Source organism: Haliotis rubra, unplaced genomic scaffold (assembly GCF_003918875.1).
Source record: "Haliotis rubra isolate DU_JTF1 unplaced genomic scaffold, ASM391887v1 Scf252, whole genome shotgun sequence".
Taxonomy (NCBI): Eukaryota; Metazoa; Mollusca; class Gastropoda; order Lepetellida; family Haliotidae; genus Haliotis; species Haliotis rubra.
Window position 1 is genome coordinate 301,371 of NW_025766581.1, and position 130,513 is coordinate 431,883.

General features: G+C 40.7%; 7 protein-coding genes and 2 long non-coding RNA genes across 9 annotated transcripts; all 9 read left to right on the forward strand.

Moving 5' to 3' along the window:
• The first annotated feature begins 4,641 nt into the window (after positions 1 to 4,641).
• On the forward strand, positions 4,642 to 8,527 carry LOC124279585 (protein lin-41-like). The gene is made up of 4 exons (XM_046715427.1): positions 4,642 to 4,728; positions 5,827 to 6,133; positions 6,297 to 6,538; positions 7,124 to 8,527. The coding sequence occupies exons 1-4, from the start codon at positions 4,642 to 4,644 to the stop codon at positions 8,525 to 8,527; spliced, it is 2,040 nt and encodes a 679-aa protein (XP_046571383.1).
• A 10,777-nt stretch (positions 8,528 to 19,304) lies between these two features.
• Positions 19,305 to 83,959, forward strand: LOC124279586 (E3 ubiquitin-protein ligase TRIM36-like). The gene is made up of 4 exons (XM_046715428.1): positions 19,305 to 19,447; positions 24,000 to 24,306; positions 24,483 to 26,485; positions 82,626 to 83,959. Exons 1-3 carry the CDS (start codon positions 19,403 to 19,405, stop codon positions 26,117 to 26,119), a joined length of 1,989 nt encoding a protein of 662 aa, XP_046571384.1. The 5' UTR covers positions 19,305 to 19,402; the 3' UTR covers positions 26,120 to 26,485; positions 82,626 to 83,959.
• LOC124279587 (E3 ubiquitin-protein ligase TRIM33-like) lies at positions 31,737 to 33,243 on the forward strand. The gene is made up of 3 exons (XM_046715429.1): positions 31,737 to 31,749; positions 32,229 to 32,426; positions 32,603 to 33,243. The coding sequence occupies exons 1-3, from the start codon at positions 31,737 to 31,739 to the stop codon at positions 33,241 to 33,243; spliced, it is 852 nt and encodes a 283-aa protein (XP_046571385.1).
• Positions 39,062 to 69,331, forward strand: LOC124279548 (protein wech-like). The gene is made up of 3 exons (XM_046715377.1): positions 39,062 to 39,090; positions 40,856 to 41,162; positions 67,470 to 69,331. Exons 2-3 carry the CDS (start codon positions 40,856 to 40,858, stop codon positions 69,098 to 69,100), a joined length of 1,938 nt encoding a protein of 645 aa, XP_046571333.1. The 5' UTR covers positions 39,062 to 39,090; the 3' UTR covers positions 69,101 to 69,331.
• Positions 57,387 to 60,283, forward strand: LOC124279554 (tripartite motif-containing protein 2-like). Its single transcript, XM_046715384.1, has 3 exons — positions 57,387 to 57,411; positions 58,681 to 58,987; positions 59,127 to 60,283. Exons 2-3 carry the CDS (start codon positions 58,681 to 58,683, stop codon positions 59,198 to 59,200), a joined length of 381 nt encoding a protein of 126 aa, XP_046571340.1. The 5' UTR covers positions 57,387 to 57,411; the 3' UTR covers positions 59,201 to 60,283.
• LOC124279588 (tripartite motif-containing protein 54-like) lies at positions 73,434 to 81,957 on the forward strand. The gene is made up of 6 exons (XM_046715430.1): positions 73,434 to 73,446; positions 74,494 to 74,800; positions 74,952 to 75,015; positions 80,366 to 80,969; positions 81,071 to 81,187; positions 81,352 to 81,957. Exons 2-6 carry the CDS (start codon positions 74,494 to 74,496, stop codon positions 81,955 to 81,957), a joined length of 1,698 nt encoding a protein of 565 aa, XP_046571386.1. The 5' UTR covers positions 73,434 to 73,446.
• Positions 83,960 to 86,244: 2,285 nt separating the features above from the next.
• Positions 86,245 to 91,737, forward strand: LOC124279555. Its single transcript, XR_006899410.1, has 2 exons — positions 86,245 to 86,308; positions 91,102 to 91,737. It is a non-coding gene; the product is annotated as an uncharacterized LOC124279555 (long non-coding RNA).
• An 8,453-nt stretch (positions 91,738 to 100,190) lies between these two features.
• Positions 100,191 to 119,250, forward strand: LOC124279589 (lysosomal alpha-glucosidase-like). Its single transcript, XM_046715431.1, has 6 exons — positions 100,191 to 100,209; positions 101,516 to 101,684; positions 101,992 to 102,088; positions 109,890 to 110,137; positions 112,111 to 112,242; positions 119,200 to 119,250. Exons 2-6 carry the CDS (start codon positions 101,652 to 101,654, stop codon positions 119,248 to 119,250), a joined length of 561 nt encoding a protein of 186 aa, XP_046571387.1. The 5' UTR covers positions 100,191 to 100,209; positions 101,516 to 101,651.
• Positions 119,251 to 120,350: 1,100 nt separating this feature from the next.
• On the forward strand, positions 120,351 to 125,267 carry LOC124279557. The gene is made up of 4 exons (XR_006899412.1): positions 120,351 to 120,383; positions 121,010 to 121,097; positions 121,801 to 121,920; positions 125,243 to 125,267. It is a non-coding gene; the product is annotated as an uncharacterized LOC124279557 (long non-coding RNA).
• Positions 125,268 to 130,513: the final 5,246 nt, after the last annotated feature.

Consider the following 130,513-nt stretch of genomic DNA (forward strand, 5'->3'; position numbering starts at 1 on the left):
AAGCCAGATCTTCACAAGTTGTAATTACCAGTCAGAGGACGTCCGGTACTATAGCTACCTGGCAACCGGAGCGGTGGGGTGGCCTAGTGGTTAAAGCGTTCGCTCCTCACGCCAGTGACTCGGATTATGGGTAACGTTAAAGGAAATATGCATGCATTCAACTCTTTTCCTCAATTGTTTGTGACACTTCAGTTTTGGTGTGTGTGTTTTGTTCAATTGGATGCCCTAAATTCATTTTCAGTGTTGGAAACTGTTTTGCATGAATGAAAGGGAGACAACACTACCGAGATCATTCCGAGGTCCCAGCGGTGTTAATGTACTCCAGAGAGGAAGTAAGCACATAAAAGAGGCTAAACAACAGTCAATCATATACCTGTGGAACAAGTGAACCGAGAGTGCAAGAGACAACATCGTGTTCGGAGGGAGCGTTGCTCCGCTCTAGAATACTTTGGTGAGCACTAAGCATCAAGTGCTTTATATTTTTTTCTGTATGGGTATTTCCAATGACCTCAGTTTGTAATTCAATAGACTTAGTGTAATGCTGCTTTGAATAGTTGTACCGTAGTAATTCAGTTAGATGAGCATGAAGACGAGGGACACACAAAATACTGTGAGTAGACCATAGCTATACAAGAGCGGACAAGGGGATTTGGTGTCATTTGGTAAGGTGGGGTAAAATTGGGTTTTACGTCCTGCTTGAGAATATTTCGCTCATATGACGACGTGCATGCGTGTGTATGTGTATGTGCGGCTGCTTGTACTAGCCCAGATGTAAGCTGGTTTTATAGTGCTAGCTCACTGAGATACCAGGCCGCAGTGAAGCATGGATACCCCACTCAGACACATTATACTGACTCCGAGCCGACCAGTCCTTGTTGTACCCATTAATGCCGAGCGCCAGGCAGGGACCAACAAGTACCATATTTTAACGTCTTTTGGTATGACGCGGTCGGGTATCAAAGTCAAAGATGTTTATTGTACAAAAGGCATCCGGTCCATATACATTGGAGTTATACATATACATTATACATATGGTGCAATAAGTAGTAATTGGTGATCCAAACAGCAAATCATGATACAGGCAGTAAATTATGCACAAGTAGTGAAATACGATGGACATACAACACTTTTTATCAGATTGTTACGCTTAATAAGAGCATAAGTGATATAGTACGACAGCTTTATTATTACATGCTGGTCAGTTGATGAAAGAAGTAGTTTAAATGCTAATGTAGGTAGCTTACGTAGATAATATTCAGCTATATATTTCGTACGCAAATCTTTATACAAAGGACATACAAGCAAAAAATGGATTTCATTTTCCACATCTATATTACACAATGGGCACATTCTCTTGCATCGTTCAATATAGAAACGTCTTCCTTCGTTTACCATTATGTTGATCAAACCTAACCTCAAACGTATAAATGGATATCTTAATTTCTTCGATGTTAAAAACGACAGATATTTCACCCGCGACCTTCCGCTCTCCGGGCGGACGCTCTAACCACTACACCACGGAGGCGGTCGTGTCATTTGGTCCTATCTGATACAGATGTATGTATATTCCAGATGTTATTGCTGAGACTAGATCACAAATCTAGGATATCAGTCTGAGATGCTGTCAGTCCACATTAGAAGTATGTTTCAACTAGCGAAAATTATTCTTTGACGGGGATACTTTTGGAAAATAAGAGTTTAATTAAATTTGAAACACATATAGTGTCACTTTGTTCAAAGTATTTTTCTTTTGGTGTTTGTGAAATGGAACATACTCTGTTTATGAAAAACGTCAAGTATATTTTAAGGATGAATGGAATTCCAAAGATACATGATTACAATAATAGGAAAGATACAGTTTCCCTAACAACCATATGCATGAACATTCCCGAAACTTTTAAACATACGCTTAATGTACTTTTCTGGTAAACCTTCCGAATGAACAGCTGCTTCTAGTAATATACTACCTGTTGACTTCTTTATGTCCAAACTTTGCCCTCACAGAATAAAAAAGTTGTATATCCATAAAATTATCATCATTCTTGATCACCTCAACTTCTAAAATGTCCATCAAAGTAATGTCAAGTATTAATTTTGAAATTGAGCCAAAAACAAACAAAAAAACCACACACATGAAAGAGATCCATGATAGCCTAATTTGGCTTTGTTATTTGTTGGTATTTGTGCGTTTTGTGTAACGGCACCCAGAGCAATATTCCAGCTGACAATCCAAACTGAGTGCAGGTAGTAATAATTATTCCTTTTCATTGATAATTGTTTTATAAAGTTTGATTGGATTTGATTTGATTAATCAGCCTGATTAGCAATGTGGTCCTTGATGTCGAGCCAGACGAGACAAAACTGTTACATTCATGATCCAAATAGGGCGAGGGGGCTGCTTGAATTTTAATTGTTGCACGTGCAATATAACTTTAACTGTGTAAAAGGTATGTTTATATGGAAAAGGTATTACTATATGCTGATTTCTGTGAAAAAAAGCAAGAGTTTCAGATTCATCGTGCATGTTGCATTTCAACTTTATCCTTGACATTGTGTAGGAACATAACAGTTGCAAACAGGAAGCTGCAACATTTAGTTTAGATTGCACACCTCGGGAGGTGATATAATGAACTCAACTTCTATTTGAAGTATCAAATCATTTGCTAGCATCATCAAAAACTGTTCACTAAAGTTGGGGAATATTTCATCACCTTTTCCAAAAACAAATGCAAAGCAGTATAACTAAAACATACTGGAGAATTTACAAACGTAATGTTTGACACAGAATATGCTCATCGTAGACTGATTTATATTGGACACATCACATATTATCAACATGAAACATCGGGTAAGAGTAAGTGAGTCAGTGAGTTGGGTTTTACGCCGCTTTTAGCATTATTCCAGCAACATCAAGGCGGGGGACACCAGAAATGGGCTTCACACATTGTGTCCATGTGAGGATTCGAACCCGGGTCTTCGGCGTGACGAGCCAACGCGTTAACCACTAGGCTAAACCACTGCCCCGCTATGAAAAGAAATCATCCCCATTCTGTACATAAAAATTATTGCACTTTTTGCATGAATCTTGGAATGGCAGAGAAAACCATTCATCTATTCACGGGGATGTAATTATTTCTGTTCTGTTTGTTTATTTCTTGTTTAACGCTCAACTCAGCGATATTTTAACTATATGGCGGTATATTGTAAGTAATCGAGTCTGGACCGGTTAGTCCAGTGATCAACATCATGAACCGAGAGAGCGAGAGACATTGATACATCGTGTATGTGCCGAATGCTGCTCCGCCTGCACCTCGCCAGCAACAGCTGACCTCGGCCTGATAAGCACATGCTTCTCAATGTGTCTGTGTCAATATAACATTCTGAATAACTTTTTTTCTCACTGTAATTTTAAAAATTAGAATTTGAATAAACAAGGTATTTTTCTCTTCTATTAGTGTTCAGAGAGGTCAATGTTGGCTGATTATGGCTTGTTGTTTAACGCCGCACTGAGCAATGTTCCAGCTATATGGCGGCTATCTGTAAATAATCGAGCCTGGACCAGACAGTGATCAGCATTATGAACATCGATCTTTGCAACTGTGATACGATGACATGAGTCAACCAAGTCAGCCAGCCTGTCCACCCGATCCCGTTAGTCGCCTCCTACGACAAGCCGACAAGCATGGGCTACTGAGAATCAATTCTAACCCGGACCTTCACGGGTGGGAGAAGTCAATGGGAGTTATCCAGTAACAATTACACAACACATGCATTTTAGTTCTTGGAAGGCATTTAGAAGTTGGATGAACATGAATACATGTGAACGGTCACTTACTGTTTAGATATATGTTTCAAACTCAGTATACGTATGTGTAAAAGATTAAACCGCTTAGTTGGGAAACACAGGGAGTAGGTGTAGAACAGGGAAAGAATTGTAACCAGTATTGTTTATGTTGTTTCAAAGATTTTCTGAAAGTTGCTTTACTGGACATTTAGTTTTTTGGCCACTTTAATGCATCAACATTCTCTTTTGGTTATGTTGACACATTATCTGAATTTCTTGTTAGCATACCAACACCGGGTGCGTGTTTTATAGACATTATAAACCTAAACCTAATTTGGTCCATTTTATTGAAGAGGTAGCTTAACACCTTGGAATAATCTCCAGTTGGAGGTTTTACCAGTGGTAAAACCCTGTAGAGGTTTTACTTTTTGAATAAAGACCCCTAAGCGGGTGTTACCAGTGGGAATACCTGTGGCAAGATAAAATAACAAAATTCAAAAGATAATATTCTATATTTTATTATTAACTGCTTAAAGCTTAGAGTGACAGGGAAAGTTTTGTGCCAGTCAGTAGATGGGATTTCGGGTTGTGAACGAGCCTCTCCAACAGCACATTCTGGCTGTGGGTCGGTCTTTGTAACCATGGTTACGGTGGTTTGCGGGTGGGCCTCGGCTGGTCTTGACTTTTCAGGTAGTTGGACACTGCAGCTTTCTGGTCGTCAGATAACCGTTTGTACACCCTTACTGCCTCACTGCGATATCCTAGACAATAGAAATATTTGTTACATATGTTATATTTGGGATTACACTTTCATAGGAAAATACAAATTCTAGTACTTTTTTTGGGTTGAGACCGATATGCGCCCAGCCGAGAGAACACTTACGGAAAGGGTCGAGTTCAACCGATTGCGACAAACCACACCCGAACACACAGCCAGCCGAAAGGTAGACTTAAGTCATTGACTTGTGATTTTCTGTAAAGTACATATTGTTAAACTGACAACTGATACCAGTTATTGTGTTTTGTCAAATGTTGTTCATTATCTGATAGAAATATACGAGTGTCAATACGTCTTGAAATCAGTGATAATTGTGAGGGTAAGTTGTCTACTTTCGTTATCACTTTAAACAATGGCCCCTCAATGTTGTTGTTACACCTAGCACTGGAGCTAAGTAGGTAAATCCAATTATACAAAGGTTTTGTCATTGACTGATTCATGGACTTGATTAATGGTGTTCATGTGTAATTTCAATAGATGTATCCGTTCAATCGTTCCTCCTACCGTGTTTTTTGCGATACCTTACTACTGGTGGCTGCGGGGCTTGCCGATCATGTGCATTGTCAGTGTTTGTCTCTGAAAAGGGTTGAGGTTAAAGGTGAGTGAATAGATTATATATATGTACATGATCCAAGTCGTGGCGGTGCAGATATGTCGGTTGTGTTTTCCACGCTTGAAGTGCATGTATCTGGCAGGAATAAAGGTTTTTGGCCGAACTCCCCTTATGTTATACTGTTCAATTGAGACAGTCAGGGAAAATCCCGTGTATACCCCAATTGGGAATAGGAAGGCCAGTCCATGACGTCAACACCAGCGTTAGTAACAACAAGGTGGGGCTCGACGTTGTCATGGTAACATGTCAGTTCAGGATCATGTAGCTGCTTATATGGCAGAAGAACGTGGGTGAAAACACACACACACACTCTCTCTCTCTCTCTCTCTCTCTCTCTCTCTCTCTCTCTCTCTCTATATATATATATATATATATATATATATATATATAGTGTGTGTGTGTGTGTGTGTGTGTGTGTTCACCCACGTTCTTCTGCCATATATATACAGTTAGATAGATAGATAGGCAGGTAGATAGAAATCCGTTTATATTTAAAGTGTGTATGTGTGTGTGAGTGTGTTTGTACACAGCTTCACATGCAGATGCGCGTATGTTCAGATCTTCCATTGCTGCAATTGGAATCTGTAGTGAGTAAACCGTAGTCTATTTGTATTAAACTAAACAGGCACAAACTGCATGTGTATGTTACAGATGGCGACCGCCGGGCTGGAGAGGAAAGTAAAGGATAATTTCCTGACGTGCTCCATCTGCTTCGAGATGTACACAGACCCGTGTACATTGAAGTGTGATCACACATTCTGCAGTAAATGTGGCACCTCATACATCCAAACCAGACCTGTTGCTGTACAGTCCAAGACCATCCCCTGTCCCTGCTGTCGACAAGACACCAAGGTCCCCCACCCCAGCAGGCCGGTGGAGGAGTGGGCGGCGCAGGTCAAACCCAGCATCATTATACAGGGGCTGATTGACACCTATAGGTCCGAGGAAGATGTGCAAGGTAAAGTGAAATATGATATGCGTGTGTGCGTGTGCGTGTGTGTATGTATGTATTTAAGACTGGTAGTAGACATAACATTGACATTTGTGTTGTTTTAAAATTTAGCCTGCTTACTTTCCTAGCCTTTCCATATTTCAACGGAAATAAGTACGTGTGTTTACAGAGACCTCAAGCACCTGTTGTACGATCTGTCAGCAACTAGGGGAGACAACTCCAGCAGCCTTGTGGTGTGCTGAGTGTGAAGTGGTCCTCTGTGACAAATGTGTGAAGATACACCGGGTGACCCCTACTTTATTGAACCATGACCTATGTGACCTGTCGTCTAGGTCAAAGGTCAAACGGAGCATCAAGTGTACGGAACACAAGAGTAACCGTGTTGAGTTCCACTGTCAAGACTGTGGGAAGGCTTGTTTGAGTGGCATTTTAGAAGTTGAGACGTACAATATATAACAAGTTTTATGGATAACAACTTCTTTATTTTCGTGAGTGCGACGTTTCGATACAGATTCTTGTACCGTTGTCAAGCAAGAGTGATACATGAAGTGTAGGAGCTGCATATATATACTGTATATAACAATGAAACAACATAATAGACAAAGGAAACAACATAATTGCCATGATTGGCTAAGCAGTAAGCTGATGAAGCCAGTAAGTACATAAAGGATAGTGAATGGAAGCCAGAGATGTAGTTACAATGAGATGTTTATACAATGGATGCGATGTTTATACAATAGACTGGGCTTGGTGGAGGAGTGGATCATAAGCAGATGGAATGAAGTATCCTTGGTCACGGTTGATGGTAGGCTTGTGGCGTTTGTTGTTTCCTTTGTCTATTATGTTGTTTCATTGTTATATACAGTATATATATGCAGCGCCTACACTTCATGTATCACTCTTGCTTGACAACGGTACAAGAATCTGTATCGAAACGTCGCACTCACGAAAATAAAGAAGTTGTTATCCATAAAACTTGTTATATATTGTGGGAAGGCTGCCTGTCAGACATGTTGTATCATCTACCACAGAGCTTGTGAGGCTGTCATCACCATTGAGTCTATGAAGGCAGGGATGAAGGCAGCACTGATGGAGAAGAGACTTGGCATGGAGAAGATACTGAAAGTGAGGTCGAAGAAAGTAGACATACGAAACGAAAAGCTCCAAAGTAATTCTAGAATCACAGAGTCAGCTGTTCAAAATATTAGGTTGGTCTGCAAGACAGCCATTAACAAGTTTAAACAGAAAGAAACACAACTCTTGGATGAACTGAATAACTTATCACAGACATACGCCGGCCAACTCCGAGCTGATGTGAAGCTGGAAGAGATCGAGATGCAGATGTACAGTCAACATTGTGAGTTCATAGACCAGGCCTTGGTATCGGACTGTGAGATGGACCTGTATGACGCGTATCAGGTCTGGGAGTCTGGAGCTGTAAAGATGGAGGATGTCAGGGATACAGAGGCAGCAGACACCCGGAGAATAGATCACATCTGGTTTACACCTGACACTGACAATGTCCTGAAGGTCCTAGATAACCTGCAGTTGGGAGAGATTGACGTCACATATCAGGATCAGGGTACATCCCTGCCATCTCTAGTGCTGGTTGACACGATAGATGGGAGGGTGGCGGATGATGATGAGGAGTCTGATTTATTGAAAGTGACAGTCCTGGTTGTAGATGGTGTACAGACATGTGTTGTTACGGACTATAATAACAAGTGTGTGAAATCATACTTCACAAGAAATAGTCAGTCATGCCGCAGTAAACTTCCCCTGGATAACACCCCACATGGGATGACACAGTTGAATGAGAAGCAGGTGATAGTTGCTGTCCCAGACTTCCTTCAGATTGTAACAGTAGAAGTGACCCCTGACCTGGTGCTGCTGTCAACCATCACAACCCGTACCAAATACTACAGTCTGGCTGTTCTGAATCCTTCATCTCTAGCAGCAGGTACTTGGAAATGTGTTGATATCCTGGACATGGCTGGACACGTGTTGAGGTCAATCACTACATACAATGATGACTCACTGTTTACCTACCCCTTCTACATGTGTGTCAACACCAAGGGCAACCTACTCGTGTCTGACAAGGGGATCACATCTGTGACATGTCTGACGTCAGAGGGGAATGTTGTGTGGAGTTACGCCTTTACAGAAGACGGAGAACTCACCTTCCCTTGTGGTATCACAACTACCAGCAGAGGAGACATCCTGCTTGTAGACAGGCACACTCACAAGGTGATACAACTGACAGAGTCAGGGGATTATGTCAGGGAGCTGCTCACGATAGAACATGATGATGAGACAGGCATGTCCGATGTATACTGTGATAAATGCGGTTTCCTATTTCTATGCAAGGACACGGAAGTGAAAGAGTACATGTTTGTCTGATATAGAAAACAAAATAATGAAAGTACGTGCAGATCTGTGGTTTAAGCGTTTGTCACTGACGGTTCGTTATATACTGTGCATGTGGTTAGTCTGGAAATGTTTGTGTGTTCACCAACTGTATGAGCATTGCTTTGTCAGTGAATTGCACACATGCAGTATTCAATTAGGTCATTTCCAGAATGATTGACTGACTGACTGAGTTTAGTTTTACGCCGCTTTTAGCAATATTCCAGCAATATGACGGCGGGGGACACCAGATATGGGCTTAACACATTGTGCCCATGTGGTGAATCGAACCCGGGTCTTCGGCGTGACGAGCAAACGCTTTAACCACTAGGCTACCCCACCGCCCCCCATTTCAAGAATGAAGTGAAGTAGTCCACATGATCACAAGGTGAAAGACACCAGTGGATATAGCTATTGGGACAGTCTTAGGATGACCTGAGCTACACAACAATTACTTAATCTCAACAGTGTGCTGAACCTGGCGCTACCTGACGTATAAACATCCTCGGCACAGCTTAAATGTAAAGAAATCCCCAAAGGATGTATACCTCTCCTTTTAAAGTATGCATGAAACCCAGGAGATATATAGACTAATATATGGATGGACTAGGACAAGGTCAGCCTTCCTGCTACCTGAAGTATAAACGTCCTGGGCAAAGGAAACCCCAAAGATTGGTCAGTTTTACAGTATCGATACACGTGATCTTGAGGATCTGAGGATATAGTTTATATTGTCCAGTACAGACATACCATATGCAGTTATAGGTCATTTCTAGCAATTAAATGGAGTATGATGACTGGGTGAAACACATCAGTGTTGACAGTGGTTATAGAGAGTGTTGACAGTGGTTATAGATATACTTAGCCGGAGGACAATGTAATCTTAACATAGAAGCTGAATGGACACCGATCCAGCTGCAGTAGGCTGTCTCAAACCCATTATTTCCCCGATTGCTTATCGCCATCTGCAATGCCGAATCCCTAGATTTCCTCATGTTCTTTTTCGGGCGCTTTTTCAATTTAATTGGGATTATTTGTTGCTATCAAAATTATAGATATTCACAGACAAAGCTTTATTATACCATCTGATACATATAACTCCAATTAAAATGAAAAGGAACTTCATCTAGAACATTTCTTGCATTACATTATGTTAGTGCAAATACGGTTATTCGGTGCTGCTGTGGACAAAATGTGAAGGTAAATGCAAGTTCACGTGGGAAGTCTTTTTTTTTTTTTTTCGTAATTTAAATTTTATTTCTGAAACCCTGTTACACTCAAGACTCAGCAGTCAGGGAACTGCTCAGTCAGAAGACATGCAGCAATCTAATGGGATACAGGTGTAAGTTTTTACGAAACAAGACAAACCATCCACTCACCATCCACACAAACACAAGATTATTTCTAATTATCAAACAAATTAATTAAGAATATAATTTATTCAGTCGTCTTTGAATAAGCCATGATACGAGAGCCATTTAGAATAAAATTCGGTGTGACAGCTTTTGAAACAGAAAATACATTTTTCAAAACTGTATCTCAATCTCAACTTACTTCTGAACTGAGCAATATTTGGTGAAGCAGAATTAAGCTTGCATTTGTACATTTAATAGTTTCGAAATAATATGAGCAAGTCAAAAACAGATTCAGTAAAACATTTTTCTTACAGTCAAATGTGTCAGTTCCAGAGTGAGTTTGAGATTATGGATGTGATCACAACCTTCTGTTAACCATGATAAAAAAATTACCAAAAGGTTTGCACAAATTCACATTCCCATAACAAGTGACAAATAGATTCCTTTTCTTCATTACAGAATGAACATAAATCAGAATCTTTTATTCTAATTATTTTAGAAATGTATTGGTAGTTAAAATTCTATGGAGTATCCTGATACATTTCATTACCATCAACCAATGACAAATAAATGCCATTTTCATCAACAAGATCACTAATTTGAGAGATACCCCTTTGAAACCACCCTTCATAAAAACATGTTTTCTTATTTCTTGACGTAGAGCCGGACTAGACAAAACGGTTACATTCATGATCCAAATAGGGCGATGGAGCTGCTTGAAATGTCATTATTCAACCACGGGCTGTGATCGTTATGCACGTGCATTACAACTTTAACTGTATAAAAGGTATGTTTATATGGAAAAGGTATTACTATATGCTGATTTCTGTGAAACATAGCAAGAGTTTCAGATTCATCGTGCATGTTGCATTTCAACTTTATGCTTGACATTGTGTAGGAACATAACAGTTGCAAACAGGAAGCTGCAACATTTAGTTTAGATTGCACACCTCGGGAGGTGATATAATGAACTCAACTTCTATTTGAAGTATCAAATCATTTGCTAGCATCATCAAAAACTGTTCACTAAAGTTGGGGAATATTTCATCACCTTTTCCAAAAACAAATGCAAAGCAGTATAACTAAAACATGCTGGAGAATTTACAAACGTAATGTTTGACACTGAATATGCTCATCGTAGACTGATTTATATTGGACACAACACATATTATCAACATGAAACATCCGGTAAGAAAAGGCTATGAAAAGACTGACTGACTGAGTTTAGTTTTACGCCGCTTTTAGCAATATTCCAGCAATATGACGGCGGGGGACACCAGATATGGGCTTCACACATTGTATCCATGTGGGGATTCGAACCCGGGTCTTCGGCGTGACGAGCCAACGCTTTAACCACTAGGCTACCCCACCGCCCCACTATGAAAAGAAATCATCCCTATTCTGTACATAAAAATTATTGCACTTTTTGCATGAATCTTGGAATGGCAGAGAAAACCATTCATCTATTAGCCTGATATGCCGGTGATCTTAATTGTCACAATGTCACGTGGTCTAGAAGCCAGACCCCCCAAATGGTGAAAATGTGGTGCAGTTCTGGCGACCAAACGGGATGTGATTTTTCACAATCAGGAATGATTTAGCTTTGATTTAAAGCCGGTTGTCATCAGCTACCGTGCGTGACCACCGTACAGAGGCCCTTTTAAGGTGCAATATGTCATGTCAGTTATGGCAATACTTTAACCGATAACTGGGTGGTTTAATTTAATAACTATGGTTTGGAGTGACCGATTTTCATCAAAATAGTAGTTTTGGAATGCTCAGATCATGATTTAAAATTGTGGACAATAATATTACATATATGTTCATCGCAAAAATATTTTGGTAAGGTCAAAGGTCAATTTTAATAGAAAGGGCATTTGATGAGAAAATATGGGTTGAACTTTACAAATCAAAGGTAATTGTTTCCAAAATTATGTGTTTCTAATTCAGCTATATCATTTGAAGATCATATATACCTTTGGTTTGCACTGTATGCATGAAAAAACCATTACAAGGAAACAAAAGTTGGTACTTTGTATCTAGATCAGCAAAACATTATATAATGTCTGTTCAACAGTAACAGCTCCATGCTTTACATAGGCAACGATACCAAATATGTCGATGGTACTGTCGGACTATCTCTAAAATCACACAACATAACAGAAAGCTCTTAAATGTAAAATTCTATTATTCCAGATGTCTTTCTTTGCTCATCAAAGAATGATGAGTCAGCCATGTCATCATAACTCAAGCAACATTTCCTTCATATCAATTCGTGTCTATTGTTCCTAATAGTCATAGTGTATTCCTAGTTGACATGGTAGCCAATGTCAACAATGTCAAGATCACGGGAACATGTTTCAAATCCACATTCACATGCCGAAGTACACAACAGGTTCAACCTCTTTGACACCTTCCTGTACATTGTCTTTTACATGCACAGTTATGAAGTTGAAGAAGGTCCACGGAAACCATTTAGTCTTAACTTATTTGCAACTTTATCAATTTTACAAATTTAAGGTAATTTTACCAAAATTATGTTTTTATAATTCACCTATATCATTTGAAGATCATACATATCTTTGGTTGGCACTGCATGCATGAAACACAACAATTCACCTGATGTCAGAAGGAGATATGTTTTGATAAGTGTCAATATTGTTTATATATGTGTCACTTCACGCTCCAGCTGCAATGACATGCCGTGAAACCCTTACAGTTGATGGATAATAGTATGACATCCTAATGAAAGGTTTACAAGTGACATTATGGTGTTCCATTTTTTCTGTTTACAATGTGAAATATTACGACTTTGGTTTTATTTATTTATTTTACACCAGCAAAAGATATGACACACTGATCAGAAAGGCGTTATGGTATCTTACCACCAAATGTACACATCCGTCATATACCTCTGAAATACACAGTATTTCCAATGCATTCCTTTTGATTGTAATATAGGTGATGTAATTTCCGACTCTTTTCTAAGTTTACTTGGGTTCGAAATATGAATATTTCCTTAGGTGGGAAAACATTTGTAAATTTGCAAGTTTTCAAATGTTTTCATGGCTTAAAACCTTGTGCATCATTCCGGATATCAAGGGTAAGTATTTGAACACATTCTATAATAATATGCTCATGTTACCAGTACTAGAACAAAATGGTCAAAGAAAATCTGGGTTCACATTGTGCTATTCACATTGAGGTTTGATAGTTGTTTAGGCTATGCAATATGTTATTACTCTCTCCTGGTTTATTGGGAGTTCACTGACAACATTACAGTTTGCAACATGTTTCGCATCCATGCATTATACAGCGCTGTTCTTGATTCATGATTCATGCATTCAATCAAAAACAAAACATCTGTAAAAATACTTGTGATCGAAACCTGCTTAAAGCTGCATTACTCACAGGTACTTTCACACGGTGTTGTTTTACTTTTCAAAGTTCTTTTAGGTAAGCTTTTTTTCAAATGTATTGATTAAGTATTTCAAGCAACGCTGCGGGTTATCTGGATGTCTGGACGTATCAACGCATTAACGCCATGAACATATACCTCCCATCTTTCTTTCCTCTATCTCCACTACCCCATGGATAATTGAAGAAAATAATCATCCTGATTAAGAGATCGCACAAGCAATTGTACATACAATGTACTTGGATTAACCTTTCCATATTCCATACAACATCAAGCAAATATTCATTATCATAAATACTCAACGTTTCTAGGCTACTAAGAAGCAGCCTAGAAACGTTCTGTTGTAAATCATAAAGAAGTTGTAAATCCATACCATACGTTGTTATGTTATCTTCAAACTTCTAAATGCCCATCAAGCATCCACAGGTTGATCAGTTTACAGTGCAAACATTATGAAACTTTACCCATGAATAAATATAGTGATTACGATGTAGTTGTGTGGCATTTCACCAATCAGGACAAACAAACACAAACACACACACACACAAACAAACAAACACACACACACACACACACACTCACACACACACACACACACACACACACACACACACACACACTCACACTCACACACTCTGACGTAACCAGGAAAAACTGGGAGCTTATGGTACAAAACAAAAAGTAAGCGTCTTCATTCGCTACTCACTTTGTTAGTGAGAAAATAATCAATTAATCCTGCTTAGGTGGATTTCATCTTGAATAGCCCCAGCCCATACAAATGCAACAAAGAAAATAATAAACAAACGCACGCACAAAAGCCAATGCCATAAATAGGCTACACAGTGTGCAAGTTTAATGTTGGATCTAACAACAGTTTGTTAAATGTGGGAGAAATTTAGAAACATAGATATGGTCTTGAAAAAACAATAAGCATACCCGGAGCATGTTTTGGTCCATAATTACAGGATCCTGGCACGTTATACCAAGCGGAAGCCTCAGAAAATAGGAAATTTTGATAGCAATATATAACTCCGTATATACTGAATTAGCCCCAGTGAGTTCGGAGACTCAGAACTAGACTGGCTTCATTTTGGACTATTGCATTACAGAAGGGGCTGGGCCGAAAGTTTGGAGTATGAGAAAGACTACTAGCATGTGTAAGGTCCCAGCGATACAGACCGAATGTGGTTCTTACAAGGAGGGAAACGCATTTAAAAACCTTAATCCTAGTAATATTAGCATTCGGAAACTAAATATACTGAGTCAAAAAAGAAATTTCACAAAATGTAATTTGAAAAATAATGAATACTTTTTCTCTGATGATACATCTATGTATCCGAAATGGGATCCCTATCTTCCGACTCTAGAAGAACGTTAGCAAAGCCCACTCAAACCCATCCATTCGTCGTGCAACTGACGATAGTGACAAATCAGGTTTTGCACGTGCAGTCGATCACGTGATCTTCGGATCGAAGTTTTCTTCATATGCACGTGTTTGCATTGGCCTCAAGAATTGAAAAAAACCACTTTTAACCACAGTTCTAACGGTACTTGAAATGCCACGATTGTCAAATGTGCAACGTGAACGTGCCGTTGGCATGTTGCAAGCGGGAAGATCAGTTATTGGCGTCCCAAGAGCAATGGGATGCAGCTGTCGTACAGTGTATGACTTGCGAGGTCGTCTACAACAAACTGGCACCACTTCTGATCGCCCAAGGTCGGGTCGTCCACGTGTGACGTCACGAGCAGAAGACCGTCAAATCGTCCTACGTCACCTACGTGACAGATTTCTGCCGGCTACACGAACCAGGGCTGAGATGTTTAGAGGTCGACTGTCCTCACAGACCATTCGAAATCGGTTGCGGACTGCAAATCTCAATTCTCGACGTCCATATCGTGGGCCAATATTGACGCCGTTTCATCAACGTCAACGTCTGCTGTGGGCCCAACGTCACCTCCGATGGACCCAGAGAGACTGGAATCGAGTCGTCTTTAGCGATGAATCCAGGTTTACTCTCAGATTCGTGGACGGCAGGCATAGAGTCTGGAGACGACGTCGTGAACGGTATGCCCAATGTTGTGTACAGGAAGTCGACAGATTCTGGGGCGGAAGTTGCATGGTGTGGAGTGCTTTCTGTGGGAACAACCGTTCCCGACTTCTGGTCATCCGTGGAAACCTCACAGCTGCTGCTTAGAGCGACCAGGTGCTCACCCCTGAACTCGTTCCTTTCACTCGGCTCATGGCCCAGGTCTACAGTTCCAGCATGATAATGCTCGGCCGCATACCTGGATGTTCACACGAAATTTCCTTCAAAACGCTGGAATCAACGTCATGGACTGGCCATCGAGGTCCCCTGACCTTAATCCAATAGAGCACGTTTGGGATGCACTTGGGAGAAGGCTTCGTGGTCTTGGGAACCAACCTCAGAATTTGCAGGAACTTGGCGCTGCCTTGCAAGAGCAATGGCGCAGAATCCCCAACCACGTGTTCACAAGCATCAGGCAGTCGATGAGGAGACGGTGTTTGGCAGTAGTGAATGCGTGGGGCGGCCATACACGATATTGAACTGAGAAATTTCGCATTTTTATTCTTATTTGTGACTTGACATTCTGTATACCCATGTTTTGGAACGGCGGTGTAGCCTAATGGAACTGATTATGGCACTGTCAGTGTATCGAGTACATCACACAGATCTCAGCAATGAAATAATAACAATTTAACAATCTTACCATCTCTTGTTCTTTTATAGTGCCCTGAAGAAAGAATGTGAAGTTTCTTTTTTGACTCAGTATATTTAGATCTGGGCAAGCATTTGAAACACACTCTGCTGATCACAGCTGTTGGAACAATGCAGTTGACTACAGCCGACTTGGTAATGTTCATCTGGGTAAGGTCTGTCAATATGTTAGAGCTGACGTTGTACTGTACTCTCTGCTTGAAGGACAACGTAGTCATGCGACATATGGAAATCGGGAAAGGAACGACAGTTGGTCTTTTAGTATCTATCTAGACGAGGTCACTCACTACTGTCAATATGTATAGACGATTCAAGGTTTTCCGCGCAAAATATATTCTAAAGTGTCTGTCAACGTATATACCAACTTCTGTGCGTGTACGTAACAGCTGATATTAATTAAATGCAGCTTGACAATTGGCTCTCTGAGGTACGACTTATGCAGAGACTAGAAAAGATATTGGCGACATACATTCTGTTGTCAGTAATAGCATTTGGAATGATATACAATAGATATCATGAGACTGACTATGCATTTATTCATTAACCATTCTGGCAGGTTCACAAATATGTTAATTGAGTCAAAATTGATCTTCAGCAACCCATGTTGCAAGAGCGATCTAATGTGATCGGGTGGTCGTTCTCACTTACTTGTTTGATGCATGCCATCGTATCCCACTTGTGAAGATCGATGCCCATAGTGTCATGACCATGCTATGTGTAACTCTTTTGTGTATATCATTACATATTACTAAAACCAAGGTATGCATATTTTTATGAACGTTACAGTAGAAGCAAGATGTTTATATGAATATTGTCTAGGAATTTCTTTTTGAGTTGTCCACAAAACTAGGCACTTACTGTTTTGTATTTAAAGCAGTACGTTTCTTTCGTAATAGATCTTCATCAAATATTCCTCTGTTCCTCTGTGATAAGGTTGCAAATAAGTTAAGACTAAATCGTTTCCGTGGACCTTCTTCAACATATCTGTGCATATAAACGCCAATGTACAGGAAGGAGTAGCTGCAAGAGGTTGAACCTGTTGTGTGCTTCGGCATGTGGATGTGGACATGAAACATGTTCCCGTGATCTTGACAATGTTGACATTGACTAACATGTCAACTGGGAATACACTATGACTATTAAGAACAATAAATACGAATTGATATGAAGGTAATGTTGCTTGTGTTATGATGACATGACTGTGTGTATATTTGGTGGTAAGATACCAAAACTCCTTTCTGATGAGTGTGTCATATCTTTTACAATGTATCAATGATTGCCGGTGTAAAATAAAGAAAGAAAACCAAAGTTGTAATATTTCACATTGTAAACAGTTAAAAACGGAACACCATAATGTCAATTGTAAACCTTCCATTAGGATGTCATATTATTATCCATCAGCTTTAAGGGTTTCACGGAATGTCAGTGCAATACTGACACTTATCAAAACATATCTCCTTCTGACATCAGCTGAATTGTTGTTTATGCTAGAATGTCAATAAACGCAAATTTGTATGATAGTTCAACAGCATCTTCGACATATTTAGTATTGTTGATACTTTGTAAAGCATGGAGCTGAAATTATCTTATGTTTTGCTGATCTAAATACAAAGTACCAACCTTTATTTCCTTGGAATGGTTTTTCATGAATACAATGCCAACCAAAGGTTTATATGATCTTCAAATGATATAGCTGAATCGGAAACACATAATTTTGGAAAACCTACGCTTAATTTGTAAAGATCAACTCACATTTTCTCATCAAATGCCCTTTTTATTAAAACTGACCTTTGACCTTACCAAAATATTTTTGCAATGAGCATATATGTAATATTATTGTCCACAATTTTAAATCATGGTCTGATCATTCAAAAACTATTTTTGTTATGAAAATCGTTCAAACCAAACCAGAGTTATTAAATTAAACCATCCAGTTATCGGTTAAAATATTGCCATAACTGACATGACATGTTGCACCTTAAAAGGCCGACAAGCATGGGTTACTGAGAATCAATTCTAACCCGGACCTTCACGGGTGTGAGAAGTCAATGGGGGTAATAAGTAACAATCACACAACACATGCATTTCAGTTCTTGGAAGGCATTTAGAAGTTGGATGAACATGAATACATGTGAACGGTCACTTACTGTTTGGATACCGTGTTCAAACTCAGTATACGTATGTGTAAAAGATTAAACCGCTTAGTTGGGAAACACAGGGAGTAGGTGTAGAACAGGGAAAGAATTGTAACCAGTATTGTTTATGTTGTTTCAAAGATTTTCTAAAAGTTGCTTTTTTTGCCACTTTAATGCATCAACATTCTCTTTTGGTTATGTTGACACATTATCTGAATTTCTTGTAAGCATACCAACACCGGGTGCATGTTTTACAGACATTAAAAACCTAACCCTATTTTTGTCCATTGTATTGAAGAGGTAGCTTAAAACCTTGGAATAATCTCCATTTGGAGGTTTTATCAGTGGTAAAACCCGGTAAGAGGTTTTACTTTTTTAATAAAGACCCCTAACCGGGTTTTACCAGTGATAATACCTGTGACAAGATAAAATAACAAAATTCAAAAGATAAAGTTCTTTATTTAATTATTAACTGTGACATGGAAAGCTTTGTGCCAGTCAGTAGATGGGATTTCGGGTTGTGAACAAGCCTCTCCAACAGAACATCCTGGCTGTGGGTCGATCTTTGTAACCATGGTTACGGTGGTTTGCGGGTGGGCCTCGGCTGGTCTTAACTTTTCAGATGTCAGACACTGCATCGTTCTGGTCGTCAGATAACCGTTTGTACACCCTTACTGGCTCACTGCGATGTCCTAGACAATAGAAATACATGTATTTGCTATTTACACACCTTCAACAAAGTGTTTTCAGTAAATTCTGTAGAATCCAAGATCATATCACATCCATATTTCTGTTTTAACAAGAGATTAGGATCATTAAATATACTTTTTATTGTAAGCCTTGTGGGAGCATTATTGACGTATATACCCTTCAAAACATATCACGTACCATAGACTACAAGTAACCAAAGATTTACAATAATGGACCCACAAATCGGCGGAAAGGCCGACATAGACACTTACCTGTTTGTCGGGCTAAAGCCCTTTATGTGTGTCATATACACAGAAACGTCCTTCACGTCAACAAAGGGCAATACGCGCCCAGCCGAGAGAACACTTACGGAAAAGGTCGAGTTCAACCGAATGCGACAAACAACACGAACACACAGCCACCGGAAAGGTAGACTTAAGTCATTGCTTGTGATTTTCTGCAAAGTAGATATTGTTAAACTGACAACTGATACCATTTATTGTGTTTTGTCAAATGTTCATTATCTGATAGAAATGTACGAGTGTCAGTACGTCTTGAAATCAGTGATAATTGTGAGGGTAAGTTGTCTACTTCACAGGGGCTTGTAACGCTAAAAACTGCCATCAAGGTATATACTGTCACTGACGGGATAGTACTAAGACCCCGTCAGTGACAGTATACACCTTGATGGCAGTTTTTAGCACTGATAGTACTAAGACCCCGTCAGTGACAGTATATACCTTGATGGCAGTTTTTAGCGTTGATAGTACTAAGACCCCGTCAGTGACAGTATATACCTTGATGGCAGTTTTTAGCGTTACAAGCCCCTGTGGTCTACTTTCGTTATCACTTTATACGATATCCTCTCGATGGTGTTGTAACACGTAGTACTGGAGCTAAGTGGGTAAATCCAATTATACCAAAGGATTCATGGACTTGATTAATAGTGTTCAGGTGTAATTTCAATGAATGTATCCGTTTAATCGTTCCTCCTACGTACTGTGCTTTTAGCGATACCTTACTACTGCTGGCTGCGGGGCTTGCCAATCATGTGCATTGTCAGTGTTTGAGGTTAAAGGCGAGTGAATAGACCCCATATATAGTCGTGGCGGTGCAGGTATGTCGGGTGTGTTCTCCACGCCTGAAGTGCATGTATCTGGCAGGAACGTAGGTTTGGGTCGAAAGTCCCTGTTAACCTGGTCCCGATACTGTATAGCAGTAACATTATCCTGGATGACAATCGGCTGAGATCGACCATTGGCACGAATATGCTCCCAAGATTATTACGTACATGCATGGTAAATAATATAGTAACTATGATGACGTAAATAAGATCTGACATTGACCTGTTCATTGATTTGTGTAATAGTCAATGTTCAGGTATAAGTTCGGTGAGGATGTCCATTCAATCGTTCCCCCTACTGTGTTTTGTGCGATACCTTACATCTGGTTGCTAGGGGGCGTGTCGACCATGTGTAGCGTCAGTGTTTGCCTTTGAGAAGGGTTGAGGTTAACGGTGAGCGATTAGATTAAATATATGTACATGATCCAATTCGTGGCGGTGCAGATATGTCGGTTGTGTTTTCCACACTTCAAGTGCATATATCTGGCAGGAATAAAGGTTTTGGCCTAACTTCCCTTATGATATACTGTTCAATAGAGACAGTCAGGGAAAATCCTGTGTATATCTCAATTGGGAACGGGAAGGCCAGTCAATGACGTCAACACCAGCGTTAGAAACAACAAGGTGGGGCTCGACGTTGTCATGGTAACATGTCCGTCCTGGATCATGCAGCTGCTTATATAGCAGAAGGACGTGGGTGAAAACCTGTCTCTGATACTGTGTGGCAGTAACATCCTGAACGACAAGCAGTTCAGATTGGCACCATGTGCACGAAAACGCTCCCAAGATTACTACGGACTTGCATGGTAAATAATATGGAAACTATGGTAAGGTAAATAAGATCTCAGTGATCCCAGTCTGACTGCTCGGGTACAGAGGTTCACATGCAGTTTACATATCTATCTATCTCTCTCTCTCTCTCTCTCTCTCTCTCTCTCTCTCTCTCTCTCTCTCTCTCTCTCTCTCTCTCTCTCTCTCTCTCTCTCTCTCTCTCTCTCTCTCTCTCACACACACACACACACACACACTAAAAACAGTACAACTTGAGCAATCCAACCAAATGTAGGAATAAGTCGTTTAAGTTCATTTGGGATAACGATAAATTAGAACAGTTTAGAGAAAATATTTTGTCAGATAACGTACAAGAATTACTAGATAAATCGATTGACTGTGTTTTCGTTAATATTGATGATAGTATAAGCTATATGACCGAGGCACTCTGTCTGGCCGCCTCTTGCATGAAGAAAACAGTTAGCCCTCCCACAACAACAACTAATAAATGGTTTGACTCTGAATGTGAAAGATTAAAATCAGACTGATGTAAAGCTCTGAATAAGTTAAGGAAATCGAAAGATAAAGAATCATACGATCAATATTGCGCTAAAAGAAATAAATATAACTCAATTTGTAAGGAAAAACGCCTTAATTATTATAAAGAGAAGCAGAGAGTAATAGAAAACAGTATATCTGATTCAAAAAAAATTTGGTATGAACTCAAACACCTGAATACTAGACATGAAGCTCAAAACAACATCGAAATGAACGACTGGCTAGAACACTTTCGGACACTGTTTAATTCTTTGCACAATGAAAATGACGATGTAACATGTGATAATTTCGAGAATGAAAACCCATCAGATCCGAATTCAGAGCTTACCAAGGTAATACTTGATTCCCCAATTACTAGAGATGAAATCTTAGATAGCATTAACCAACTGAAATGTAATAAATCACCAGGAATTGATAAAACAATATCTGAATTTTTTTAAATACTCAGCAGATCTTATCGTCCCGTACTTAGAATTGCTCTTTAATTTGATATTAGAAACTGGTACGTTCCCCAGATGTTGGGCAATTGGCATAATAGTTCCTATCCATAAACAAGGTAACATAAATTATCCAAATAATTACAGAGGCATAACACTACCAAGCATATTTAGTAAAACTTTCACCTCTATAATAAATAAAAGACTTGTAAAGTGGAGAGACTCAATGGATAAGATCAGCGAAGCGCAAGCTGGCTTCAGACAGGGATATACGACATTAGATAATATGTTTATACTGCAAAGTATTATTCAAAGGTATTTAAACTTTAAAGGGGGGACATTCTACGCATTATTTGTAGATTTTTTAAAACCTTTCGATTCAATACAACGAAAAAAACGTTGGCATCTTTTTAATACCCACGGTCTCAGTAGTAAAATGAGTAAATTTTTATGCAATATGTATGAAAATGTTAAGGCTTGCATTAAAAGTAATCATAATTATTCAGAAACATTCGACTTGCAACTTGGTGTGAGACGAGGCTGTATACTAAGCCCATTTCTATTTTCCTTTTTTTTAAATGAGTTAGCACGACAAATCGAAACTAATTGTGTACACGGGATTCAACTCCACCCTGATATAGTTCATATTTTCCTATTGCTATTTGCAGATGACATTGTTTTGTTCTAAAGCACGATTAATGGCTTACAGAATCAAATTAAGGAACTTGAAAGTTACTGCGATAAATGGACATTAACTGTAAACAGAGAAAAAACGAAAATTGTTGTATTCAAAAATGGAGGCAAATTGTCAAAAAAGGAAAACTGGTTATATAAAGGTATGCAGCTGGAGTGTATTGGCTTTTATAAATATTTGGGACTATATTTCACCAGTGGCCTGTCATGGACGAGGCATGTAAAATATGCATCGTTACAGGGACAAAAAGCATTAATTGGAATTATGAAACAGTTGAGTGTACTTGGTAATATTAACTACTCTTCATTCTTTAAAATATTTGATGCCAAACTCAGTCCAATTTTATCATATGGGGCCGAAATTTGGGGAATAACAAAATTTGACGAAATTGAAAAAAAGTTCCTCAGAGTTAATATTAACACTATTAACGCAGTGATTTATGTGAATGCGGTAGGTACCCAATGCACATTCTTACAAGCATTAAAGTTATTAAGTACTGGCTAAAACTGTTGATTATGCCTTCAAATCGCTTACCCAAGAAGTGTTATAATATGATGTTGTTATATGATAAAGGTGGACAAAAACTATGGGCAACCAATGTAAAAAACTTTTTATATTCTATTGGTTTTGGAATTACATGGAATACACAATATGTCGAATCGACTACGTTATTCATACAATCCTAAACGACAAAACTAAAAGATATGTATATTCAAACATGGTGTGAAAGAATATCCTTATCAAATAAATGCACGTATTATTCATTGTTTAAAAATGCCAGTTCTTGAGTCATATCTATCCTGTATTAATGTTAAAAAGTTTAGAATAGCACTGGCACGATTCAGATGCTCTTCTCATGATTTGTTGATTGAAGGAGGCAGATATATGAATGTAAAAAGAGAAAATAAAATATGTACACTTTGTAATTTTAACGAAATAGAAGATGAATTACATTTTCTCCTAATATGTCCTTTTTATGACAGGTTGCGAACAAAATATATCAAAAGATATAACTATGTCCATCCAAATGTAATAAAATTCTCCTCATTGTTAAGTAGTAAAAATCCAGTTCTTCTACAAAATATTTCAATGTTCATTTAGTATGCTATGATTACCCGATCTAAATTCCTCTCAAATGTAACTTTATGTACTATAGGACTGTGGCCTTCTCAGTACAAATAAAGATAATTATTATATTACACACACACACACACACACACACACACACACACACACACACACACACACACACACACACACACACACACACACACACACACACACACACACACACACACTACATATATATATATATATATATATATATATATATACAGTTATACAGTTAGATAGATAGATAGACAGGTAGATAGACATCTTTTTATATTTAAAGTGTGTCTGTGTGTGTGAGTGTGTTTGTATACAGCTTCACATGCAGATGCGTGTATGTTCAGATCTTCCATTGCTGCTTATGGAATCTGTAGTGAGTAAAGCATAGTCTATTTGTATTAAACTAAACAGGCAAAAACTGCATGTGTATCTTACAGATGGCGACCGCCGGGCTAGAGAGGAAAGTAAAGGATGATTTCCTGACATGCTCCATCTGCTTCGAGATGTACACAGACCCGTGTACACTGAGGTGTGATCACACATTCTGCAGGAAATGTATCACCTCATACATCGACACCAGACCAGATGCTGTACAGTCCAAGACCATCCCCTGTCCCTGCTGTCGACAAAATACCAAGGTCCCCAACCCCAGTAGGCCGGTGGAGGAGTGGGCGGGGCAGATCAAAGCCAGCATTGTGATACAGGGGCTGATTGACACCTATAGGTCCGAGGTAGATGTGCAAGGTAAAGTGAACATGTGATCCACGTGTGTGCGTGTGCGTGTGCCTGCGTGTGTGTATGTATTTAAAACCTGTGGTAGACATAACATTTACATCTGTGTGTGTTAAAAATACCCTGCTTCCTTTCCCAGCCTTTTGAAATTGCAATGAAAATAAGCACGTTTGTACTTGTGTTCACAGAGACTTCAAGCACCTGTTGTATGATATGTCAGCAACTAGGGGAGACAACTCCAGGGGCCTTGTGGTGTGCTGAGTGTGAAGTGGTCCTCTGCGACAAATGTGTGAAGATACACCAGATTACCCCTATTTTATTGAACCATGACCTGTGTGACCTGTCATCTAGGTCAAAGGTCAAAAGGAGGATCACGTGTACGGAACACAAGAGTAACAGTGTTGAGTTCCACTGTAAAGACTGTCGGAAGGCTGCCTGTCAGACATGTTGTATCATCTACCACAGAGCTTGTAAAACTGTCGTCACCATTGAGTCTATGAAGCCAGGGATGAAGGCAGCACTGATTGAGAAGAAACTTGGCATGGAGACGAGACTGAAAGTGAAGTCGAAAAAAGTAGACATACGAAACGAGAAGCTCAAAAGTAATTCTAGAATCACGAAGTCAGCTGTTCAAAATATAAGGTTGCTCTGCCAGTCAGCCATTAACAAGATTAAACAGAAAGAAACACAACTCTTGGATGAACTGAATACCATATCACAGACATACGCCGACCAACTCCAAGCTGATGTGAAGCTGGAAGAGAACGAGATGCAGATGTACAGACAACATTGTGAGTCCATTGACCAGGCCTTGGTATCGGACTGTGAGATGGACCTGTATGACGCGTATCAGGCCTGGGAGTCTGGAGCTGTAGAGATGGAGGATGTCAGGGATACAGAGGCAGCAGACGCCCGGATAATAGATGACATCAGGTTTATACCTAACACTTTCAGGGTCCTGGAGACCCTAGATAAACTGCAGTTTGGGAAAATTGACGTCACGTACCAGGGCACATGTCTACTGTCTCCAGTACTGGTTGACACGATAGATGGGAGGGTGACGGATGATGAGGTGAGCCCTGACTTAAAGTGCATAACAGTCCTGACTGTAGATGATATACAGACATGTGTTGTCACTGACTTTTCTAACAACTGCCTGAAATCTTTGTACACTAGAGACAATCATCGATGCCACAGTAAGCTTCCCCTGGATGACTCTCCATATGGAATAACACAGTTGAAGCAGAAGCAGGTGATGGTTGCTTTCCCTCATTCCAACCAGATTGTAACAGTAGAGGTGACCCCTGATCTGGTGCTGCTGTCAACCATCCTAACTAGCAATAGTTACTACAGTTTGGCTGTTCTAGACCTTTCATCTCTAGCAGCAGGTGGCAAGGATTGTGATGGTTACGACATTGTTGAAATCCTGGACATGTCTGGACACGTGTTGAGGTCAATCAATGCACACAATGATGCACCATGGCACATGGGTGTCAACATGAAGGGCAATCTACTCGTGTCTGACTGGTTGAAGAAGTCTGTGACATGCCTGACGTTAGAGGGGGATGTTGTGTGGAGATACGCGCCTACCGGAGACAGTGTACTCCGAAGCGCTGCTGGTATCACAACTACCACGAAAGGGGACATCCTGCTTGTAGAAAGCAGGTTCAAGGTGATACAGCTGACAGAGACGGGGGAATTTGTCAGGGAAATGCTCACGTTAGAAGATGGCGATGAAGCACGCATGTGCGATGTATTCTGTGAAAAATACGGTTTCTTATTTGTATGCACAGACACGGAAGTGAAAGAGTACATCTTTGTCTGACATAAAACAAAAGAATGAAAAAGCAGTGGTTTAAGCGTTTGTCATTGAATATCGTGACATACTGTGCAAGGGGTTAGTCTGGAATGGCTTGTGTCTTCACCAAGACGTATAAGCATGGCTTTGTCAGTGAATTGCAGACATGCAATATTCAAAGAGGTCGTATCCAGCATGAAGTGTAATAGACCACATGATCACCAGGTGAAACACACCAGTAGATATAGCTCTTGGGGAGATTCCTGGGATGACCTGAGCTCCACAACAACTACTTCATCTCAACAGTGTGCTGAACCTCATTGGTTCCTGAAGTATAAACGTCCTGGGCACAGCTGAAGTGTAAAGAAATCCCTAAAGGAAATATACCTCACTGTTCTCCTTATGATAGACTAATGCTTAGCGTCTGGATATATTATTCGTTTTTCCAAAACGAAGAACATTTTATGTTGAATAGAATTGATGATTAACGCACCCAGTGCTGGTTAGTTTTTTGGTACTCAGAAGTGCTGATTAATTTAACAGGTCTTACTATGGTACACTTGTAAAAGGAACCTGCTGCCTTTCATTTCATGGGCATCGGTGTACATGACCACACCACTGTATGCGTATTTAGAATGATCCCGTCATCCGTTCAACAATGCATGGACCCAAGGAAATTCCTGAAGATATTTCTATGATATTTCCCTAACCCATATATCATATTGAAGTTTTTAGGTCAAGGGTATACTGTGTGCCTGTTTTCACATATCATGCACAACAGACACTATGTTGAAATGTCAACCCAAGCCAAATTTTTCTTTTTTCAGATTGTTTTGCTTGTTTGGATGTGCGCAGTTTTCATTAGTGTCCGTTAGATGACCCTGAAGATGAGACATTCATGTGATAATATGGTTGAACAATGAGATTTAGTGAGATTTCAGGTATAAATTATATATTTTTTGAAGAACAATGCTAACATTTGTAATACTTGATGTCACGCTTCTATTTTGTGAACGTATTTCACATTTCCTATACAATAGACAATTATGTTGTACGGGTATATTTCAGCTTTTGTTTCTGTTTTGCTTCGTTTCTCTTTGTAGCGATGAATGAACGAGTTGTTATTCAATGGAAAGTGGTGTAATGCCGCTTTAAACAGATGTACTATAGTGATTTAGTTAGATAAGTATGAAGACGAGAGACACACAAAATACTGTGAGTAGACTATGTTAGAGAGGACAAGGAAATTTAGTGTCAGTTGGCCCCACCTTTTATAGATGCAATTACTAGGACGAGATCACAAATCTGAGATACCAGTCTAAGATACTGTCAGTCTAGATTGGACGTATATTTCGGCTGGCGACAGTTATTCTTTGACGGTGATACTTTGGGAAAATATGAGTTGTAGGTAATTAAATTGGAAACACATGAAGTGTCAGTTTGTTTAAAGTATGTTTCTTTCGGTGTTAGTGAAATGGGACATACTCTGTTTATGAAAAACGTCAGGTATATTTGAATGGACGAATGGGATTCCATTTTCATAAGATATGTGATTACAATCACAGGAAGGAAACAGTTTCCCTTACAATGGAAGCGACAAAATCCTTTCCACATTCACGGAACAATTATTAAAATTACATTTGAGTGTTTGCGAGTTCATTTGACATGACATTAAAATGAGGCAACAGTTTCTTGTATTTTTTTCTCAATATTCATTCACATGTCTTTTGTCAATTTCGCTTCGCTGCTTCAAACAAGTTGGGAATCGTCTACAGAACATAAGGTATACTCGGCATTAAAGTGTAGCACGAGCCTTTAGATTTTTAACAAAAGTTTGGCTTCATTTCCAGATAACGTATGGGTGGCTGTGCCCTCTATATATTATCTGCTTTTTCAAGGCAATGCGTCGAACCTTTGTCGAAATGTAGGAGCATTTTGTTTCTTGAGCATGACATAATTTGTCTAGTAATTATTCTGAAATGGAGCGAAAAAAGAGAGAGAAAATATCCATAATAGCCTAATAGGGTCTTGTTCACACGAAGGTATTTGTGTGTTTTGTTTAACTGCACCCAGTGAAATATTATAGCTGACAATCCAAGCTGAGCTCAAGTAGTGCATGATATTTATTCGTGTTCGATGATAGTTTCTGACTAAGGTTTGGTCGCATTTCAGCCTGAGTAGCAATGTGGTCCTTGACGTAGAGCCGGACTAAATAAAATGGTTACATTCATGATCCAAATAGAGCGATGGATCTGCTTAAATTATTCAATCACGGGATGTGATCGTGATGCACGTGCATTACAACTTTAACTGAGTAAAAAGAATATGTATATGGAAAAAGTAATAATATACTGATTTCTGTGAAACGTAGCAAGAGTTTCAGCTTCATCGTGTATGTTGCAGTTCAACTTTATTTTTGGTATTGTGTAGGAACATAATAGCTACATACAGGAAAGCTGCAACATATAATTGGACACCTCAGGAGGTGGTATCATGAGCTCATCTTCAGTTTGAAAACGAGGAATCATTTACTAGCATCATCAAAAACTGTTCACTGAAGTTGGGGAAATATTTCTCACTTTTTCGGTATTCCTTATAATGTATGATACTGAATATGTTCTTCTTGGATTGAGTTATGACACAAAATATTATTAACTTGAAACAGCCAGTAAAGAAAGGCCATCACAAGAAATATTCCCCATACCCCTACTATAACTAAAACGTTCTCCACACTTTGCACGAAACTTGGAGTGGTAGAGAACACATACCATTCATCCAAGAGCGTAATACGCGGATGACCTTAATAGATGACCAAAGAATTTCAGTAGATTCGACTGTCGTGAACTCCAATGTGACGGGGGTGTAATTACTTCTGTGTTGTCTGTTTGTTTGTTTGTTTGTTTGTTTGTTTGTTTGTTTGTTTGTTTGTTTGTTTGTTTGTTTGTTTGTTTGTTTAACGCTCAACTCAGCAATATTCCAGCTATATGGCGGCGGTCTGTAAATAATCAAGTCTGGACCAGACAATCCAATGATCAGGAGTATTGATCTACACAATTGGGACACGATGACATGTGTCATCAACCAAGTCAGCGAGCCTGACACTCGATCCCGTTAGTCAACAAGCTTTGGTTACTGAAGACCAATCCTAACCCAGATTTTCGTGGGGTTGTAATCACTGGGCAGAGGACGTCTGATGCCCTAACTAACTGGCAATGTCCGTGTGCTGAATATGTGAAATATGAAGGTAAACCCTTTTCTTGAAAGATGTTTCGTCTCTCTTTCGGAAAACAAAGAGTGAGTGAGTGAGTTTAGTTCTACGCCGCACTCAGCAATATTCCCGCTAGATGGCCGCGGTGTGTAAATAATCGAGTCTGGACCAGACAATCCAGTGATCAACAGCAGGAGCATCGATCTGTGCAATGGGGAACTGATGACATGTATCAACCAAGTCAGCGAACCTGACCACCCGATCCCATGAGTCGCCTCTTACGACAAGCATGGGCTACTGAAGATCAATTCTTACCCGGATCTTAACGGGTTGGAAAACAAAGAGACTGCGCAGAGTAAGAACACTGTGTCACTGAAAACCATTAGTGGATCTGAAATCAATATTTTTACCTGTGTGAAACATACCTGTGGTCCTGACGCGTTCGTTACGTTCCGTGTTCCATACACAGAAAGGAACCCATTCCTACAGAAGAAAAATACATTTATTCTACCTTCGTTATGACATTTGGCTTGCACATAAATAACTTCAGTGTTTGAAGGTTGAAGACATCCTCTTGTTATACAGTCGTGTGGAAAGTGTCATTCTAAATCTTTAGGGATAAATATACAGAGATGACACGTCTCACCGCCCTCTTGCATTTACAGTTTGGACAAAAAGCTGGAAGGGGACTGCATATTTGGTTGCCAATAAACGACATAAAATCATCACAGTGCCTCAAGCTTAAGTTATTTATCTTTAAATAAGAGCGTAAGCACATTGCCTTATCGGCAACTGTATAGGAGATGCATGCAGATCAACTGTGGTCTGTTTGTAACACTTTTGGTGTGTGTGTTTTGTTCAGTTCCAATTTTATTAACAGTCTTCAGAAGTGTTTTGCAATAACTAAAGGGAGACAACACTACCGAGATTATTCCGAGGTTCCAGCAGTGTAAATGTACTCTATAGAGGAAGTTAGCACATAAAAGAGGCCAAACAACAGTCAAACATATACATGTGGAACAAGTGAACCGAGAGAGCGAGAAACAGACTCTGATACATCGTGCAGCTGATCTCACCCAACAAAACATTTTTTTATCTGAATGTGCCTCTGTAAATATATTATTCTGAAGAACTTTTTCATCACTGTATGTTTTACAGCTGGTTTAATCAACAAGGTATTTTTCTCGTTTATTTGAACAAGTGTTCAGAGTGAGTGAGTATGGTTTTACGCCGCTTTTAGCAATATTTCAGCAATATCACTTCGGGGACAACGGAAATGAGCTTCACACATTGTACCCATGCGGGGAATCAAAGCCGGGTCTTCGGCATGACAAGCTAAGTCTTTAACCACTAGGCTATCCCACTGCCCCAAGTGTTCAGAGAAGTCAGGTTAAGTTATGAGTAACAAATCCAAAGCATGTGCATTTCTTTTTTCAAAACAGTTGCTTGCAATATGTCATACTTTGTATACTCAATTTTCAGTTTTAGGTTAACACTGAAATAAGTGCCGTTCTTTGGAAAGTTTGTCCAGTGACAGGAAGTGCCACCCTACCAATTCCTTACAAGAGTTAACACTCACTCACTGTGGAGATACAGTTCAAATTCAGTATGGGTGAAAGATGTCATCACTTAGTAGAGTGCTTAGAGTGCTTGTTTTACGGACAGTCAACAAAGGTCGTTATGCGCCGAGCAGAGAGAACATTTACGGAAAAGGGCGAGTTCAACCGATTGTGACAAACCACACGCAATCACACAGCCACCGGAAAGGTAGACTTATGTCAGTGCTTGTGATTTCGTTAAGGTACATCTTGTCAAACTGATAACTGATACCAGTTATTGTGTTTTGTCAAATGTTATTCATTATCTAAGAGAAATATACCAGCGTTAGTACGTCTTGAAACCGTGATACATGTGGATTTAACGATGAAGTTGTCTACTTTCTTTATCACATTTAACGATGGTCACTGCAGCTAACAGGATAATTCCAAATATATATACAAAGGAGTCAGTGTTCAGGTGTTATTTCGGTGAAGGTATCCATTCAACCGTTCCTACTTCTGTGTTATGTGCGACAACTTACTGACTGTGGCTAGGGGGCGTGTCGAGCATGTGCATTGTCAGTGTTTGCCTTTGAAAGGGGTTGAGGTAATCCGTGAGTGAATAGATAACATGTAATGCTCCAAGTCGTGGCGGTGCAGATATGTGGGTTGTGTTTTCCACACCTCAAGTGCATATATCTGGCAGGAATGTAGGTTTGGGCCGAACTTCCCTGTTAATATACTGTTCAGTATAGGCTGTCAGAGAAAACAGTAGATATCTTAATGGGGATCGTGAAGGCCTGTCCATGACATCAACACCAGCGTTAGTAACAACAGGGTGGGGCTGGACGTTGTCATGGTAACATGTCAGTCTAAGACCGTGTAGCTGCCTGCATATATGGCACAAGAACGTGGGTGAAAACCTGGTCCCAATACTGTATGGCAGTAACACTATCACGGACGACAATAAGCTGACATTTGTACCATTGGCACCAATATGCTCCTGCTTGCATGGTTAATAATATGGTAACTATGGTAAGGTAAATAAGATATCAGTGACTGCTCAGATATAGATAGATAAATAGATAGATAGATAGATAGATATCCGTTGATATTTACTGAGTATGTGTGTGTGTGTGCGTGCGTGTTCGTGTACAGCAACACATACAGATGCGCGTATGTTCAGATCTTTCATTGCGGCTTGTATTGAGTAAAATGTAAATTTAAATCTATTTGTATTAAACTAAACAGGCACAAACTGCATGTGTAGCTTACAGATGGCGACCGCCGGGCTAGAGAAGAAAGTAAAGGATAATTTCCTGACGTGCTCCATCTGCTTGGAGATGTACACAGACCCATGTACACTAAGGTGTGATCACACATTCTGCAGGAAATGTGTCACCTTATACATACATCCAAACCAGACCTGATGCTGTACAGTCCAAGACCATCCCCTGTCCCTACTGTCGACAAGATACCAAGGTCCCCCACCCAAGCAGTCCGGTGGAGGAGTGGGCGGGGCAGATCAAAGCCAGCATCATTATACAGGGGCTGATTGACACCTATAGGTCCGAGGTGGCTGTGCCAGGTTAAGTGAAAATATGATATGCGTGTGTGCGTGTGCATGTGCCTGCGCGTGTGTGTGTATTTAAAACCAGTGGTAGACATAACATTGACATCTGTGTGTGTTAAAAATACCCTGCTTCCTTTCGTAGCCTTTTCAAATTGCGATGAAAATAAGTACATATGTACTTGTGTTTACAGGGACCTCAAGCCCCTGTTGTATGATCTGTCAGCAACTAGGGGAAACAACTCCAGGGGTCTTGTGGTGTGCTGAGTGTGAAGTTATCCTCTGCGACAAATGTGTGAAGATACACCGGGTGACCCCTACTTTATTGAACCATGACCTATGTGACCTGTCGTCTAGGTCAAAGGTCAAACGGAGGATCAAGTGCACGGAACACAAGAGTAACCGTGTTGAGTTCCACTGTCAAGACTGTGGGAAGGCTGCCTGTCAGACATGTTGTATCATCTACCACAGAGCTTCTAAAACTGTCGTAACCATTGAGTCTATGAAGCCAGGGATGAAGGAAACACTGATGGAGAAGAGATTTGGCATGGTGAAGAGACTGAAAGTGAGGTCGAAGAAAGTAGACATACGAAACGAGGAGCTCCAAAGTAATGCTAGAATCACAGATTTACCTGTGCAAAATATAAGGTTGATCTGCCTGACAGCGATTAACAAGATTAAACAGAAAGAAACGCAACTCTTGGATGAACTGAATAACATATCACAGACATACGCCGACCAACTCCGAGCTGACGTGAAGCTGGAAGAGATCGAGATGCAGATGTACAGACAACATTGTGAGTTCATTGACCATGCCTTGGTATCGGACTGTTAGATGGACCTGTATGACGCGTATCAGGCCTGGGAGTCTGCAGCTGTAAAGATGGAGGATGTCAGATGTACAGAGGCAGCAGCCACCCGGAGAATAGATCACATACGGTTTACACCAGACACTGTAAAAGTCCTGAAGGTCCTAGATAGTCTGCAGTTTGGGGCCATCGACGTCACATACCAGGACAGATGTCTGTCAACTCCTGTGCTGGTTGACACGAGAGATGGGAGGGTGGTTGATGATGTAGAGCCTAATCTATGTGATATGATAGTCCTGGTTGTAGATGGTGTACAAATATGTGTTGTTACGGACATCAATAACATGTGTGTGAAATCTTTCTTCACAAGAAATAATCCTTCATGCCATAGTAAGCTTCCCCTGGATAACTCTCCAAACGGGATGACACAGTTGAATGAGAAGCAGGTGATGGTTGCTGTCCCTTTATCCCGTCAGATTGTAACAGTAGAAGTGACCCCTGACCTGGTGCTGCTGTCAACCATCAAAACACGTACCGGATACTACATTCTGGCTGTTCTGAATCCTTCCTGTCTTGCAGCAGGTACTTGGGGACGGATTGATATCCTTGACATGGCTGGACACGTGTTAAGGTCAATCACTACATACAATAATGACTCACTGTTTACCAACCCCCCGGTACATGTGTGTCAACAACAAGGGCAACCTACTCGTCTCTGACTACAGGAAGAAGTCTGTGACATGTCTGACGTCAGAGGGGGATGTTGTGTGGAGATACGCCCCCACCGGAGACAGGGCACTCATCTACCCTTGTGGTATCACAACTACCAGCACAGGAGACATCCTGGTTGTAGACAGTGACATGTACAAGGTGATACAGCTGACAGAGTGGGGAGAGTTTGTCAGGGAACTGCTCACGTTAGAAGATGGCGGTGAGACAGGCATGTGCGATATATTTTGTGATAAATACGGTTTCATATTTCTATGCACAGACACGGAAGTGAAAGAGTACGTGTTTGTCTGACATAAAACTCAAAAGAATGAAAGTCAGAGCAGAGCTGTGGTTTATGACATTCTGTGCATGGTGTTTGTCTGGAATGGCTTGTGTCTTCAGCAAAACGTATGGGCATAGCTTTGTCAGTGAATTGCAGACATGCAATGTTCAAATAGGTCGTTTCCAGCATGAAGTGAAAAAGTCCACCAGGTGAAAGATCACCAGCTGTTGTGGAGATTCCTGTGATGACCTGAGCTACACAACGACAACTTGATCTCAACAGTGTGCTGAACCAGCTGAAGTTTGAAGAGATCCCTAAATATAAATATTCCTCTCCCTTATCCCTATGATAGACTAAAGCTAGGACAGAGTCTGGATATATTACTTGTTTTTCGACAAACGAAGAACAATTTGTGTTGGATAGAATTGAGGAATAACGAACCCTGTGCTGGTTAGGTTTTTTGTTACTCGGAAGTGTACATGTTTCCGTGTATATGACCACACCAGTGTATGTGTATTTAGAATGATCTCATCATCCGGTCAACAAAGCATGGGCCCAAACAAATTCCAAACGATATTTCTAGTATTGAGCGATGTTTCCTAAAACCATATATAATTCCTTTCAAAAAGTTTAGACTCACTAGTGTAATATACTTCCCATCAAAAGTTTAGACTGTTTTAAGTGAGTCTAAACTTTTGAAAGGAAGTATACAAATTGAAGTCTTGAAGTCAAGGGTATACTGTATCCCTGTTTTCACATATTATACACAGGAGACACTATATTGAAATGTCACCCCAAGCCAAATTGTTCTCTTTTCAGATTTTATTGCTTGTTAGGAAGTAAAATGAATGTGCGCAGTTTTTATTTCTGTCCGTTAGATGACCCTGAAGATGAGAAATTCATGTGATAATATGGTTGGACAAGGAAATTTAGTGAGATTTCAGGTATTAAATTATATTATTTCGTAGAGCAATGCTAACATTTGAAATACTTGACGTCACGTTTCTATTTTGTGCACCCATTTTCACATTTCCTATACATCAGACCATTATATTGCATATGTATATTTAGTTAGATGGGCATGATGACGAGAGACACACAAAATACTGTGAGTAGACTATACTAGAGAGGAGGACAAGGAAATTTGGTAACATTTGGCCCTACCTTTTATAGATGTAATTGCTGGGACGAGATCGCAAATCTGGGATACCAGTCTGAGATACTGTCAGTCTAGATTGGGTATATTTTGGCCAGCGACAGATATTGTTTGACAGTGATACTTTTGGTGAAAAAAGTTGTAGGTCATAAAATTGAAATCACATAAAATGTCAGTTTGTTCAAAGTATGTTTCTTTTGCTGTTAGTGAAATGGGACATAGTCTGTTTATGAAAGACGTCAATCATATTTGTAAGGACCCATGGAATTCCATTTTCATAAGATATATGATTACAATAATAGGAAAGATACAGTTTCCCTAACAACCACATGCATGAACATTCCGGAAAATTTTAAACAAAACCCTTGCCACTTTCGCGGAAAAATTATTAAAATTACACTTGAGTGTTTGCCAGTTCATTTGACCCGGCGTTAAAATGAGGCAACATTTTCTTGTCTTTCTTTCTCTATATTCATTCACATGTCTCTTGTCAATTTCACTTAACTGATTCAAACAAGTTGGGAATCGCCTAAGGAGCGTGCGGTATATTCTGCATTAAAGAGCTGCAGGAACCATGAGATTTGTGTGAGACTTTAACGAAAGTTTGGCTTCATTACCGGAGCATATCAGATGAGTGTCTGTGCCCTCTATATATTATCTGATTTATCAAGGCAATACGTCGAGCCTTTGTCAAAATATAGAAGCATTTTGTTTCTTGAGCATGACATAAACTGTCTAGTAATAATTCTGAAATATGAGCGAAAAAAAAAGAGAAAATATCCATGATAGCCTAATAGGGTCTTGTTCACATGAAGGTATTTGTGCTTTTTGTTTAACTGCACCCAGTGAAATATTAAAGCTGACAATCCAAGCTAAGCTCAAGTAGTGCATGATATTTGTTCGTGTTCGATGATAGTTTCTGACTAAGGTTAGGTCGCATTTCAGCCTGATTAGCAATGTGGTCCTTGACGCCGAGCCGGACTATAGACAAAACGGTTACATTCATGATCCAAATAGGGCGATGGATCTGCTTGAATTGTCATTATTCAATCACGGGCTGTGATCGTGATGCACGTGCATTACAACTTTAACTGTGTAAAAGGTATGTTTATATGGAAAAGGTATTACTATATGCTGATTTCTGTGAAACGTAGCAAGAGTTTCAGCTTCATCGTGCATGTTGCATTTAAACTTTATGCTTGACATTGTGTAGGAACATAACAGTTGCAAACAGGAAAGCTGCAACATCTAGTTTAGATTGCACACCTCGGGAGGTGATATCATGAACTCAACTTCTATTTGAAGTACCAAATCATTTGCTAGCATCAACAAAACTGTTCACTAAAGTTGGGGAATATTTCATCACTTTTTCCCAAAACAAATGCAAAGCAGTATAACTAAAACATACTGGAGAATTTACAAACGTAATGTTTGACACTGAATATGCTCATCGTGGATTGATTTATGTCGGACACAACACATATTATCAACATGAAACATCCGGTAAGAAAAGGCTAATAAAAGAAATCATCCCCATTCTGTACATAGAAAATATTTCACTTTTTGCATGAATCTTGGAATGGCAGAGAAAACCATTCATCTATTAGCCTGATATGCGGGTGATCTTAATTGTCACAATGTCAGGGGGATGTAATTATTTCTGTCCTGTTTGTTTGTCTCTTGTTTAACGCTCAACTCAGCGATATTCCAACCATATGGCGGAATATTGTAACTAATCGAGTCTGGACCGGTTAGTCCAGTGATCAACATCATGAACCGAGAGAGCGAGAGACATTGATACATCGTGTATGTGCCGAATGCTGCTCCGCCTGCACCTCGCCAGCAACAGCTGACCTCGGCCTGATAAACATATGCTTCTCAATGTGTCTGTGTCAGTATAACAGTCTGAATAACTTTTTTTTGTCACTGTAATTTTTAAAATTAGAATTTGAATAAACAAGGTGTTTTTTCTCTTCTATTTGAATTAGTGTTCAGGGAGGTCAATGTTGGCTGATTATGGTTTGTTGTTTAACGCCGCACTCAGCTACGTTCCAGCTATATGGCGGCTATCTGTAAATAATCGAGCCCGGACCAGACAGTGATCAGCATTATGAACATCGATCTTTGCAACTGTGATACGATGACATGAGTCAACCAAGTCAGCCAGCCTGTCCAACCGATCCCGTTAGTCGCCTCCTACGACAAGCCGCCAAGCATGGGCTACTGAGGATCAATTCTAACCCGGACCTTCACTGGTGGGAGAAGTCAAGGTGTGTTATAAGTAACAATTACACAACACATGCATTTCAGTTCTTGGAAGGCATTTAGAAGTTGGATGAACATGAATACATGTGAACGGTCACTAACTGTTTAGATACGTGTTCAAACTCAGTATACGTATGTGTAAAAGATTAAATCGCTCAGTTGGGAAACACAGGGAGTAGGTGTAGGACAGGGAAAGAATTGTAACCAATTTCTGAAAGTTCCTTTAATGGACCTTTAGTTTTTTTGCCACTTTAATGCATCAACGTTCTCTTTTGGTTATGTTGACACATTATCTGAATTTTTGTAAGCATACCAACACCGGGTGCTTGTTTTACAGACATTATAAACCTAAACCTATTTTTGTCCATTTTATTGAAGAGGTAGCTTAAAAGCTTGGAATAATCTCCATTTGGAGGTTTTATCAGTGGTAAAACCCGGTTAGAGGTGTTACTTTTAGAATAAAAACCCCCTAACCGGGTTTTACCAGTGATAATACCTGTGACAAGATAAAATAACAAAATTCAAAAGATAAAATTCTTTATTTAATTATTAACTGCTTAAAGCTTAGAGTGACATGGAAAGTTTTGTGCCAGTCAGTAGATGGGATTTCGGGTTGTGAACAAGCCTCTCCAACAGCACATTCTGGCTGTGGGTCGGTCTTTGTAACCATGGTTACAGTGGTTTGCGGGTGGGCCTCGGCTGGTCTTGACTTTTCAGATGTCAGTCACTGCAGCTTTCTGGTCGTCAGATAACCGTTTGTACACCCTTACTGCCTCACTGCGATGTCCTAGACAATAGAAATATTTGTTACATATGTTATATTTGGGATTACGCTTTCTTAGTAAAGTACAAATTCTAGTACTTTTGGGGGGTTGAGTCCCATCCGGGATTCGAACCCACACCCTCAGAATCAGGCACCAAATCGCCAGCACACAAAGTCAGCCGCCTAACCCGCTCAGCCAGCGCGACTTCCACAAAAATGGAAGTTGGACAACTGGTAGTCTGTGTGCTAGCGATTTGGTGCCTGACTCTGAGGGTGTTGGTTCGAATCTCGGATCGGACCCTCAACCCCCAAAAAGCATTGTGTAATCATAAATATTTGTTATTTATACACCTTCAACAAAGTGTTTTCAGTAAATTCTGTAGATTCCAAGATCAGATCACATCCATATTTCCGTTTTAACAAGAGATTTGAATCATATACTCATGCCAATAATGGTTGTCACCCAAACCCCCACCTCCTCCCCCTCCAATTATGACAACACATTAGATGAGTATATAATATACTTTTTATTATATTGTTTTCGGGCTCCTGTTTTCCCAGGTTTTTCGTTATACACAGACGTGTTTTCTCCTTCACGTCAACAAAGGCCGATAAGCGCCCAGCCGGAGAACACTTACGGAAAAGGTCGAGTTTAACCGTTTGCAGCAAACCACACCCAAAACCACACCGGAAAGGTAGGCTTAAGTCATTGCTTGTGATTTTCTGTAAAGTACATATTGTTGAACTGATAACTGATACCATTTATTGTTTTTTGTCAAATGTTGTTCATTATCTGATAGAAATATACGAGTGTCAATACGTCTTGAAATCAGTGATAATTGTGAGGGTAAGTTGTCTACTTTCGTTATCACTTTATACCATATCCTCTCGATGGTGTTGTAACACCTAGTACTGGAGCTAAGTGGGTAAATCCAATTATACAAAGGTATTGTCATTGACTGATTCATGGACTTGATTAATAGTGTTCAGGTGTACTTGCAATAGATGTATCTGTTCAATCGTTCCTCCCTACCGTGTTTTAGCGATACCTTACTACTGTTGGCTGAGGGGTTTGCCGATCATGTGTAGTGTAAGTGTTTGTCTCTGAAAAGGGTTGAGGTTAAGGGTGAGTGAATAGACACCATGAGTATAGTGGTGGCGGTGCAGGTATGTCGGTTGTGTTCTCCACGCCTGTAGTGCATGTATCTGGCAGGAACGTAGGTTTGGGTCGAGAGTCCCTGTTAACCTGGTCCCGATACTGTATAGCAGTAACATTATCCTGGATGACAATCGGCTGAGATCGACCATTGGCACGAATATACTCCCAAGATTATTAAGTACATGCATGGTCAATAATATGGTAACTATGATGACGTAAATAAGATCTGACATTGACCTGCTCATTGGTTTGTGTAATAGTCAGTGTTCAGGTATAATTTCGGTGAGGGTGTCCATTCAATCGTTCCTCCTACTGTGTTTTGTGTGATACCTTACTTCTGGTGGCTAAGGGGCGTAGACCGACCATGTGTCGATTCATTGTTTGCCTTTGAAAAGGGTTCGAGGTTAAAGGTGAGTAATTAGATTATATACATGTATATGTACATTGTACATGATCCAAGTCGTGGCGGAGCAGATATGTGGGTTGTGTTTTCCACAACTGAAGTGCATATATCAGGCAGGAATGTAGGTTTTAGCCGAACTACCCTGTTAATATACCGTTCAATATAGACAGTCAGAGAAAACACTGTGTCAATTGGGAAATGGAAGGCCAGTCCATGACGTCAACACCAGCGTTAGTAACAACAGGGTGGGGCTCGACGTTGTCATAGTAACATGTCAGTCCAGGATCATGTAGCTTCATATATGGCAGAAGAACGTGGGTGAAAACCTGTTCCTGATACTGTGTGGCAGGATTATCCTGGACGACAAGCAGTTGAGATTGGCACCATTTGCGCAAATATGCTCCCAAGATTACTACGGACTCGCATGGTAAATAATATAGTAACTATGGTAAGGTAAAAAAGGTGTCAGTGTACCCAGTCTGACTGTTCGGGTACAGAGGCTCACATGCAGTTTGCATATCACACACTGTCTATCTCTCTATCTATCTAACTGTATACACAGTCACACACACACACAGTCACACACACACTCACACTCTCTCACTCTCTCTCTCTCTCTCTCTATATATATATATATATATATATATATATATATATATATATATATATGTGTGTGTGTGTGTGTGTATGTGTGTGTAGTGTATGTATATACAGTTAGATAGATAGATAGATAGAGAGATAGATATTTAAATGATGTGACATCCGTTTATATTTATACAGTGTCCGTGCGTGTGTTAGTATACAGATCATTCATTGCTGCTTATGGAATCTGTAGTGAGTAAAGCGTAGTCTATTTGTATTAAACTAAACAGGCACAAACTACATGTGTATCTTACAGATGGTGACCGCCGGGCTAGAGAAGAAAGTAAAGGATAATTTCCTGACGTGCTCCATCTGCTTGGAGATGTACACAGACCCGTGTACACTGAGGTGTGATCACACATTCTGCAGGAAATGTGTCACCTCATACATCCAAATCAGACCTGATGCTGTACAGTCCAAGACCATCCTCTGTCCCTGCTGTCGACAACACACCAAGGTCACCCACCCCGGCAGGCCGGTGGAGGAGTGGGCGGGGCAGATCAAAGCCAGCATTGTGATAAAGGGGCTGATTGACACCTATAGGTCCGAGGAAGATGTGCAAGGTAAACTGGAAATATGATACGTGTGTGTGTATGTATTTAAAACCAGTGGTAGACTTAATATTGACATCTGTGTGTGTTAACAATACCCTGCTTTCTTTAGTAGCCTTTTCAAGTTGTGATGAAAGTAAGTACGTTAACTTGTGTTTACAGAGACCTCGAGCACCTGTTGTACGATCTGTCAGCAACTAGGGGAGACAACTCCAGGGGCCTTGTGGTGTCGTGAGTGTAAAGTGGTCCTCTGTGACAAATGTGTGAAGATACACCAGGTGACACCCAATTCACTAAACCATGACCTGTGTGATCTGTCATCTAGGTCAAAGGTCAAACGGAGGATCAAGTGTACGGAACACAAGAGTAACCATGTTGAGTTCCACTGTCAAGACTGTGGGAAGGCTGCCTGTCAGACATGTTGTATCATCTACTACAGAGCTTGTAAGACTGTCGTCACCATTGAGTCTATGAAGCCAGGGATGAAGGCAGCACTGATGGAGAAGAGACTTGGCATGGAGAAGAGACTGAAAGTGAGGTCGAAGAAAGTAGACATACGAAACGAGAAGCTCCAAAGTAATTCTAGAATCACAGAGTCAGCTGTTCAAAATATTAGATTGATCTGCCAGACAGCCATTAACAAGATTAAACAGAAAGAAACGCAACTCTTGGATGAACTGAATAACATATCACAGACATACGCCGACCAACCCCGAGCTGATGTGAAGCTGGAAGCGATCGAGATGCAGATGTACAGACAACATTGTGAGTTCATTGACCATGCCTTGGTATTGGACTGTGAGATGGACCTGTATGAAGCGTATCAGGTCTGGGGGTCTGGAGCTGTAAAGATTGAGGATGTCAGGGATACAGAGGCAGCAGACATCCAGAGAATAGATCACATCGGGTTTACACCAGACACTGTAAAAGTCATGAAGGTCCTAGATAGCGTGCACTTTGGGGCCATCGACGTCACATACCAGGACAGATGTCTGTCAACTCCTGTGCTGGTTGACACGAGAGATGGGGTGGTGGATGATGAGAAGCCTAAACTATATGATATGATAGTCCTGGTTGTAGATGGTGTACAGACACGTGTTGTTACGGACTATAATAACATGTGTGTGAAATCTTTCTTCACAAGAAACAATCTTTCATGCCATAGTAAACTTCCCCTGGATAACACTCCATATGGGATAACACAGTTGAATGAGAAGCAGGTGATGGTTGCTGTCCCTTTATCCCGTCAGATTGTAACAGTAGAAGTGACCCCCTGACCTTGTGCTGTTGTCAAACATCACAACACGTACCCAATACTTCAGTCTGGCTGTTCTGAACCCTTCCTGTCTTGCAGCAGGTACTTGGGACTGTGTGGATATCCTGGACATGGCTGGACACGTGTTGAGGTCAATCACTACATACAATGGCGACTCACTGTTTACCGACCCCGACTACATGTATGTCAACAACAAGGGCAACCTACTCGTGTCTGACTGGAGGAACGCGACTGTGACATGTCTGACGTCAGAGGGGGATGTTTTATGGAGATACGCCCCTGCCGGAGACAAGGCACTCAGCAGCCCTCATGGTATCACAACTACCAGCACAGGAGACATCCTGTTTGTAGACAGGGACACTGACAAGGTGATACAGCTTACAGAGTGGGGAGAGTTTGTCAGGGAACTGCCCACGTTAGAAGATGGCGGTGAGACGGGCATGTGTGACATATTTTGTGATAAATACGGTTTCTTATTTCTATGCACAGGCACGGAAGTGAAAGAGTACGTGTTTGTCTGACATAAAAAAAGAATGAAAGTCAGTGCAGAGCTGTGGTTTATGACATTCTGTGCATGGTGTTCGTCTGGAATGGCTTGTGTCTTCACCAAAACGTATGGGCATAGCTTTGTCAGTGAATTGCAGACATGCAATATTCAAATCGATCGATTTCTAGTATTGAGCGATGTTTCCTAAAACCATATATAATTCCTTTCAAAAAACGTTAGAATCTCTAGTGTAATATACTTCCCATCAAAAGTTTAGACGGTTTTAAGTGAGTCTGAACTTTTGAAAGGAAGTATACAAACTGAAGTCTTGAGGTCAAGAGTATACTGTATCTCTGTTTTCACATATTATACACAGGAGACACTAGCCAAATTGTTTTATTGCTTGTTAGGAAGTAAAATGAATGTGCGCAATTTTTATTTTTGTACGTTAGATGTTAGATGACCCTGAAGATGAGAAATTCATGTGATAATATGGTTGGACAAGGAAATTTAGAGAAATTTCAGGTATTAAATTATATTATTTCGTACAGTAATACTAACATTTGAAATACTTTACGTCTCGTTTCTATTTTGTGCACCCATTTTCACATTTCCTATACATCAGACCATTATATTGCACATGTATATTTCAGTTTTGGTTCTGTTTTGCTTCGTTTCTCTTTGTAGTAGTGAACAGCTGTACTATAGTGATACAGTTAGATGGGCATGATGACGAGAGACACAAAATACTGTGAGTAGACTATACTAAAGACGACAAGGGAATTTGGTGCCATTTGGCCCTACCATATAAAGATGCATGTATCTACCAGATGTAACAGCTGGGACGAGGTCACAAGTCTGAGATTGGACGTATATTTCAGCTAGCGATAGTTATTCTTTTGACGGTGATACTTTTGGAAAATAAAAGTTGTAGGTCATTAAATAGGAAACACATAAGGTGTCAGCTTGTTCAAAGTATGTTTCTTTCGGTGTTAGTGAAATGGGACATACTCTGTTTATGAAAGACGTCAAGTATATTTGTAAGGATGATATTTCTAGTATTGAGCGATGTTTCCTAAAACCATATATAATTCCTTTCTAAAAGTTTAGACTCACTAGTGTAATATATTTCCCATCAAAAGTTTAGACTGTCTTAAGTGAGTCTAAACTTTTGAAAGGAAGTATACAAATTGAAGTCTTGAGGTCAAGGGTATACTGTATCTCTGTTTTCACATATTATACACAGGAGACACTATATTGAAATGTCACCCAAAGCCAAATTGTTCTCTTTTCAGATTTTATTGCTTGTTAGGAAGTAAAATGAATGTGCGCAGTTTTTATTTCTATCCCTTAGATGACCCTGAAGATGAGAAATTCATGTGGTAATATGGTTGGACAAGGACATTTAGTGAGATTTCAGGTATTAAATTATATTATTTCGTAGAGCAATGCTAACATTTGAAATACTTGACGTCACGTTTCTATTTTGTGCACCCATTTTCACATTTCCTATACATCAGACCATTATATTGCACATGTATATTTCAGTTTTGGTTCTGTTTTGCTTCGTTTCTCTTTGTAGCGGTGAATGAACGATCGCGAGTTGTAAGTCAATGGAATGAGGTGTAATGCCGCTTTGAACAGCTGTGCTATAGTGATACAGTTAGATGGGCATGATGACGAGAGACACACAACATACTGTGAGTAGACTATACTAGAGCGGAGGACAAGGACATTTGGTAACATTTGGCCCCACCTTTTATAGATGTAATTGCTGGGACGAGATCGCAAATCTGGGATACCAGTCTGAGATACTGTCAGTCTAGATTGTACGTATATTTTGGCCAGCGACAGATATTGTTTGACGGTAATACTTTTGGTGAAAAAAGTTGTAGGTAATTACATTGAAAACACATAAAGTGTCAGTTTGTTCAAAGTATGTTTCTTTTGGTGTTAGTGAAATGGGACATACTCTGTTTATGAAAGACGTCAAGTATATTTTTAAGGACGCATTGAATTCCATTTTCATAAGATATGTGATTACCCTAATGAACGCTTTGTATGTAGCTGTGGGTTAAGTATTCGGCATTGGCTGAACGTGACAAACTGTATATGAGGTTAATGTCTGGAGAAAATCATAGAACACTAAGCGTCAATAAAGGGTTTTGCCCAAACCTACGGGCATCACTTAGTCCGTAAATTGCAAGCCTGGAAATTTCAAATAGGCCATTTGCAGCCTGAAATGACAAAGTCCATACGACCCACAGGATAATCAGACCAGTGGATACGGTTGTTGGAGAGATACCTGGAATGGCCTGATCTGCACAACAACTACTTGACTACGACCACACCAGCCACAAAAGTATTGGCCAATCTTCCGAGTCTTCCAGTTCTTGAACCGCAACATTCCCCCTTCCCCTAGCACCTTGTCATGCAAATGCCCAAAATGAACCAAGTGTAAATTGTCCTCATGTTCTTTGGAGCTTCATTTCAGTTTATACTAAGTTTTTGTACGTCTATACAGTTCTATTGTTTCAGAGAGTAAGCTATGCATTCACTATCAACACAAGACTGCCTGTGGGTATCGTTTACTCTGTGCTATACAGACACACCAAGTTCACTTATATGTCAATTAAATAGACGAAATGATGACAGAAGGACAGCATGATCTTTATTTTGTATCACCTGTAGTAAACCAGCCCAGGCATGTCTTGACAGAATACCCCAGTAGGCATTCTAACATCTCTGCTCATGAAACGCTAACAGCATGGACATATGTATGACATTGGATCCAGCAGCACGTAAGAGGGGAGTAAGTTGTTGTATACAGAGCATGGACATATGTATGACATTGGATCCAGCAGCACGTGACAGGGGAGTAAGTTGTTGTATACAGAGCATGGACATATGTATGACATTGGATCCAGCAGTACGTAAGAGGGGAGTAAGTTGTTGTATACAGAGCATGGACAAATGTATGACATTGGATCCAGCAGCACGTAAGAGGGGAGTAAGTTGTTGTATACAGAGCATGGACATATGTATGACATTGGATCCAGCAGTACGTAAGAGGGGAGTAAGTTGTTGTATACAGAGCATGGACATATGTATGACATTGCATCCAGCAGCACGTAAGAGGGGAGTAAGTTGTTGTATACAGAGCATGGACATATGTATGACATTGGATCCAGCAGCAGGTAAGAGGGGAGTAAGTTGTTGTATACAGAGCATGGACATATGTATGACATTGGATCCAGCAGTACGTAAGAGGGGAGTAAGTTGTTGTATACAGAGCATGGACATATGTATGACATTGGATCCAACAGCACGTAAGAGGGGAGTAAGTTGTTGTATACAGAGCATGGACATATGTATGACATTGGATCCAACAGTACGTAAGAGGGGAGTAAGTTGTTGTATACAGAGCATGGACACATGTATGACATTGGATCCAGCAGCAGGTAAGAGGGGAGTAAGTTGTTGTATACAGAGCATGGACACATGTATGACATTGCATCCAGCAGCACGTAAGAGGGGAGTACGTTGTTGTATACAGAGCATGGACATATGTATGACATTGGATCCAGCAGCAGGTAAGAGGGGAGTAAGTTGTTGTATACAGAGCATGGACATATGTATGACATTGCATCCAGCAGTACGTAAGAGGGGAGTAAGTTGTTGTATACAGAGCATGGACATATGTATGACATTGGATCCAGCAGCAGGTAAGAGGGGAGTAAGTTGTTGTATACAGAGAATGGACATATGTATGACATTGGATCCAGCAGTACGTAAGAGGGGAGTAAGTTGTTGTATACATAGCATGGACATATGTATGACATTGGATCCAGCAGCGGGTAAGAGGGGAGTAAGTTGTTGTATACAGAGAATGTACATATATATGACATTAGATCCAGCAGTACGTAAGAGGGGAGTACGTTGTTGTATACAGAGCATGGACATATGTATGACATTGGATCCAGCAGCACGTAAGAGGGGAGTAATTTGTTGTATACAGAGCATGAACATATGTATGACATTGGATCCAGCAGCACGTAAGAGGGGAGTAAGTTGTTGTATACAGAGCATGGACATATGTATGACATTGCATCCAGCAGCACGTAAGAGGGGAGTAAGTTGTTGTATACAGAGCATGGACATATGTATGACATTGGATCCAGCAGCAGGTAAGAGGGGAGTAAGTTGTTGTATACAGAGAATGGACATATGTATGACATTGGATCCAGCAGTACGTAAGAGGGGAGTAAGTTGTTGTATACATAGCATGGACACATGTATGACATTGGATCCAACAGCACGTAAGAGGGGAGTAAGTTGTTGTATACAGAGCATGGACACATGTATGACATTGGATCCAGCAGCAGGTAAGAGGGGAGTAAGTTGTTGTATACAGAGCATGGACATATGTATGGCATTGCATCCAGCAGCACGTAAGAGGGGAGTAAGTTGTTGTATACAGAGCATGGACATATGTATGACATTGCATCCAGCAGTACGTAAGTGGGGAGTAAGTTGTTGTATACAGAGCATGGACATATGTATGACATTGGATCCAACAGCACGTAAGTGGGGGAGTAAGTTGTTGTATACAGAGCATGGACATATGTATGACATTGGATCCAGCAGCACGTAAGAGGGGAGTAAGTTGTTGTATACAGAGCATGGACATATGTATGACATTGCATCCAGCAGTACGTAAGTGGGGAGTAAGTTGTTGTATACAGAGGATGGACATATGTATGACATTGGATCCAACAGCAGGTAAGAGGGGAGTAAGTTGTTGTATACAGAGCATGGACGTTTCTTCAGTATGATATCCTGTTTATTTGTTCTCTGGTGAGATTTTAAGTGAGTCCTCTGATTCAATCAAGAATGACTTGACCTGCAACTATATATAGGAAATGTACTGTGAAGCAGAGAGAGAAAGAGACAATTGCATCACACCTTTACGTTTCTATGAATATTACATCACAATAATAATGCTCATACTTTGCTGAAATATTTTCATCCAACCGAAAAACAGCCCATAAAGAATTACATGTGAAACCGACGAAATAAACTAAAGAAATATGCTTTAATTAATTATTGCAGTTAAGGGTTGACCTAGTTTTCAAATCACTGAGGTATGAATCGAAAAACCATTGTGCAGAATGTATGCATCCGTATAGAGCAGCGAATTCATACAGTTTGCACATTTTCTTTATTCATACCTCAGTGAACCGAGAAAAAAGGTACTCAGTCTATCCTTCTGATTAAATTGTTCCAAAAAAAGATATCTACAACACTTTCATAAAAAAGCCCTATATAAAAAAGCTGACAGAAAATACGTGAATGAATTCATACTGTGGCGTAACGTGTGTAAGGTTATTGTTGTTAATTTATGCACATAACGTCAGTGGCCGATCAGCGGAGAGTAGCATAGGCCGACAGGACCCATCGATCACAGTAGGAGGCTAGCAGAACTACAAACGTCAGACTGGAACGAACGAGCAAACATGTCAGGCAGAAGGTTTCTATTTTACATGAGATGGTCAGTAACTACCAAATTCAAGCATTGGTTTCCTGAGAACGAGCGGACACATTTTAAAAAATACTACTTGATAATAGAACCCTAACACATATCCTTTGTGTAACTCCAATTAAACGCCAAGACAGCGAGCCTTCAGTTCCTGCAGGAATGTTGATGCATTCCTTTCAGGCTTCTGTATCGAAAGATAAGTGAGTGATCCTGCATATAAATGAACATCGCTTAAATGTCCTGTAGACGATTGACACAGGTAAAAGGAAACGGTTGGTTTGTTGTTTAAAGCTGCACTCAGCAATATTTCAGCTATATGGCGGCGGTCTGTAAATAATCGAGCCTGGACCAGACAATCCAGTGATCAACAGCATGAGCGTCGATCTTCGCAATAAGAATGACATTTGTCAACCAAGTAAGCGAGTTTGACCACTCAACCGCCTCTTACGACAAGCATGGGTTGCTGAAAATCAATTTTAACCCGGATCTTCATGGGTCAAACAAAAGGGGACTTGCCTCGATTGTAGATGAGATTCTCTAACAATCTGTAGCAGTAAAAGTAGTCCGTTTTGGTGGGCATTGCTTTTTTCATATTCATTGGGAAATTAATGGAATCATACGTGACCAGTTCAGCCATAAGGAATGTAGTAACTGAAATGTTCACAATGAAATTATTCTCAAATTAACTAAGATCACAAATCATTATAAGGGTAGCGCAGTAGTAGTAGAGCTTCAAACTCAGTAATAATAGAATCTATGTTCAACAATATTCCTACTTGCAAGAAATACAGAGTTTCCAGGGTACAATGATCATCACAGACAATGCTTGCCTTCGTACAGCTGTGAAATGTCATATGAGACGAGAGGCAAGAGTTAGCTCCCCTCATATACCGAAGACGAAGACACCAGTGGATTCTCCAATAACCTATGGGGCTTAACATATTTTATATTTGGGATTACACTTTCTTAGTAGAGTACATCTTCTAGTACTTTTTTTGGGTTGACTCCCATCCGGGATTCGAACCCACACCCTCAGAGTCAGGCACCTAATCGCCGGCACTCAAAGTCAGCCGCCTAACCCGCTCATCCACCGGGACTCTGAAGGTGAGCGTTCGAATCCCGGATGGGACTAAACCCAACAAAAGTACTAGAATCAGTACTTTACTAAGAAAGTGTAATCCCAAATATAACATATGTTACATTTGACCACTTTCTAAATGGCATCGTGTTATCATAACCTTTGGATTGTAGTATCCTCGAGTAGCTTCCAGATGTTTGTACATGTATAAATATAGCACACCACTGCCCCTCACTGACTATCCACTTGTGTAATGTATTGCACTTAGAACCTTGTATCACAATCACTAACACTGCCACTTAACACCTGAAAAAATATCTATGCTTCAAACTCCCGACTTCAGCGAGTCAGTTTATGAACCCATCTTTTTTAATATTTCCTGCAGTTGTATTATATTTTGAGCTTTCATTGTTTCCTTCAGAACGACCGCTCCCTTGGAAACTAGCATGAAGACTGGCGGAGGAGTTTAATATTATTAAGTAGAAAGCTCTTTAAACCCCCGTGGAGAGTTTACAGTTTTGTCACAGTGTGGCAGTTAGGCTTTCCCCAAGATGAGAAACACAAAATATTCATTCGTGACCAACTCGTGTTATTCCGGTACAAGACTGTTCTTTGGGTTTACGGAAAGGGGCGAGGGGTTGACGAATGACAAAATATTCTGAGTGGACATGGTGATTTGGTGACATTTAAGCATACTATATCCTATTTTTAAACTCCTGACGTCAAATTTCTATTTTGTGAACATAGTCCCCAACTTTACTTTGTATCCCTGCAAACAGTGAGCTGTTAGTGCCGGGGCATGTTTTAACGGGGGGCGTGTTTTAACGGACAATGCCGAATGGCGACGATTTGGGAACGGGTGAGTGCAGCCGAGTGCAGCCGAGTGAACGGTTACCAAAGAAGGCGACTCAAACCATTGCTGCAAATCACACCAGGACACACCTGCCGGAAAGGTAGGTTTTTAGATACCTTTTGATGCTTCTTTAAACGTATATACTGTCAACTGAAACTTTGTAAAACATTATACGTGATGTTAGAAGTATCTAAGCGTCGTGATATCAAAATGACAAATCTTACATGGAAGTTACCGGCTTTAGCAATAACATTATACCCTCCTGGTGGTGTTATGTCACATAGTCCCGACACTGACTCAAAAGACACAAAATAAAACCGAATTTTCATAAAAATGGTTCACATATTTGAATAATGTGAGTAATAGCCAGTCCTCAGTCGAATTTCGGCGAAGATATCTACTGAACCGTTCCTCTTTAACTATGAGTCAATCTGTACCTAACAACTTGTTGCCAGGGAACGAGCAGATACTGTATACTACCCGTGTACACTGGGCTGGCGTTACGTGTCGTTTAACAGACCGCTAGTATATACCTCGAGTCTCGACGTGTTTGTCTTGATTTAAACACGATATTTTCCACACGTTGTCTATTTTCACACAACAACGAACTCTCCTGATAATTAGCAAACAATGTTTGAACACAACATTACGGAATCACTGGAATGTCAGGTCCACACATGAATATATACCACATGCATCATGTATGTATGTGTTTGTTCTGCCGCCATGTTGGAGCCACACAGAGGTAATTGACGAGGTACCTTTGTTACGAAAAGCTTGGTTCACTAGTCTGCTGCGCCGCGCTTCGACACTGATACCGACAATGGCGACCAATGGCGACCTTCACTACTGGGCGACACGCCATATATTTCTCATAGACAAAATGTAAACAATGTCACCCCACATCCCCATCTTGGAGATATCGTTTTGACAGTAGATTTTGTACAATGCCCTGCCAATGTTATGACGTCATGAACTTGATGACGTCACAATGCTATGACATCGCTGCACTGCAAGTCTCATGGTAGAACAGGTTTGAGAGATATACATTGAAAGAGTTATTTGATGATAAATAGAATCTCACCCTCGTGTCTACTGATATCAAATATATCAACACTCGTTGATAAAACTAAAAATATGCTCGGCAAGCCTCTGATACTTGTACCTCTATCAACTCGTGTTGATATAATTGATATCAGTAAACACTTGGGTGAGATTCTCTGAATATCTGCGAGCAGAATTGTTGTATGTCTGCCTCCTGGGCAATCATTCCAACCAAGTTTAAACTCAAGGTTGAATGTGTACTCCCATTTGTGTGCATGCATATATTCACACCTAAGCCACTTGGAGTGCATGTTATCCAGGCCACTGTATCTACACATATTTGTAATGCGCGCACATCCACGCTCATAAAAATGCTCTTGGCGCTATATTAAATACAAACATTATTATATTCAGAATTAAGACAAGTTATAAAGGAATAGATGCTTAATACATAAAAATTAAGAAAAGATATTGATGATATTATTGAGCAAAGGGGTAAGTTTTGATATTTGATTTAAAAGAGTCCAGCGATTCAGAGTGTTTCAGGTCAAGGGGGAGAGAGTTCCACAAGACAGGGGCAGTGTGGGAGAAAGACCTGTAGGTTTTAAGTTTGTAATTAGACACAGTGAGAAGGTTTTGCTGTTGTGAGATAAGTTCGCGATCTGGACTGTAGGGGTTGATGAGATCTGCAATGTGCGGTGGAGTCTGGCCATGAAGGGACTTGTTTGTGAGGCACAGTGTCTTGAATCCTTGTTCTCACGGGTAACCAGTGGAGCTGCTTTAGAACTTGGAATATGTGGCTGTGTTTAGAAGTACGGCTGACGATGCGGGCGGCTGTTTTTTGAACGTTTTGTAGTCTGTCAAGTAGAGTGTCAGGGAGACCAATATAGAAGCCGTTACAGCAATCTAGTCTGTTGAGAATGAGAGCTTACTTGTACTTCCATCGACAAACTGGGATCCAAGAGTATTCCTAGATCCTTCAATGAAGGTCCTGGATAACCTACAGTTGGGGACATCGACGTCACATACGCGGATCAGGGTACATGTCTGCCATCTCCAGTGCTGGTTGACAGGATAGATGGGAGGGTGGCGGGTGATGAGGAGGAGCCTTACCTACAAGACGTGACAGTTCTGGTTGAAGATGGTGTACAGGCATGTGTTGTTACGGACTATAATAACAAGTGTGTGAAATCTTTCTTCACAAGAAAGAATCATTCATGCCATAGTAAGCTTCCCCTGGATAATTCTCCAAACGGGATTACACAGTTGAATGAGAAGCAGGTGATGGTTGCTGTCCCAGACTCCGCTATCTGGCTGTTCTGAATCCTTCCTGTCTGGCAGCAGGTGGTTGCGGCTGTGTTGATATCCTGGACATGGCTGGACACGTGTTGAGGTCAGTCACCACATACAATGATGACTCACTGTTTACCAGCCCAATCGACATGTGTGTCAACAACAAGGGCAACCTACTCGTGTCTGACTGTGGGAAGAAGTCTGTGACATGTCTAACGTCAGAGGGGGATGTTGTGTGGAAATACTCGCCTACCGGAGACAAAGCACTCAGCAACCCTCGTGGTGTCACAACTACCAGCACAGGAGATATCTTGACTATGGACTGAGGCACTGACAAGGTGGTACAGCTGACAGAGTCGGGGGAGTTTATTGAAGAATTGACCATGTTTGAAGAGGAGGAGGAGGAGCATGATGATGATGATGATGATGATGATGATGATGATGATGATGATGATAATGATGACGACGACGACGATGATGATGATGATGCGGTGACAAATACGGTTTCTTATTTCTGTGTACAGACACGGAAGTGAAAGAGTACATCTTTGTCTGACATAAAAAACAAAAGAATGAAAGTTAGTGCAGAGCTGTGGTTTAAGCGTTTGTCATTGACTGCTCGTGACATACTGTGCATTGGGTTAGTCTGGAAATGTTTGTCATCGCTTTGTCAGTGAATTGCAGACATGCAACATTCAAAGAGGTCATTTCCAGCATGAAGTGCAATAGTCCAGTGGAACATGGTTATAGCTGTTGGGAAGATTCCTCGGATGACCTGAGCTACACAAAGACTACTTGCTCTCAACAGTGTGCTGAACCTGGTGTTACCTTAAGGATAAACGTCCTGGGCACAACTGAAGTGTAAACAGACACAAGAATAAATATAGGTGATTGATTTATTGTTATTTAACCCCGCAGTCAGCAATATTCCAGCTATATGGCGGCGGTCTGTATTGCGGCGGTCATATATTATTGAAAGAGGTCATTTCCAACATGGAGTGAAATAGACCACATGATCACCAGGTGAAACACACCATCTTTTGAGGAGATTCCTGGAATGACCTGAGCTACACAACGACTATTTGATCTCAATAGTGTGCTGAACATGGTGCTACCTTAAGGATTAACGTCCTGGGGACAACTGAAATGTGAAGAAACCACAAAGAGGAAACATATCTCTCCGTTCAAGGCATGCATAAAACCCAGGAGACATATATACGTAGCTTAATGATGGATGGACGAGGGTTACACCAGCCACAAAACGTTTGGTCAGTTTTCGGAGTTTCTTCCTCACAGAGTAGACAGTATTGATACACGTGATCTTCATCAAAACCAGAGGATATAGCTTACATCGTCCAGAACAGACAAATATAATTTGTTATAGGTCGCTTCCAGCAATTAGATGGACTGCATGATTACTGAGTGAAACACATCAGTGGTGATAGTGGTTGTGTAACAAAGCACGATAAAGTATACCACTTATAGTTAAATGCCGAAGCATGTCGTAATAACAAAAACAAAAACCACACACAGGAAAGAAGATCCATTATAGCCTAAGTGGGCTTTGTTCAAAATAAAGGTATTTGTGCGTTTTGTTTACCGGCACCCAGAGCAATATTCCAGCTGACAATCCAAACTGAGTGCAGGTAGTAATAATTATTCCTTTTCATTGATAATTTTTTTATAAAGTTTGATTTTATTTCATTTGATTAATCAGCCTGATTAGCAATGTGGGCCTTGGCGTCGAGCCAGACGAGACAAAACTGTTACATTCATGATCCAAATAGGGCGATGGGGCTGCTTGAATTTTAACTGTATAAAAGGTATGTTTATATGGAAAAGGTATTACTATATGCTGATTTCTGTGAAATATAGCAAGAGTTTCAGCTTCATCGTGGATGTTGCATTTAAACTTTATGCTTGACATTGTGTAGGAACATGACAGTTGCAAACAGGAAAGCTGCAACATCTAGTTCAGATTTCATACCTCGGGAGGTGATATCATGAACTCAACTTCTATTTGAAGTACCAAATCATTTGCTAGCATCATCGAAAACTGTTCACTAAAGTTGGGGAATATTTCATCACTTTTTCCCAAAACAAATGCAAAGCAAAATAACTAAAACATACTGGAGAATTTACAAACGTAATGTTTGACACTGAATATGCTCATCGTGGATTGATTTATGTCGGGCACAACACATATTATCAACATGAAACATCCGGTAAGAAAAGGCTAATAAAAGAAATCATCCCCATTCTGTACATAGAAAATATTTCACTTTTTGCATGAATCTTGGAATGGCAGAGAAAACCATTAATCTATTAGCCTGATATGCGGGTGATCTTAATTGTCACAATGTCAGGGGGATGTTATTATTTCTGTCCTGTTTGTTTGTCTCTTGTTTAACGCTCAACTCAGCGATATTCCAACTATATGGCGGAATATTGTAAATAATCGAGTTTGGACCGGTTAGTCCAGTGATCAACATCATAAACCGAGAGAGCGAGAGACATTGATGCATCGTGTACGTGCCGAATGCTGCTCCGCCTGCACCTCTACAGCAACAGCTGACCTCGGCCTGATAAACATATGCTTCTCAATGTGTCTATGTCAGTATAACATTTTGAATACCTTTTTTTGCCACTGTAATGTTTAAAATTAGAATTTGAATAAACAAGGTGTTTTTCTCTTCTATTAGTATTCAGAGAGGTCAATGTTCGTTGATTATGGCTTGTTGTTTAACGCCGCACTCAGCTACGTTCCAGCTATATGGCGGCTGTCTGTAAATAATCGAGCCTGGACCAGACAGTGATCAGCATTATGAACATCGATCTTTGCAACCGTGATACGATGACATGAGCCAACCAAGTCAGCCAGCCTGTCCAACCGATCCCGTTAGTCGCCTCCTACGACAAGCCGACAAGCATGGGCTACTGAGGATCAATTCTAACCCGGATATTCACGGGTCAGAGAAGTCAATGGGTGTTATAAGTAACAATTACACAACACATGCATTTCAGTTCTTGGAAGGCATTTAGAAGTTGGATGAACATGAATACATGTGAACGGTCACTTACTGTTTAGATACGTGTTCAAACTCAGTATACGTATGTGTAAAAGATTAAATCGCTCGTTGGGAAACACAGGGAGTAGGTGTAGGACAGGGAAAGAATTGTAACCAGTATTGTTTATGTTGTTTCAAAGATTTTCTGAAAGTTGCTCTAATGGACATTTAGTTTTTTTGCCAATTTAATGCATCAACGTTCTCTTTTGGTTATGTTGACACATTATCTGAATTTCTTGTAAGCATACCAACACCGGGTGCTTGCATTATAAACCTAACCCTATTTTTGTCCATTTTATTGAAGAGGTAGCTTAAAACCTTGGAATAATCTCCATTTGTAGGTTTTATCAGTGGTAAAACCCGGTTAGAGGTGTTACTTTTTTAATAAAAACACCCCTAACCGGGTTTTACCAGTTATAATACCTGTGACAAGATAAAATAACAAAATTCAAAAGATAAAATTGTATATTTAATTATTAACTGCTTAAAGCTTAGAGTGACATGGAAAGTTTTGTGCCAGTCAGTAGATGGGATTTCGGGTTGTGAACAAGCCTCTCCAACAGCACATTCTGGCTGTGGGTCGGTCTTTGTAACCATGGTTACAGTGGTTTGCGGGTGGGCCTCGGCTGGTCTTGACTATTCAGATGTCAGACACTGCAGCTTTCTGGTCTTCAGATAACCGTTTGTACACCCTTACTGCCTCACTGCGATGTCCTAGACAATAGAAATATTTGTTACATATGTTATACTGGGATTATGCTTTCTTAGTAAAGTACAAATTCTAGTACACAAAGTCAGCCGCCTAACCCGCTCAGCCAGCGCGACTTCCACAAAAATGGAAGTTGGACAACTGGTAGTCTGTGTGCTGGCGATTTTGTGCCTGACTCTGAGGGTGTTGGTTCGAATCTCGGATCGGACTCAACCCCAAAAAAGAGCATTGTGTAATCAGAAATATTTGTTATTTATACACCTTCAACAAAGTGTTTTCAGTAAATTCTGTAGATTCCAAGATCAGATCACATCCATATTTTAACAAGAGATTTGAATCATATACTAATGCCAATAATGGTTGTCACCCCCTCCCCACCCCAACCCCACACACCTCACCCCCACACCCTCCTCAATTAAAAAAATTGAAGGAGGTGACAACCATTATTGGCATGAGTATATAATATACTTTTTTATTATATACTGTTTTCGGGCTAAAGCCCTCGGGCTGTTTCCCTCCCTTTAGGTTTTTCTTATACACAGACGTGTTTTCTCCTTCACGTCAACAAAGGCCGATAAGCGCCCAGCGGAGAGAACACTTCCGGAAAAGGTCGAGTTTAACCGATTGCAGCAAACCACACCCGAACACACAGCCAGCCGAAAGGTAGACTTAAGTCATTGCTTGTGATTTTCTGTAAAGTACAATTTGTTAAACTGACAACTGATACCATTTATTGTGTTTTGTCAAATGTTGTTCATTATCTGATAGAAATATACAGATATGACTACATCTTGAAATCAGTGATAATTGTGAGGGTAAGTTCTCTACTTTCGTTATCACTTTATACGATATCGTCGCGATGGTGTTGTAACACGTAGTACTGGAGCTGAGTAGGTAAATCCAATTATACAAAGGTATTGTCGTTGACTGATTCATGGACTTGAGTAATAGTGTCCAGGTGTACTTTTAATAGATGTATACGTTCAATCGTTCCTCCTACGTACCGTGTTTTTTGCGATACCTTACTACTGCTGGCTGCGGGGCTTGCCGATCATGTGTAGTGTTAGTGTTTGTCTCTGAAAAGGGTTGAGGTTAAAGGTGAATGAATAGACACCATGTATAGTGGTGGCGGTGCAGGTATGTCGGTTGTGTTCTCCACGCCTGAAGTGCATGTATCTGGCAGGAACGTAGGTTTGGGTCGAGAGTCCCTGTTAACCTGGTCCCGATACTGTATAGCAGTAACATTATCCTGGATGACAATCGGCTGAGATCGACCATTGGCACGAATATGCTCCCAAGATTATTAAGTACATGCATGGTCAATACTATGGTAACTATGATGACGTAAATAAGATCTGACATTGACCTGTTCATTGATTTGTGTCATAGTCAGTGTTCAGGTATAATTTCGGTGAGGGTGTCCATTCAATCGTTCCTCCTACTGTGTTTTGTGCGATACCTAACTTCTGGTTATAAGGGGGCGTGTAGACCATGTGCGTTCTTGGTTATTGTTTGCCCTTGAAAAGGGTCGAGGTTAAAGGTGAGTAATTAGATTAAATACATGTATATGTACATGGTACATGATCCAAGTCGTGGCGGAGCAGATATGTGGGTTGTGTTTTCCACACCTGAAGTGCATATATCAGGCAGGAATGTAGGTTTGGGCCGAACTACCCTGTTAATATCCCGTTCAATATAGACAGTCAGAGAAAACACTGTGTATGTGGAAATGGAAGGCCAGTTCATGACATCAACACCAGCGTTAGTAACAACAGGGTGGGGCTCGACGTTGTCATAGTAACATGTCAATCTCTACCAAAATTGGTGTGTGTGTGTGTGCGCACTACCCATCAAAAGTTTAGACTCACTCTCTCTCTCCCTCGCTCTCTCTCTCTCTCTCTCTCTCTCTCTCTCTTTCTATATATATATATATATATGTGTGTCTGTGTGTGTGTCTGTGTGTGAGTGTGTATGTATATACAGTTAGATACATAGAGAGATAGACAGTATGATAGACATCCGTATATATTTGAAGTGTGTCCGTGCGTGTGTTAGTATACAGCTTCACATGCAGATGCGTGTATGTTCAGATCTTTCATTGCTGCTTATGGAATCTGTAGTGAGTAAAGCGTAATTTATTTGTGTTAAACTAAACAGGCACAAACTGCATGTGTGTCTTACAGATGGCGACCGCCGGGCTAGAGAAGAAAGTAAAGGATAATTTCCTGACGTGCTCCATCTGCTTGGAGATGTACACAGACCCGTGTACACTGAGGTGTGATCACACATTCTGCAGGAAATGTGTCACCTCATACATCCAAACCAGACCTGATGCTGTACAGTCCAAGACCATCCCCTGTCCCTGCTGTCGACAAGATACCAAGGTCCCCCACCCCAGCAGGCCGGTGAAGGAGTGGGCGGGGCAGATCAAACCCAGCATCATTATAGAGGGGCTGATTGACACCTATAGATCCGAGGTGGCTGTGCCAGGTAGAGTGAAAATATTTTATGCGCGTGTGCGTGTGCGTGTGCGTGTGCGTGTGTGTGTGTATTTAAAACCAGTGGTAGACTTAACATTAGCCTTTTAAGATTGCGATGAAAATAAGTACATATGTACTTGTGTTTACAGGAACCTCAAGCACCTGTTGTACGATCTGTCAGCAACTAGGGGAAACAACTCCAGGGGTCTTGTGGTGTCCTTAGTGTGAAGTGGTCCTCTGCGACAAATGTGTGAAGATACACCGGGTGACCCCTGTTTCACTGAACCATGATATGTGTGACCTGTCGTCTAGGTCAAAGGTCAAACGGAGGATCAAGTGTACGGAACACAAGAGTAACCGTGTTGAGTTCCACTGTCAAGACTGTGGGAAAGCTGCCTGTCAGACATGTTGTATCATCTACCACAGAGCTTGTAAAACTGTCGTCACCATTGAGTCTATGAAGCTAGGGATGAAGGCAGCACTGATGGAGAAGAGACTTGGCATAGAAAAGAGACTGAAAGTGAGGTCGAAGAAAGTAGACATACGAAACGAGAAGCTCCAAAGTAATTCTAGAATCACAGAGTCAGCTGTTCAAAATATTAGATTGATCTGCCAGACAGCGATTAACAAGATTAAACAGAAAAAAACACAACTCTTGGATGAACTGAATACCATATCACAGACATACGCCGACCAACTCCAAGCTGATGTGAAGGTGGAAGAGATCGAGATGCAGATGTACAGACAACATTGCGAGTTCATTGACCAGGCCTTGGTATCGGACTGTGAGATGGACCTGTATGACGCGTATCAGGCCTGGAAGTCTGGAGCTGTAGAGATGGAGGATGTCAGGGATACAGAGGCAGCAGACACCCGGAGAATAGATCACATCGGGTTTACACCTGACACTGACAATGTCCTTAAGGCCCTAGATAACCTGCAGTTGGGGAAGATTGACGTCACATACCGGGATCAGGAGCATTGTGTGCCATCTTTAGTGCTGGTTGACACGATAGACAGGAGGGTGGAGGATGATGATATGATGAACTATTTCTTTTCTTGGCTGACAGTCCTGACTGTAGGTGATATGCAGACATGTGTCGTCACTTACGATTCTAACAATTTCCTGAAATCTTTTTACACTAGAGACAATCACCCATGCCACAGTAAGCTTCCCCTGGATAACTCTCCACGTGGGATAACACAGTTGAAGCAGAAGCAGGTGATGGTTGCTGTCCCTGAATCCCGCCAGATTGTAACAGTAGAAGTGACCCCCGACCTGGTGCTGCTTTCTATCATCAAAACACGTGCCGAATACTACAGTCTTGCTGTTCTGAATCCTTCCTGTCTAGCAGCAGGTGCTTGTGGATGTGTTGAGATCCTTGACATGGCTGGACACGTGGTGAGGTCATTCACTACATACAATGATGACTCACTGTTTACCTACCCCTGGCACATGTGTGTCAACAACAAGGGCAGCCTACTCGTGTCTGACTGTGAGAAGAGGTCTGTAACATGTCTGACGTCAGAGGGGGATGTTTTATGGAGATACAACCCTACCGGAGACAAGGCACTCAGCTACCCTTATGGTATCACAACTACCAGCACAGGAGACATCCTGCTTGTAGACAGAGACACAGACAAGGTGATACAGCTGACAGAGTCGGGGGAGTTTGTCAGGGAGCTGCTCACGTTAGAAGATTTTGGTGAGACAGGCATATGCGATATATTTTGTGATAAATACGGATTCTTATTTCTATGCACAGACACGGAAGTGAAAGAGTACATGTTTGTCTGACATAAAACAAAAGAATGAAAGTTAGTGCAGAGCTGTGGTTTAAGCGTTTGTCACTTTAATGCTCGTGATCTACTGTACGTGGGGTTAGTCTGGAAATGTTTATGTATTCACCAAAACGTATGAGCATCGCTTTGTCGGTGAATTGCAGACATGCAGTATTCAAACAGGTCATTTCCCAGGATGAAGGGAAATAGTCCACATGATCACCAGGTGAAACACACCAGCTGTTGTGGAGATTCCTGGCCATGACCTGAGCTACACAACCACTACTTGATCTCGCCGCCTCCATGGTGTAGTAGTTAGAGCGTCCACACGGAGAGCGGAAGGTCGCGGGTTCGATCCCTGACCGCGTCATACCAAAATACGTTAAAATATGGTACAAGTTGGTCCCTGTCTGGCGCTCGGCATTAATGGGTACAACAAGGACTGGTCGGCTCGGAGTCAGTATAATGTGTCTGTGTGGGGTATTCATGCTTCACTGCGGCATGGTATCTCAGTGGACTAGCACTATAAAACCAGCTTAAGTCTGGGCTAGTACAAGCAGCCGCACATACACATACACACGCATGCACGTCGTCATATGAGCGAAATATTCTCAAGCACGAAGTTAAGCCTAATTTCACCTCACCTCACCTACTTGATCTCAACAGTGTGCTGAACCAGCTGAAGTTTAAAGAAACCCCATGCATGAAACCCAGGAGACATATATACACAGACTGATGTGTGGATGGACTAGGACCACAGGAACTCTGAAACTGTTGGTCAGTTTTCGGAGTTTCTTCCTCATAGAATATTCAGTATCCATATACACGATCTTCACCCAAACCTGATGATATAGCTTATATTGTCTAGTTGAGACATACCATATTTACTTACAGGTCACTTCCAGCAATTAAATGGACCGCATGATGACTCGATGAAACACATCAGTGGTGATAGTGGTTGTACCTACACTTAGACAGGACAATATGATCTTAACATAGTATGATACTGCATACCACTTATGGTTAAAAGCCGAGGCATGTGGTGAAAAGGAAACCTTACGTCTCTGCTCATGATCATGACTTGCGTGAAACGCTATCAACACAGAAAGGTGTATGGCATACGATCCAGTAGTCTGTCTCAGTGTCTGTGAACCACAGTTTGTCCCCTGTTGCTTAGCCCACCCTGTAATGCCAAAGCCATAAATGCACAAGTCTAGATTTCCTCAGGTCCAGGATCTCCCATCTCATCAGTGATCCTTATCTAGTTAATGGACCAAAACTATTTTACTTCACTTCATTCAATCTTGTGCTAGTTTATCACGAGTAAACCCAAGTATGGAGAAGATTGAGGCGCGCAGTGTTATCAAGTTTTTGCACTTGAAGGGTTGCACTTCTCCACAGATTCACGAGGAGATGGAATCTGTATATTGTGAAAATCTTATGATAGTGTTGTGAGATGGAAAAGGGATTTTCAAACCGGTCATATGCTCCTCACAGATGAGCCAAGAAGTGGACGCCGTTATGACGATATCAATGAGGTCATTCAAGAGGTTGGGTTGGTTTTCCATGAAATCCGGGGTTCTATTCAGGCGTCTGCACAAGGTCAAGAAATGTTAGGAGAACTCTGGATTGGGCCTGTGTATATAGAAGTCTTAAGTACAAGAAACCAAGATAAAGTTTTTACCCTGAATACGTCTTGGTGATAATTAGAATTTTTTTATACCCTCTCGTAACTCAAACAAGTGCTATGTGGATTAATTAAGCACTGTTCAAGGATTCATGACATATAGGCTATAGTTTTCATTTGTAACTTTAGATAGTGGAAAAGTTACAATCCAACAGTGGGTTGTTTCGGGGATCAAGATTAAATTTACACTTCAGAGTTTGCTAGTTTATTTGACCCGGCGTTAAACCGAGGCAACATTTTCTTTCTCAATATTCGTTCACTTGTCTTTTGTCAATGTCGATGTCGATGGGAATCACTTACAGAGCGTAAGGTATACACGTCATTAAATTCCTCCAAGAGCCTTTTGATTTATGTGATTCTTTAACAATAGTTTGACTTCATTTCGGGAGCATAACAGATGAGCTGCTTTGGATTATTTGCGTTTTCAAGGCAGTATGTCGTCGACTTTCGTCGAAACGTGGAAACGTATTTATATCTTGAGCATGACATAAATTGTCTAATATTCATTCTGAAACCGAACAAAAGAAACAAGAAAAATATATCCATAATATTCTATTTGGCTTTGTTAAAAAAGAAGGCATTTGTGCTTTTTGTGTAACGGCACCATGACAATAATAAGCTGACAATCCAAGCTGAGTTCAAGATGTGTTTATTATTCGTTTTCGATGATAGTTTCTGACTAAGGTTAGGTCGTTTTTCAGCCTGATAAGCAATGTCGTCCTTGACGTCTAGCGATACTAGGCAAAACGGTTACATTCATGATCCGGATAAGGCGATGGAAATTTGCTTGAATTTTCATTGTTCAAGCACGGGCTGTGATTGTGTTGCACGTGCATTACAACTTTAACTGGGTAAAAAGTATTTTCATATGGAAAAAGTAATAATATACGGATTTCTATGAAATACAGCAGGAGTTTCAGCTCCATCGCGTTTGTTGTTTGACATTATCAGATTATGTAGGAACAGAACAATTGCATACAGGATAGTTTAGACAGTACATCCCGGGGAGGTGATATCATGAACTCAATTTCTATTTGAAAACGAGGAATCATTTATGAGCATCATCAAACACTGTTCACTAATGTTGGGGGAATATTTCTTCACTTTTTCGGTATTTCTTTAAGTGACCCAAAACAAATGCAAAACACTACAACTAAAACATACTGGAGAATGGTGGAGAATTTACAAGCGCAATGTATGACATCGAATAAGCTCTTCGTGGACTGATTATGCCGGACACAACAGATATTAACAACATGAAACAGTCGGCAAGAAAGGACCATGGAAAGATCCCCATTTTATAACTAGAAATCATTGCACTCTGTGCATGAAACTTGCAATGGCAGAGAAACCCATTCATGAAATATGATATACTGGTCATCTTGAAAGATGACCAATGAAATTCAGTGGATTCTACTGCCATGTACACCGGTGTCATGGAGATGCAATTACTTTTGTCTTGTTTGTTTCTTGTTTAACGCTCAACGCAGCGATATTCCAGCTATATGGCGGAATACTGTAAATAATCGAGTCTGGACCAGACAATCCAGTGATCAACATCATGAGCACCGGTCTACGCAGCTGGGATTCTATGACATGTGTCAATCAAGTCAGCGAGCCTGACCACCAGATCCCGTTAGTTCCCTCTTACGACAAGCATGGATTATTGAAGATCAATATTCTAACCCGGATCTTCAAGGCTCGGCTTAGGTGAAACACAGCATGCTTCTAACAAACCATAAGAAAATGTAAGAATACAGGTATAAAAATAAAGGTCCTACAGTCCAAGTCTTATAACCCAGGTAGTGAAGTGTAAGTATGTAAGTATGACTACCCACCATGGTGAGACGTTTGACGACTCTCCTGCTGAGAGGAGAATGAGGTGACAATGTACCCACCAAGTGAGATTGGACTGTTTGACTGATTGACATGTGCCAACCATGCTAGCCTGACCACCCGATCCCGTTATTTGCCTCTTAGGACAAGCATGGGTTCCTGAAGATCACTTCTAACCCGGATCTTCAATGGGTTTTAAGTACTACACAGAGGACGTCCGGTGCCTTAGCTAACTGACAACGACTATGTGTTGAATATATGAAGTCTGAGGGTAAACTATTCATTTCAAAGATGCCTGGTCTCTCGTTCCGGAAACAAAGAGACTGCGCAGAGTAAGCATACTGTGTCACAGAGAAACATTAGTGGATCTAAAATCAATATTTTACCTGTGTGAAACATACCTGTAGTCCTGACGAGTTCGTTACATTCCATTTTCCATACACAGAAAATAACACATAACTGCAGCAGGAAATATTTTTTCTACTTTCGATAAGACATTTGACGTGTGCATAAATACCATGACAGGGAAATAATTGAAGCCAGTGTTGTTTATACTGTTTCCAACATTTTCTGAAAGTTATTTTCTTGACAATGTACATTTAGTGTGTTTGGCATTTAAATGAAAATATGATACTGTGTTGCTCCCGTGTGGATGTCCTGTATCAATGTTTCCTTAATTTATGTTTACAAATTATCTGAATTTCCTACCAACACCGGGTGTGTGTTTTACAGAGAGTCAATAAAGGCCAATAACCGCCCAGCCGACAGAACATTTACGGAAAACGGCGAGTTCAACCGATTGTGACAAAAACACTCCGGAACACACAGCCAGCGGAAAGGTAGACTTAAGTCATTGCTTGTCATTTTCTGTAAACTACGTATTGTCAAGCTGATACCTGATACCCGTTATTGTGTTTTGTCAAATGTTATTGATGATCTGACAGACTCTGAATATACGAGTGTCAGTACATCTTGAAATCAGCGATACTTGAGCATTTAACGCGGAAGTTGTTTACTTTCGTTATCACTTTAAACGATGGCCCCTCGATGGGGTTGTAACATGTAGGACTGGAGCTTAGTGGGTAAATCCAATTATACAAAGGTATTGACTTTGACTGATTCGTGGAGTTGATTAATGGTGTTCAGGTGTAATTTCGATGAACGTATCCGTTCACTCGATCGTTCCTCCGACTGTGCTTTGTGCGATACCTTACTATACTGATGGCTGCGGGGCGTGTCGACCATGTGTAGTGCTAGTGTTTCCCTTAGAACAGGGTTGAGGTTATCCACGAGTGAATAGACAACATGTATAGTCGTGGCGGTGCAGGTATGTCCGTTGTGTTCTCCACGCCTAAAGTGCATGTATCTGGCAGGAGCACAGGTTTGGGTCGAAAGTCACCGTTTATATACTGTTCAATGTGGACAGTCATAGATTGTTATATGTAGAACTTAAAGGCCTGTCAATAACATCAACATCGACTTTACGCAAGATGCTACGCCTCATTAGGCTTAGAGTTGAAATGTCTGTCCAGGACCATGTACCTGCATGAACGGCAGAATACCCAGGGTCAGTTCTTCCTCTCCATACTGTATGGTAGTAAGATTATAGTCCGTTTGGCTCAAAAGCGGACTGATGAATTACAATCAAACTCGAAAACTAATAAACATATAATACTCAATGAAACGCTGATCATAATCAAAACATCAGACCTACCCTGTGATTTGTTTGCAGAATTTATGTTCTAACATTAAAAAAGTTGTTTAACAAACTATCATGAAAATTTTGACATAGTTCACCATTTGTTACGAGGGAGGAGTGCAGAGAAAGGGACAGCCAGGTGTTAGAGAAGCACGTGTACAAATGCCGACAACGTTATTGATTCATTAACCTGTGCTGTGCCGTCTCCATCCTTTAAATTTCTCGCATACCTGGCTGTCCCTTTCTCTGCACTCGTCCCTCGTAACATATAGTGAATTGTGTCGATATTTTAATGATAGTTTGTTAAACAACTTTTATATTTTTGGGACATAAATTCTGCAAACAAATCACAGAGTATGCATGATGTTTTGATTATGATCAGCGTTTCATTGAGTATTATATGTTTATTAGTTTTCGAGTTAGATTGCAATTCATCGGTCTGCTTTTGAGCCAAACAGACTATACATTCAGTTAAGGTTTAATGTCGGCGCGAAATGCCCCCAAACCAATACGCATTCTCATCCAAATCGTCAGCATCACAAACACATCAAAGTGTTAGAACACAATGTTGTGTTACCGATTGTTTAAGGAGACATAACCTGAGATGTTAAACTAGCTTTTATGTGGTGTGAGTAAGACATCATTTGGAACACATTTCCTGTAACTTTCTTATCTGCACCGGTATTGTTGGGGTTTTAAAAGTAAAGGGAAGTAACTCTTGTCCATTACGTCGTCTGTTTGCTATCAACATATTTATTCTTAATCTGAATAATAAATGTCGGGAAAATGTCAGCGTTTCCTCGGAGCGGTCTGACAGCTTGGATACATAAGGACATACTCTGGCACATGCTACAGATCACACCGTACACATGCCTACATTCATGCATGCATCATATGTATGTATGTGCGCGCGCGTGCGTTCGTATTCGGCTTCGCATGCAAATGCTTGTGTGTTCAGATGTATCATTGCTGCTTATGGAATCTGTAGTGAGAAAAATATAATCTATTTGTACTAAAATAAAAAGACACAAACTGCATGTGTATCTTACAGATGGCGACCGCTTGGCTGGAGAAGAAAGTAAAAGATAATTTCCTGACGTGCTCCATCTGCTTCGAGATGTACACAGACCCGTGCACACTGAGGTGTGATCACACATTCTGCAGGAAATGTGTCAACTCATACATCCAAACCAGACCTGATGCTGTACAGTCCAAGACCATCCCCTGTCCCTGCTGTCGACAAGACACCAAGGTGCCCAACCCTAGCAGGCCGGTGGAGGAGTGGGCGGGGCAGATCAAAGCCAGCATTGTGATACAGGGGCTGATTGACACCTATAGATCCGAGGTCGCTGTGCAAGGTAAAGTGAAAATGTGATCCACGTGTGTGCGTGTGCCTGCGTGTATGTATGTATTATTAAATAACCTGCTTCCTTTCCTAGCCTTTTGAAATTGCAATGAAAATAAGCACGTTTGTACTTGTGTTCACAGAGACTTCAAGCACCTGTTGTATGATCTGTCAGCAACTAGGGGAGACAACTCCAGGGGCCTTGTGGTGTGCTGAGTGTGGACTGGCCCTCTGCGACAAATGTGTGAAGACACACCGGATGACCCCTATTTTATTGAACCATGACCTATGTGACCTGTCATCTAGGTCAAAGGTCAAACGGAGGATCAAGTGTACGGAACACAAGAGTAACCGTCTTGAGTTCCACTGTCAAGACTGTGGGAAGGCTGCCTGTCAGACATGTTGTATCATCTACCACAGAGCTTGTAAAACTGTCGTCACCATTGAGTCTATGAAGCCAGGGATGAAGGCAGCACTGATGGAGAAGAGACTTGGCATGGAGAAGAGACTGAAAGTGAGGTCTAAGAAAGTAGACATACGAAACGAGAAGCTCCAAAGTAATTCTAGAATCACAGAGTCAGCTGTTCAAAATATTAGGTTGATCTGCCAGACAGCCATTAACAAGATTAAACAGAAAGAAACACATCTCTTGGAAGAACTGAATAACATATCACAGACATACGCCGACCAACTCCAAGCTGATGTGAATCTGGAAGAGATCGAGATGCAGATGTACAGACAACATTGTGAGTTCATCGACCAGGTCTTGGTATCAGACTGTGAGATGGACCTGTATGACGCGTATCAGGTCTGGGAGTCTGGAGCTGTAAAGATGGAGGATGTCAGATGTACAGTGGCAGCAGACACCCGGAGAATAGATCACATCGGGTTTACACCAGACACTGTAAAAGTCATGAAGGTCCTAAATAGTCTGCAGTTTGGGGACATCGACGTCACATACCAGGACAGATGTCTGTCAACTCCTGTGCTGGTTGACACGAGAGATGTGAGGGTGGTGGATGATGAGAAGCCTAATCTATCTGATATGATAGTCCTGGTTCTAGATGGTGTACAAACGTGTGTTGTTACGGACTATATGTGTGTGAAATCTTTCTTCACAAGAAATAATCTTTCATGCCACAGTAAGCTTCCCCTGGATAACTCTCCACAAGGGATGACACAGTTGAATGAGAAGCAGGTGATGGTTGCTGTCCCAGACTCCCGTCAGATTGTAACGGTAGAAGTGACCCCTGACCTGGTGCTGCTCTCTACCATCAAAACACGTGCCGGATACTACAGTCTGGCTGTTCTGAATCCTTCCTGTCTAGCAGCAGGTACGATGAAATGTGTTCATATACTGGACATGGCTGGACACGTGTTGAGGTCAATCACTATACACAATGGCGACTCACTGTTTGCCGACCCCGACTACATGTGTGTCAACAACAAGGGCAACCTACTTGTGTCTGACTGGAGGAACAAGTCTGTGACATGTCTGACGTCAGAGGGGGATATTGTGTGGAGATACGCCCCTGCCGGAGACAAGGCACTCAGCTACCCTTATGGTATCACAACTACCAGCACAGGAGACATCCTGTTTATAGACAGGGTCATGTACAACGTGATACAGCTGACAGAGTCGGGGGAGTTTGTCAGGGAACTGCTCACGTTAGAAGATGGCGGTGAGACGGGCATGTGTGATATATTCTGTGATAAATACGGTTTCTTATTTCTATGCACAGACACGGAAGTGAAAGAGTACGTGTTTGTCTGACATAAAAAGCAAGAGAATGAAAGTCAGTGCAGAGCTGTGGTTTATGACATTCTGTGCATGGTGTTCGTCTGGAATGGCTTGTGTTTTCACCAAAACGTATGGGCATAGCTTTGTCGGTGAATTGCAGACATGCAATATTCAAATAGGTCGTTTCCAGCATGAAGTGAAAAAGTCCACCAGGTGAAAGATCACCAGCTGTTGTGGAGATTCCTTGGATGACCTGAGCTACACAACGACTTGATCTCAACAGTGTGCTGAACCAGCTGACCTAAAGGAAATATTCCAGCTTCCTAAAGGAAATATTCCTCTCCCTTATCCCTTTAATAGACTAAAGCTAAGATAGAGTCTTGGTATATTATTTGTTTTTCGAAAAACGAAGAACAATTTGTGTTGGATAGAATTGAGGAATAACGAACCCGGTGCTGGTTAGGTTTTTTGGTTACTCGGAAGTGTACATGTTTCCGTGTGTATGACCACACCAGTGTATGTGTATTTAGAACGATCTCATCATCCGTTCAACAAAGCATGGGCCCAAACAAATTCCAAACGATATTTCTAGTATTGAGCGATGTTTCCTAAAACCATATATAATTCCTTTCAAAAAGTTTAGACTCACTAGTGTAATATACTTCCCATCAAAAGTTTAGACTGTTTGAAGTGAGTCTAAACATTTGAAAGGAAGTATACAAATTGAAGTCTTGAGGTCAAGGGTATACTGTATCTCTGTTTTCACATATTATACACAGGGGACACTATGTTGAAACGTCACCCTAAGCCAAATTGTTCTCTTTTCAGATTTTATTGCTTGTTAGGAAGTAAAATGAATGTGCGCAGTTTTCATTTCTGTACGTTAGATGACCCTGAAGATGAGAAATTCATGTGATAATATGGTTGGACAAGGAAATTTAGTGAGATTTCAGGTATTAAATTATATTATTTCGTAGAGCAATGCTAACATTTGAAATACTTGACGTCACGTTTCTATATTGTGCACCCATTTTCACATTTCCTATACATCAGACCATTATATTGCATATGTATATTTCAGCTTTTGTTTCTGTTTTGCTTCGTTTCTCTTTGTAGCTGCATGACGATGAATGAACGAGTTGTAAGTCAATGGAATGAGGTGTAATGAGCTGTGCTATAGTGATACAGTTAGATGGACATGATGACGAGCGACACACAAAATACTGTGAGTAGACTATTCTAGAGAGGAGGACAAGGAAATTTGGTAACATTTGGCTCCACATTTTATAGATGTAATTACAGTGACGAGATCACAAATCTGGGATACCAGTCTGAAATACTGTCAGTCTAGATTAGAAGTATATTTCGGCTAGCGACAGTTATTCTTTGACGGTGATACTTGAGGTCAACAAAGTGGTAGGTAATTAAATTGAAATCACATAAAATGTCAGTTTGTTCAAAGTATGTTTCTGTTGGTGTTAGTGAAATGGGACATACTCTGTTTATGAAAGACGTCAAGCATATTTGTAACGACCCATGGAATTCCATTTTCATAAGATATGTGATTACAATAATAGGAAAGATACAGTTTCCCTAACAACGACATGCATGAACATTCCAGAAAATTTTAAACAAAAAACTTTCCACATTCGCGGAAAAATTATTAAAATTATACTTGAGTGTTTGCCAGTTCATTTGACCCGGCGTTAAAATGAGGCAACATTTCTTGTCTTTCTTTCTCAATATTCATTCACATGTCTCTGGTCAATTTCACTTCGCTGATTCAAACAAGTTGGGAATCGACATCGAGCGTGCGGTATACTATGCATTTAGGAGCTGCAGGAGCCTTGAGATTTGTGTGAGACTTTAACGAAAGTTTAGCTTCATTTCCGGAGCATATCAGATGAGTGGCTGTGCCCTCTATATATTATCTGATTTAGCAAGGGAATACGTCTAGCCTTTGTCAAAATGTAGGAGCATTTTGTTTCTTGAGCATGACATAAACTGTCTAGTAATAATTCTGAAATATGAGCGAAAAAACGAGAGAAAATATCCATGATAGCCTAATAGGGTCTTTTTCACATGAAGGTATTTGTGTTTTTTGTTTAACTGCACCCAGAGCAATATTAAAGCTGACAATCCAAGCTGAGCTCAAGTAGTGCATGATATTTATTCGTGTTCGATGATAGTTTCTGACTAAGGTTAGGTCGCATTTCAGCCTGAGTAGCAATGTGGTCCTTGACGTAGAGCCGGACTAGACAAAACGGTTACATTCATGATCCAAATAGGGCGATGTAGCTGCTTGAATTGTCATTATTCAATCACGGGCTGTGATCGTGATGCACGTGCATTACAACTTTAACTGAGTAAAAGGTGTGTTTATATGGAAATGGTATTACTATATGCTGATTTCTGTGAAACATAGCAAGAGTTTCAGCTTCATCGTGCATGTTGCATTTCAACTTTATGTATGCTGCACCTCGCCAGCAACACCTGACCTCGGCCTGATAAACATATGTGTCTCAATGTGTCTCTGTCAATATTACATTCTGAATACTTTTTTTGTCACTGTAATTTTTAAAATTAGAATTTGAATAAACAAGGTGTTTTTTCTCTCTGCTATTTGAATTAGTGTTCGGAGAGGTCAACGTTGGTTGATTATGGCTTGTTGTTTAACGCCGCACTCAGCTACGTTCCAGCTGTATGGCGGCTATCTGTAAATAATCGAGCCTGGACAGTGATCAGCTTTATGAACATCGATCTTTGCAACAGGAATACGATGACATGAGTCAACCAAGTCAGCCAGCCTGTCCACCCGATCCCGTTAGTCGCCTCCTACGACAAGCCGACAAGCATGGGCTACTGAGGATCAATTCTAACCCGGATATTCACGGGTCAGAGAAATCAATGGGAGTTATAAGTAACAATTACACAACACATGCATTTCAGTTCTTGAAAGGCATTTAGAAGTTGGATGAACATGAATACACGTGAACGGTGTTTAGATACGTGTTCAAACTCAGTATACGTATGTGTAAAAGATTAAATCGCTTAGTTGGGAAACACAGGGAGTAGGTGTAGAACAGGGAAAGAATTGTAACCAGTATTGTTTATGTTGTTTCAAAGATTTTCTCAAAGTTGCTCTAATGGACATTTAGTTTTTTGGCCGCTTTAATGCATCAACGTTCTGTTTTGGTTATGTTGACACATTATCTGAATTTCTTGTAAGCATACCAACACCGGGTGCGTGTTTTACAGACATTATAAACCTAACCCTATTTTTGTCCATTTTATTGAAGAGGTAGCTTAAAACCTTGGAATAACCTCCAATTGGAGGTTTTACCAGTTGTAAAACCCTTTTAGAGATTTTACTTTTTGAATAAAGACCCCTAACCGGGTTTTACAAGTGGGAATATCTCTGACAAGAAAAAATAACAAAATTCAAAAGATAAAATTCTTTATTTAATTATTAACTGCTTAAAGCTTAGAGTGACATGGGAAGTTTTGTGCCAGTCAGTAGATGGGATTTCGGGTTGTGAACGAGCCTCTCTAACAGCACATTCTGGCTTTGGGTCGGTCTTTGTAACTATGGTTACGGTGGTTTGCGGGTGGGCCTCGGCTGGTCTTGACTATTCAGATGTCAGACACTGCATCTTTCTGGTCGTCAGATAACCGTTTGTACATCCTCACTGCCTCACTGCGATGTCCTAGACAATAGAAATATTTGTTACATATGTTATATTTGGGATGACACATTCTTAGTAAAGTACAAATTCTAGTACTTTTGGGTGGTTGAGTCCCTTCCGGGATTCGAACCCTCAGAATCAGGCACCAAATCGCCAGCACACAAAGTCAGCCGCCCAAACCGCTCAGCCACTTGTCTGTGTGCTGGCGATTTGGTGCCTGACTCTGAGGGTGTTGGCTCGAATCTCGGATGGGACGCAACACCAAGAAAGCATTGTGTAATCAGAAATATTCGTTATTTATACACCTTCAACAAAGTGTTTTCAGCAAATTCTGTAGATTCCAAGATCAGATCACAACCATATTTCCGGTTTAACAAGAGATTTGAATCATATAATATACTTTTTATTATAAGCCTTGAGGGAGCATTATTGACGTATATACCCGTCAAAACATATCACGTCGACTGCAAGTATTCAAAGATTTACAGTAATGGATCCAAAAATCAGCAAAAAGACTGTTTTCGGGCTAAAGCCCTCGGGGTGTTTCCCTCCCTTTAGGTTTTTCTTATACACAGACGTGTTTTCTCCTTCACGTCAACAAAGGCCGATAAGCGCCCAGCGGAGAGAACACTTCCGGAAAAAGTCGAGTTCAACCGATTGCAGCAAACCATACCCAAAAAACACACCGGAAAGGTAGGCTTAAGTCATTGCTTGTGATTTTCTGTAACGTACATATTGTTAAACTGACAACTGATACCAGTTATTGTGTCTTGTCAAATGTTGTTCATTATCTGATAGAAATTTACGAGTGGTCAGTACGTCTTGATACGTTCGATCATGTGCGTTGTTGTTATTGTTTGCCTTTGAAAAGGGTCGAGGTTAAAGGTGAGTAATTAGGTTAAATACATGTATGTACATGGTACATGATCCAAGTCATGGCGGCGCAGATATGTGGGTTGTGTTTTCCACACCTGAAGTGCATATATCAGGCAGGAATGTAGGTTTGGGCCGAACTACCCTATTAATATCCCGTTCAATATAGGCAGTCAGAGGAAACACTGTGTATACCTGAATGGGGAAATGGAAGGACAGTCCATGACATCATCACCAGCGTTAGTAACAACAGGGTGGGGTTCGACGTTGTCATAGTAACATGTCAGTACAGGACCGTGTAGCTTCATATATGGCAGAAGAACGTGGGTGAAAACCTGTCTCCGATGCTGTGTGGCAGGATAATCAGTTGAGATTGGCACCATTTGCGCGAATATGCTCCCAAGATTACTACGGACTTGCATGGTAAATAATATGGTAACTATGGTACGGTAAATTAGGTGGCAGTGTACCCAGTCTGACTGCTCGGGTACAGAGGCCCACATGCAGTTTACATAACACACACACACACACACACACACACACACACACACACCTACCTTTTCCCCCCTCTCTCCCTCCCTCTCTCTCTCTCTCTCTCTCTCTCTCTCTCTCTCTCTCTCTCTCTCTCTCTCTCTCTCTCTCTCTCTATATATATATATATATGTGTGTGTGTGTATGTGTATGTATGTATGTACAGTTAGTTAGATAGATAGATAGACAGGTAGATAGAGATCTGTTTATATTTAAAGTGTGTCTGTGTGTGTGTTAGTATACAGCTTTACATGCAGATGCGTGTATCTTCAGATCTTAAAGCGTAATTTATTTGTATTAAACTAAACAGGCACAAACTGCATGTGTATTTTACAGATGGTGACCGCCGGGCTAGAGAAGAAAGTAAAGGATAATTTCCTGACGTGCTCCATCTGCTTGGAGATGTACACAGACCCGTGTATACTGAGGTGTGATCACACATTCTGTAGGAAATGTGTCACCTCATACATCCAAACCAGACCTGATGCTGTACAGTCCAAGACCATCCCCTGTCCCTGCTGTCGACAAGACACCAAGGTCCCCAACCCCAGCAGGCCGGTGGAGGAGTGGGCGGGGCAGATCAAAGCCAGCATTGTGATACAGGGGCTGATTGACACCTATAGGTCCGAGGTCGCTGTGCCAGGTAAACTGAAAATATGATATGCGTGTGTGTATGTATTTAACACAGAGTGGTAGACATGACACTGCCATCTCTGTGTGTTAAAAATACCCTGCTTTCTTTAGTAGCCTTTTCAAGTTGTGATGAAAATAAGTACGTTAACTTGTGTTTACAGAGACCTCGAGCACCTGTTGTACGATCTGTCAGCAACTAGGGGAGACAACTCCAGGGGCCTTGTGGTGTCGTGAGAGTGAAGTGGCACTCTGCGACAAATGTGTGAAGATACACCGAGTGACACCGGTCAAACGGAGGATCAAGTGTACGGAACACAAGAGTAACTGTGTTGAGTTCAACTGTCAAGACTGTGGGAAGGCTGCCTGTCAGACATGTTGTATCATCTACCACAGAGCTTGTAAAACTGTCGTCACCATTGAGTCTATGAAGCCAGGGATGAAGGCAGCACTGATGGAGAAGAGACTTGGCATGGAGAAGAGACTGAAAGTGAGGTCGAAGAAAATAGACATACGAAACGAGAAGCTCCAAAGTAATTCTAGAATCACAGAGTCAGCTGTTCAAAATATTAGGTTGATCTGCCAGACAGCCATTAACAAGATTAAACAGAAGGAAACACAACTGTTGGATGAACTGAATACCATATTACAGACATACGCCGACCAACTCCGAGCTGATGTGAAGCTGGAAGAGATCGAGATGCAGATGTACAGACAACATTGTGAGTTCATTGACCAGGCCTTGGTATCGGACTGTGAGATGGATCTGTATGACGCGTATCGGGTCAACATACTCGTGTCTGACTGGGGAAGAAGCCTGTGATATGTCTGACGCAAGACGGAGATGTTGTGTGGAGACACGCCCCTACCGGTGACAGTGCCATTGGTTTCGCCTCTGGTATCACAACTACCACAACACGAGACATTCCTGCTTGTAGACAGCCGCACTGACAAGGTGATACAGCTGACAGAGTCGGGGAGTTTGTCAGGAGCTGCTCACGTTAGAAGATAGCGATCAGACAGGCATATGCGATATATTTTGTGATAAATACGGTTTCTTATTTCTATGCACAGACACGGAAGTGAAAGAGTACATGTTTGTCTGACATAAAACAAAAGAATGAAAGTTAGTGCAGAGCTGTGGTTTAAGCGTTTGTCAGTTTACTGCTCGTGATCTACTGTACGTGGGGTTAGTCTGGAAATATTTATGTATTCACCAAAACGTATGGGCATCGCTTTGTCAGTGAATTGCAGACATGCAATATTCAAATAGGTCGTTTCCAGCATTAAAGGAAATAGTCCACCAGGTGAAAGCACACCAGCTGTTGTGGAGATTCCTGGCATGACCTGAGCTACACAACCACTACTTGATCTCAACAGTGTGTGCTGAACCAGCTGAACTTTAAAGAAACCCCATGCATGAAACCCAGGAGACATATATACACTGACTAATGTATGGATGGACTAGGACCACAGGAACTCTGAAACTGTTGGTCAGTTTTCGGAGTTTCTTCCTCATAGAATATTCAGTATCAATATACACGATCTTCACCCAAACCTGATGATATAGCTTATATTGTCTAGTTGAGACATACCATATTTACTTACAGGTCACTTCCAGCAATTAAATGCACCGCATGATGACTCGGTGAAACACATCAGTGGTGATAGTGGTTGTACCTACACTTAGACAGGACAATATGATCTTAACATAGTATGATAATGCATACCACCTATGGTTAAAAGCCGAGGCATGTGGTGAAAAGGAAACCTTACGTCTCTGCTCATGACTTGCTGAAACGCTATCAACATTGAAAGGTGTATGGCATACGATCCAGTAGTCTGTCTCAGTGTCTGTGAACCACATTTTGTCCCCTGTTGCTTAGCCCACCCTGTAATGCCAAAGCCATAAATGCACAAGTCTAGATTTCCTCAGGTCCAGGATCTCCCATCTCATAAGTGATCCTTATCTAGTTAATGGACCAAAAACTTTTTACTTCACTTCATTCAATCTTGTGCTAGTTTATCACGAGTAAACCCAAGTATGGAGAAGATTGAGGCGCGCAGTGTTATCAAGTTTTTGCACTTGAAGGGTTGCACTTCTCAACAAATTCACGAGGAGATGAAATCTGTATATTGTGAAGATCTTATGATAGTGTTGTGAGATGGAAAAGGGATTTTCAAACCGGTCATATGTCCATCACAGATGAGCCAAGAAGTGGACGCCGTTTTGACGATATCAATGAGGTCATTCAAGAGGTGGGGTTGGTTTTCCATGAAACTGGGGTTCTATTCAGGCGTCTGCACAAGGTCAAGAAATGTTGGGAGAACTCTGGATTGGGCCTGTGTATATAGAAGTCTTAAGGACAAGAAATCAAGATAAACTTTTTAATGTACTGTACCTGTATAGTTGATTACTCCCAGATTGTCTACTCATGACTATAAACATATAATGAAGCACTCCTACACTTAATAATGTACTGTACCTGTATAGCTGATTACTCCCAGATTGTCTACTCATGACTATAAACATATAATGGAGCACCCCTACACTTAATAATGTACTGTACCTGTATAGCTGATTACTCCCAGTTTGACTACTCATGACCACAAATATATAATGGAGCACCGATTTTATGCATTTGTATTAAAGAATCTGTCTATGTAACTGTCAACAAAATAAACAGCAGAACGCAAACTGCTTGCAGAGGGAGGGAGCCAATGACCTGTAACAGCGGCAGCGTTTGGTCATAAAGGTAAATGCACGTGCAGTTCATGATAGTTACCTGTGCACTGCACAGTGATAGACCGTTTGGATCATTCACATTGACTACTTCTAGCTGTCATAATGAAAGCTTATTCAGATGATGCTAAACGTTTAATTAGAAATGTGTTGAATTTTGTAAAAAAAAGAGAGCAAACGTAACAAACCGATTTATAAGGTGTCGGATTACATGAAACGTACAACTTTCCTCTTGACATGAAAAGAACATCGTGCTAAACATTGTGAAAAATAAACGAACAACCAATAAACAAAACCATGTACAAAAAGGTAGGCATCCAAAGTTAGATTCTTTTGACATCAGGGTCATCAGAGATGTCATTCGCCGGCTATTTGCTAGAAATGAACACCTCTTCATACCTGTCACGTGCAAAGCTGACCTACATTGACGAATGTAGACCTTTATGACCCAACACTGCCGCCGTTACAGGTCATTGGCTCCCTCCCCTCTGCAAGCCGTCTGCGTTCTGCTGTTTATTTTGTTGACAGTTACATAGACAGATTCTTTAATACAAATGCATAAAATCGGTGATTTACAATGTGATTAGATTGTCTGTCAAAACATCCACTTGCACAGTTTGAGATCGATTGGGTCATTGGATGAAGAGATATTTACAAAACACCGGGTCCACATGCATTTCATGCCAAACTATAGCTATTTGATGGCCATTGAATGATTTAATATATCGCTATATCTCAAGCTTAGGCTTTTTATCTTAAAAAAGAAAGTAAGCAGATGTCGCTTTATAGGTAACTGTATAGGAAATGCATGCATTTCAACTCTGGGCCCTACTTGTTTGTCACACTTCAGTTTTGGTGTGTGTGTTTTTGTTCAGTCCTATATTCATTTTTACAGTCTTCGGAAGTGTTTTGCAATAATGAAAGGAAGACAACACTACCGAGATTATTCCGAGGTTCCAGCGGTGTAAATGTACTCCATGGTGGAAGTAAGCACATAAAAGACGCCAAACAACAGTCAAACATATACATGTTGAACAAGTGAACCGAGAGAGCGAGAGACAGACTCTGATACATAGTGCAGCTGATCCTCACCCAACAAAAATTTCTTTATCTGAATGTGCCTCTGTTAATACAATATTCTGAATAACCTTTCATCACTGTATGTTTTACAATTGGCTTTGATTTGAATTTGTGTTGAGGAGTGATGGTATAGTTTCTATTAAACTGAGTGGGTGAATTTAGATTTTCGCCGCTTTTAGCAATATTCCAGCAATATCCCGGCCGGGGACACAGGAAATGGGCTTCACACATTGTACCCATGTGGGAAAGCGAACCCGGTCTTCGGCGTGACGAGAGAACGCTTTAATCACTGGGCTACCCCTAACGCTCCAAGTTTTCAGGAGAAGTCAATTTGATGTATGAGTGATTCCAAATCACGTGCATTTCTTTTTTAACACAATTGTTTGCAATATGGCATTCTTTTTTATAACTCCCATAACATTTTAAGTTTTCAATTATAGGTTTTATAACACTGAAATGAATGCCTTTCTTTGGAAATTTTGTCCAATCACATGAAGTGCCACCCTACCAATTAACAAAGAGTTCACATGATGGGCGACGACGCTCACTCACTGTGGAGATATAAGTTCAAATTCAGTATGGGTAAAAAGATGTCATCACTTAGTAGGGAGTGCTTAGAGTGCTTGTTTTACGGACCAGTCAACAAAGGCCGATAAGCGCCCAGCCGACAGAGCAGTTACGGAAAAGGGCTAGTTCAACCGATTGTGACAAACCAGACCGGACCACCACAGCCAGCGGAAAGGTAGACTTAAGTCATTGCTTGTGATTTTCTGTAGAGTACGTGTTGTCGAAATGATAACGGATACCAGTTATTGTGTTTTGTCAAATGTTATTCATTATCTAGCAGAAACATACCAGCGTTAGTGCGTCTTGAAATCCGTGAAACATGAGGATTTAACGATGAAGTTGTCTACTTTCTTTATCACATTTAACGATGGTCACGCGGTGATGTAACCCGTAGCATTAAAGCTTACTGTATAATTCCAAATATATAAAGGTATTGACATTGACTAGTTCATGGAGTCAGTGTTCAGGTGTAATTTCGGTGAAGGTATCCGTTCAATCGTTCATCCTACCGTGTTTTGTGCGATACCTTACTACTGGTGGCTAGGGGCGTGTCCATCATGTACATTGTGAGTGTTTGCCTTCAGAAGTTCGAGGGTATCCGCGAGTGATTAGAAAACGTGTACAAGCTCCGAGTCGTGGCGGTGCAGATATGTCGGTTGTGTTTTCCACACCTGAAGTGCATATATCTGGCAGGAATATAGGTTTTGGCCGAACTACCCTGTTAATATCCCGTTCAATATAGAGAGTCAGAGAAAACACTGTGTATACCTTAATAGGGAACGGGAGGCCAGTCCATGACATCATCACCAGAGTTAGTAACAACAGGGTGGGGCTCGACGTTGTCATAGTAACATGTCAGGACCATTTAGCTGCATACATGGCAGAAGGACGTCCTCCCTGGTCCCGATGCTGTATGGCAGTAAAATTATCATGGACGCACACATATATGTGTGTATATATATACACATAGATAGAGAGATAGGTAGATAGGCAGGAAGGTAGGTAGGTAGGTAGATAGATAGATGGATAGATTGTATTAAACTAAAAAGACACAAACTGCATGTTACAGATGGTGACCGCCGGGCTAAAGAAGAAAGTAAAGGATAATTTCCTGACTTGCTCCATCTGCTTCGAGATGTACACAGACCCGTCAGCAACTAGGGGAGACAACTCTCCAGGGGCCTTGTGGTGTGCTGAGTGTGAAGTGGCCCTCTGCGACAAATGTGTGAAGACACACCGGGTGACCCCTATTTTATTGAACCATGACCTATGTGACCTGTCGTCTAGGTCAAAGGTCAAACGGAGGATCAAGTGTACGGAACACAAGAGTAACCGTGTTGAGTTCCACTGTCAAGACTGTGGGAAGGCTGCCTGTCAGACATGTTGTATCATCTACCACAGAGCTTGTAAGACTGTCGTCACCATTGAGTCTATGAAGCCAGGGATGAAGGCAGCACTGATGGAGAAGAGACTTGGCATGGAGAAGAGACTGAAAGTGAGGTCGAAGAAAGTAGACATACGAAACGAGAAGCTCCAAAGTAATTCTAGAATCACAGAGTCAGCTGTTCAAACTATCAGGTTGATCTGCCAGACAGCGATTAACAAGATTAAACAGAAAGAATCACAACTGTTGGATGAACTGAATAACATATCACAGACATACGCCGACCAACTCCGAGCTGATGTGAAGCTGGAAGCGATCGAGATGCAGATGTACAGACAACATTGTGAGTTCATTGACCAGGCCTTGGTATCGGACTCTGAGATGGACCTGTATGACGACGCGTATCAGGTCTGGGAATCTGGAGCTGTAGAAATGGTGGGTGTCAGGGATACAGAGGCATCAGACACCCGGAGAATAGATGACATCAGGTTTATAACTAACACTTTCAGGGTCCTGAGACCCTAGATAAACTGCAGTTGGGGAAAATTGACGTCACATACCAGGGCACATGTCTACTGTCTCCAGTGCTGGGTGACGCGATAGATGGGAGGGTGGAGGATGATGAGGTGAGCCCTACCTTAAGGTGCATAACAGTCCTGACTGTAGGTGATATACAGACATGTGTTGTCACTGACTTTTCTAACAACTGCCTGAAATCTTGTACACTAGAGACAATCATCCATGCCACAGTAAGCTTACCCTAGATAACTCACCATCTGGGATAACACAGTTGAAGCAGAAGCAGGTGATGGTTGCTGTCCCTGAATCCCGCCAGATTGTAACAGTAGAAGTGACCCCCGACCTGGTGCTGCTCTCAACCATCCTAACTCGCAATAGTTACGACAGTCTGGCTGTTCTGAACCTTTCATCTCTGGCAGCAAGTGGCGAGGATTTTGATGGTTACAGCATTGTTGATATCCTTGACATGTCTGGACACGTGTTGAGGTCAATCAGTAAATACAATGATGTCTCACTGTTTGCCTACCCCTGGTACATGTGTGTCAACAACAAGGGCAACATACTCGTGTCTGACTGGGAACGTGAGTCTGTGACATGTCTGACGCAAGAGGGAGATGTTGTGTGGATACACGCCCCTACCGGTGACAGTGCCATTGGTTGCGCCTCTGGTATCACAACTACCAGCACAGGAGACATCCTACTTGTAGACAGCCGCACTGACAAGGTGATACAGCTGACAGAGTCGGGGGAGTTTGTCAGGGAGCTTCTCACGTTAGAAGATGGCGATGAGACAGGCATGTGCGATATATTCTGTGATAAATACGGTTTCTTATTTCTATGCACAGAAACGGCAGTGAAAGAGTACGTGTTTGTCTGACATAACACAAAAAGAATGAAAGTTAGTGCAGAGCTGTGGTTTAAGCGTTTGTCACTTCACTGCTCGTTATCTACTGTACGTGGGGTTAGTCTGGAAATGTTTGTGTATTCACCAAAACGTATGAGCATCGCTTTGTCAGTGAATTGCAGACATGCAGTATTCAAACAGGTCATTTCCAGGATGAAGGGAAATAGTCCACATGATCACCAGGTGAAACACACCAGCTGTTGTGGAGATTCCTGGCATGACCTGAGCTACACAACCACTACTTGATCTCGCCGCCTCCATGGTGTAGTAGTTAGAGCGTCCACACGGAGAGCGGAAGGTCGCGGGTTCGATCCCTGACCGCGTCATACCAAAATACGTTAAAATATGGTACAAGTTGGTCCCTGTCTGGCGCTCGGCATTAATGGGTACAACAAGGACTGGTCGGCTCGGAGTCAGTATAATGTGTCTGTGTGGGGTATTCATGCTTCACTGTGGCATGGTATCTCAGTGGGCTAGCACTATAAAACCAGCTTAAGTCTGGGCTAGTACAAGCAGCAGTACATACACATACACACGCATGCATGTCGTCATATGAGCGAAATATTCTCAAGCACGAAGTTAAGCCTAATTTCACCTCACCTCACCTATTTAATCTCAACAGTGTGCTGAACCAGCTGAAGTTTAAAGAAACCCCATGCATGAAACCCAGGAGACATATATACACAGACTAATGTATGGATGGACTAGGACCACAGGAACTCTGAAACTGTTGGTCAGTTTTCGGAGTTTCTTCCTCATAGAATATTCAGTATCAATATACACGATCTTCACCCAAACCTGATGATATAGCTTATATTGACTAGTTGAGACATACCATATTCACTTACAGGTCACTTCCAGCAATTAAATGGACCGCATGATGACTCGGTGAAACACATCAGTGGTGATAGTGGTTGTACCTACACTTACACAGGACAATATGATCTTAACATAGTATGATACTGCATACCACTTATGGTTAAAAGCCGAGGCATGTGGTGAAAAGGAAACCTTACGTCTCTGCTCATGATCATGACTTGCGTGAAACGCTATCAAAATAGAAAGGTGTATGGCATACGATCCAGTAGTCTGTCTCAGTGTCTGTGAACCACAGTTTGTCCCCTGTTGCTTAGCCCACCCTGAAATGCCAAAGCCTTAAATGCACAAGTCTAGATTTCCTCAGGTCCAGGATCTCCCACCTCATCAGTGGTCCTTATCTAGTTAATGGACCAAAACCTATTTACTTCACTTCATTCAATCTTGTGCTAGTTTATCACGAGTAAACCCAAGTATGGAGAAGATTGAGGCGCGCAGTGTTATCAAGTTTTTGCACTTGAAGGGTTGCACTTCTCGACAGATTCACGAGGAGATGAAATCTGTATATTGTGAAGATCTTATGAAACTGTTGTGAGATGGAAAAGGGATTTTCAAACCGGTCATATGTCCCTCACAGATGAGCCAAGAAGAGGACGCCGATATCATTGAGGTCATTCAAGAGGTGGGGTTGGTTTTCCATGAAATCAGGGGTTCTATTCAGGCGTCTGAACAAGGTCAAGAAATGTTGGGAGAACTCTGGGCTTTGTATATAGAAGTCTTAAGGACAAGAAATCAAGATAAAGTTTTTACCCTGAATACGTCTTGGTGATAATTAGAATTTTTTTATACCCTCTCGTAACTCAAGCATGTGCTATTAGGATTAATTGAGCACTGTTCAACGATTCATGACATATAGGCTATAGTTTTCATTTGAAAACAGACATTAGACAATGGGATAGTTACAATCCAACAGTGGGTTGTTTCGGGGATAAAGATTAAATTTACACTTCAGAGTTTGATAGTTTATTTGACCCGGCGTTAAACCGAGGCAATATTTTCTTTCTCAATATTCGTTCACTTGTCTTCTGTCAATGTCGATGTAGATGGGAATCGCCTACAGAGTGTAAGGTATACACGTCATTAAATTCCTCCAAGAGCCTTTTGATTTATGTGATTCTTTAACAATAGTTTGACTTCATTTCCGGAGCATAACAGATGAGCTGCTTTGGATTATTTGCGTTTTCAAGGCAATATGTCGTCGACTTTAGTCAAAACGTGGAAACGTTTTTATTTCTTGAGCATGACATAAATTGTCTAATATTTATTCTGAAACTGAAACAAAAGAAGCAAGAAAAACATATCCATAACATTCTATTTGGCTTTGTTAAAAAAAGAAGGCATTTGTGCTTTTGTGTAACGGCACCAGGACAATAATAAGCTGACAATCCAAGCTTGAGTTCAAGTTGTGATAATTATTCGTTTTCGATGATAGTTTCTGACTAAGGTTAGGTCGTTTTTCAGCCTGATTAGCAACGTGGCCCTTGACGTCTAGCGAGACTAGGCAAAACGGTTACATTCATGATCCGGATAAGGCGATGGAAATTTGCTTGAACTTTCATTGTTCAAGCACGGGCTGTGATCGTGTTGCACGTGCATTACAACTTTAACTGGGTAAAAAGTATTTTCATATGGCAAAAAGTAATGATATACGGATTTCTATGAAATACAGCAAGAGTTTCAGCTCCATCGCGTTTGTTGCATTTCAACTTTATGTTTGACATTATCAGATTATGTAGGAACAGAACAGTTGCATACAGGAATGCTGAAACAGATAGTTTAGACAGCACATCCCGGGAGATGATATCATGAACTCAATTTCTATTTGAAAACGAGGAATCATTTATGAGCATCATCAAACACTGTTCACTAATGTTGGGGGAATATTTCTTCACTTTTTCGGTATTTCTTTAAGTGACCCAAAACAAATGCAAAACAATACAACTAAAACATACTGGAGAATGGTGGAGAATTTACAAACGCAATGTATGACATTGAATAAGCTCTTCGTGGACTGATTATGCCGGACACAACAGATATTAACAACATGAAACAGTCGGCAAGAAAAGACCATGGAAAGAAATGATCCCCATTTTATAACTAGAAATCATTGCACTCTTTGCATGAAACTTGCAATGGCAGAGAAACCCATTCATGAAATATGATATACTGGTTATCTTGAAAGATGACCAATGAAATTCAGTGGATTCTATTGTCATGTACACCGGTGTCGTGGAGATGCAATTACTTTTGTCTTGTTTGTTTCTTGTTTAACGCTCAGCTCAGCGATATTCAAACTATATGGCGGAATACTGTAAATAATCGAGTCTGGACCAGACAATACAGTGATCAACATCATGAGCATCGGTCTACGCAGCTGGGATTCGATGACATGTGTCAATCATGTCAGCGAGCCTGACCACCAGATCCCGTTAGTTCCCTCTTACGACAAGCATGGATTATTGAAGATCAGTTCTTACCCGGATCTTCACGGCTCGGCTTATGTGAGACACAGCATGCTTCTAACAAACCATAAGAAAATGTAAGAGGCAGGTATAAAAGGTCCTACAATCCAAGTCTTATAACCCAGGTAGTGAAGTGTAAGTATGTAAGTATGACTACCCACCATGGTGAGACGTTTGACAACTCTCCTGCTGAGAGGATAATAAGGTGACAATGTACCCACCTAGTGAGAGATTGGACTGTTTGACTGATTGACATGTGCCAACCATGCTAGCCTGACCACCCGATCCCGTTATTTGCCTCTTAGGACAAGCATGGGTTCCTGAAGACCACTTCTAGTCCGGATCTTCATGGGGTTGTAATTACTAGACAGGACGCCCGGTGCCCTACCTAACTGGCAACGACTATGTGTTGAATATATGAAGTCTGAGGGCAAACTATTCATTTGAAAGATGTCTGGTCTCTCGTTCCGGAAACAAAGAGACTGTGCAGAGTAAGAATCTAGAGTAGTGGATCTAAAATCAATATTTTACCTGTGTGAAACATACCTGTAGTCCTGACGAGTTCGTTACATTCCATTTTCCATACACAGAAAATAACACATAACTGCAGCAGGAAATAATTTTTCTACTTTCGATAAGACATTGACGTGTGCATAAATACCATGACAGGGAAATAATTGAAGCCAGTGTTGTTTATACTGTTTCCAACATTTTCTGAAAGTTATTTTCTTGACAATGTACATTTAGTGTGTTTGGCATTTAAATGAAAATATGATACTGTGTTGCTCCCGTGTGGATGTCCTGTATCAATGTTTCCTTAATTTATGTTTACAAATTATCTGAATTTCCTACTAACACCGGGTGCGTGTTTTACAGAGAGTCAATAAAGCCAATTACCGCCCAGCCGATAGGAGAACATTTACGGAAAACGGCGAGTTCAACCGATTGTGACACACAACACGCCCGAACACACAGCCAGCGGAAAGGTAGACTCAAGTCATTTAGCTTGTCATTTTCTGTAAACTACGTATTGTCAAGCTGATACCTGATACAGGGTATTGTGTTTTGTCAAATGTTATTTGATGATCTGACAGACTCTGAATATACGAGTGTCAGTACGTCTTGAAATCAGCGATACTTGAGCATTTAACGCGGAAGTTGTCTACTTTCGTTATCACTTTAAACGATGGCCCTCGATGGGCTTTGTAACATATAGGACTGGAGCTAACTGGGTAAACCAACCATACAAAGCGCATTGACATTGACTGATTCGTGGAGTTGATTAATAGTGTTCAGGTGTAATTTCGGTGAAGGTATCCGTTAAATCGTTCCTCCTACTGTGCTTTTGCGATACCTTTACTACTGATGGCTGCGGGCGTGTCGAGCATGTGTAAGTAACTAGTGTTTCTTTAGAAGAGGGTTGAGGTTATCCACGAGTGAATAGACAACATGTATAGACGTGGCGGTGCAGATATATCGGTTGTGTTCTCCACGCCTGAAGTGCATGTATCTGGCAGGAATGTAGGTTTGGGTCGAGAGTCACCGTTTATATACTGTTCAATGTGGACAGTCAGAGATTGTTATATGTAGAACTTAAAGGCCTGTCAATAACATCAACATCGACTTAACGCAAGATGCTACGCCTCATTAGACTTAGAGTTGAAATGTCATTGTCCAGAACCATGTATCTGCATGAACGCAGAATACCCAGGGTCAGTTCTTCCTCTCCATACTGTATGGTAGTACAGTTTCTAACTTCGAAAACTAATAATATAGCCATAATCCTCAATGGAAACGCTGATCATAATCAAAATGTCAGACCTACCCTGTGATTTGTGTTTGCAGAATTTATGTTCTAAAATTAAAAAAGTTGTTTACAAACTATCATTAAAATTTTGACATAGTTTACCATTTGTTACGAGGGAGGAGTGCAAAAGAAAGGGACAGCCAGGTGTTAGAAAGCACGCACAAGCGCCGACAACGTTATTGATTCATTTTACTTGTGCTTTGCCGTCTCCATCCTTTTCTCGCACACCTGGCTGTCCCTTTCTCTGCACTCGTCCCTCGTAAATATTATAGTGAATTGTGTCGATATTTTAATGATAGTTTGTTAAACAACTTTTTATTTTAGGACATACAAATTCTGCAAAATCATCACAGAGTAGGTCTGATGTTTTCATTATGATCAGCGTTTCATTGAGTATTCGTATGTTTGCATTAGTTTTCTGAGTTAGATTGCAATTCATTGGTCCGCTTTTGAGCCAAACAGTCTATAGATTCAGTTGAGGCTTAATGTCGGCGCAAAATACGCCCCCAAACCAATACGCTTCCTCATCCAAATCGTCAGCATCACAAACACATCATAAGTGTTGGAACACAAGTGTTGTGTTACCGATTGTTTAAGGAGACATAACCTTTATCCAAGTGGATAACTGAGATGTTAAACTAGCTTTTTAATGTGTGCGGAGACATCATTTGGAACACATTTCCTGTGACATCACTTATCTGCACCAGTATTGTTGAGGTTTTAAAAGTAAAAGGGAAGTAACTCTTGTCCATTACGTCGTCTGTTTGCTGGGTCAACATATTTATTCTTAATCTGGAATAATAAAATGTCGGGAAAATGTCAACGTTTCGTCGGAGCGGTCTGACAGCTTGGATACATAAGGACATACTCTGGCACATGCTACAGATCACACTGCCGTACATATGCCTGCCACACATACATGCATGCATCTGTATGTATGCGCGTACTTGTGCGCGTGCGTGTTCGTATTCGGCCTCGCATGCACAAATGCTTGTGTGTTCAGATGTATCGTTGCCGCATATGGAATCTGCAGTAAATAAAGCGTAATTTTATTTGTGTACTAAAATAAAAGACACAAACTGCATGTGTATCTTACAGATGGCGACCGCCGGGCTAGAGAAGAAAGTAAAAGATAATTTCCCTGACGTGCTCCATCTGCTTCGAGATGTACACAGACCCACACGTGTACACTGAGGTGTGATCACACACATTCTGCAGGAAATGTGTCACCTCACACATCCAAAACCAGACCTGATGCTGTTCAATCCAAGACTATCCCCTGTCCCTGCTGTCGACAAGACACCAAGGTCGCCCACCCCAGTCGGCCGGTGGAGGGTGGGCGGGGCAGATCAAAGCCAGCATCATTATACAGAAGTTGACAGACAAACCAGGTTAAGTGAAAAGCCAAATGGTCAAGAAAGTTTTATTATTTATATATTGATTTAATTTGATCAAAACATATAATATGTCACGTGACATGAGGTGTTGGGTAATTTCTGAAAGATTATGCTGATAAAATCTAGTTTTAAAATATTTCAAGAATGAACATGTTAGCTAACGTGTATGAGTAACATTTATCGATCAAATTTAGAAAATAAAGTATATAAAGGAGAAAAGTCTCACCAGTATTTTACAAATTGACAATAATGTTAAACGTAACTACTGTTAGTTTGATTACGTATATGATAACATAATAATTTTATTACTGAACTGAAATATATTCATTTGTTAAGTATCGCCTCTCGTTCATGTAAATATATCTTACAGAATAATCGTTATTTGATAATTATTTTTTACAGTGCCGACGAGATAATTGCTGCACAATCTGTCGGCAACTAGGGAGATAACTACAGGAATCTGTAATGTGGTGTCCAGAATGCAAAGTGGTCCTCTGCGAAAGATGCGTGAAGATACATTGGGTCAGCCCTATGTCAAGTAACCATGACCTCTTTGATCTTGAAACCAACCAGAATGGGGAAAAGGGGAAAGCCACGAGCCAATTCCTGAAAGGGAGAGAAGGTCCACAATAAAACCCCAGAAAGGTGTAATCTGGAAGGCACTGAAGCTAGTTAATAACACCATTGATACCTAAAAGATCTGTGGCAAGATCTTATTTAATATCCGCGCATGCCATCGCGAGTCCTCGTCATGAGAAGGTGTACGGAGCAGTTGTAGTCGCTGACGGTGACAATAACTGTATGTATCGATTTTACTCCAGAAACAACAAGTGGCGTTGCACTTCAAGTCGTCTGAAGGAATCTCCGTGGGGAGTAAACTCCAGGTGGAGAAGAAGCAGGTACTTGTTGCTGTCCCGAATCATGCCAGATACTCGAAAGTGGATGTCACCCCGGACCTAGTGCCGCTCTCAACCATCACAACACGTATCGGGTACTACTGTTCTGGCTGTACTGGAGTCCGTCATACGCTTGCGGCAAAGTACAGACTATTGCGTTGATATCCTGGATATGTCATGGGACTGGTGTTGAGGTCAGTTACGGCACACAACAATATGCAGCTGTTCAGCTACCCCCGATTACATCACAAACGTCAACAACAGCAACATCACTTGTGTCTGACTGGGGAGAAGTCTGCTGTATGTCTGACGTCTGAGAAGGGATGTTGTGAGATACGCCCCAGAAGGAGACAGAGCCCTTGGCATTCCGCACGGAATTACCACGACCAGGACGGAGACATTCTAGTGGTCAACAGTAACTCTAACACCATCATACAGCTTTCAGAGACGGGAGAGTTTATCAGAGATCTTCTGACTTCAGAAGATAAATGTATCTGCCCTGAAGAGTATTTTTCTGTCATTCACGCGGATCCTTCTTTATATGTTGTAACGCAGAGGTGAAGGAGTACAAATTTTAGTTGATTTTAACTCGTGCTGTCGGTGAACCTACTTTTACTCAAATCCATTGCTGTCAGGGCAATGATGACAGCCCACCGCAGCATAGAGGTAAGGAGCTGCATTCAGACTTCTGGTCGTCTGACCCGTACCTCGTACCCCAGAGGCCTGATGAAAACCTGCAGCAGTTCGATCTTCGCCCTCTCAAGTTCGATTTTGTAGAGTCTTGTTTCGATCAATCAGTGGAACGCACTGAACCTACCGGTCAGTCATCAACGTCATAGTTTCTGGTACCCGTTTATTTGTCTACCTCGATCGAAGAATGTGAAGCATTGCAACATTCGCCACTGCACGCGGACCTCTAGCAGTTTCCACCATGCAAATAGCCTGTAGGCGCTCTACCCGCTGCAGACGACTAATCATACATACACAATGAATGAAATCAAGTAAATCACAAGTGTGATGATGAACAGATTCACTAAGATTGACAGAAAATATGGTATACAGAGATTAATCGGCCTTCCTTGAAAGTGTCTGAATTATTGATGACGTCGAGTGGCGCTTCTGTGTGTGAATGTATGTGTTTTGGTGTTCGGTTTAAGAGGCATAAACGTTGTCTTTCTTCCTCATGCTTGGTATTTACATGCACGTATGTGTTAAATGAACCGCTGCCCAAAGTTCATGTGCATGTAGGTATGTTGCAACGTATTTGACCCAGTTCCTAATTTTCATGTTATTTTATGCTTTCTTTATCTGTTTATCTGGTTTCGTCATTTTATGAAATATTTACTACTGTAAAATTTGATGATTACACACAGCTATTTTAGAAAGTGGTCAAATGTAACATATGTTATATTTGGGATTACACTAGAATTTGTACTTTACTAAGAGAGTGGAAGTGGAAGTCGCGGTGGCTGAGCGGGTTAGGAGGCTGACTTTGTGTGTGCTAGCTTGATTAGGTGCCTGACTCTGAGGGTGTGGGTTCGAATCCCGGGTGGGGCTCTACCCAAAAAAAGTACTAGAATTTGTACTTTACTAAGAAAGTGTAATCCCAAATATAACATTTGTCATATTTGATAATAAGGCCACTTACATAGCTGGAGCTTCACGCCGTAATGGGTAAGCTCTAAGTGCTTACAACATGTTGGACATTATTACCCCCCAGGATAACCTGGGGAGGCGCTAGAAGGACAATAGTTTTATCCCACCGGGTACCCACCATCTGCTGGGTGAACAGGGACAATTTTTTAACAAACTCACTTGCCTCCTGGTAAGACCACACATGTGTCATGTGTACTTCGTTGTGGAGCAGGACAGAAGTCCAAGAAACAGAAATCAAGCTACCGAACACGGTCACCCATCCAGGATCTCTCCGTGACCAACGTTCCTTAACTTCATCTTTTTGTGGCCTTGGGCTCTATGCCCATGAAATTGTATATATGCCAATATAATTTGGTTAGTGCAAAACTATATTTCGACACAATTATTTGTAAATTTGTGGTTGTTAATTTTGCAATTTCAATGTATTCATATATCATTTGAATTAAATATTGAATATATTATGTACTATGAAACTTATTACATTTTCTTGAATTTATAGAAAGCTATTGTTTATTTTAGTTTTCTGAACCTCATCAACGTAACAACTATACTCAACTCAAAGCAACTAATATTCATCTGTGTAATCCTCAGTCACAGCCATGTACAATGAACTGTAAAATCTAATGTTAATAGTATTACAATAAACCCTGTTGATGCGAGTATCAGCTTTTGTGTTATTGCATTAACAATTGTAGTGGACAAGTTAGACTAACGCTTAGTCTCTGAATATTTATAATTTTGGTTGTAACAAATAAACCCATTTAAACTGAAAAGGGCTACCAGCGAGTCAAGAATTTAGAACCTGGGGCATGGTGGGCGAGCTGGCAAGGCGCCAGGCTAGTGATCAAAGAGAGCTTGAGGGTGTCGGGATCGAGCATGTGATTGGGTGTGGAGAAACCTTGGAGTCAGCCTTGAGTGCAGACTCTTTCAGTCACAACCCCTAGTGTACAGTACACAACCCTTTGCACTTAAAAGAACCAACACAGATATGTTGGTATATGACCAGATGGTGGCCACATGAATGCGTGCAAACACCTAGTTGCGGGTGAAGCAACGTGCAGTAAACTTGGATTAAAGTACTTGGGAAAGAGTTCCTTCCGTTCCGTTCCCCAACCCTAAACCTAACTCGAAACCCAACCCGAAACCTAACCCCTAACGTAAAATTCTCTAGTAATTGTTGTGTTAAGTTTTGTTAATAAGTTTAGTATATCTATAAATATTATTTGGGATGGGGAACAAGGGAGGAACTCTTACTAAGTAATGTGACTGTGTCCCAGTCCACCCAGCTGTCAGTTGGTACCTTGTAAGGATGAGAAAGCCGCAATAACTCGGTGCGCCTAGTAGCTGCAAAGAGTTCTATGCTCCCCAGGGAGTTAAGATTGATAATACGATATGCCGTGGAGATTGACATCCATTGATATCGAGGGAAAAATATCAACGCCTTGAACATGTACTAGTTGCGTGGATATGTGCGCTAAATAAATATCTTATAATAAAATAACCTGGGAAAATCTTGCTTCATTTAGGGCTTTAACATTGCAGCGAGGGGCTAGGCTGTAGGGACAATAATGTGGTTCAGGGACTGTGAGTAGCAATTTTATTCAATAAGAACTACTAATTCAAAATTAAAGAAGAAATTAAGGATGAAGAAATTGGAAACTACTTATCATTAAAAAAATAGAAATTGAGAAAAGAACAATTACTTTGATATCGGTGTATGTTCCCAATAGAGATATCCAAATTTATCCATAACATATTTGATATCATCAAACGCTTCGACTCAGAGTATTTGATTATTTGTGGAAATTGGAACATTATCCAAGATATTGAACTTGATCTTTATAACTACAAACATGGAAATAACACTAAGGCGAGAAATGTATTGATAGAATATATTGAAGAATTTAATGTTATTGATCCGTGGAGATAATAACCCTTTACAAGAGCGATATACGTGGCACCATCAAAACCTTATAAAACAAGCTAGACTGGACTATTTCCTTTATCAAAAGTCTTGAGAATTCTGTCACAAACACAGATATAGATCCAAGCTATAGGGCAGACCACTCATTACACTGGATTGCTTTGAAATTCAGTGATGTAGAAAAAAGGCCGTGGATTTTGGAAATTGAACAGCTCTCTCTTTTACGAGATAGAAATATATGTTGACAAAGTGAAGCGGATCAAAAGATACCACAAAACAGTATCAAAATAATACTAATGATATAGAAATGCCTTCCATGATTAATGACCAATTGTTATTTGAAACAATTCTCGTAATGATAAGGGGTTACACTATAAAATACTCAGCAGAAATGAAAAGAAAAGAAATAAGAGGAAAAAGAACTTGTTGACAATATTAACGACTTGGAAATAAAAGTTCAGAAAAGGATGACATTAAAGAAGATTTATTGTCACAAACGCAACAGGCAAAAGCAGAATTAGAATAGATTCATAAATACAAAAACTGACGGTTTTATAATGAGGATCAAGAAGTTGACTGGTATGAGCATGGAGAAAAACCACGCAAATTCTTCCTATCCCTTGAAAAGCAAAACTTCCTAAATAAAGCAATTACAAAACTAGAAAATGAAAAAAAATTAAATCGTAACAGGTAAAAACAATTTAGTGAAAGAAACAAAAGCATTTTACAAAATGTTATACACAAATAAAGATACCTAAAAGGTTAACTTACATGAGGCTTTTTAACAATGCTAAAATGCCATAACTTAATGATAACCAAAACAAAGCCTAGAAGGGTAATTGCTGTATAAACTCCAGGTCAAATATCTGTGTTTTATGTGGATTTTCGTTTGTTGATAGATCAGTGTCAGCGACCAGGAAGAGAAAAATCCAAAACCGTTTTTGTAAGTCCCCGCTGAACCATAACAAGTAGTCGTTGTCCGATTGGTTAAATCCGTTCGGCCGTTTGATTGGACGGTCACAGGTCGCTCAAAGGTTAGCTGACGCGACCTTCTACTAGGTTTTGTTAGACTCCAGTATAGCAGTGTAACGAATAAAAACTCTGTACACAAAAACGCATGTTTAATTTTGGTTGCGGATTTGATGCCATGGTTTTGTACCTAAACAAGACGAATAGAAACACGAGTGAGTAATCAGGCTTAACACTATACTATCTTAGTTTCATCACACCATGTCCGTTTGATGTAGGAGGATTCACCATGATGCGGACCAAGAAGCTGGTTATCTTTGGTAAAACCATGAGTGCCGGTACAAGTGATAAACCTGAGCAATACTCGGGATGAATATGGGATTCAAACCATGATAATGGTTTATTTTCCATCCAGACATGCAACTCTTCATATGCAAAACATGATCCCTGGTCTGTGATTCACAAGTCAAATCAATCATCTGTATTTCAACGACAACACGGCCAACATGGTCAAGATTTTAACAGTTTGTCTCTTTAACAGTATACAATGGACATTCAAGGAAGTAATGAAAACATCTCCACATTGACATGTTGCGTAATTCTTCTTACATAATTTATGTGTACTCATCATATATCTTAGAGCAAGTTACTTTGGCTCATAAAATGTTCAATTAGTATAATTTATAATCTTATATTTTATACTTTTCAAAATTAGTGTAATAAAATTAGTATAATAAAATTATAAATTCTCTTGGTGTTTTTATCTGGATTATTCCACTACAATGTGTACTTCAGGTAGTAAGCTAATCTGTTCATTGAACCACCAAATGTTGTTTTAAAAGCATCTGCTTGAACTGCCTGTCTGCTTTGTCTGCGTAATGGGAGGATACCACAATTTAAATCAGATCAGCGTAATATGCATTGAATACACGATGCCATTTGTAAAAGCGGTCAAACGTAGTATGTGTTAAAATTAGGTTTACAATTTCTCAATAAAGTACAGATTCTAGTAAGCATTATCAATCCAAATCTATGCTGTACTTACTTAGGTAGAAGCAGAGTAATATTATCTCAGTGTATAGCGTAGACTAACGCTGAGTCTCCTGAATATATGTCATTTTGGTAGGAAACAAACGATTCCTTTGAGGAGAATTGTACAGGGGCATCAGTTATGAAATACACAATGCCATTTTAGAAGTGGTCAAATGCTGTATAATGTTATATTTGGGATTACACTTTCTTAGTAAAGTCTGAATTCTAGTACTTTGGGTTGAGTCCCATCCGGGCCCGGAGGGTGTGGGTTCGAATCCCGGATGGGACTCAACCCAATAGAGTACATGTACTAGGAAAATCTGTACTTTACTAAGAAAGTGTAATCCCAAATATAACATATGAAGGAGCATCAGTTAGATGGGAGATTCTGGAACGTGAGGAAATCTAGATTTGCTTCATTTAGGGCTTTAGCAGTACGGAAAAGGCATGGCGAAAGGAAATAATGCGGTTCATGGACTGTGGAGGGCAGACTAGGTAAAACGGAGAATACATTTTCGTTCTTGTCGGTTGAGTGGATTCTTGAACAACTCAACTTGGAGGCACTAGTCATGTGACCAATGGACGAGTCACATGATACAAACATGGCGGTCTAATCAGCTGATATCGTGAATAAAGGAAATGAGTGAGTTCGAGGAGGTCGTCATGGGCACATCGTGCACATCCCACACACACCTATAGCCCAGTTCTTGTGCATCGACAGTCTTCTACACAAGGGCAACATGGGCATGAAGAAAGACGACGAAGTGGAGCATTTCATTTCTCAGAAGCCCCTCACAGTTTCCAACAGATTGTCAAAAAAATGAGTACTTCTTTGTGGGGGTTATCGTGGGGTTGATAACATCGTTTGTGCATTTGTCGGAGTCTATTTAGTGTTCTTTGACCAAGTCAGTGGTCAGTTTCAAAGGTTGCAGCGGTCAAGGTCGCAACTCCGTTATCAAGACTCCCCATAGCTGTAAGAACAAACCAGTGTGATATCTCTAAAGGCAAGAGTATATATATATATTTTGCATTCCTCAATGGCCGAGTAAAGGCAAGTATATAAATTATTTTGCATTCTCAATGGCTGAGTAAAGAGGCAAGTATATATTATTTTGCATGCTAATGTAAATAACCGAGTAACAATCTGATTGCCCCAATGGGCAAAAGACCTGTCAGGAAATACAACAGACCATTAATCAGTAGAAGTAGCTAAGATACATAGCGTTCACCGGCATCGTCAGAGCACGCTATGTATCTTCAAAGCTAAATCAATGGGTACCAAAGGTGCATGGGTTACCATACTCCCATAATTAGCACCTCTGTGCATTTGTTTATCAAACTTCCATACCCTCAGTATGTAGTAGTTCATATGAATAAGCTCGGTATTCCAGCCAAGACCTACATCAGCACACACCTTGGTATAGTGCAAAGTCGTCTAGTTATATGCTGGACTGACTAGGTATGTAGAGTCCTTACGCTTTATTATTATTTTAACTAACATGTTGCATAAGCTCCAGTCACTGAGACATTACATACAGAGAATTCTATGTTAATGATAAATAACTATTGTCATAGACAATGAAATTTCGTTTTTAAGATTTTATTTATTATTTCTATCTATTCTAGGAGATGTAATTCAAATAGAACATATTCAGCATCTATTAAGATGATTATAGAATTACTAAACTCAGTGATGACTCTGTTGTATGGTGCTTTCTACCTTGAGTTTATCTGACACTTACATGTACTGTTAAGTTATTTAGGAAAATTGATGAGATAATGTACATGTTGTAGAGACAACAGTTACCGTGCCCAGATATAACCTTCAAGATATATACTTTGTTAAAATGATGTTGAAACTGGTTAAGGAGAGGTCATGCAGTGTTCACTTAATGGTGTTCAAAGTAACAGGACATTGGGTCTGTATTAGTTTAAGATGTCTGTCTGACCCATTGAAAACTCACAGGACCCATAGAATAAAAATTAAACACACATTTCAGATTTTAACATTTCTTATAATTGGCATTGAAATTATTAACAAACATAAGATTTATTAACAGCCAACAAGCGTCACATGTCACATATAACAACTTCATCAGTCAAAGTCATTGTCAAATATACAGTCAGACACCGGGTCCGCGTGGACAGTACTTTTATCCAACCGCTGTCAATCTGCCGGATTTGTCAGAGGGTCTCGACGCTGCCCGTGCAGATGAACACGTCATTGCCATTTCATAACCGAGTTTGATGACATGCACCTACATCATGCTGTGACTCAATGCTCAGGAAAGTGTTAGTTAGTCCCTCAAGCATACAATGTTCTTTGAAAGGGATGGGAGTGTGCAATTTCCATGTCATTTTGTGTCCTACTTGCTTTGTAACTTTGTAGATTATTAAAAAAACCCACATCCCTGGGCTCGCCAATAGTACATGTATGTGGGGTTGTTTTCTAAAACTTATTTAAGTAGATCTAGTCATTACATTAAACATTACCTATTTGCTTTAAAGGTCAAGCATGCAACCAAAAATCAAACATAATTAAAACACAATTATCACTTCTTCCATGACATATAATATGCATCAGTTGATTATGAAAAAAAACAAATAAACAAAATTATAAGCGATAATCGCAAATCAAAAGTGCAATATCTTTGTACCTCTGGGTTTACTCCTCCTCAAAACTAAGCAGCCGGATACTCTAAACCCGTTTCTCAGAGGGTGGGTGTGCACTCAAGTGTAACGGCTAATTCATTAGGCAGATGCCGCCTTTATGCCATTGTGTGTGTATATATAGATGTTATTTTGTAAATACATGCAATACTTTTTGTGTATAACATCTTTGCAATCAACAGACATCATAAACATGTCATGTGTTCAAGTATCACACCCAATCTTCGTCTGTGTAATTACATAATCGTGACAGAGACCAACTCGGCCATAAATCAACGCGCTTTGTTTATGGTGTATAGCCCGATTGGTGTTAAGTTCAAATTGCATGTGGTCAGTGATCGCGAAGTTGTGTATTGAATATTGTCATTAGCAGACAGGCAGGCAGACACACTGGTGCCAATAAAACAAAGACATTGAGTTTTGGTCTGTGACAGCTAATATATCTATATTTCACAGTTAGAAATCGTGGTCAACTCTAAATAATGACATTTTTTGGCATCGAATTGAGAAAGTGACTCGTAAGAAGAACGCAGGTGAAATAGACAAATGAAATTATATAAACAGTTTATTTACTGTCATAACATACAAAAAGCTCAGCTACTCGTGAGATATCAACAAACATTAGGAAACTAGCTCACACCAAAAGCCTTCACCGAGTATTCACTCAGACAGCCCGCCTCCAAGTTAAGTGCTAACCTATTTCACCGCGATGTGCTATGAGCGCGAGCCAGCTGTTGAAACTCGCATTCCTGTGAAAAGTCTGGGAAAATTAGTGAAACGCTTGAACTCCGATTTCGCTGCTTTTTTCATCGCTATATTTTTCAACTTTATAAGTTGAATTTGCATTTTGACGCTTTGTTTCGGGTAAGTCCATACCGAAGGTATCAGAATCTGCAAAGTTGTGTTTTACGTTGCATGTGACCTTTAACTAAACAAAAACATAAGACAATAGATGTTCATGTTTTGCTGATGTGCAAATGTTGCTTTTGTTTATTATTGCTTAAAAAAGGTTGATGCATCTTTATATATTTTCTTTATATGTTTATAATTCAGATTAGCTTCTGAGATCTATGTCTCCTTTATTTTTACAACTTTCTGGAAATCAAGTTCTTGAAGATAATTCTGTCTGTAAACCAAGGACTTGAGGATAAGGGGCCGCAGTGTCAATGACTGCCTCTCAGTTGGTGAGGGGCAGGGAACCAACTGGTTAAAGCGTTCACTCGTCACGTCGAAGGCCCGGGTTCAAAATCCTACATGGTTACACACAATGTGTGAGGCCCATTTCTGTTGTTTACATAACCTTGATATTGGTGTCATATTGCTAAAAGGGGCATAAACCCCACTCAGATGGTTGTATTCATGTACTCTAATGCTTCCAGGTTCCTGACCGCTCGGACTGTTGGCCTGAGTACCGAGATGCTACCCAGTCCACTTGTGAGGCCCGGGTGCTGCTTGGAAATACGGATGTGGGCAAAGGGCACCCTACTGCTACTACCCCGGATACTTTAACGCAGCTATATGCTCATGTACTCACAGAAATCAAAGTAATTGGGGTCATTGGACACTTGGCGGACAAACAAACTCCCCTTATCCCAATGACTCCATGCAACTACTGTTAGAGATATCAGCTGAAACGCATGATGGGACTACATTATTAAAAGGTAAACCACTATTAATCCACATTATCACCTTTGAAATAGTAGGTTGGTCATTTGCACTTTAGCATTATTTTCATTTTCCTTTTTCCATTTGAGAAATGTGCCATATATACCATAGACAAGATGAAAACAGGACCACCAAAAGAAGTCTGCAGAAAAGTGTCAACTTATCTAAAGGTTACACTTTCCTTATTCTCATTTTTGGGGGAATAAGAGATCTGAGAACGACATCTTATCGCCGTGTGAACAAATAGAGAAAATGACTTTAGTTAGTGAAGACATCAAATTCGCAATTAAATATCACTAGACAACATTATTTACCTTTTGATTTTGCCAGGCATTGTACTATATGCAGGCATTAAGATTACAATGTGTATTATCTTGTAAACATAGCCGGAAAAGCAATTAGCTGTACACACGTTTCAACAGTACTACAAGTGATTAGATAAAACATACCCAATAATATAACAGAAATATTTTCTGATGCAGTGAGCAGAAAATAGTACCAGAAACTCTTGTTTTACCAAGAGAAATATATCCTAGCATTGTGACATTTTAATTGCAGATTTGGCTTTGTAAATATGAAATATTTATAATCATAACTAAGGTTATGTTGCAGCACTTTGATGTATTGCCAGATATGTACAATCTGACTATCACGCTGATGTCATAATCTACATAATGTCACGAATATATTCTTGCATCCATTGTTTATTTTTGTTTGACAGATCTATGATACAACCACTTCAAGATACGAGGTTCCCATTGAAACACAAAAGGAAGAGAGTGGTGGAGGGTCAGATACAGATTTTGACATCAAGCTGGCCAGGAACCCCTTTGGGATAATCATCAGGACGGCTGTCAACAGGACAAATATTGTAAGGAATTTCTGTCGTGATCTCAGATTTACTTCCATTACTCACCAATGTATTATGCATCCTTTGACTTTGTAAACAAGGAGAACAAAGCCTGTAAAAGTGGATTTGTCTGAGGAAACACTGTACATACTCTTACCCCTTCACTGACAGAGTTGATCCCTTTACTGACAGAGCTGACCCCTTCACTGACAGAGCTGACCCCTTCACTGTCAGAGTTGACCCTTTACTGACAGAGCTGACCCCTTCACTGACAGAGTTGACCCCTTCACTGACAGAGTTGACCCCTTCACTGACAGAGTTGACCCCTTCACTGACAGAGTTGACCCCTTCACTGACAGAGTTGACCCCTTCACTGACAAGAGTTGACCCCTTCACTGACAGAGTTGACCCCTTCACTGACAGAGTTGACCCCTTCACTGACAGAGTTGACCCCTTCACTGACAGAGCTGACCCCTTCACTGACAGAGTTGACCCCTTCACTGACAGAGTTGACCCCTTCACTGACAGAGTTGACCCCTTCACTGACAGAGCTGGCCCTTCACTGTCAGAGTTGACCCCTTTACTGACAGAGCTGACCCTTCACTGACAGAGCTGACCCTTCACTGACAGAGCTGACCCTTTCACTGACAGAGTTGACCCCTTCACTGACAGAGGCTGACCCTTCACTGACAGGCTGACCCCATCACTGACAGAGCTGACCCCTTCACTGTCAGAGTTGCCCCATTCACTGTCAGAGTTGACCCTTTATTACCCTCTCAGAGTTCAAAGGCTTTAGTTTTTCTCTCGTTCACTGGATGTCAATCTCAGCGGCACATCGTATTGTCAATCTCAACTCCTTGAGGAGCATACAACTCTTGCAGCCACTAGGCTCACCCGAGCTATTGTGGCATTCCCATCCTACTGAGGTAGCTATTCACAGCTGGGTGGACTGGGACACATAGTCACAGTACTTTGTCCAAGTTTTACTGCACGTTGCTGTACCCACAACTAGGTGTTTGCCGCGTGTACATGTGGCCACCATGTGGTCATATACCAACTGGATTCACTGTCAGAGTTGACCCTTTACCTGTTAGACTTGACCTGTTACCTGTCAGAGTTTGATTAAGTCAGTTTCAAACAATATCAATATTCTAATTTTCTTGCCAAAGGCACTTGTTTGAAATCAAAATAAATCCCTGCCCTACCTTAGACATAGATGTGAGTACCAGTGATATAGGTGTACATCTGGGGCATGCTTTTAATGTGTTTACACACACAGGGCTTTTGTTTGATTTCTTTACTGATATTTGTGTTTATTTGTGAACAGGTTTGACTCAACTGGCGTGTCCCCATTGATATTTGCTGACCAGTACCTTCAGATCGGGACTGCACTGACCACCTCCAATGTGTATGGCTTTGGAGAACACCGGTCAGGCTTCAAACTGGACACAAACTGGAAGAAAATGGTGTTCTGGAACCGAGATCAACCCCCAGAGGTAGCTGATGGCATTGGTTTATCAATACTTGATAATAGTCTAGCTATCTTAAAACTCGGCAAATCTGTATATTTTCCTCATTTAAAAGAAATCAGCCTGGACGACTGAGAAATAAGAAATACTGAATTTTTTATTTCTGAATATTGATATGGTACATGACAGTGTACGTTCAATGTGTGTGGTAATGAGCCGCGTCGCCTTCTGGATATTCAAATACGTGTTTATAGTGCCTCCCCATTGGTTTCTAGCCCACCATCTTTACCTAAACATGGATAATATATGTAATGTTATGTTTGTTTTCTGTTAGCCAAACTTGAACCTGTATGGGGCCCATCCTTTTTACCTGAACATGGACGAGCAGCACAATGCACATGGGGTGTTCCTACTGAACAGTAACGCTATGGGTAAGACTCTTCAAGAAAAGAATGTTCTACAACAACAAGTACCTAGTGTTAAGCTCTAGTATTACTATGGTAAAATGAAACACAGAGACTATTTGCTTTATATTTATAGTTTTCAAGCCTCACAATATTGTTCATTACATTATAAACCTTTACTGTCATAAACATAAGATCAAAAGCTTTCACAGTAAAACCTACATGAGGTTCACATATATTGCACTCAGTGATATGCTTGCAGAAATGCACTTACAAAGTCTTAGTCATGCTTACAAAAGGGACATAACTCTGAGTGTGTCAACTGATTGGTTGACAATTTGATATCCTAGATTTGTTTTAAAGGGCGTTGATCCAGAGCAATTTCCGTGGACTGGTTGTTGCTTTTTTATTGTTTTTCTTCCGTGAGTACCGGATGATATCCCCAGTTAATTGACTGGTTCATGACCTCTGCTGCATACCACCATGCCTAATTGATAGCATAAGTATAGACTGATCAACAAAGTTTTTACTTCATTGTTATGAAAACAAATGAAAACGCTTTGAAGTTTAATCATCTGCCAGTGGTAAAAACTGTTAGGACAGAAAAATAACAAAGTCAATGTACGTCTTTATATTTTGTCTTTTAATCCAAATAAGTTTATTATCATATTTGTATGCATTTTGAAACTAAATAAAAAAGCATACGATCTGCTTATACTTATAGTGAATTTATAACATGTCTTTAATATCTAGACATTGTATAGATTGTCAATGTGAATCATATTTCACACACATGCCCTAAGTATGACCTAGTGTATGTTGTCTGTCATACAGATTCTGCTGAATGCTACAACAAATGAATAAAAACAAGATGCAAATATTAAAATTAAAACAGACTCAAGTTATAGCAACAATGTCAGGCTATTACCTTGTTCTGGAATGTATCCATCAATATCCACATAATAGAACGATATGCCATTCATCTGCAGCTGGTAAATAATCCTGCTCCATGTCATGTGTCTTTTAACAGTCTACTATGCGATAAGGTGATACACCGTAATTAGACCGTTGGCGATAAACATCAATTGCTCTGGATCAGTGGCCTGTAAGGCATGCTTGTGACATCTTCTTTTTTTATGGAATATGAATATTCTTTTGAAAACTAAAGTGCTGACTTGGATAAATTCATATTGTATTCCTTTTATATTCAGTTTTTTGAATATTTGAGGTAAAATATTAAATTTTTGTTTAGTTAGCACATGCACAATGGCAATACAATATAAAGCAGTGGTAACAGCATTAAAGACAGTAATGAAAATATCCACCTCGCTGCAACTGTAGTCAAGCTTCTAAAGTAGACCTGGCCTGGGAATCCTAGATGAAAAGTAACTGCTAGTCTCCTTGTAATGTGAGATGTAATATGAGATTACCCAGATAGAGCTTACCTCTGTATATGTATATACAGTCAAATCCCGATGAGTCGAATTGCTGGGGACCAAGTAATAAATTGGACTTATCGGTTTTTTTCCAGACATAGGTATGTCTATGAGGGTAGAAAAAAAGATGATCCAGTCCTAATTCCTCCACCCTAAGCATTTGTTTACCTAATGATTTCCCTATCACTAATAGGGGCACCTTATCAGTTCCAGTCTGATTAGCACAGACAGTGATTTCCGTAAAATCACTAATCTGCCTTTTGAACTCACCCGTCAATGGCGGAAAGGTGTGAGCCGCGCTGGTTTGTTAATTGGATCAGTTTGCTACACCAACTTCTCATTGACTGACTTCTGCTTATGTATACAAGATTGCTGTTGTTTGAATCTCGTGGGACCAAATTTCCTTCTCGAGTCATCGTGTGTATTTATGAGACGAATTCGTGTAACCGGTATTCAAATGATGACAACTATAACAGGGAATGGTCGGGACCGACAGGTACTTCGAGTTATGCATAATATTCGAGACACCGGCCTCGACTCATCGGGATTTGACTGTATATATATACAAAGCTCCCAGAAGTTTCTGTTCTGTCACTTACCCTAAGCTGCTTGGTCAGAATACCGGGAATATTCTAGGTGATCTGGTGACTTCTAAACAACTCTCCCAGTCTCAACATTGTAACAGGCACACCACTGCCTCAAACTGAACAATGTAATACAATTGCAACGCTGTTCCACAATTTACAACTCTACCTCATAACTAAATGAAAGGTGAGGATATTTGGTACATGAGCCTCTTATTAATCAGAATATCATTAAACGTGGGATGCCCATGTATGTAGTTGCCCTTCTTGCTAGTATATTATCACTACCCAGCAGGCACATCAACGTTGTTTCAAGCGTTGAGAATAGGTTGATCCTCAGCGTTGAAAATAGATTGAAAATAGGTTGTATATGAAGAAGTTCTTTTTGGCGTAGATATCCGACATGGAATCAACGTTGAAGTTTGACCGATTATCAGCGTTGAGAATAGGGTTGATCCTCAGCGTTGAAAAAATAGATTGAAAATAGGTTGTATATGAAAGTTTTTGGCGTAGATATCCGGCGATGGAATCAATGTTGAAGTCTGACATATTATTAGCGTTGAAAATGGGTTGTTCGTGGAGTTTGTGTCTGGAGGTATTCACGCTTTCTTGTAAATAGACTCGCACTTCATCTTTAAACTACAATAAAGTAGCACCAAACTCCTGCATCCAGCTAAAATACCCAAAAGCTACCTGTAATAAACAGTGTTCAAACAGAAAATTGCAGTAAAAATATTTACCTGATAAAATACTTGGTTCAAATTCCACATTCAATATAATGTTCATTTAAGTTTTATGTCAGTTGGATATATAATTCCAGTAAGAAGAAAAGAGTATTCCAAATTAAGAAAAACTATTTACTGTTGTATTGTTACCTTGAAAAGGTGAAAATTGTCCCGAAGAGAAGACATTTTGTCTGAATTTCAGCTGTTAGACAGACCCCCTGAATAAACACAATGCAATTACTTTCACCATGAAAGGGATCCAAGATGACCAGGAACTATACCTGAAGACAGCACATAAAACAAGTCACTTTTCATGAAATCTTTATGAACACACACGCACACACAGAAAGCGTGGTTTAATGCATAATGTAAAACATCACACATGACATAGTCTGTAGGTGATCTCTGTTGTGCTAATAACACAATATCATCTGCACATAGCATCAAAGTGACATTTACGCCACCAATTTCAATACCACAGTCCAGATTTTTTTTTCAACACAGTTACAACTCCAAAACACAATTATCAGCTCCTCTTAGTTTTGCCACTCCTGCCTGGCGGTCAGGGTGGATACTTCAGAAGCGTTCCTAACTCTTTCTTGAAATTTGCTTGGATGCATTCCCATCTCATTCCCTTGAGATAGGACACATTCTGAAATTTTATATTTAAATACATGAATAAGTTATATGGAAGATATATTGTCTTAAATGATTCAAGTATTTGTTTAATCAATCACTTGAAAGGTTCATTTCACTGCTGTAACTTGGCATGTGAACATATGAACAGCATCAATACAAAATATGACGAAAAGTGTAAACAATTTATATTTTCAACCTAAGAAATGGAAGTTTTTTCTTAAACATTTTCAAAGAAAATCCCTCAATTTGCAAGTTGATTACTTAATTAGACTATGAATTACCGATAGGATGAATTAGGACGATGCTTTACTGTCATATATTATTTGCTATGGTCATGATGAAAATGCTGCACTTGGTAATTAACTTACCAGAGATGATTGAATACAACCTTGTATTCTTAAAAAGAAAACTTGCCGTTTTGCCCATCAACATTCATTCTTGACATCAAATTGTTTGACATTGTCCTGCAAAACAATGGAAGATTGTTGTTATTCTGTCAGATTTAGTTTTCTTTAGAGATTCTCGGAAATGATTATTTCAAATTAATAGGAGTTGAACTGATGTAGCAATTTTGCTAACAGGAGTCATAGATTGTAACAAAAGCCATTTTACATTAAATGATAAGAAAACAAAATGGGTGGTGGTTCACAGGTCAAAGAACAAGTCTATTGTGGGAGGTCTCCCAACACCATTTGTTCCCAAACACAAGGAAGTATGGATCATGGAGTTCTAGAAAACAATAATGAGCTCTCATAGGTATGCAATATATTCTCTATTATCTACTCTCTCTCTCTTTGTCATTTGTACTCCTCATAAAACTCAGATAAATAACTTTTATATAATTCATAAATGTTTACACTTAATCTCTTATAGGAACGCTTTTAGAAAATCTCTCATATAATGAATTATGTGTATGCATTATTATCATGACGTCTATAACTATGCTTCTCTGAATCATGAACAATAAAATAATGAGATTAAACTCTACATTGCCAGAAATAATCTATCATACCCTGAATAATAAGACATTGAATAACATCTCTTACAACTCCAATCTACACTCAAAAAGACTTAAATGTACTCAGTAAACAAACATCGCTGGCACACATGAATTCTTGGAAACAGTGCATCTCTGACTCTCAATTCCAAGAAATGGAAGTCCTACTCTATTTGACCAAAGGGTGACAGGTGGCCAAAACATATTGAAATGTAGGTCATACACTGAAAATAACTCTGATTTAAAACACTACAAATATACACCTTCTCTCTAATATACTCGATAGATGATCTTAACAAGGGAACATGTACATAAAATGCTGATATCTAACAACACCTGTACTTTTAAATAATGGACTCTTCAAAAATCTCAGTATGTTTCACTGCACACATATTAGATTGCACAAATAATGAAAAACCTACCCTTTGACAATAATAAAAACATCATATTCAAATTCTACAGCTGACCAAATACCTGAAGAGTGTGTTTCCCAGCAATAAACATCTCTATATATCTATAAATGTATGACTTCTGTCCTCTCGTGCTATCTTGCATCCAGCTGTTTACGGCGAAAAACAATATGGCGCCAAGCAAGGAGTGTTCATTAAACTAACATCTCCGGGAGAAATCATTGTCAATTTTTTTCTTAAATGATCAACCTTAACCTATAAATGAAAATAAAGACCAACTTTTATCACCAAAAGACCAAACATTATCACAAATATTCAAAACAGGTGGTAATGAAAGAGCATTATCATCTTTCTCTTAAACTTTGTGGTGGATATACTGGAAACAAGTGAAATGTTAAAAGCGTGTTACCTTAGCCTTGCTCCTTTTATGTGATCCACAAAATTGCTGCCACCCAGTCTTCAAGATGAGATTTCTGCAAATTCCATTGACATAATCTTATTTCATAATTAAATGTTCCTTACATTAAAATTACTTCTTTGTATGTAAGATTTTAACCTTTACGAGACATGAATTATCATATCCCTTCCAAACAAAGTGTAAGAATGAAATTCTGTGGGTGCAGTTTTGTTAATTTGTCCCATCAAAGAATCATTAGTGAAGTTACACTTTTTGTAATAAATAAATAAAAGTTCAAATAAATTATATACAATTTCATCCTTCAAAGACTTTCACAAGACATTTTAAAATGTAACAGTTAACAAAATCCAAAAAGGGAAAATTGCTCAAGTAAGAAAATTTTTCGTTGACAGGGTTCAGAAGTGCTCAATGCATCATTTTACTGATAGATCTATTCAAACTGAACAAATGTTCATAATAATGGGATGCAATATAAAATGTTGATTAATTCTATCCGATTTTGTATAGCCTTAGGGATCGATTCATAATGTATGGCTTTTGGGTGATGTTGATTTTATGTACAATGAATTACACACACACACCCCAACACACACCCCACCCCTTAACATGTACATAAAATGCTGATATCTAACAACACCTGTACTTTAAATAATGGACTCTTCAAAATCTCAGTATGTTTCACTGCACACATATTAGATTGCACAAATAATGAAAAACCTACCCTTTGACAATAATAAAACATCATATTCAAATTCTACAGCTGACCAAATACCTGAAGAGTGTGTTTCCCAGCAATAAACATCTCTATATATCTATAAATGTATGACTTCTGTCCTCTCGTGCTATCTTGCATCCAGCTGTTTACGGCTAAAAACAATATAAGCCAAGCAAGGGAGTGTTCATTAAACTAACATCTCCGGGGAGAAATCATTGTCAATTTTTTCTCTTAAATGATCAACCTTAACCTATAAATGAAAATAAAGACCAACTTTTATCACCAAAAAAGACCAAACATTATCACAAATATTCAAAACAGGTGGTAATGAAAGAGCATTATCATCTTTCTCTTAAACTTTGTGGTGGATATACTGGAAACAAGTGAAATGTTAAAAACGTGTTACCTTAGCCTTGCTCCTTTTATGTGATCCACAAAATTGCTGCCACCCAGTCTTCAAGATGAGATTTCTGCAAATTCCATTGACATAATCTTATTTCATAATTAAATGTTCCTTACATTAAAATTACTTCTTTTGTATGTAAGATTTTAACCTTTACGAGACATGAATTATCATATCCCTTCCAAACAAGTGTAAGAATGAAATTCTGTGGGTGCAGTTTTGTTAATTGTCCCATCAAAGAATCATTAGTGAAGTTACACTTTTGTAAATAAATAAAAGTTCAAATAAATTACATACAATTTCATCCTTCAAAGACTTTCACAAGACATTTTAAATGTAACAGTTAACAAAATCCGAAAAGGAAAATTGCTCAAGTGAAAATTTTCGTTGACAGGGTTCAGGGCGTGCTCAATGCATCATTTACTGATAGATCTATTCAAACGAACAAATGTTCATAATAATGGGATGCAATATAAAATGTTGATTAATTCTATCCGATTTTGTATAGCTGCCCTTAGGGATCGCTCATAATGTATGGCTTTTGGGTGATGTTGATTTTTATGTACAATGTGAATTACACACACCCCCACACCCCCACCCCTTAAGTGCATGCAAATATATTGAAAAATAACAAAACAAGTTCATGGAAACACGGGCTTCCACTAAATTTTGAGAAACATGTACTGTGACATACCCGGTAACCTTGTGAGATAAAACATGAGCCCTAATTCGAGTTTCTTGCTACTGCTAGATTTAAACGGCATTCCTACGCTTTCATTGTACATGAAGGACTTACTTACCAAATAAACACCAGCATGCCGTGAAGATGGTGAAATAGAACGATATTGAGTTGAACTTCGCCAAAGTGAACTGACAACGATCAGCTGCCTTTGCGCTACAATAATAATTGTGCGCGATGTCCGATATGGCCAAACGAGGGGCGATCGAAAAGGTCAACATCTGGCTTGTGTTTGAAAGCAAATTGTCGGGAATTATACAATTTTCACAGTTTTGTGGGAAAATATCAAATGTAATGCAATTTGGATAACTGATGACTTTATACCTAAACTGCGATTTACTTAATATTTCCGTCCGCTGATCGATGCACAATCAAAATAATATATAAGATTATATCTGTCACTAGCCTCGATCTTGATCTTTTATGAAAATAATGTTCGAAATGATAGTTGCTAAGTTGGATACCTATTACCAATATGAATTATGTATCAATTTTGCCAAGGAAACAATTAGTTGACAATTTGTTGGTTCCTTACGCTGAAACAACGCTGACAACTAAACGAATGTCGACTAACTTTCTTTGTCGCGATGATAAACGTTGAATCAACGCTTATGAAAGGTTGATCAACCAAACAACCAAAATTCAACGCTGATTCAACGCTGATTCAACGCTGTGTGCCCTCGCTGGGTAGGTAATGTCCACATTGTCTGTAATATTTCCCTTTACAAGTAATAACTTCACACCTTACTGTTTTGGTTCCAGAGGTTGACTTCCAACCATTTAATGGCACTGGTGCAGTGACCTACCGAGCTTTGGGTGGTATTCTTGACTTCTACATCTTCATTGGGCCGACGCCAGACATGGTCGTGCAGCAGTACACCAACCTGGTGGGGAGGCCGTTTCTGCCGCCATTTTGGTCACTCGGCTTCCATATGTGCAAATATGGCTACAACAATGCTGCAGAATTAAAGAAAGTGATTGCAAGGAACAGAGCTGCAAAAATGCCATATGTATGTTTCCAAAAATCTTATGCATGTACTAAAATACCTAAAATATATGTGCCCAAAAACCTTTTTATGTGTTAAAATATCATATGTACAAAGTACCTTCAGTATATGTCAAAATACCTTATGAATGTGCTTATATAAATCCCTTATTCATCTACCAAAATACCTTATTTTTAAACTTATCATATCTCACGTAGTGTACTTTCTTTCTTGATTCGACAGCTAAGTGGAAACAAACTGCAAATGAAGCTTGCCAGACTCGCTTGTACCAATCGCCCAACACTCCCTACTGCTCCCTTTCTGGGATAGCCTCAGCTCCTGTGAAGCATGCAGCATGCCCTGTGGTTGATCATGTGACTCCTGTGTCTGATCATTCTCTCTTGTCGCACTGCAGTGCAGACATATTGTATTTGAGTTATATTGATTACCAGTTTCTCTTCATCAAAGTAAAAGAAAAAGATAGGAAAAGAAGATTCCTCTTTAAGGAAAAGGAAATATTGTCCTGAGTGTAAGAAGGTCTCCTCATCTGCCGATCCCCATTCCACTTGTATAGATTGCATCGGTCTTTGTGATTGGGAATCGCGTTGCCACCTATGCCAGCACTTGATGTTTGATCTGTTTTCATCTTATAACAAAGTCCGTCAGCTCATAAGAAGGCCAAGAAGGACAGGCCAGTTAAGAAACCACAGAGGTCGTGGAGATTGTGGAGCGCAAAGAATTTCTTGAAGTATTGTCAGACTCTATTTAGATGAGAACCTGAGACATTTGTTTTGGCCTAAAGCGTTTTCGCCCAAGCCTTTGGTTGCATCCAGAGTGGTAGTGGTTCCCGAAACTCAGAATGGGTGTGAGCCAACATCGATTATGTTGGAGACAGAAGACATTCAAGATCGTCCCTTGGATCAGTCCCGTTGTGTGTCGACAATGTATTCATCGATCCAGTCTGCAGCATTGCAGGTATATCAGCCATCTTTGACGGTCACAGCTCAGTTGGATACGTCTCCCGTCTCTTTATCCTATGAATCTGATTTACAGGCTATAAACGCTGAGGATATCAGCTCCAGTTCAACCGTTCGCTCCAGTTCAGCAGGACATGCTAGGTCCGCGATCCCGTTTGGTTTGTCAATCCATCACATAGTGGGACACAATTATTTCAAACTACTATAAAGTTCGTCGCAACCAGTCTTACCAGTATCATAAGATCATACACCGAACGTTTCACCGCAACCTAATAGGAATTTTTAATTATGGATGCGTGCTCTAACCGCTGGTTGGAAGCAGATTCAACAAACGGATCAGCAATCTGAACAACGTATTGGGGAGACCTCTGACTGGGTAATCTGTGGCCCACTGACCTACCATGGGATAAGTACACTACATGAGATGGAATAAGTTTTAAAATTTGGAAATTTTAGCTATAAATTGTATATTTACAATACTTATCCTATCTCACACGATTGATGCTTGACTGACCTAACCCTCTAAGACGGATGACGATTAAGCTCCAAGAGGAGAATGATCAGACAAAGGAGTCACATGATCAACCACAGAGCATGCTGCATGCTTCACAGGGGCTGAGACTGTCCAGGAATGGAAGCAGTGTTTGGCAGTTGATATAAGTGAGGCCGGAAAACTTTGTTTGCAGTTTGTTCTTCACAAGAGGTCTTAAAGATTACATACATGCAGATCTTGGAGCACTTCATGCAACATATATGGCACCACCGTCTATGAAGTGATATCGGCTCATATATATGGCATAGAATTGTTTGAACTAAACTTATACCTTAAACATTGTGTATATCAAAGTCTGACCGTTGAATTTGATCACATGCTATTTGAATTAGTAACAAAGAAGATTCAGTATGATCTGATGTCAATTGCTACACTAAATTCTTCAAATAGATTTACATAATTGATTGAATTTAATGCTGTAGATAGATAAAACAAAACATTTAACAACCCAATCCATTGATCTATAGGATGTCCAGTGGAACGACATCGACTACATGGCAGCACATCTTGACTGGACATATGACAACACGACATACCCTGATCTGCCAGACATTGAAGCAGACCTGCACAAAAACAACCAGCGATATGTCATCATTGTGGTGAGTATGTGCAGCTGCTGTACTGAGGTGATATGTCATCATTGTGGTGAGTATGTGCAGCTGCTGTACTGAGGTGATATGTCATCATTGTGGTGAGTATGTGCAGCTGCTGTACTGAGGTGATATGTCATCATTGTGGTGAGTATGTGCAGCTGCTGTACTGAGGTGATATGTCATCATTGTGGTGAGTATGTGCAGCTGCTGTACTGAGGTGATATGTCATCATTGTGGTGAGTACGTGCAGCTGCTGTACTGAGGTGATATGTCATCATTGTGGTGAGTACATGCAGCTGCTGTACTGAGGTGATATGTCATCATTGTGGTGAGTACGTGCAGCCGCTGTAATTGAGGCTGATATGTCATCATTGTGGTGAGCAACGCAGCCGCTAAAATTGAGGTGATATGTCATCGTTGTGGTGAGTACCACGCAGCCGCTGCACTGAGGCTTATATGTCATCATTGTGGTGAGCACGCATGCAGCCGCTGTGTATTGAGGCGATATGTCATCATTGTGGTGAGTAACACGCAGCCGCTGTAATTGAGGTGATATGTCATCATTGTGGTGAGCACTACGCAGCTGCTGCAATTGAGGTGATATGTCATCATTGTGGCGGAGCACAAGCAGCCGCTGTAATTGAGGTGATATGTCATCATTGTGGTGAGCACAAGCAGCCGCTGTAATTGAGGTGATATGTCATCATTGTGGTGAGCAACACGCAGCCGCTGTAATTGAGGTGATATGTCATCATTGTGGTGAGCATCACGCAGCCTGCTGTAATTGAGGTGATATGTCATCATTGTGGTGGAGAACCACGCAGCCGCTATACTGAGGCTTATATGTCATCGCTGTGGTGAGTACGTGCAGCCGCTATAATTGAGGTGATATGTCATCATTGTGGTGGGAGTACATGCAGCCGCTGTACTGAGGTGATATGTCATCATTGTGGTGAGCACCCACGCAGCTGCTGTACTGAGGTGATATGTCATCATTGTGGAGTACCATGCAGCCGCTGCAATTGAGGTGATATGTCATCATTGTGGTGGAGCACAAGCAGCCGCTGCAATTGAGGCGATATGTCATCATTGTGGTGGAGCACCATGCAGCCGCTGCAAATTGAGGTGATATGTCATCATTGTGGTGAGCACCACGCAGCCGCTGTACTTGAGGCGATATGTCATCATTGTGGTGAGTACGTGCAGCTGCTGTAATTGAGGTGATATGTCATCATTGTGGTGGAGTACTACGCAGCCGCTGCAATTGAGGTGATATGTCATCATTGTGGTGAGTACGTGCAGCCGCTGTAACTGAGGTGATATGTCATCGCTGTGGTGAGTATGTGCAGCCCTGTACCTGAGGTGATATGTCATCATTGTGGTGAGCACGCGCAGCCGCTGTAAATTGAGGTGATATGTCATCATTGTGGTGAGCACCGCAGCCGCTGTACTGAGGTGATATGTCATCGTTGTGGTGAGTATGTGCAGCCCTGTAACTGAGGTGATATGTCATCATTGTGGTGGAGCACAAGCAGCCGCTGTAATTGAGGTGATATGTCATCATTGTGGTGAGCACCGCAGCCGCTGCAATTGAGGTGATATGTCATCATTGTGGTGAGTACTACGCAGCCGCTGTAACTGAGGCTTATATGTCATCATTGTGGTGAGTACATGCCTTCGCTGTACTGAGGTGATATGTCATCATTGTGGTGAGCAACGCAGCCGCTGTACTGAGGTGATATGTCATCATTGTGGTGAGCACCGCATGCAGCCGCTGCAATTGAGGTGATATGTCATCATTGTGGTGAGCAATACGCCGCTGTACTGAGGCGATATGTCATCATTGTGGTGAGCAATCACGCAGCCGCTGTACTGAGGTGATATGTCATCATTGTGGTGAGCACCGCAGCCGCTGCAATTGAGGTGATATGTCATCATTGTGGTGAGCACCACGCAGCCGCTGTAAATTGAGGTGATATGTCATCATTGTGGTGAGCAACGCGCAGCCGCTGTAAATTTCGAGGTGATATGTCATCATTGTGGTGAGTACCACGCAGCCGCTGCAACTGAGGTGATATGTCATCATTGTGGTGAGCACATACGCCGCCGCTGTAATTGAGGCGATATGTCATCATTGTGGTGAGCACCACGCAGCTGCTGCAATTGAGGTGATATGTCATCATTGTGGTGGAGCACATGCAGCCTGCTGTAAATTGAGGTGATATGTCATCATTAGGTACATCGGTGAGCACCGCAGCTGCTGTACTGCAGGAGGCCGATATGTCATCATTGTGGTGAGCAATCACGCAGCCGCTGTACTGAGGTGATATGTCATCATTGTGGTGAGTAGCACACGCAGCCGCTCGTAATTGAGGCGATATGTCATCATTGTGGTGAGTACGCAGCTGCCATAATTGAGGTGATATGTCATCATTGTGGTGATTACTACGCAGCCGCTGTAATGAGGTGATATGTCATCATTGTGGTGAGCACCACGCAGCCGCTGTAATTGAGGCGATATGTCATCATTGTGGTGAGCATCACGCAGCTGCTGTAATTGAGGCGATATGTCATCATTGTGGTGAGCAACACGCAGCTGCTGTAATTGAGGCGATATGTCATCATTGTGGTGAGTACCACGCAGCTGCTGTACTGAGGTGATATGTCATCATTGTGGTGACCACAAGCAGCCGCTGTAAACTGAGGCGATATGTCATCATTGTGGTGAGCATCACGCAGCCGCTGCAATTGAGGTGATATGTCATCATTGTGGTGAGCACCACGCAGCCGCTGTACTGAGGCGATATGTCATCATTGTGGTGAGTACTGTGCAGCTGCTGTACTGAGGTGATATGTCATCATTGTGGTGAGTACACGCAGCTGCTGTACTGAGGTGATATGTCATCATTGTGGTGAGTACGTGCAGCCGCTGCAACTGAGGTGATATGTCATCGCTGTGGTGAGTATGTGCAGCCCTGTAATTGAGGTGATATGTCATCATTGTGGTGAGCACAAGCAGCTGCTAACAATTGAGGGCGATATGTCATCATTGTGGTGAGCACGCACGCAGCCGCTGTAATTGAGGTGATATGTCATCATTGTGGTGAGCACCACGCAGCCGCTGCAATTGAGGCGATATGTCATCATTGTGGTGAGTACGTGCAGCCGCTATACTGAGGTGATATGTCATCATTGTGGTGATTACCACGCAGCCGCTGTACCTGAGGTGATATGTCATCATTGTGGTGAGCAGCACGCAGCTGCTGTATTGAGGCGATATGTCATCATTGTGGTGAGCATCACGCAGCTGCTGTAATTGAGGCGATATGTCATCATTGTGGTGAGAGCACACGCAGCCGCTGTAATTGAGGCGATATGTCATCATTGTGGTGGTGAGCAATTACGCAGCCGCTGTAATTGAGGTGATATGTCATCATTGTGGTGAGCACAAGCAGCCGCTGTAACTGAGGCTGATATGTCATCATTGTGGTGAGTACGCAGCTGCTGTACTGAGGTGATATGTCATCATTGTGGTGAGCATCACGCAGCCGCTGTAATTGAGGCGATATGTCATCATTGTGGTGAGCACATGCAGCCGCTGTATTGAGGTGATATGTCATCATTGTGGTGAGTACCATGCAGCTGCTGTACTGAGGTGATATGTCATCATGGTGGTGAGTACGCGTGCAGCTGCTGTACTGGAGGTGATATGTCATCATTGTGGTGAGTATGTGCAGCTCCTGTATTGAGGTGATATGTCATCATTGTGGTGAGCACCGCAGCAGCCGCTGTACTGAGGTGATATGTCATCATTGTGGTGAGCAACGCAGCCGCTGTACTGAGGTGATATGTCATCATTGTGGTGAGTATGTGCAGCGCAGCCTGTACTGAGATGATATGTCATCATTGTGGTGAGCAACAAGCAGCCGCTGTAACTGAGGTGATATGTCATCATTGTGGTGAGCAACGCGGCAGCCGCTGTACTGAGGTGATATGTCATCATTGTGGTGAGTACACGCAGCTGCTGTAATTGAGGCTGATATGTCATCATTGTGGTGAGTAATACGCAGCTGCTGCAATTGAGGTGATATGTCATCATTGTGGTGAGTACATGCCGCTGCTGCAATTGAGGCCATATGTCATCATTGTGGTGAGTACATGCAGCTGCTGTACTGAGGTGATATGTCATCATTGTGGTGAGCAATCACGCAGCTGCTGTAATTGAGGTGATATGTCATCATTGTGGTTAGCACAAGCAGCCGCTGTAATTGAGGCGATATGTCATCATTGTGGTGAGTACATGCAGCTGCTGTACTGAGGTGATATGTCATCATTGTGGTGAGTACATGCAGCTGCTGTACTGAGGTGATATGTCATCATTGTGGTGAGTATGTGCAGCTGCTATACTGAGGTGATATGTCATCATTGTGGTGAGCAACAGCATGCAGCTGCTGTACTGGAGGTGATATGTCATCATTGTGGTGAGTACCATGCAGCTGCTGTAATTGAGGCATGATATGTCATCATTGTGGTGAGTACATGCAGCCAAGGTAACTGAGGCGACATGTCAATATTGTGGTGAGCATCACGCAGCTGCTGTAATTGAGGCATTATATGTCATCATTGTGGTGAGCACCATGCAGCTGCTGTAATTGAGGCGATATGTCATCATTGTGGTGAGTACGTGCAGCCGCTATACTAAGGCGAGCATGTCATCATTGTGGTGAGTAACATGCAGCCGCTGTACCGGAGGCGATATGTCATCATTGTGGTGGAGTACGTGCAGCCGCTATACTAAGGCGACATATGTCATCATTGTGGTGAGCAACACGCAGCTGCTGTACTGAGGCGCATATGTCATCATTGTGGTGAGCAATCACGCAGCTGCTGTACTGAGGTGATATGTCATCATTGTGGTGAGTACTACATGCAGCTGCTGTAATTGAGGTGATATGTCATCATTGTGATGAGTATGTGCAGCTTCCTTTGGTAATTGAGGTGATATGTCATCATTGTGATGAGTAAGATGCAGCCGCTGTACTGAGGTGATATGTCATCATTGTGATGAGTAAGATGCAGCTGCTGTACTGAGGCTTATATGTCATCATTGTGGTGAGTACGTGCAGCCGCTATACTGGAGGCGATATGTCATCATTGTGATGAGTAGATGCAGCTGCTGTAATTGAGGCTATATGTCATCATTGTGGTGAGTACGCAGCGCCGCTATACCTGAGGCTTATATGTCATCATTGTGGTGAGCAACTACGCAGCCGCTGTACTGAGGCTTATATGTCATTGTGGTGAGTACGTGCAGCGCTATACTGAGGCTTATATGTCATCAGGATGAGTAAGATGCAGCCAAGGTAAATTGAGGTGATATGTCATCATTGTGGTAGAGCATCACGCAGCTGCTGTAATTGAGGCGACATATGTCATCATTGTGGTGAGCACCGCATGCAGCCGCTATAATTGAGGCTTATATGTGTTGTTTGTTGCCCATGTTCATTCTGTGGCTTTATACAGGATACAGGTATTTTATAATTAGAAATTGACCACGCAATGAATATTGCAATCATGAAGTTTCATCACTGTTTGGTTCAATTGAAAATCCCTTTAAAACATGTTACAGTTTGTCTGAAAAGTTATTTAAAAATGTTTGTATTAAAGAACGTATTAATGTGTGTTTTCTTTCTTAAGTTCATATGGTAGCCTAGTGGTTAAAGCGGTTGCTTGTCATGCAGAAGACCTGGGTTCGATCCCCCACATGGGTAAAATGTGTGAAGCCCATTTCTGGTATTCCCTGCCATGATATTGCTGGATTATTGCTAAAAGCGGCATAAAACTAAGCTCACTCACTCATTCTTAAGTTCATAACTTCTAAAACTGCCTGTAAATACATAACATTAAAAGGGTCACTGTCAGCACAGCGACTACAGATATGTACCCTAGGTATGTACCCAATGTACATATCTGTATCCAGAAATGTACTCTAAACGAAGTCAAAATACAGAAACGCATCTATGTTCCCTAAACAATGGACGAGCTGTAATATTCTTGCATGAAAGTGGTGGACGAAGTTTATAAGTCAGAATACAGAAACGCATCTATGTTCCTGCAAAACGGTGGATCTTTGAGTCCATATTCTGGCAAGAAGTGGTGGATCGAAGTCTATAAGTCAAAAATACAGAAACGCATCTTCATGTTCCTAAACAGTGGACAAGTCCATATCTCCATGAAGTTGTGGACGAAGTCTATAAGTCAAAATACAGAAACGCACTATGTTCCCTAAATGGTGGATGAGTCCATATTCTGCAACCCAAAACTGAAACCATTTGTAGTTGTTCTCGTTCAGCTGATTGCAAGTGATACTGTGCATCGCGAAATATTCATTACAGTGTTTGCTCGTTTCTCATGTAACCTAATCAAATGCATCTACAGTTTGACGGTTGCAGAGCCAAAAAAGAAGCTTTTCACAATGGAATAGACTTGTCCTGTATTCTGATTTTGGCAAGGGTACATCTCTGTATACAGGTACCTTGGATAGACATGTGTAGTACTCATACCGACGACCCCTTCAGCATAAATAACTGTAGGTCACACCAGTTGTCAGGATAATATGATGTACCTAACTTGCTACAATGAAAGACAGAGAGGTTTAAACCTTAATCTTTTAGAGAAAGTCAAACAATGAGCAAGTCCGCCAACTAACATGATGTTTTACATACATTTGTGTATGTTTGTACTGCTTTTCACCACACCTCCTATAAGAGAATAAGCTTGGGTTAAATCAGCCAGTTTTGATACATCAGCAAGTTCCCTCCAATATCATAATTGTTACATAATGAAATTGTTAGCAAGAAAAGAATATATATCATATTAATACATAACTTTATCAGTCTGAGTTGCATCCCTTAACTGTGCGAGGATCAATTCATGATCTCATGATCTCCTCTTGTGTGCCAGGATCCAGGTATCTCTGTGACCCAGCAGCCAGGAACCTACCCTGAATTTTAAAGAATGTCCCCCATGCACGTACCAATATCTTCTTCATGAAGGGATTGAGGATGATATTTTCATCAAAGCTGACAATGGATCAAATCTCATTGGCAAGGTAATTCTGAATTTTTAAAGAATTGTCTCATGAACACATTTATCAACCAGCCAGCCAGTGCACTAATATCTTCTTCAGCTGAATGGTTTGAGGTTATTGTTATGTTAAAACTGAAAATATGAAATATATACATGTCATTCTTTTTATTAACATGACCCGTTTTGGTTATGATTAGGACATTGGCAACACTCCATGTGCTATACATGTTCTCCACTTTAAGCAGATGGTGTATACCTTATACATTCTACATGTCCTCCATCCCATGTGTCTACACCTATGTTCTACATGTCCTCCACACCTGTGTTCTACATGTCCTTGACACCTGTGTTCTACATGTCCTCTACACCTGTATGCTATGTGTCTTCCTCCCCTGGATCCTCCACACCTGTGTTCTACATGTCCCTCCACACCTGTGTTCTCCCTCTCTACACATGTCATCTACACCTGTATGCTATGTGTCTTCCTCCCCTGATCCCTCCACACCTGTGTTCTACATGTCATGTCATCTACACCTGTATGCTACGGGTCTTCCTCCCTGATCCTCCACACTCTGTGTGTTCTACATGTCCCTCTACACCTGTATGCTGTCCCCACTCCCAAGCACTGTCCGGTTCCTCCTCCCCTGGATCCTCCACACCTGTGTTCCTACATGTCCTCTACACCTGTATGTTATGCCACCTGTCTTCCTCTCCCTGGATCCTCCACACCTGTGTGTTCTACATGTCCTCTTACACCTGTATGCTACAGTGTCTTCCTCCCCTGGATCCCTCCACAGTATCCTCCACACCTGTGTTCTACATGTCCTCTATTTGTGTTGTAGGTGTGGCCAGGTTCCTATGACTGTGTTCCCGACTTCTTCCATCCCAACAGTTCGGAATGGTGGTTCCGGGATCCTCCTCAAGCGGGGTTCCACATGTCCCTCTATTTGTGGGCTGTATGCAGTGGTATGACTGTGTTGATCTCCTTCCATCCCAACAGTCATGGTGGTTCCGGCCAAGCTGGCATGATCAGGTTCCCTATGACGGTTCTCTGGGTGGTCAGTAGAACCTCTGCCTAGCAAAGATTAAGATCTTTTAGTTTTCACTGCTTCACAAGCTTCTGACAAACTCAGGGATATATTTGGAATAACTCATGATATTTACCCACACATTTTCACTGAAATGATAAGACATGTATATAATGCATAAAAAAGTCCACTGGACATTTTAATAGGAAAGTTTTTACAATACTGCTGTGTGATGGTTTATCTAGTCCAGGTCCGACATCATACAGCTGTGATGTAACTGTAATCACTGTGAAGTGAATTGGCTGTGCTATAGCTGTAATGTGTGTCATGTCACTCTACATTCACCATGTCGCAATCATTTTATTTTGCCCCTGAAAATGTTTTTCTTAATACCTTACATTATTTTTATCATAAACCTGAATACTAAATACAGTGCAACTGCCATTTTTTTTAACTTTCAAAAAGGATTTTAGCATGAAATCTTTTCACAAACAGACAGCTCCATAAAAAATCAAATCACATACCTTACGATAATAGAGAAATGTCATTTTGAGCTGATTCATGATGCTGAACAACATTAGAAAGAATCTAGTTTTCCACCTGTGCCATTAAAAACATAAATTTAGGAGTTTAATATGTGTAATCATTTCTTCCAGGACATGAATGAGCCGTCGAACTTCGTGACTGGTTCCATTACGGGCTGCACCAGCAACTCCCTCGACAACCCCCCCTTTGTGCCCCCCAGTGAGTCTTCCCCCACCACTGATGACTTCATAAAGACCTTGGGTCTATAAAGGCCATGATGTATATGCATAAACACAAGTATTCATATGTAGTAACCCATTCTCATTAATGTTAGGGTGATATTTTGACTCCATTTATAGATCATAACAATAGTATCTACACAAACGGAGACCGCCTCCGTGGTGTGTTGGTTGTGTCCACCCCGGAAGTGTCCACCGGAAGGAAGGTTGTGGGTTCGATCCCTAACGCATCATACCAAAAGACGTTAAAATATGGTACTTGTTGGTCCCTGCCTGGCGCTCGGCATTAATGGGTACAACAAGGACTGGTTGGCTCGGAGTCAGTATAATGGGTCTGAGTGGGGTATTCATGCTTCACTGCGGAATGGTATCTCAGTGGGCTAGCACTATAAAACCAGCTTCAGTCTGGGCTAGTACAAGCAGCCGCACATACACATACACACGCATGCACGTCGTCATATGAGCAAAGTATTCTCAAGCACGACGTAAAACCCAATTTCACCTCACCTCACACAAACGGACGGTTACAGTACTTACAAAGACATGATCCAAGTACAATGTCATCCTTTAATGACACTGTAGAATAGTTTAAACAGTCTGTCTTCAACATTACCAGGTGAATATTTGTGTTTTGCTTCATGTGCATGATACATTCCTTGACTTCCTCTGTGTTCCCACCACAGCTATCGATGGGTCGAGCCTGATGGCATCGACTGTGTGTCCATCCGGGCCAGACAAAGCATCTCCACCCACTACAACCTGCACAACATGTACGGACTCAGCGAGATGAAGGTGACCAGCAGGTGAGGGTCAGCTTCAATTGTTGGGATGGGTTATGGCTCACATGCTTTCCTGTAGGATGACACACTCACTCGCTAGTGAAGTAATTGCTTGCATATTGGCATGATTCAGACATGTGACACTATCCATCCATTTGTATCCTGAACGGAGTGAGTGAGTTTAGTTTTACGCCACTTTTAGCAATATTCCAGCAATATTACGGTGGGGGACACCAGAAATGGGCTTCACATATTGTGCCTATGTGGGGAATAGAACATGGGTCTTCGGTGTGACAATTGAATGCTTTAACCACTAGGCTACCCCACAGCCCCTCCTGAACAGAAACATAGAGAGCAACGGTGCAGTTGCCCTACAGTCAAAAGTAGTTGACCTTGTAATGGCAGGTCTATTTACATCAGACCAGTAAATTCTAATTAGGGGTGGTAAAGGTTTTTAAAATGCAGTCTCTATACTGCCACAATAGTGTTTTCCCCAGGTGATTCTGGAGCAGAATATGTCTCTAGTATCTAGAAACCATTGAAGCAGGATTAGCTGAATGATGTTTGCACCCAGGTGCTCATGCTATCAGTCACTGCTTTCACTTGCCATATTTGCGGCAGTGGCTGAGTGGGTTAGATAGCTGACTTTGTGTGCTGGCGATTAGGTGCCTGACTCTGAGAGTGTGGGTTCAAATCCTGGATTGGACTCAACCTGACAAAGGTACAAGAATCTGTAATTACCTGACAAAGGTACAAGAATCTGTAATTACCTGACAAAGGTACAAGAATCTGTAATTACCTGACAAAGGTACAAGAATCTGTAATTACCTGACAAAGGTACAAGAATCCGTAATTAACTGACAAAGTTACAAGAATCAGTTATTACCTGACAAAGGTACAAGAATCTGTAATTACCTGACAAAGTGTAATCCCAAATATAACATATGTTGCATTTCACCGTTTTCTAAATGGTGCTTTGTATGCCGCTATGATGTAGCTTACATGTAGTGACCAGTTACATTGTACACAACCTCTTGTACATGCTATGTTAAATTCTTCTTCAAACTGTCAAATGGAGAAAACCTTGTTAGGATTCTGGATTTTATTTTTGAATGCCTCCAGCATAATATGTTGGTCATCAGAGGTGACTACAAGGATCTTGGGTACATGTTTGATCATGTGTCCAGTGTTTGCCATGACTCAGAAAACCTGCGTATTTGACGAACAAATTTTCTCAGATACCCAGTGAATTTAGAAGCTTGCGTCATTGTTGCCGCAATGCTACTGGGCCCTTTGTTCAGATAATCTTAACTTCTGAAACTAAATTTTATCCAGTAAACTGCCCAGTGCTGATTAAATATCTGACTTGTATTACCCTGTTTTTGTCGTTATTAAACAATCACAGTTGATGTCTTGATGAAAGTTCCAAACTGAAGTTGACTGAAGAACATGTCCATGACTCCCTCTGTTGATGACTCCTAAATTTTTATGCCTAGGGCAAACACTGTGTGTTATTGTACCTCGACACCATTATATCAATGACTGTGTTGTCTGATCCACACTACCCGTGAAGGTCCGGGTTAGAATGAACCTTCAGTAACCCATGCTTGTCGTAAGAGGCGACTAACGGGATCGGGTGGTCAGGCTCGCTGACTTGGTTGACACATGTCATCCATTCCCAATTGCTCAGATTGATGCTCATGCTGTTGATCACTGGATTATCTGGTCCAGACTCAATTATTTACAGACCGCCGCCATATAGCTGGAATATTGCCGAGTGCGGCGTTATTTACTGACCTTTGTGATACTGCTGGAATATTGCTGAGTGAGGTGTTATTTACTGACCTTTGTGATACTGCTGGAATATTGCTGAGTGTGGCGTTATTTACTGACCTTTGTGATATTGCTGGAATTTTGCTGAGTGTGGCATTATTTACTGACCTTTGTGATACTGCTGGAATAATGCTGAGTGTGGCGTTATTTACTGACGTGCTGTGATACTGCTGGAATATTGCGCGTATGGCGTTATTTACTGACCTTTGTGATGCTGCTGGAATATTGCTGAGTGTGGCGTTATTTACTGACCTTTGTGATATTGCTGGAATATTGCTGAGTGTGGCGTTATTTACTGACCTTTGTGATATTGCTGGAATATTGCTGAGTGTGGCGTTATTTACTGACCTTTGTGATATTGCTGGAATATTGCTGGAGTGTGGCGTTATTTACTGACCTTTGTGATATTGCTGGAATATTGCTGGAGTGTGGCGTTATTTACTGACCTTTGTGATATTGCTGGAATATTGCTGGAGTGTGGCGTTATTTACTGACCTTTGGTGATACTGCTGGAATATTGCTGGAGTGTGGCATTATTTACTGACCTTTGTGATATTGCTGGAATATTGCTGAGTGTGGCGTTATTTACTGACCTTTGTGATATTGCTGGAATATTGCTGGAGTCTGGCGTTATTTACTGACCTTTGTGATATTGCTGGAATATTGCTGAGTGTGGCGTTATTTTACTGACCTTGTGATACTGCTGGAATAATGCTGAGTGTGGCGTTATTTACTGACCTTTGTGATACTACTGGAATATTGCCGTGTGGCGTTATTTACTGACCTTTGTGATACTGCTGGAATATTGCTGAGTGTGGCGTTATTTACTGACCTTTGTGATATTGCTGGAATATTGCTGAGTGTGGCGTTATTTACTGACCTTTGTGATACTGCTGGAATATTGCTGAGTGTGGCTATTTACTGACCTTTGTGATATTGCTGGAATATTGCTGAGTGTGGCGTTATTTACTGACCTTTGTGATATTGCTGGAATATTGCTGAGTGTGGCGTTATTTACTGACCTTTGTGATATTGCTGGAATATTGCTGAGTGTGGCGTTATTTACTGACCTTTGTGATATTGCTGGAATATTGCTGAGTGTAAGCGTTATTTACTGACCTTTGTGATATTGCCGGAATATTGCTGGAGTGTGGCGTTATTTTACTGACATTTGTGATATTGCTGGAATATTGCTGGGAGTGTAGCGTTATTTACTGACCTTTGTGATATTGCTGGAATATTGCTGAGTGTGGCGTTATTTACTGACCTTTGTGATATTGCTGGAATATTGCTGGAGTGTGGCGCTATTTACTGACCTTTGTGATATTGCTGGAACATTGCTGAGTGTGTGGCGTTATTTACTGACCTTTGTGATATTGCTGGAATATTGCTGAGTGTGTATGGCGTTATTTACTGACCTTTGTGATACTGCTGGAATATTGCTGAAGCGCGGTATTAAACAGCTACAAATAACGCATACAATATATAGCAAGCATATACCGCTTCCTAACAGTGTGTTGAAGAAGTTACTGAACAAGAAGTGTAGTTTTGTGTTGTCTCGGTCCAACATTCCCCAGCTGGTGGTGTGTACGGCACCCATTGGCTGGGAGACAACCTCTCTAGTTGGGATGACTCCATACTTACTTCCATCCCAGGTAAGTCCTGCATCCGGGCATGAAGAAGGGGTGTAGAAGTATGCACCCCTTCTTTGAAGCCCCCTAACATTTATACAATTGGCAGTCCTACCGATTCCAGATAAGTCCTTAAGTCTCCAGCAATCTGAGAAGGTGGTTTTCAGAGACTGCTGTTGTACTTAGGACCGTTCATAATTTTATAGCTAGGGGTGATGATGATTGTTATGGAGAAGCATGTACAATTTGAATGCACCCCACCACCCCAATTTATGTACAAAGTAAGTCCTGTCAAAAATGATCCCCTACCCCCAGAACAAACTGGGTGACCCCATTCAAACCTAAAAATCATCATCACCCCATCAAGAGTTGTGCCTGGAGTCTGTCTCCACAAGAATCTACTGATCTGATAAGCTCCTAAATGCAAGCATATCATGATCTGTGGTATTTCAAATGTATTTAGTTACACTAAAGCTGTTAAAGTTCACCTTTCCTTTTAGATCAGACTGACATGCCATAATAACACTAAACCCTATGTCAGAGCAACAATGAAAATTCGTGGTATGGGGGATAGAAAGCAGTTCTACCCTAGAACAGTATGTAATAATTTGATCCCAGCTGGGTCATAAACAAAACAATAATAGCTGGGTACTTCTTGCTATGTGACTATAGACTGGCATGAAGGGAATAAGATGAGGAGGCCAGGTTGGTTCAGACAACAAAACATTTGGTAGATATGGTTGCTCAGTTACTAGTACTAGAACCTTGAACAGAAGTACAATGGTGCACCCCATTCACCTGACATCATCTCAACGCCACTCATCCAGTTCAACTCTAGTCAACAAAGCAGCATAAATTTGAGAAAGCTTCAAAATAATCAATATTATAGCTAAAATACATGGAATTATCATGAAGCGGCCCTCCCTTTATCAGAAAATTTGCGGGCAGCTGCAAATGATATTGGACAGCTCAACCTTAGCGACAGGCCACATCAGTTCTGTTGTCAAGTGACATCATAATGGGTGCGTTGGCTTCACGGTTCATTCAACATTAATTGGCTTTTGACTGGCAGATATTCTGGATCAAACAAGTCAAAGCAACCCGAATTTCCGCTTTAAATAGTGGTTATATTGGCTTTCTTGCTGGTGCTAACCTTAACAGTTGCACTATTAAGCGTTGTTGTTGGACCAAAACCGAACACTGACATAGTTTGACATGTTGCAGGCTATGGTCTTGTCAAAGGCCAAGGTCGAATATCGTCACTTTCTGTTGTGACGTCACTTGAATTGTTCGATGACGTAATTGCATTCGGGCAGTCAACCCTGTCAGAAGTTGATTTGGGTAAACTTACTGTCAAATTCCTTCATTGTTTCCTTTTTCTTTCAACACAAATTCCATGTATGTTAGCAATAATATTGGTAATGCTATTTTTTTAGGGCATTATCATTTGCAGAAGCCAACGGTCTTTTTCAACTGCCCTCCTTCGTCGGGCAGTTAATGGAAGACCTCAGGCTTCTGCAAATGATAATGCCCTCAAAAATAGCATTACCCTTATATTAGACTAGTACAAGCAGCCACAAACACATGCAAGTTGTTGTATGCATGCAGTAATCATGATCACAACATTAAACACCACTCACCTCTCCTCCGAAGAATATAAATCCAACTTTTCACAAGGATTTGGATAATATACATAGAATTTTGACAATGTTTCAGGTATTTTGAATTTCCAAATGTTTGGAATCCCATTTGTTGGCGTTGACATCTGTGGTTTCCGTGAAGACACTACTGCTGAGCTGTGTACTCGGTGGATGCAGGTTGGAGCTTTCTACCCCTTCATGCGGAACCACAACAGCGGGAAGATGGTATGCCACCTAGTTAATGTACACAACAGTGGGAAGATGGTATACCACCTAGTTAATGTACACAACAGTGGGAAGATGGTATACCACCTAGTTAATGTACACAACAGTGGGAAGATGGTATACCACCTAGTTAATGTACACAACAGTGGGAAGATGGTATACCACCTAGTTAATGTACACAACAGAGGGAAGATGGTACACCACCTGGTTAATGTACACAACAGTGGGAAGATGGTATACCACCTAGTTAATGTACACAACAGTGGGAAGATGGTATACCACCTGGTTAATGTACACAACAGTGGGAAGATGGTACACCACCTAGTTAATGTACACAACAGTGGGAAGATGGTATACCACCTAGTTAATGTAATAATAACAGAGGGAAGATGGTACACCACCCAGTTAATGTACACAACAGTGGGAAGATGGTATACCACCTAGTTAATAATACACAACAGAGGGAAGATGGTACACCACCTGGTTAATGTAATACAACAGAGGGAAGATGGTATACCACCCAGTTAATGTACACACAACAGCGGGGAAGATGGTATACCACCTAGTTAATGCATAACAACAGTGGGAAGATGGTATACCACCTAGTTAATGTACACAACAGTGGGAAGATGGTATACCACCCTAGTTAATGTACACAACAGTGGGAAGATGGTATACCACCTAGTTAATGTACAGGACAGTGGGAAGATGGTATACCACCTGGTTAATGCACACAACAGAGGGAAGATGGTATACCACCTAGTTAATGTACAGGACAACAGTGGGAAGATGGTATACCATCTGGTTGATGTACAGGACAGTGGGAAGATGGTATACCACCCAGTTAATGCACACAACAGTGGGAAGATGGTAAGCCACCCAGTTAATGCACACACAACAGAGGGGAAGATGGTATACCATTTTAGTTAATGTACACAACAGAGGGAAGATGGTATACCACCCAGTTAATGTACACAACAGAGGGAAGATGGTATACCACCGAAGTTAATGTACAGGACAGTTGGAAGATGGTACACCACCTAGTCAATGTACACAACAGTGGGAAGATGGTATACCACCCTAGTTAATGCAATAACAACAGTGGGAAGATGGTATACCACCCAGTTAATGTACACAACAGTGGGAAGATGGTTCCACCCTGGTTAATGCACACAACAGCCGGAAGATGGTACACACCACCCAGTTAATGTACACAACAGTGGAAGATGGTATACCACCTAGTTAATGCACACAACAGAGGGAAGATGGTACACCACCTAGCTAATGTAATAACAACAGTGGGAAGATGGTATACCAACCTAGTTAATGTACACAACAGAGGGAAGATGGTATACCACCTAGTTAATGAACACAACAGTGGGAAGATGGTATACCACCTAGTTAATGTACACAACAGAGGGAAGATGGTACACCACCTAGTTAATGTACACAGGACAGTGGGAAGATGGTATACCACCCTAGTTAATGCACACAACAGAGGGAAGATGGTATACCACCCAGTTAATGCAATAATAACAGTGGGAAGATGGTATACCACCTAGTTAATGTACACAACAGTGGGAAGATGGTACACCACCTAGTTAATGTACACAACAGCGGGAAGATGGTACACCACCTAGTTAATGCACACAACAGTGGGAAGATGGTATACCATTTAGTTAATGTACAGGACAGTGGGAAGATGGTATACCACCTAGTTAATGTATACAACAGTGGGAAGATGGTATACCACCTAGTTAATGCATACAACAGTGGGAAGATGGCATACCACCCAGTTAATGCACACAACAGTGGGAAGATGGTACACCACCTAGTTAACAGTGCAGTTAATACAACAACAGTGGGAAGATGGTATACCACCTAGTTAATGTAATAATAACAGTGGGAAGATGGTACACCACCTAGTTAATGTAATAATAACAGTGGGAAGATGGCATGTACCACCCAGTTAATGTATACAACAGTGGGAAGATGGTATACCACCTAGTTAATGCACACAACAGAGGGAAGATGGTACACCACCCAGTTAATGTAACACAACAGTAGGGAAGATGGTACACCACCCAGTTAATGTACACAACAGTGGGAAGATGGTATGCCATTTAGTTAATGTACAGGACAGTGGGAAGATGGTATACCACCCAGTTAATGCATACAACAGTGGGAAGATGGTATACCACCTAGTTAATGCATACAACAGTGGGAAGATGGTACACCACCCAGTTAATGTACACAACAGTGGGAAGATGGTATACCACCTAGTTAATGTACACAACAGTGGGAAGATGGTACACCACCTAGTTAATGTACACAACAGTGGGAAGATGGTACACCACCTAGTTAATGTTACATGGGAAGATAGTTAATGTATGCAACAGTGGGAAGTACGGTAATAACTCACCCAGTTAATGTAATAATAACAGAAAGACCACCCAGTTAATGTATACAACAGTGGGAAGATGGTATACCACCTAGTTAATGTAATAATAACAGTGGGAAGATGGTATACCAACCTAGTTAATGTACACAACAGTGGGAAGATGGTATACCACCCAGTTAATGTACACAACAGTGGGAAGATGGTACACCACCCAGTTAATGTAATGCAATACAACAGTGGGAAGATGGTATACCACCCAGTTAATGCATACAACAGTGGGAAGATGGTACACCACCTAGTTAATGTACACAACAGAGGGAAGATGGTATACCACCCAGTTAATGTAACAATAACAGTGGTAGATGGTATACCACCCAGTTAATGTACACAACAGTGGGAAGATGGTATACCACCCAGTTAATGTATACAACAGTGGAAGATGGTACACCACCCAGTTAATGTATACACAACAGAGGGAAGATGGCATACCACCCAGTTAATGTACACAACAGTGGGAAGATGGTATACCACCTAGTTAATGTACACAACAGTGGGAAGATGGTATACCACCTAGTTAATGTACAATAACAGTGGGAAGATGGTAGTACCACCCAGTTAATGTACACAACAGTGGGAAGATGGTACACCACCTAGTTAATGCATAACAACAGTGGAAGATGGTATACCAACCACCAACAGGAGTTAATGTACACAACAGAGGGAAGATGGCACACCACCACCTAGTTAATGTACACAACAACAGTGGGGAAGATGATATACCACCCAGTTAATGCACACAACAGAGGGAAGATGGTATACCACCCAGTTAAATGTACACAACAGTGGGAAGATGGTATACCACCCAGTTAATGTACAAATAACAGAGG

Coding starts and splice junctions, on each gene's coding strand:
- LOC124279587 (XM_046715429.1), top strand. Junction 32,427..32,602: donor GTCCGAGGTGGCTGTGCCAG/GTTAAGTGAAAA, acceptor TTGTGTTTACAG/GGACCTCAAGCCCCTGTTGT.
- LOC124279588 (XM_046715430.1), top strand. CDS start 74,494: ATGGTGACCGCCGGGCTAGAGAAGAAAGTAAAGGATAATTTCCTGACG. Junction 74,801..74,951: donor GTCCGAGGTCGCTGTGCCAG/GTAAACTGAAAA, acceptor TTGTGTTTACAG/AGACCTCGAGCACCTGTTGT. Junction 80,970..81,070: donor TGTATGACGACGCGTATCAG/GTCTGGGAATCT, acceptor TAACACTTTCAG/GGTCCTGAGACCCTAGATAA.
- LOC124279548 (XM_046715377.1), top strand. CDS start 40,856: ATGGTGACCGCCGGGCTAGAGAAGAAAGTAAAGGATAATTTCCTGACG. Junction 41,163..67,469: donor GTCCGAGGAAGATGTGCAAG/GTAAACTGGAAA, acceptor TTGTGTTCACAG/AGACTTCAAGCACCTGTTGT.
- LOC124279586 (XM_046715428.1), top strand. CDS start 19,403: ATGTACGAGTGTCAGTACGTCTTGAAATCAGTGATAATTGTGAGG. Junction 19,448..23,999: donor AATCAGTGATAATTGTGAGG/GTAAGTTGTCTA, acceptor TGTATCTTACAG/ATGGCGACCGCCGGGCTAGA. Junction 24,307..24,482: donor GTCCGAGGTAGATGTGCAAG/GTAAAGTGAACA, acceptor TTGTGTTCACAG/AGACTTCAAGCACCTGTTGT.
- LOC124279585 (XM_046715427.1), top strand. CDS start 4,642: ATGCGCCCAGCCGAGAGAACACTTACGGAAAGGGTCGAGTTCAACCGA. Junction 6,134..6,296: donor GTCCGAGGAAGATGTGCAAG/GTAAAGTGAAAT, acceptor GTGTGTTTACAG/AGACCTCAAGCACCTGTTGT. Junction 6,539..7,123: donor ACTGTCAAGACTGTGGGAAG/GCTTGTTTGAGT, acceptor TATTGTGGGAAG/GCTGCCTGTCAGACATGTTG.
- LOC124279554 (XM_046715384.1), top strand. CDS start 58,681: ATGGCGACCGCCGGGCTAGAGAAGAAAGTAAAGGATAATTTCCTGACG. Junction 58,988..59,126: donor ATCCGAGGTGGCTGTGCCAG/GTAGAGTGAAAA, acceptor TTGTGTTTACAG/GAACCTCAAGCACCTGTTGT.
- LOC124279589 (XM_046715431.1), top strand. CDS start 101,652: ATGGTGTTCTGGAACCGAGATCAACCCCCAGAG. Junction 110,138..112,110: donor GAGCTGCAAAAATGCCATAT/GTATGTTTCCAA, acceptor ATTGATCTATAG/GATGTCCAGTGGAACGACAT. Junction 112,243..119,199: donor AGCGATATGTCATCATTGTG/GTGAGTATGTGC, acceptor CTTGTGTGCCAG/GATCCAGGTATCTCTGTGAC.